Source organism: Solea solea, chromosome 2 (assembly GCF_958295425.1).
Source record: "Solea solea chromosome 2, fSolSol10.1, whole genome shotgun sequence".
NCBI classification, from domain to species: Eukaryota; Metazoa; Chordata; class Actinopteri; order Pleuronectiformes; family Soleidae; genus Solea; species Solea solea.
The window spans coordinates 3,064,541-3,206,300 of NC_081135.1; the positions used below are offsets into that span (position 1 = coordinate 3,064,541).

Genomic DNA, 141,760 nt, shown 5'->3' on the forward strand with positions numbered 1-141,760 from the left:
GCCGATAGAATTTTTCTTATTTGATAGAAACTCAGCACTGGACTGCAAGAAACTGAAATAAAGTTATAAAATGTGTGTTTATTTTGAATACAAAAAACACATTCAAATCACAAGCAGACATGCAAATCAAATAATTCACATTCATTTGTTTCTTATTTGAAAAGGAGTGCGGTGTAAAATTAGGAGTTTGCAAGTGTGTAAAACTAATGACTTAGCCTAATTTAAGTATTGATTATATGTATATATTATATTTAGCCACCATTACAGATGGCCTTTCTATCAGAACAAAAATAATAATAATGCTGCCCTTAAACGTGCTAAATTATTGATTTGTTAATGTTTATTACTAGTTTGAATTTCATAGATGTATTAGTGTTCTATTTAGACATTTCTACGGTGGCCGGAAGTGCAAATCACAAACAGGAAGACAACAAAAAAAAAATACAAACGCATATTAAAATAATAATAATTAATAAAAAACGCAAACTAAACACAATTGCAAATCACAAAACACAACGAGGAAAAAGTGGACTCCTCCTGACTTGATTTGATTTTCCATTCGCTGATATACTGTATGCTAATCATTAAAAATGTTGGAAAATACAAAATGTTGCGGTCACAGAACTCAGGGATTTTATATATTATTGTCCAAGAAAATAATGACAACATTAAGTACTTTTATGATGATTAAAAAAACAATTCCATTGAATATTAACCATGAATATGATATTGGTCTCATAGCTGTGCTTTGTATTTTGGTTTAAATGTCACATTTCTAACTGTTTTTGTAGGTGGTTTACAAATAAAGCTAAGTTATGGTAAATATAATAATCATAAAATAGGGTAAAGTCTAGTGTGCACACTTTTATTTATTATTGTTATGGCCATGAAGCTGCAGCGTTACTGCTCATACCTTCCTGCAGGCGGTGGGCGCCTTAAAATGCTCCGGTGGGCGCACTTCCTCTCTGGATGAATCAGCTCGGTGATCGGTGTCACTCCAGGAAACACGGCTGTTGTTGACATCCTCCATGCGGCTCGGCAGAGCTCGGAAACCCAGCGTTGGCTCCAGCGCTGCTCCGACTAATTAAGACTTCTAATAGAAGCGCAGTTTTTGACTTAATAAAGTGATTTTTAACTAAATAAAAACAACAAAACGAACTTAAGCCACTGAGGGGGCTGCTACACTGGTACTTGGTGGTAGTTGACGCGTCGTCTTTTCGGGTCCAATGAATGAATGAATGAAACACGTGAATGTTGTATGCAGTCACCAAACATTTATTCACGGTTTTGCGCTCTTAACAAATAAGCGACGGTCCCCCGTAAGCAGCACACCTGCCGTGTAATTACCTGCTATTCTATTCAGTCATTTCCTGCACCTCACAGTACCGAGCGCCCCCTACTGTGGCTTCCAGGTATTACATAAACAAACACATAAGCTCGAACAATACTCTTTGCATTGAATGTTGTACTTTTAAATTCACTTAGTCTAAGATTTGAACCCACAACCTGAGGAACTCAAGCCTTTCTTTTAACCACCTGAGCTATTTGTCCTTGTGTGCTTCACCTTAAATTTTTAAGTCGTTCAAGAATAGAACCCATGACCTCAGCGACCTCAGCCTGATAAAATATTTAAATATGTGTCCTACGTGATCAGATCACAAAGATACAGCACTAAGCAGACACTGTATTAAAGGATTGAGTTTAGGATGTGTGAATACATACAATAATGCACATCTATACACAGACCACGTCCTCTTAAGACATCCACTGAAGTCTCACTGTATTTTTACACTCATCAATGCCCCAAAGTTAATCGATTCCCAGTTATAATCTTATTCCATGCTAAAGCAGTGTGAGTAGAGCTTTAATTCCACAGATATTAAAACAAACCTGCCACAAATGGTAAATTTATATAGGAATTCAACCCATGACCTATGACATGAGTACTTCACAGCAGTGTTCTTACCCACTGAGCCACCTGATCCTATAGCTAGTCATGTTTTGACTGTTTACAATGAATATTGACCTCAAAAGACTTTGAGGTCAAAAACAGGATTTGAACTCACAACCTCAGACTTACACATCTTATTCTTACAGCATCAGCTATTAACTCATTCATTATAAGATTAGAACAATAATCTTCTGATGGGTTGAGCTTTAACAAAATGTTTTATTATTAAAAAAAACAGTTACCCTTTCTCATATTGTGTTTTATTCTCTCCCCCATCAACACTGAATTCTATTTATTAATTTTTTTGTTGAAAATACACACAATTGTTTACTAAGAAATGACTTACATTGGTCCCAGTGGCTCAGGATGAAAGGGCAACTCATTTTAAAACATTTAAACTCTCAAAGTTTTGACAAAAACACCATTTGTTGTGGCTGAGGCGTTAAGAAATCATGTTTGAGTCTTGCTCAGTAATCTTTAAAGTCAGGCAGACAAAGTGTTGAGTGAAACGCACTCAAAGAGAATCTCATATTGCAAGAGGTATCTCGGTGGCGTGATGGGTTGGTTTGCAGCTGTACTTGCGGCCGTGTCCAGTTTAGGGTGTCCAGTCGTTCTCGCCTGGTGTCTGAGCCCAGGAATAATTCACACATGGCCTGTGGGAGCAGCTGAGTCCTTCAAGTACTCAACTCATGCCAGCGCTTCAGGGATAGGTCAATGTTATAAGCACCAGATAAAAAGGGTAAAGTTTAATGTATTTCAAGAGGTCAGAATTGGTATTTTCACGAGAAACATGTACATGAACTGTATTTAGTGGCTGGCGAGAGCGGATCCCAGTGTTTCTACTAAGCGGTAAATGTCACTGAAGGTGTTGTAGAGAGGCACCGGAGCGATCCGCAGCACGCTGGGCTCCCTCATGTCACACTGAGGGACAGAAAGTGACAGGAAACTGGTTCACTTTTCCATATTCTGCTCTAAATGGAACATACGAGTCCTTATAACAAGATACTCACAGCTACTCCCCTCTTCTTCAGCTGCTCGTACACTTTCCTGATGGGGATGGAGAAGGAGAGCGAGAGTTGGCAGCCTCTCTGCTGAGGGTCAGAGGGCGTGATGATGTGGACGTGAGTTTTGAGCGGCCGGGTGGGGTCCTTGCTGTAGTAATGCTGGATCAGATACTCCAGGTAACCGGTCAGCAGGAGGGACTTCCTGCGTAGCGCCTGCATGCCGGTCATCTCAAATATCTGGCAGCATTGAAAGTTGTGTTTAACGTTCATATTTATTGTCGCATGTTAGTTCATCTCTAAAGATGGTTTAGTGCAGTACCTCTAAACTGGCCTGCAGGCAACAGACCAGCAGGACGGGCTGATTGCAGAGTCTGAAGCCCTTCACTCCAGGCTGCAGCTCCAGAACTGAAAAAACAACAATTTCATTCAGTTATTGTTTCAAATGCAGTATTCACTGCCAACCACAAGATGGCACTTTAAAATCCCTTGATTTTACAGTGCCACCCAAAAAAACCATTTTTTTTAACGAATTTCCAGAGATAAATATGTTATTTCATCATCAGACAGTGGATTTAAGATAGAAGTCTCATTCCCACAACAACAGAAGAAAAACTCTTTACTGTGTTTCTGTCACATTTTATGAGTAAAAAGACCGGAAAAACTAAAATAGATGAGAAAAAAATTGTCAAATTCGGTCAACAAACAAACGGCAGCATCATAATGATTTTAAATGTATTCTTCAAATGACCAAGAGGGGAAAAAATGGGTGAAAAGCCAAACACACACACACACACACACACACACCGTTATTCATTTTGAACCGAGTTTTCAGGTCATGTCCCCACCATCCCAAGAGCCTGGTAGAGAAAAGAGAATGAAATCAAACTTATATACATGATATATACACTTTAACATGTGTATGTTTGGCACATATTTTCACACATTTAAAGATAAAAAACACACAAAAAAAGGTTTTTTTCTGCGGTCATAGAGAATATTTAACCTCTATAGTATGACTTTGAGGATCTGTAAAGCAAGCATATGTAAAAGGCTTATTTAGAGGCTACAAAAACCAAACACTTGTTATTTTAAAGCGATTACACACTTCACATTTAATCGTCAAGTACCTTATTTTAAGTGTATGTTAACAGGACGTGAGGACTCACGCTGGTTTAATGGTGTTGTCGTGTTTCTCGTGGACGAACGCTCCGGCTATTCCACCAGCACCGGAATTTAAATACTAGAAAGATAAAAGACAGATTTACGAGTTTATGCATTGCTGGCCGAGAGAATCAAAGGTCACAGACGCTCTACAGAGGTTTGTCCTTTAAATTCCCTGCGAGGAAATGATCTTAAACTGCTGAACTTTGTCTATCCAACTCATATGTGACTATTATACCATTATCCATTAAACAACTTAAGTTAGACTGCTGGATTTTGGGATCTACAGCTGACCTTGTAGGAGCACCAGCAGGCAAAGTCGACTCCCCAGTCGTGCAGCTTTAATTCAACGTTCCCCACGGCATGAGCACAGTCGAATCCTACATAACAGCCCTGAACAGATGAAAAGGAGAAGTTTGTAGTTAGTTATTACTAGTAAAGGCTTGACTGCAAATCTGACAAATCACACTGAGTTTTACCTTTCTCTGACCAGCCTCAGTGATGGCTGCCAGGTCGAACAGCTGACCGGTGTAATACTGAACTCCACTGAACATCACCACGGCGATGGCGTCGCCCTCCTTCTCGATCAGCTCCAGGATGTCCTCTGTTCTCAGAGTCTCTTCTCCCTGAGCAGGAAGCAGAGTCTTTGCTTTCAACCCAAACAGATCAGTGTTGTGATCGTGAAACAAACTTTGAGAGAAACAGGGACAACATTGTAGCCACCATGCTGCCAGCAGGTGGCGCTATGCCCTTGAAGTTTTGAGCAGATTGGTACGACAAAGTTATAGGCCACTTCCTGTTTTGAGGTCAAAGCGGCGGCTAAATTCAAAATGGCTGACTTCCTGTCGTGTGAAGTCCTTGTTGATGTACGTGTTCAGGGTCAGTCTCTTACGTCACGTGTGAAGTTTCGAGCAGATCGGTCATTGTATGGCAAGGTCGCAGGCCACTTCCTGTTTCATGGCGAATGGTCGGAATTAGGTCACGCCCCTTTTGAATCAGCCAGACCTTTTGATAACCTTTCATCTTTGATGGGCTAAGTACCAATTGACGCGTTGGTACGATTAACGTGCTCAGGAGTCCAATTGTTTACAAAAATGTCCGAAGAATCGCCGAGACGGACGCCAAATTCAAAATGACCAACTTCCTGTTGAGTTGAGGTCATGGTCCCAATAGACTTTTTTGTTCGTCTTGGGCCTTGACATGTTTCCACCAACATGTCACGGCCCAAGTAGGACATTTCTGTCCTACTGTGTGCACTACTGAGTCATTTTGTAGTACTTTTACATATTGACCAAAATTCTACGCCAGTTCTGCCAATTTTAGCTCGTTCTCAGTCATGTTTAGTGCCTCAAAAAATCAAATTCAGCAGTTTATTGTGCTGTGAATCACAGAGAAGTCTAAAAATGACAGTTAGAGCAATTTTGTTTTGATGAAATACATGATAGAAGTTGAGTGTAAATGTAATAAGTGAGGTCCAGGCGTACCGGTCTGGGTGACAGCAGCAGCATGCTCTGTTGAGGGTCAAACCCTCGCAGTGTGATCTGAGATTCTACAGCATACTGGAAACAGGAGAAGAAAAAAAGATCACACCAATTCTCGAAATGGTGTCTTTGCAAAACAGGTGTGGATTTACTCACATGGTCTGAGGGAAAGGCTTTGTCCTCTAAGAGGATTTTGTGCCGCTTGGCCGTGGGTTTGTAGAAGGACAGCTGCGGAATATTAAAAACAGGATATATGTTTAGCCTTTAAATGAAGTTTAAAGTATTTGATGTATGTAGAGAATTTAAAATGAAGTGCAGCCTCTCACCATTAACAGGTGTAAATTCACCGTCAGGCCGTTCATCAGAGCCACCTCGTCAGTTTTAGCTCCTGTAAAAAACATCATAAATAAACACAAGTCTTTCTGTTTCTTCACTGAAACCAACCTGGAAGTAGCAATGCATTGAATAGCCACTAGGGGGCAACTCTGCCGTCTATGTCAATAGAGCTTGATGTCAAAAGTATGTGAATTTTGGTGATATTTAGAGGAAAAATAGACAATTAAGTGCAGTAAATATGATTAACAGTTGCAGGTGATGCTTCTGAACGTCCGCTTGTGAAACTTCGTCATCAAATCACAATTCTGGGGTCTTCAGAATGGACAAAGTTGCTCAAAATATAGCAGTCATGTAACTGCAGGTTTATGTAAAGAGCTTTGTGTGTACTTTGGACTCGACAAAACAGGCAGGGATACAACAAAATGCAGTGGCTTTTTTTTTTTTTTTACAAGCAACGTCAGAGAAAAAGATTGAGTTTGAGATTGTGTGTATTTAACAACATGACTTTTCTTAAATGAGATATATATCGATTTAAAAAAGGTGTCAAAATTGAACAGAGAATTATCGGCTTTCATTTCCTCGACAGAGAGCCAGGATGAGCCAGGATGAGCCAGGACATCTTCACACATTATTAAAGAAGTAAAAAAGTCTGTCCTACCAACAACATTGGCCATGCGCTCTTCAAGGTTGTCTTCAGCCCACGCCCAGGGTCGACTGCCCGTAATGTGACCATGAACGCCCCTGGAACAAGACTTTATTTGAATGGAAATGCAGGAAAAAGCACTCAGTTTTGGGAGTTAATAAGGGGATAAATTTGACTTACATTTTAGCCCACTTGTCCAACTCTTCTTCCAGGTATTTCCTGGTCGTTTTGGGCTGAAGCCCCAGTGAGTTTCCCACCAGGTAGATGCTCTCCTCGCTGCCATCGACCAGTGACAGATCAGCTGCAGAGACGAGATAAAAGACTTAAATAAGAACACGCGATCACAAGGGCTGATTTGGAACGTGATGTCACACTTACTGCAAGGCAAATCTGCAATTTTGGGGATGAGGAACTCGTCTCTCAGGTGCCTCAGGTCGTCGTGTTCGTCGAGGTACGAAGCCACCTGTGCTGAGGTTGGACTGCAGCCCAGCGAGGCTGAAACTTTCTCCAAGGTTTCTCTCACATTTGAGCTGATTAACTGATCCATCGCTGCAGCAGAGAAGACAAACACATCATACGACAGTGTCAGTGTCACTGTCCCTCTCTTTAGTGACATTACTGACCGTAGTCTGAGACTGACAAAATGATAATCCAACTTTGGTCTCGAAATTTAAATTATAATCCCGAAATGTCGATTAAAATCTAGATTAAATCTAGTTTAATCTTGAGAGTTTGACTCACTCCTCAACACGATAGTTCCATTTTAGTCTTGAAATTTTGAGTTTAATCTCGACAGTACGACTTCAACCTCATCATGATATTCCAACTTTAGTCTTGAAATTTCAAGTTTAATCTCAACATGTCAAGTTTAAAGTAGGCATGGACCAAATACTCCGACATAGTTTTCATGCACAAGTTTTTATGCCATTAAAATATACGTCTGCATCTTTTTCACTCATTATTTTAACATTCAAAAATCTCACTTAATGACCAAAGATGACGCTAAACATCAGCTGTGGTTTGCTAATAACAAATAAAGCAGTTATTTATGATGTTAATCAAAAACCTAGTAGTGCAACTGGTCCATTTGTTGTATCTCCTGTGGCTTCTACTTTTCCTCTCCTCATAAACAACAACACGACTGTTCATATAAATATACAACACCAATAACTGCCCTGCTTTATTGCTGCGCAGTAATAGTAATAAAAAAAAACATTATAAAAGGCATTTGTTTTTTGCTAAAGTGAAGCCTGGTGTGCAGTGAAAGCTGCGACTTACAGCTGCTTTGATTCAGGTTATGCTTCCTCTCTACGGACGGCGGTGAAAATGAGCGAATCCTCTGCTCTGGAAATGATCTTTAACCTCTGTGTGTGTGTGTGTGTGTGTGTGTGTGTGAGTTAATCATTCGTCCAGTCAGCCAAACTCGTGTCTGAGGTCCAAACCAGAGCTGAGCAAGTGACATTGTCACAGTCTAATTCCTGATATTGTCACTCCAACAGCATGAGAGTGAGTTCCCCATTTCTGTGGTTTCACTTTTTTGACTGACAATTACAAACCACCAGCAGTAAAATGACAAATAATAAAGCACAATAGATATTTTTGAGTAGATCAGTGGAATAATAGTTCAGCTCCACATGTCCCCTGTGTCCAATCTGGCTTTTAAATAAGCTTCATCTCACTGAATAAATGTGTAATAACTATCGTAGTTTCATTCTAAAACAACAAATATTTATTTATTCATATCTTTAGTTATTAGCTGTTCCATTTAATTCAAATTTTGTGATCATACTGTTGGTTCAGAAGAAGCAGCTCAAGTGTAGAATCAAATCTGATTCACAGAAATTAGAACTATTATTCCTGCAAGGTTATTTTCTGTCGCATGTCCACTAGATGGTGCTAAAGTATAGGCCAATGCAGCAGGTATACTGTATCATGTGAGCTGGAATAAAAAGGTATTTTGGCTGAGTGGATGAGAGTATCGCACTTAAATAAGTACAGTTTAAAAGATGATATTGTTTTTGTTTTTATATTTTATTACAAAGATCATTTTTCCCTCTTTATATTGAGTGTTTGAGTATTTAAGAAATGACACAAGATGACATCTGTGACTTTGTTGTGTTGTAATAATTGCATGTTGTTACTCACAGCTCGCTAAGCCATCTGCTCTCATTTCATCACATTAGCTCATGAGGCTACACTGAGCATAACTAAATGAGGAGAATTAATCCGTGCAGGTTTGTGAGGTGAAGTTTCTGTACCGGGGTAAAAACTGTCTCGTACTCACGGCACACTCACAGTGTGTCATCGACACCTCGTTGTTTGGATTATGTCTCCTAATCAAACTCGACAGAGGGAGAAAATCTGCACTCGAGGTCACATTATACTGTAATTTACTGTATTACCTGTATAATCTGAGCTGATTTTACACTTGGAGTGAGAATAAAGTCTCTGGAAAGTACAGTACTTTGTCAGATTTGCAAGCTTTGTATACGTTTATGTATTTATATATTGTAATGCTGTGACAAAGTATCATTTTATTTTGTATTTTCAATAATAATAAAATAATTATTGATTAAAAAGAATCAATAATGAAGGTATTTATTTGTAGGTCGAGCTATTTGTAGATTAATAAATTAATTTTTAAACACGTTTACTGATAAATAATTTGGGGGGTGGCCCGGTCCCTTTTACCCAAGGCCCAAAAATCCATAGCAACACCCCTGCTAACATCTCAAATATAGCAGATAGGTGTCAACACATTTTACCAGTAACATTAATTAAGGTTTAAGAGAGTCAGGGTCATGTTATTATTCAAGTGTAAGCGCAGGTCACTCTAAATACTCGACACAACAGTTTTTCTTGTAGCCAATAAAGTGAGATATTTTTCCTTTTCAAGGCAATTTGAAACTTTTTAAGGGGAACCGGGATAGTTCCTTGGGGAACTCCTCATTTGATTAAAAAATCTCACAATATTTTTTGTTGCATTTGCTCTCTGCATTGTATTTAAAATAATCAGACTTTGACTTTCCACATTTTGTTTGTAAAAGACAAATAAATCATGTGCGTTCAGCAGGAACGTTTGTCTGAAAAGCAGTCAGAACATATGACATATTATACAAATAACTGCAACTGTACGACTAAGAAGATATTTTACGATAAGTTTGGATAAAATGTTGAATTTGCACACTCACCTCTCAAATGCACTGGCCTTAGATGTCGATGTTAGTGGTTTTCCAGGTTTGAGCCAGTCTGTCTTGAGTGGAACAGATTCCTCTCTTATATGCACCACAATATTATCATTTCTATTCGCTATTACACAAATTATGCCTGAATTTTCATATTATAACAAGAATGTTCAGGTAACTATAGTGTATTAATCAAGTATTTTGATGCTGATTGGTTGGATGTATTATGGCCCAAAGGCCTTTCCATAGTGATTTACATAGCTGCTCCTGATCTATAAATGTTGCTTATATAATATAAAGAAAGACAGATCACCTCAGACATGAAATTAGGGAGTAATTACAAAGATGCAGCGCAGTCTAGGTCAAGCAGATTGACCTTTGACCCTCTCTGTTTAGGTCATTTTCAGTTCAGTGTTTTCATGTCAGTTTTATGTATTCTCTGGATGTGAGCCGATAAAGTGATTGAGATACCTTTTCTCTCAATCTTAAGGCAATTTGAGACATTTTAAGAGGAACCAGGATGGTACCTTGAGGAACTCCACATTTGGATAAGTCTCTGACTTTCATGCTGGATGCTTCACATGCTGTTTGATGACACCTTTTAAGTTACTTATTGCCATTGCGTACCTTAATTAGACAACAGACAGATAACAGAAGGAGGAGGTGGTAATTTAACAGTTTATGGTCAGCACATTTACCCATTAGCCACTGGGAACTCTGGTACCATGAAGACGTGTTCAAAATGTATTTTCAAGAGTGCAGAAACAAGATGGCTGCAAGATGTTTGGAGGGGTGGTGGTGGTGGGGCGCTGGACATGCTGTCTGCATGTTTTTCTCACAGTGAAAGAGTTTGTGTGACATCTGGAAAGAGTTCAGGAGGCGGGGCCCAAACTTCCCCCTCTTGTCGTTTGGCGGAGGTACAGACATCAAAGTGTGTGATAATAATAATGATGCTCTTTTTTTTGGGCCGTAAAGGTGAGCCACCAGCACAGCAGCCTCAATCCTGGGAGGTTTCGAGGAGTTTCTTGGGGGGGGGGGGGGACACGACAAATTGAAATCTCAGTGCAGAAGCTCCAGGAGATGAAATGGGGATTGTCATCCATCTGAAACACATCAAACCTTCTTTTCTGACTTAAATACCAGTCATTCAAAACTAAGTTAAGGTACCAGGAGTTCCCAGTGGCTAATGGGTTAACATGCAGACCATAAACTGTTAAATTACCGCCTCCTCCTACTGTTATCTGTCTAATGAAGGTACATTATGGCAAAGGGCAACTTAAAAAGTGTCAAGAGACTTTCTCACAGTACTGGAGATGAGTGGGGAATGAAAAGGCAAGCAGAGAACACCTGCTGCCGCTGCTCTCTGGTCATTTATTTTGTGGAAAGGTATGTCAGTTTGTCTCTGAAGCCTCCAGCACCTGATATTTACTCTGCACTCAGAAGCCCTGCCTTCTCTGTGTCAGCTCTGCAGGTTTCTCACTTCCCCCTACAGAGAAAATAACATCTCATTCATTCACTGTTTGTTTTTTTGTTGTTTTTTTCCCCAGAAAGATAACAGCACTGAAAAGATTACTGTAGGTCTGTACAGTTGGGTTTTTCCCAACACTTGGAAAAAGAAAACAAGCCATTTACTGTAATTATGTGGCGCAAATGTGTCCACTTTATTTACTTATACGTCCACAATTAAACCTCAAAATTACTTTGTATCGTAAAAGCATATTAAATGGCAGTATGAGGATAATAAAATAGAACATACGTGGCGTAAAATGAGAACAGCTGTGGATTTAAAAGCACAACAACATCTCATGTTTTTCTGAAAGTAAGCCTGACTGGACTCTCACTTCCTTCCCAGTTGACATGCTGTATATATCCAAGTGCACTGAGCACATGCAGCTGGAGCAGAGTCCATGTGTACATGTATATATATGCAGTGTAGTTACAAATATGTGCTGCACACATGCACTTCATATTTATGTCTCTATATGGAAATGATCTTTGCAGAAATAATGCATTTAAATCTTTCTGGCTGAAGAAAATCGGGAGTAACTGGTGCGTGAATCCTGCTGTAATTGATTTAAATTGTATTTTCATTGTTGCTCATATTCACGCAACAAATCTGTGCCTCAGTGAGTCCAAACCGTCATAAACCGCGCTGCTGCTCTCAGCTCTCACTCACGCAGACTTTGGGATGGATCATTTGGTTTGATTTGATTCTGGGATCACAGAAGAAGAAGAAGACCCACCTACAGGACCTGAGTCATAAGTGGTTTGTTACCCACTCCCCCCACTAACGCCTGACATTGTCATTTTGCGCACAAGAAAAGCCGCAGTTTACACTGAGCTGAGCGCGGATTTTACGCGTCTTTTGCGTAAAAGGGAGCACGACGATAAGGAGGAGTGCAGTTTAAGCCATTTTCACACTTGCTCTCAATGGGACTACACGACTGAGACGAGCCTTTGCATCACTTCACCGCGGAGCCGCAGCCATGCACTGTTGCGCACATGGTGCGGCGCGCCTCTTGTTCCCTGGACTTTTACGCATCGCGCTGCTGTGGGTCGTGGAATTCAACGTGTTCGCGCAACATGGTAGGTGCAGGAAAAACTCTCCCCATAGCGCAATTTAAGGCTCCTTTCAGCGCAAATGACAAACCTAAATCACTCTGCTGCGTTCGCTGTTTCCAAAATGGTCCCCAGCTGCTTTGATTTTTTTTTACCTCCAGGATAAAAGTAATCGTCATTCTACATCTTTCATCTTCACAATCAGGCGCGTTCGAGTAGAAGCAGATGTCTGGTCTAATGCAACCCAGAGCATCACATGCGCAACGCTTCTCATGTGCTCTCATTCTTTACATATAAACGCAGAAATAAGAACAACGTTGCCTCTTTAAGGAGCCGAGCTGCGTGAGTTGGCCTTTGCTGCTACATTCCCATCACTCAGCAAGTCCAGAGTTTAGAGATGGACCCTCACAAGAAGACACAAGAGGCAAAACACAGAGAATGTTCTGCAGACACTCAAATATGTGTCTAATTTAAACCTAGAGACATTTTATATGTTCTCTCTTCTCCAGAGATTAGTTATTATCTATGGCTTCATCAAACAAGCAGGAGCTCTAATCCCCTCTGCTCTCAATGACAAGAGATTAAGAAGTGCTGTAAGAACAAAAGAGGCAGTAATAAAATAAAAGGAGTAATTAGAATCAGAGAGCAGTCTTCATAAAACACAGCTAATTCAAAACAAGAATGGAAAAGAGTTTGTAACACACTCATCCCTCACACTGTTTTCTTTCTCGCTGTTTCGTCTTTCTTCAAACTCTTCTCTTCCTGTCTCTGCTGCTGCTGATGCTGCTGCTGCCATCAGACATGTTCTCATAAAGTTTAAAAATGGGATTGTTAAAACTTTAAAAGGTTTGAGCACCGAGGTTTTACATGAGTTCCAAACCGCAGCTGAGAGTCTGATGTCATTCCTCTGGTTCTAAATCTCAACATGATCAATATAAGGATTTCAAATCGTTTTTACTGAAGATGACATGGGATCTGATGTCCTGCTGTTACGTGACTAAAGAAAAATGTACTTGTTGTCCTTGTAAATCCAACATGCCACCCTGTCTTCCATCTCACACACGCCTCTTCCGTCTCCTGGGCAAACAACAACACATCAAAGCACACAATCGTAAACTTTAAGGCAGGACATCGTAAAAAAAAAAAAAAATGCTGTGGGTCATCACTGAAAGGACACATTTTAGTCCAGTTGACCCCGAAAAAAGCAAACAACAAGTGTGAGCTGCTAAAAGTGAGAGCAGAACGATCTTCAGAGCATCTTAGATTGGAAAACCCCACTCGGTTTGAAGTTATTTATCAGTAAATTAAAGGGAGAGCTTGTTTGTGTGTGTAAGGAAATGAGGAGTTCAGGAAAAACCCTGTTCCTGAATGCAGACACTCATGTATGTTTCTGACTGACCGAGCCTCTGGGGAACAGAGCCGTAACCTCAGTTATGTTAACACCACGCTCTCCTCATTTAATCTTCTTCTCCTGAGAAACCGGAGAATTCCCCGCAGAGTCTCCCCACTGCACATCTGGGCCACCGAGGGCCTCCCTCCTAGTGGGATCTCCCTCTCCGCCCAGGAGCTGCTTCATTAGCTCACCACCACCCCACCCCACCTGCCGCTCCCCTGTGGCTCTGTAAACTCATTAAGCCGCCAATTGGAACGGTTTATCCGGCAGCCAAAGTCCTCCTCCTCCTCCTCCCGAAAAGAAAAACGTGGTTGTTTGGACAACCTGTGACCTCAGGTCTTGTCCGTGGAGGTGCCAGACGGCGTGTGCACATGCAGACAGGCGGAGATATAAACAAGAGCAGTTGCTTTTCACGAGGCTGTCAACATGAGGCCTTGTTTAGACTCGAGATCACCGGCACTAACTCTGTCCATTCAAGGCTTTGACGGACAAAAGAGAGAAATCCTAAATACCCACTGAAGACTGTTTGTCTTCCCTGACTTTACTCAGCCACTGCGACAGAACGTAAACACAGGAAGCAGAAACACTGGAGGTGAAACAACATTTTGTTCCGGTGTGTGAAGAACAGGCCTCTGCTGACAACTTTGACTCATTCAGCTTCACAGATGTGGAGCTTTTTTTTTTGAGAGTGTTCCAGCGTGGAAACCTGCATGTTCTGTCGTTTTAGCCTCCAGCTGCAGGCGGCCTTCTGAGGCTTCTCATGAGCCTCCTTCCAAGCACTCGGAGAGAAGTGGGAGGCTCAGAGGAATGTCATGTTATTCTTAGCAATTTAGATAACCACTGGGGATGAAATGATCTTTTCCTGAAACTCACCTCCTGACACCTTAAAAAACCCCAAACACATTCACACCATACACACTTTCTTGAAACCATTTTTTCGATCTTTCGGCAACTGGCCACTCATGTTTTGTTTCTTGTTCCATCTCGATAAAACCCCAAAACCTAAAATCTAACCTTCGCTTATCTGTCTTTGTTCCTGGTTTGGCAAGTTATGGTCAATTTAAATGACACAAAGAGTCAATTAAACCTGCTTTTTCCTGAGGGTTCACCCAGAGACTATACTCTTCATTTGCGATGGAGTGGCTATATTAGACCTAAAAAGTGCTATTCGTTCCACAAAATGAGTATTACCATGCTGATCAAGGACACCAGACTGTTTTTCTGCTGTTTCCCATGATCGAATCGGCTGTTTTTGTTTAGTCTCTGTGAACTCTGTCAAAGATAAAGACGTGATCTGGTCCCGGCCTGGGATTGTTGACTTTTTATTTTCTTTATCTTGTGTTAAAGTGAGAGAAATTTTTTTTTTGCTTTTAATTATTTGTGAGTAAACATGGGAGGATTCAGGCGGTTGTTTTCCCCCCCTGAGTACACGACGTTTGGTTTTCACCGCTCCTCTGCACCGTTCAGTTTGCAGTCCACACCGTGTGACCCCTTGTCCCTTGTCATTTTTTGCTTCCTCACAGCACCAGAGTGTTACCCAGGCGGCCATCGGATTCTGCGCAATCCCTACCGTAGCATTGACTTTGACTCCACGGAGATCCAGAACACTGCCATCCAGGACCTGATCTGTGACCACTCGATGTCGCCGGGCTGGTACAGATTCAGGATCAACAATAAACCGGCAGAGATGCCGACCACTTGTGTCGAGGTAAAAAACAAACACACCCTCTGCTCATGCTTCAGGAAAGCTGAAGGTAGTGATTATTTCATTCATTCATTCATTCATTCATTCCTTCCCTGCAGATGAACCGCTGTGGCACACAGGCGCCGGTGTGGCTCTCCCTCAGAGACACCTCGCTGCCGCGGCCCGGCGAGATACGCCAGCTCTCTGCCTGCGCCACGTGGCAGTTCTTCCACGGCAGCACCAAAGACTGCTGCCTCTTCCGCATCCCCGTCACGGTGCGGAACTGCGGCGAGTTCATGCTCTACTACCTGCAGCCCACGCAGGGATGCATGGGATACTGCGCCAAAGGTGAACACACGTTTAGGGGATTAGGGAAGTCAATCATTCACATTTTACTCCAGAAGATGATGGTGAGATCATGGCGTTATCTTGTGTTTCAGTTTCTCCCACTTTGGGACAAAGACTCTGCCAACCAGGCGAGGTGGAAGTCAATGGCCAATGCAGAGGTAAGAGTTTCTTTCATATACCTCATCTCATCTCGTTTTCCTTACGCCGTGAATAGCAAAATCTCCATTTTTCAGCCGCCGTGCCGTCCCTGGCCTCCCGACCGACGATCACCCCGGAGCTGATTGGCCACAGCGTCCACCTGAGGTGCTCCTTCGTCCCGCCGCCGCCGTGGAGCCAGCCGCTGGGTTTCCAGGTGGTTTGGGCGAGACACATCGGCCACAGCATGAAGGCTGAGATCAGACAGGAGACCACACTGAAGCCGTTCTCACTTGTGGAGATGGACGGCGTTTACTTCAGGCTCGGGGAAACGGTAATTCCACATAGACTGTGCTGAAAGTTTCACAGGGAGGGGAAGGGGAGGAGTGGGTTGGGGATATACTGACCTTTTTTTTTTTGCTTGGGTTTAAACTCACAGAGGAAAGACACAGAAACAATGTTTGTCATATCCAGATAAGAAATGGCAAGGGGGAATACTGCGGGAAGTTTAATCAGTCGCAGGTTGGGAAATCCTCCATCCACCTGCTTTTCATTTAAAACTCCCTCCATTCCAATCTTCCCATTAAATTCTAGGGAAGTTGTTGTACACGGACAGATAACACACACACACACACATAACACAATGAAGTTGTTCAGAGTGATTTTTTTTCTCTTCTCTGTCCTCAATGACTCAACACTCATACAGCTGCACATTAGTCATGCATGTCCGCAGTCAGATGAGCATCAGCTGGTTTTTTGGGTTTTTTTACAGCAGAAGACACGAGCGGATTCAAATTATTTGATCCACTGGCTCTTGACGCACTTGATTTTTAGCACTGTAGTGATTTGTGGGGTTGCTGGTGTTATTATTCTGCCTCTGTTTGGTCTTTGTGAACAGAAACGATGTGTTTATATCTAAAAGCTACACTTTCTGTCGTATCAGAACTTTTTTTTTTTTATTTAACTGCAGCTTTGAGCAGCTGTGTGAGGCCTCTAATCCAGATTAAATCACTATTCGCATGCATTTTGGCCCCGAAAACAAGAATTCCTCAAGCGCACATGCTCACGCTGTCAACTTGTGCCGCTGAACAATATACAGGAGAGTCGCCCCGTGCTCATATAATCTAAATCTGTGCAGCAGAAATAACAAAAAAAATCTGACAGTTAATGAGAAATGACAGCAACAAGCTCAAGTCGAGCAGCAGCGATGCATTCACTGATCTTCTGCCAACTGAGGTCGACTAACGGCACACGTCTACCAGCAATTGTCATGAATACACTCCGTCTATCACTCACTTCCACAGAGCTGCAACACAGAGGCTGCTGACAGCTCCCATTTTCACCATAAAACTACTTAGGTATTAGATTTTTAACCTGATATTAGCCCCCCGTGCAGCTGCGGACCACTGCGCTGTCCATATTTGGACACCAGACTTGCATTAGTTGTGTCTGGAACGCGTTGCAGTAGGCCAGGCTCGCTCGCTCGCGGGCGGGGGCCCCCGTCTTTATTTAACACATGTTGATATTGCCGCTGAGCTGGGTTGAAAGGTCATCTTCAGTTGTTAGAAGCGCAGATCAGAGGGGGTTCTGCAGCACAGGCGAGCGACGCGGGCGAATGTTTTGATGAATCGCAAATACAGCGTCAGCCGTGCACTGTTAGTGTTTCCTCATCAGGAATTTATTCTGGAGAGTGCTTGTGTACTCAAGCTCTGCAATCTTGTTCTGTGATGAGTGGATTTTCCAGTTTTAAATGATGCCGAAGAATAAAACTACAAGCAGGGATGACTTATGTCCAACAGGTTTCTGTTTCTTAAGGAACAGATGGATACAAAATTCCTATGCGATGCTTTTATCTTTCTTTACAGTTCTCTTGCAGCGTGTCGGTGTTCAGAGCCAACTCAAGCAGCAGCTCCAGATCCACCCCAAGAGAGAGCGAGAGCTTCTATGCTGGACTGAAGGTAAACAGAAAAGAAGACAGAACCTCGCAGAGGTGAAATGTGTCCAGCCAGACTCACCAAATCCTCGCTTTGTCCTCTCCAGTTTTCTCCAGACTCGCTCCAGATAGCGGAGAACGGAAAGGAGCACAAGGTGACCGTCCACAGCACGGTGCCGGTCCCCTGCTACAACTCTGAGCAAGGCCACCAATGTGGGGTCCCACTGGCTCTGAGCGTCCATGACCCAGGTCAGAACTACAGCAAAGCAGATTTCTTATGTTTCTTATGTTAAAGTTATGTTTTAACTAACTTTAACTAACGACAGGAACATAATAACAAGTCGACCGTTTGAGTGGAACCATCGGAAGTTGTGGAGGAACAGAATAATATATGCCTGCAGCAACATCTGCGGCTGACCAAACGCAACAATCTTAATACTCTCACAGCTTGCCCCATACTCGAGGGTAATTGGCCAGATTTCCGTGCCAATCTGGCCCATCCGACAATCATGGGCGCCTTACGATTTTAGTTAACAGACGGATGCATCAGAGTCTTCGTACTTTTGTTTAGAACCGTAACTTGTACAAGCCAAGTTGATTCCTTCTTCTCAGCCATGACTTCGTCCACAGTTGTTTTTTTGCGTTTCTCAGCACCAAAACATCGCACACACACAACGGCTATTAATTGACAGCACCGCCTTCATGTATGTTTATATTCTGAAGTCACGCAAGTTTCTGTCAGATCCCAAAATCCCTGGAATCTAATCGTTTGATTAAACGCCAAGTGTGTGGTCGTGGATCGTCTAGTCTGCGCTCTCTCTCGGGATTAAAACGTTAAAAATCTGTTACAAAGTTCATTGTGTCTGTGGTCTCCCACGTTTTTAAAATCAAGTCAGATTTGAAAAATCCTCTAGTGTCGTGCAGGCTTAACTTGACAAATGGGTTCTACAAGAAAAGCCATATTTAAAGTGTCAGCGACTGCAATCAAAGCAAAACAGTGGCCTCTAATTGCTTTGTTTTTATTTTTCTCCGCTTCAGCACATAGCATTTGAACATAAACATAAATTTTGTCCACAGATTGAGGTCCTGATGCTCTACAAAAAGGGACTTAAAGATGATTAGAGGGTCACGTTGCCATCCTCACCCTCTTTTCCTCGCTGCTGTTGACATTAATCTGCTTTTTCCTGCTTGGGGTTTTTCTCCTGTTGTGCTCCAACTTGTCCTGCACATCATCACAGGGAGACGTTATTACAGTCTTCTAGGCAGCTGTGTGCCGTCCATTAACACTATAGCTTAACCACTGTGTTGACATTCACAGACAGTCTTGGACACGAGGCCTCAAACGTGGTGCTGTCCGCCTGCCAGGTGGAGCTCCAGGCCAGCGCCTGTGGCAACGGCAGCTGCGGTCACGCGGCATTCTTTGTCGCCGCTGTCACAGACTTCACGCGCGACGGGAACCGCCCGAGCACGATCGCCGCTCTGCCCGGACCTGGTGCTCCGCGGCTCTGGAGGAGCTACGTCCCAGTGTCCCTTAAAGTGAGTCGAAGTGGAAACACCACTCGTCTGCGCGGCCCTCAAATTTTAAAACAGTGTAGTCCAATAGAGATTCCAGAGGTTGTGAGATAAATGGTATTTGTGGCTCTTCAGAGGATTCAGCAGATCATCTAAGGATCTTTGCCTTCCAAGGGTTCATAAAAAAGGTTCAAGCCATTCTTGAAGGGTTATGTGAAGGACCTTTAAGAGCTCTCGGATCAGTATTAATGAGTAGTCCAGGAGACTGCCCCGTCATCCCTGAGAGACTTCTAGGGGTTCCTGGAAGGAATTTCAAGCATCAAAGCTCTGTGGGGTTTGAGGAGCTTTTGGGGATTTTTGGTCATGTTCAAGAAACTGTCACTGAAGATGCTGTTAAATGTAATTTGCAAACTGCATGGGGCACAGATGCGTCTTTGGCTTTCTTGTGGAAGTCTTTAAGGAGCTTGGACATCAGAACTAAATGAAGAATAACAGCAGAGCGACATAATTATCTACATATGACTTTAATTAGAGATTATTAAAAGGTCTGTTGTGATAACAGGTCTCTCTGCCACACTGTGTACATATACACACACACTTATACTGTGCTTTATTAAGTTGGAGGGGGGAGTGTGTAGAGTAAAGTGGTCATTAGCTATTACGTTATGTAAGACATGATGTCAGGCCTCCAGACAGCGCGTCTCTGACGGATCCACAGAACAGATGGGAATCTGTTTGTAGTGAAAACATCAAAGCCCAAGGTTAAGGGGGGGTCAGAGGGTGGGGGCCTCCCTAATCTTTGTTTCTCTGACCTCTGCCTGTCCACAGGTCACAGCGCAAGACATTCCCACTTCCATTTGCTACTCTCTGACTGACCCACATATCATTACACTTGACGGCAGGTAATTCCCCCGTCCTTACCGCTTGTTAAGTGATCATTTGTGTTCATAAGTTGATGATTTATGGTGAAACACCACATATATGTCCTTTGCTAATGCAGACGTTATGAGAACCACCAGACAGGCACCTTCGTCCTCTACCAGAGCCTGGTCAGGGAGTTCCAGGTCCACTCTCGCCAGTGGGACTGCGGCAGCCGGCACTACGCCGTCGCATGCAACTGTGGCGTCGCAGTGCGCGAGGGCAACGAGGTCGCCGTCTTTGACATGTGCAACGGCCAACCGCAGGAGACACGACCACAGCTTACACTGAGGAACCTCGGTGAAGAGGAGGGCAGCCGTGTCCGGGTTCTGGAGTCCCACCAGGGGAAGAAGGTCACCGTAGGTATCCGAACATTTTGACACTGGTTCAAAAACTTTTTCTGGATGCACTCTGCTTCCTAGGAAAGATTGTTGAATGCTGCACATCATGACAATGATTGACGTTGGAGAAGGTCGTGTTAATGAGGTGCTGGATGTGACTCTCCTCTTGTAGTTGATCTTTCCCTCCGGGGCCTTTGTTAGGGCCGATGTGGGCGACTGGGGGATGAGCCTGTCTGTGCGGGCACCCAGCATCGACTACGGTAACACAAAAGGCCTCTGTGGCACCTTTGACCGCAACGGCAACAATGACTTCCGCAGCTCCGATGGTCACGCTTATGGCCCTGATGACGTGCATCACTTCATACAGGAATGGAGGTCAGTCTAAAGACAAGTACTTTGCTTTGTTAGAACCTCATTTGTCTGAATTGCTGATGATTCTTTAAAGTCTAAGGTCTTCTTTCAGACCCGTTATTTGACAACCACAAAGTGAAGTGAGTCTAAAAGGACTTCCTCTGTGTTTTTTCCTTGTATTGCTCGTGTTAGGATCTCTCCAGGGGAGAGCTTATTCGACAAGACGTCTCGTGGAACACCGCAAGAGTTCAGGAGGCCGTTCTGTCAGTGCCAGAGAGGATACGGTCACTCTCATCACGCTGGCCGAGAGATACGGAACCTGTACAACCCTTCCGCTCACGCCAACTGCATAGCTTACGATAACGTGGATTACACGTCCGTCTTCCCCTCCATAGACACAACGGTGGAATACATCAAGAGTAGAGAAGGAGAGGAAGGCATCCTGGATATGTCTGCCTTCAACAGTCACCTTCTGGAGAGGAAGCACCTTCAGTTTCACCATGAGAACAAGCAAAACAGTGACAGCGACCTTGCTCTAGACAGTGAGCTCGGGGAGGATCATCTGCTTTCTGTTAGCAGGCAGAGGAGACAGGTGTCTTTTGATTTCCATCCTGTCTTTGCCGCTCAAAGCCTCAATCAGGCTGATTTGGAGAATTTGGCGTACTTTTTCCCAGAGGATCACCTGGCGGAGGCGCGGCCAGAGGTGCAGCCTCAGTGGCCCACGCCGAGTGGCCTGACCTCGGCCAAGGCTCTGGAAGTGTGCCAGATGGCTTTGGCAAACTCCACTGTCGGAACAGTGTGCCGGGGCCTGCTGGGACGCCGCCTGGACGAGGCAGTGGACCTGTGCATCCTGGACCTGCAGCTCAAAGACGATCTGGGCTGGGAGGAGGCTTTGCTGCCCTATCTGGAGAACGAGTGTGAGAGGAAGTTGCTGGAAAACCGGACCCAGAGAGCATCGGAGGTGGCAGCTGCGCCAGGAGCGGCTGGGGAAGTGGTGACGGCGCTGCGCTGTCCCAACTTTTGCAATGGAAATGGAGAATGCACAGAATGGGGCTGTCAGTGCTATCCGAGCTACAGCTTCTATGACTGCAGTCTCACCATCAGTGAGTGTATAAACCCCTTTTTCTGCCGATCTTCCCGTATGTTCTCTGATAATAAGAATAACTATGTGTTTATCCTTTTACAGGTCAGCCCGTGGAGCTAACAGATTTGGAAAACAGTGGATTATGTGACATCCGAGCTTTCGATTGTCGCAGCGTCCGAGTCTTTGGGCTCGGCTTCGTCGACTCCGCTGATCTCAGCTGTCATGCCACCAGACTGAAGGTGAGAATGATGCTAGTGATGGTGTTTGTTTGTGTTTTTATGGTGTTATAAATTGCACTGATCTGCCTCCACAGCACATGAACGGAGTTTGGGTCGCCGGGGAAAAACAGCGGACAAAGGCCACTTTCCTCAACTCCAAGGCGTTAGACTGTGCCGTGCCGTCTTTGAGCAACGCGGCGGTCAATTCAGAGGATTTCATGATGGATGACAAACCGTACGCACGCTGGGAGATTAAGGTGCTTTCTCTCATTCACCCGCATGCGACGGTCGGTGACTGTTTTTCTCCGAGTTCCCCCGTAACGTCCTTTTTCTAACAGGTGACCAACGACGGCTCCCAGTACAGCCAGGCCAAGGTGCTGACAATCTATGACGGCGTTTGCCAGGTCTGCGAGGCTTCACGCTCAGGACTCTGTAAGTTAAAGGTAACTTCATCTTCACCACAGTGTATTGGAATCAATGTCATGTGCTGAGTTAAATGATAAAAATAAGGATTGAAAGCCAGGGAAAAAATATCCTACATTCATGATACTGTAAGGGAAAAACTTGGATCTGTCAGTGTTTGTTTATTTGAATATGGGAAACAGATTTACAAGGCAGTGGGTGTTCTGTGGAACAGCGTGGTGAAGTGTTTTATACGCTCTGCGTGGGGCGCAGGGTCTGTCGCCGGGCAGAGCGACTAAACCAGACACAGAGTGCTTCTCCCGTCCTCTCAACATGGAGCGAGCTGATTAAAAACTTGCACAGACATTAATGGAAATAAAAAAAACGTCACCAACACACACATCCGCTCCCACAGCTGCAAACACAGAGACGGTTGCATGTGTTTGCCAAAGCAGGAACAAATTGAATTAGCGCGAGTAGAGATGTAGCAGATGATGTGTATATAGAGCTGATTTCCTGTTCCTTACCTGGCAAAGGCGACCGCAAATGGAAAGCACACAGTTTGGAAAGTTTTTTTTTTTTTTATAATGTTGTAATTTCATGTAATGTTAACATGTCAACATTTAAAAAACAACACTGTAAAATATGAGCACACAAACAAACCTCTCTGTCCGCTCTGCTGTGTTTCTGTTGGCCAGGAGCGGACGTGCAACGTCGACGGGATGTGTTTTGCAGAGGGAGACTCTAATCCCAGCAGCCCCTGTCTGCTCTGTGACCCGGCCAAGTCCAAATTCACCTGGTCTGTGAACCAAGGTACCAAACGACCGCTGTCGGTCTCTCATCGACTGAAAGGAAAACAACATTTTCATTGCCGTCGTCGATGTAACCACAAATAATCTTCCACCCAATCAACATTTTGGTCTTAAACTTTATACCCTAAGACTTTTTTTTATCTGGGTGTGTATATATATAGATATATATATATATATATATATATATATAGATATATATATATATATATATATACACATACATATATATATATATAAAAAAAGGAAAGGAAATTTGGCATAAAAGTTTAAAAGAAAATAAATGCGTGGAGGAAACAGTGGTGTTAAATTAACAATGAGCTGTTACACAACATAAAAACAGTGTATATATATACATATATTGATATATGTACATATATGTATATGTATATACATATACTGTACATATATATATATGTATATATACATAAATCCTCTTTTGCAGTCTGCTCATAGTATTTTTCCAACTCTTTGAAACACTTTTTTGGTATTTTAACAATACCCCAGCATCTTTATGCTGGGGTATATGCTGGACCCTTTCATTAAAGGGTCCAGTGTGTATAATTGTAAACGTAGCATTAGAATAAGCCTTTAGTCAAGGGTCTGGCTTTATGGACGTTACCATCTGGTGCCACAGTGTCTCTATGGTCAAATAAACCAAAACAGGCTTTCGAAGCAGAAGCTTATACGACACAAAAAAAGAAGAAGAAGAAGGACTCTGACATAAACCGCTATCTAGATCTGTGATAGCGGTCATAATATCGAGCTGTTTAATGTGTAATTTAACTCAAGTTTTTCAATAACCGTTGCAGGAGTATATAAATTGATTCCCCAGTTTGGCGTGAAGAGATCGTAGGTATCGTCTACTAATGTTGACCAACAACGGGGCATTTTTCTTACCGTGTGTGTGTGCAGCCTGTCACTGTGGTCACACCGTCCCTCCTCACTTCAGTTTGTCTCCATTAGCGGATCAAGGGAGCGGAGGTTTGAGTTTCCCCAGCGTGTCCTGGCCTGTCATTTATCCACTCTAAGAGAAAAGTGGTGGGGGGAGAGAAGAAACTGGTTGATTTCTCAGACATACACTGACAATCACTCTTCACCACAACTTAGCTGTGACAGTGAGGCTGTAACAGCAGTAAATAAGATATTTACTTTATTTAGATTTCATCTCGTGTTCAGCCTTACAACTTCGGTTTTAGACGTTTATAATTGCTTCCCCCTTGCGCATTATAATGAAAGTTGATATTTATGTAGGATCGCAGAATTCTCGCACAGCTTCATGTGACTTTTGGCTTTCTCCTCAGTGACTGTTGGAATTCACAAACCATAATGATTTCATTACTTTAGCGAGTGATCCTCTTTGTGTTGTTTTTGCCATTATGGTGTGAAAGGAAACCCCTCGGATTACACTCACTCTCAATTAAACATCTGTGGCAGAAGCGTGACTGGAGCAGTTTTAGATCTCGAGATGGAAACCGCTCTCTCCCGTGGACATGTGTGTTTATGATGACTCCTCCACGCACAGCCGAGGGAATGTTTCTGCCAAAGTGAGATTCTGAAAGGGTTTATGTCAGGACAGGAAGCAAATCCTGTCTTTCAAACACAAACACTTGTCGTTGGAGATGTGCCGGGTGATAAGAAAGAGAGAACGAATGTGGATGTCTTTGTGTTTAAGTTGTGTTAAACAAATCTCTCTTTCCCCCTCTGGCAGTCAACCAGCCACCAGACTTCCACCGTCCTCAGAGTGACCTGCAGACGTTCGCTGGAGAGAACTTTGTCTTCCAGTTTGCTGCATCAGATCCCGAGGGCTCGGCGCTTCTCTTCCAGCTGGAGGAGGGTCCGAGCGGGGCCGTTCTCTCCCCCGCCGGCCTCCTCATCTGGCGGGTCCCGGCGCTTCCAGAAGAGAGGAGCTACTCGATCCGCTTCACGCTGTCGGACGAGTGCAACGCCCAGAGCACCATCACTGTGGAGGTAGAGCTGGAGGAGGAGGAAGTCTTCAGCAGCTGCATAGAATTTATATAAAAGTTGCTTTAAAGATGATAAAATGGTGAAAAGGAAGGAAATCCACATAAATTAAAGCTTCCTTTTATGCACAAATATACACACAAATACAAAAAAGCTTTGTTTTTTTTTAAATAATATGCACCTAAACTGTCATTACTTAGATTGTGTGTATTTCAGATGACAAATCAGCACTTCTTTTCTGGTGATGTCACAGGTCAACGTGGTGCCATGTGGATGTCAAAATGGTGGCACGTGCGTGCCGGATGTCAACGTCCCCGCCGGCAGTGGTAGATACCTGTGCGTGTGTCCCGAGGCGAAGCAGGGGAAGCTCTGCGACGAGGACGTTGACGAGTGTTCCTCTGCTCCGTGCGCAGTCGGGAAGTGCGTCAACGCGGCCAGCGGGTACCGATGCGAGTGTGCGGCAGGGCTGAGGGGTGAGAGTCGGTGAAAGTCCTCTGGACGCCGGGTTATTTGATTTGCACGACTGATTCCCTGTGTGCGTTTTCTTTGGCAGGCAAAACGTGCTTGGAAGACGTCAACGAGTGTGAAACAAAGCCCTGTTTCCCTGGAGTCCTGTGCTTCAATAGCTTTGGCTCCTACAGATGTGGCCCCTGCCCCAGAGGCATGATGGGAAATGGGACAAAGTGCGCAGGTAATTTAAACTCACTCATCGTGTTAAGTTAAGTGTAATCAGTCATCTCTTTACATTTGCTATTGCATTACTGTTTGATTAGAACTATGTTTCTGGGTTGTTGTTCTTTCTTTTATCAAAATAACTATTTAAGACAAATATGATGAAATAACTTCTATTCCTACATCTGGATAGAATTCGAGTGTGCGCTGTCATGTACAAGCACCTCTTGGTTCCAAAATGATATGATTACTTGTATGAAACATGTTGTTTTTGGTAAATCATGGATATAAAAAGCACAACGAGCTAAATCCACAAAATGTGAACGCACATTTGAAGCAACCGCTGAAGCAGCCTTCGAGAAAACACTCTGCAGGGACTCGGTTCCTTCTTTCCGAATGGAAAGCAGATGTCCGATGGCACCTGATACGGCTGCCGACATCCAAAAGAGCTCACGTAGCACCGCAACGGATGCATTTAAACAACCGCTGCAACTGTTGTTTTCCTTAAACGGTCATAATTGTACACATTGATATACAGTCTGTGAATTGACTGGATTCACTTCCTCGTGTGCATCTACTTCAAGAGATTCTGATTGTATTTACACAGTATATTCACTCACTCTTATTTATAAACATGTATTTACCCTGGAATAATCTATATTTTAGCCGGAAATAAAACTTATTTTTTTCATCAGCAACCTGACGAACATGTAGGATATAGAAGTCATCTACTACTTCAGTAAGTTTCATGCATTTATCCAAAACAAGTCTCTTCTTTAGTTATTCGTGTCCGTTTTTAGCCCCGCCCACTTCCAATTTCCCACAATTTTTTTACCAAACGACTTTCACGCGTACATTTCCACCGGGATTGATGCGGTCGCAGAAATCCGTGATTTTTGGGGTATGTTCAGGCCCTCAAAAACAAAATTGTACTGTACCAGGGTGGGATTGACACCAGCGGCCCCCAGGACCCTCATGTGGAGGATAAAGTGGTCGACGATGAGGACATGAATGAATTGTACAGCCTGTGGTGATTGTCTTCAGATGTCAGTTGTGTTTGTGGCTCTCTCTTGTCATGGCGTCGTTTGTCCTTTTGTGAATAATCAAAGCGCCGCAAAATCTGGCATTGATACGCGTCGGGAGGAGGAGTGGGAACAAACCCAACCTCAGCGAGCATCGTTAGACATTATTGTCCTTAATGGAACGATTGGCAGCACAGCAGAACAGACAGCATATAAATCACTGTCAGTGACGTTTACTTTGTTATTTTTATGGAGCGTCATGAGGACACTGCTTTTCCCCTCAGTTTTACTGCTTTCTCCTCCTCAGCCTTCTGATCTGAGGGACTGCGGTTCAACTCAGTTCACGACGTCCTTATTCACGCACACAACTCTCCATGTCCACACAGGCACCTCACGTTATGAAGTCTTTAAATCTGGAAATGTCTCCGTTTAAGTCAACGCTGTCGTCAAAATGCACAAGTGGACTTCTAATCATTTTAAATCGGACAAATCTGAGAGCGAGTACGATGAACTGATTTATCACTATGTGAAGAAGGTCATCTTCTCACTTGCTTGTGTCCGTCAGCAGGATAAACAATTGTTTTAGTTTTCTATTGTAGGCGGTACGAGGTCTGACAACTTGAGGGAAATGTTTTTTTAAGCATTCAGGTCAAGCTTCAGTTCAACATTTGTTGTTGTTTTATGGATTTAAAACATGATTTATAAGGTGATGCAACGGTGGAAACTTGAAGATATTAAATATGTAAAACAAATAGAACACAGGGCAGCCTTTGCTATAATCATTTCAGAAGACTCTCAGGCGTTCATGATGGTGTTTCCCGCCTTGTACAGTGCTTGCGCCGCAGGTTCCCACGTTGGTTTGACCCGCTGCCGCGTCTGTGGACTGTCGTAAGTGTTGCTGCTCGGCCTGTGGCTTAAAAAAAAAATGCGTTTACAGTGATCACGCCTCATTGAGAACTTTACACAAGCTCATTCCAGAGTCTCAGCTCTCGCTCGACGTCTCAATAAAGCAACATTTTGACCCTTAAATGTTTTTTTTACTTCACACAGGCTGTAATGTCATCTCCAGTCCTTCGCCTCTTTGCTGCCTTTGGTTCACTGCGACGTGTGTGATCTCGGAAATGAACGAGGAGGCAATTCCAGATAAAAATAAGAGCATCTGATAAAGGCATTACATGGCAAATCCTAACGCTGCGTCTGTCTCTCTGCAGCAGTCGCCAGGCAGGCCGCCATCGCTCCAACATCTGCTCCTCGTACGACCGTCTACAAGGAACCACATGTTCCGCCGCAGCAACCTCCCAAAATAAAGACAGACACTCTCCGGAAGACCTCAAGCGCTAGCTCCACACAGACGAGGGCCGGGGTGGGGAGGACTATTCCAAGATTTGACCCAGGAAGATCACAAGCAATGACCACAACTTGGAGACAGACTCCAGGAAGTCGCCTGAATCCAATCCCTGGTCAGGCGGAATCAAACAAAAGCACTGCGACTATTACATCGAGTGGCTCTCAAACAAAGACAGATGTTTTGAAACCAAACCAAGAAAATGACCGCCACTCATTCAGGAACAACACATACACTGTTAAAACCTCTATAGTCAAGCCAGAGCAGCCACAAAACACTGACGTTAAGACGCCAACTGTCGCTCAACCTCCAGGGAACGGAAGATCGGCCTCAGGTAAGTCCAACGAACTCTTCACACATACAAGTTTATTTAAAATTAGACTGATGACAAGGATTCTTTATGCATCCCAGGATCGGCTCAGTCCTCGGCGGTCAGCATTTCGGCCACGTGTGCCAGCAGACCCTGCTTCCCCGGGGTGCAGTGCATCAACCGCAGGCCCCCGCATGTCGGCTACGTCTGTGGCCGCTGCCCGCCGGGTCTGTACGGCAACGGACGGGTGTGCACGAGGAACGCCAAGGCAGGTATGGGATTGAATTGTGCAGTTTTGTGCAGCAGTAAACATACGGACGATCTTAAGACTGGTTAATCCGCTGACAAGTGCAAATTTGTGCATAATATAACGTGTCAGATTTTTTTTTTTACTGATATTTCTGTTAAATCATAGGTTTTAAATTGACTTGCTGACCCACTGATTAGCTCTTGGGTCCTGACCTCGTCTCTGGGAACAACTGGAACAGTTAACCAAAATAAAAGCTTGTATTATGAATTTCATACCATGTTCTTGTTGACTTTCTGTGCTCCTGCTTAAACTGTCCTGGATAGAAAGAAATACTTTTTTTAATTGAAACTGATAAACCAGTGTAACCGGTTAGAGACTGCCTAGATGCAATAATCACTTCAGGTAACATTTAAATTAGCAATTAGCTGCAATCAAGGAAAATAGGAATAGCCCAGAGTCATGGAAAGAACACATATTTGATGCAACCTATTTTTTCGCAGCATCCAACCACCTCCCTCAGCAGCGCACAGCAGGCACGATCAGTCGATCCCCTCACGCCAGTGGCAGCAAAGTCTCCCAGCTCCACCTGCCCAACCTGCCCGGCAGACACGGCATCAAACACCTGTCCACGCTGGTGGCTCCCAGACCGAGCCAACACCACGCACCACCGCACCCGGGTCCTGCCTCGGGCCGCGGGGGTGGCACCGGCCGGAGAGAGGCGGTCACTGCTTACAGAGACGTTACAAGGACGCCAGGGAGCCCCGCACTCTCCAGGCCAAACACTCACATCACACGCCAAAGAGCAGAAGCCAGGACGTACGCGGCGACGACAAGCATCGCTGCCTCCAGAGAGGTCGTCCCTCGTGTGACAGTCTCCCAGGTGAGTGTAACATTTCTGCGTTGTATATGAAATGGACCGAGACATAACCCCGGTGAAGCCTCGAGATTCACAATACGATTAAGTGCCATGACAGCAGTAGTACACAGACGTCACCAGTAGGGGTAAGTCGTCCTTCCTCGTGCCATACGAGAATCGGTTTGTCATTCGATTGCGGGTAGTGGGTAATGGCAAACTGTCTTGATATACATCCGCTCACCATACTTTCTTCCTTCAATAATCTTTTCGCCTGCAATCTATCACAACACAGATCTACAGTGCCACGTCTGTGAAGGTGACTCCTCCTGCTCCTCGCCTCTCTCTCACTCGTGACACGACGCAGGCCAAACTAACAACCAAGCATGAACTGCACCACTGGGCCTCCACCAAGGCCAAACCCTGGACTCCCCCGAGACCGGTGCTGCCGCTCACAGCGGCCCTCACCGCTCTGTCCCACTCCCTGTCTGAGTTTGAGTTCTCCGCGGACGGCGACGAGTCCGAGGCTTTCTCCGAAGGCCCAGAGATGATGCGGATGATCCCGGCGTTGACCTTCACGACGCCGGGCAGGACCATCTACAGCTCTGTGATGCACAGAGCGACCTCTGTCCAGCCGGGAGTTAGGACGCTTGCTGCGACAACTGGGACACGTGCGACAACCTGCGCTGACCTGCCGTGCTTCCCTGGCGTCCAGTGTGAACCGGCCGCGGACGGCGGCTTCGGCTGTGGGAGGTGTCCCGTCGGATACACCGGGGATGGAGTAGCTTGTCGAGGTAGAACAACACAAAGAGCCTAGAGCATCTTTCTTGTTACCTTGTTACCTTTTGTAAGTGCTCTATTCGCCTCCATAACGTGTCATCAAGTTTCTACAGAAAGGAAAGCTTCCATGATTCTTTTTGGTACATGAAGGCCACCATAGTTCACTGATGCACAATCTGCAATTAAATGTCACAGATTCTTACACACTGGACCTTTAACTGCAACATTGCCATTAAAACTGGTGTGTGTGTGTGTGTGTGTGTTTGCAGCCGTTTGCAGGCATGTGTGCGGTAGGAACATGATGTGCGCCGCACCCAACACGTGCCGGTGCAAACCAGGCTACGCCGGATCTGACTGCCTCAAGGGTAAACACATTAATCCCTGTGTTTAATTAATCCCCACATTAATCCTTCCTAATAACTGAAGGATTTTTACATTTTTAAACATTTTTAAACTGCTTTTAAATCTGCTTTACCGTCTCAGCAATCTGTGAGCCGGAGTGCATAAATGGCGGTGTTTGCGTGGCTCCGGGTGTGTGTCAGTGTCTGACGGGTTTCCACGGAGACACGTGCCAGGAAGGTGAGTCTTGTTGTTTGTACAAACGTTACTGCTTATAGTCGAGTGAGTATAAACGACAGAAGTTACCCTAACATCCGTCTCTGCAGCTCTGTGCAGCTCGCCGTGTGAAAATGGAGGCACCTGCGTGGGACGGCACACCTGCTCGTGTCCTTACGGCTTCGTCGGACCTCGGTGTGAAACCAGTGAGTTTGCAGCCACTGTAATTCTCTGTCCATTTATATTCAATGACAAGTAGTTGCAGAGTACTTACAAATATAAATAAATATACAATATTTTTTTATTTATTATCTTTATCCCTTTAACACCTAAGCCTCAAAACTTCCGTCTGGATTTTTTTTTTGTTTTTGTTTATTTTAACCATAAAATTTCAACATCTGGAAGTTATTTAAAAATTTACTGCATGTTAAAATTGTGTATTTTTACTTAAAAGAACACTGTAGTGTCTCAATGTGCAAAAACAGGCCGAAAAATGGAAACTGTGTCCAGGTGAAATTACCGTAATAACCAACGTTGGCTTTGACGTGCAACTTCTCAGCTTTCAGAGACTGTTTTTTTAAGATTATGATAAAGAAAATCATTTTATTTTCACTTAATTCCTCATGTTTGTATCGTTCTTGCCGACGTTCGTGTGATAAATACTGTTTTTCCCCCATTTATTGTAGTGGTGTGTAACCGCCACTGTCACAATGGAGGCCAGTGTGTGTCTCCAGACGAGTGCATGTGTCCGCCAGGCTGGACCGGCCCCTCCTGTCAAAGTGGTGAGTGTGTGTGTGTGTGTGTGTGTGTGTGTGTGTGTGTGTGTGTGTGTGTACTGACCACTAAAGTGCTGATGCTCTCTCTCTCTCTCTCTCTCTCTCTCTCTCTCCTCCAGCTCTCTGCTCTCCCGTGTGTCTGAACGGTGGTGTGTGTGTCCGGCCCGACGCGTGCGAGTGTCCTCACGGTTTCTACGGAGCACAGTGTCAGAACGGTGAGGACAGTAACACCTGTGCTTCTCCCACTAAAACACTGACTTATGTATTATTCATTATTCATGTTCCTCTGTCCCCTGCAGCTGTGTGCAGTCCTCCCTGTAAGAACGGCGGCGTCTGCATGAGGAACAGCGTCTGCTCGTGTCCGCAGGGCTACACTGGGAGACGATGTGAGAAAAGTACGTGTTTGTGTACCTTCATTCTCATCGTTTCTCTCCTTTTTCCATCTCTCTGTTACTTCTTTCTTTTCCTCCCTTCATTCCCATCCCACACTTCACTCTCCTCCACATGTCTGTTACACATTTGCAGCATTAACTTTCCTGTAAAGGCTTTAAATAATCCCTCTCTCTCTCTCTCTCCAGGCGTGTGCGAGCCCATGTGCATCAACGGCGGCAGATGTGTCGGTCCAGACGTGTGCGATTGTCCGTCAGGTTGGCGAGGGAAGAGATGCGATAAACGTAAGTCCGACGCCAACGTGAACACCCAAGTGCTTCAGACTGACTTTCTGCCCAATTTATCAGTTAGAAATAACAGATTAGGAGCCTGACCGTGCCAGGAATTGAATAGCTAATCTCTCATTAAGCCTTGAGAGCCTATGGAGAGCCTATGGCTGTTTTTTGGCCATTTTTAATCATTTCAATTTCAATTTTGCCTTTATAGACCACATCAGTCGTATATGAACACGCTGGATCAAAAACAACCTGAGAAAAACAAAATCAGACTAAAAGGACAAGCTTAAACGTTCTCTACTTAGTTCTCGGAGCTCATTCCGCTGATTTCTTCATGTGTCGATGAACAGACATTTTATACAAATAAAAGCATTGATTTCTGAAGGGTTTTCTTTGAGAATAAGATCATAAATCCTATCATAATGTTTCTATGTCCATCACAAAACCAAAAGACACAGTGACATAAAAGACAAGAAACAAGCAGGACATCCTAACAACACAAAATGATCAACTGAATGTGTCAGCACTGAAACTCACCAAACTCCTGCAGGGTTGTGAGCACAAAGGTGCCAAACATATGGGAACCATACGTCCTAATGTCTGCGTTTGTTTTATGGGACTGACCTTGAGACTTGTCGGCGATAGTCCACTGAGGTTACAACCCCCTAAAAACAAAATAACAACAAAATCCAAGATCTAAATATCCACAGATAACCATGATCTGCAGCTTCAGTTCTCACCTCAACACCTGACGCTCATCACGTGATCCGAGTGTCCACACCTGCATCTCATCTCCCAATCATCTGCTGGTTCTGACGTGACCACGCCCACAGGCAGCACACGCATACAAGAGAGTGTCTTTTAGATTCAGACGCCACACTGAAGTCACGTGCCGTCCTGACGCTCGGCTGTTTGTGTTTCCCTTTCCTGCAGCCAGCTGTCTGCAGAAGTGCGTGAACGGCGGGGAGTGCGTGGGCCCCAACACCTGCCACTGCACCCCGGGGTGGCAGGGCATGTTGTGCCAGATCCGTGAGTATTGCAACGCAACATCCAGACACATCTGCACGTAAAGGAAAAAAAAAAAAAGCACAAAGATCAGCCGTGAACCAGTCAGTCGTTACTGTGACCAGCTTAATGTGGGAGCTGAGAATTGAGAAAGTGCTTGTATATCATTGTAATTTGCTCATTAGATGGAGAACTGAAATAAGCGTGATCTGGGTCTTGCTTGCTCTGAGAGTCTATTTACAGACTTGTGACTTTAACGCCTGTATTACGCCTCTACTATAATGACCGTGATTTCTCTGCGATTCCTCCAGCTCACTGTGAACAGAGGTGTCTGTACGGCAGCCGGTGTGTCCGACCAAACGTCTGCGCCTGCCGGAGCGGATACTCGGGTTCTCTTTGCTCCAGGAGGGTAAGGCGGGAATATAAAGGGATATAGTTTCGAACAGTCTGGGATTCACACGTGCGAGTCAGACGATCAGAAAACTGGAAACATGTGAAAATGCGTCCAGTTCCATGAACTGAGCACTTGCAGATGACGATGAACAAAGCTGCAAAAAATTCAACGTACACTTTCTTTTGTTCAGTGCAAACATTCCTCTTCCCTGTGCGTTCATATAAAATGTGTTTATTTATTCTTTTCTAAACTTACTCTTTCCCTGCAGGAGGTTGTCTTTGTCTATCAGGTTGAAGCCTCGTCTCATCATTTCTCATAATCCTCTATGCTGCTTTTCTTTCAGCTGCCTATAGCCCACGGTTGAGATCCACGGTGAGTCCGCGTGTCTGGAGTCTGATCGGCGTCTTTAAATCCTTCAGGTGACCTGACGTCGTCAATATAAAGAAACATCCAGCGTGTCTGGATTCTGTCTCCACTGGATTACAACCAAGAGAAGACGCCTAACGCAGAATATAGTGTCACTCCTAATGTGAGCTGCATATGGGGTCTAATCTGGGGTTTTTGCAAATTGATACCAACCAAAAAAAACCAAAAAACGATAAAACTAAAAGCAGAACTTGTCTTTGAATGTGTTTGTCCTGCATCTCCAGGATTTTACAGGTAAATAATCTGAGACAAGGCTTCGATTTCTAAGAGTTAAATCTTTAATGTTGGTCTTTGTGCTCTGCAAATACTAAAAGACCATTTTTTTCAGGTTCTAAACTCCAAACCCAAACCTCTGTACGAGTATTTATTTATTTACTTGGTTGTTTGTTTTGTTTGATAACTGTTGCATATTTCTTGTTGTGTATATATTTACTTTTAATCACTGTATAATCTGTTTATTTCTTATTCAAAGCGTTGTTTACTGGCTGTTTTGTAAGAAAAAAATAAAATAAAGAATCCTGAGAAGGTGGTGGAAGTCATTTTTAGCGCCCAGTGTTTTTCCTGCTGAGTTGAATGTTTATATCTTTGGTCTTTGGACACATTATATGTTGACTAAACACATTATAAAAGTTGGAAAACTAACAAAAAATCCTAGTACACACGTTTTTAGTTTAGAAAGTGTGAAGACTTTGACAAGTTTGTTTCCCAACCTGAGCCCAAATGTCATTTCACCTTTGTTTTGTGTTATATTTCACATTTGCAAAGTGCTATACATATAAAATGTAGTTTTTACAATACCCCCATTGACTCTAAACTTACCCAAGACCTGACCCCCAAATACAGAGTGCAACAGTAAGTGATGGGACACACGTGCGGCCATCAATCAAGACTTTTGTGCACTTGTGTGTGTCCTTTACAAACCTCACGTGGTTAAGGATTCAAACCCGAGAATGAATCACTTTAACTAAAAACACATGACAGTGAGCACATGTTTCGAGCTTACCTTTTCGCATGGTTTGACGTGTTACATCTGTCTCCTTGTACCCATAATTCCTTCTGTTCACAGAACTGAGGACTTCCAGAGTCTAGATTGGGAGTAGATGGAGAAATCACCCAAAAGTGAATCATTTATTATGTTATTTGTACTATTTTTTGTTTCGTCTTTGATGTGCAGCTCCAGGGGACAGACCAGTTCACAGCCAGTGAGTCAGGACAACAGGAGGAAATGAGGATTAAAGGATTAACGAGGTCACATTAGCTCCGCACCAATTAGGACCAGTGACTCCTGCCTCCAGCAGACCCAAAACAAAAGAGCCGTTTGACTTGTATCCACAGATTAGAACGAAGGTGCAGTTTGTTAGAGCGCAGCAGGAGCGACAGGTCTGTCCTCCTGTGTGATTATTTAGCACGTTTATCTGCTGTACATGTTTTTCCACACTTACTTAGGCCTCCTAAACCTCAATAATTACAACATAGCTTCGGTTCTGGAAAAAGGACTTGGTCTCAATATTTTTGCAGGAGAAATGGATGTACTGCCCTCTGCTGGCACTAGAGAAAACATCACATATATCATAAAAAAATAAATACATTTCAGCAACTGTACAAAAAGGGTGAGATTGGTGTTTAGAACCGAATTAAAAATGAAATTTAAAAATAAAGGTGAGCGGAAATGAAGCGGACTAGCCGTGTTGAAGGTTTTTGCAGCAGCACTCACAAGGAAGGCATCGTCCGTTCAGATATTTATATCCACTCCCAAAGATGGCACTGGGCAACGTGGAGAAGGAGGGGAGGTGGTGTGTTTATGCGTGTGTGTGTGTGTGTGTGTGTCCATCACACACAGAATAGGACGCGACGAGTTGGACACACCTGGACTGTTCTGTCAACACGAGCTCAGAGCTGTGCTCCTCCTCTGTCACGTTCATCATCAAAGTAGCAGATTTCAATTTCCTGAGTTTCCTGATACTTAATCAAAGAGTTTCATTGGGAAAGATGTCATTTTGGTGTTTTCACTCTGTGCAGTTCAAGGATTTTCTCTTATTGTCTTGTATCCAATGTAGAATTCAGTGTTGTCCTTCCTGAACAGAACTGAATACATTCATCCCTCTGGATTTTCATCAGGGCACATTTGCAGTGAAGTTATAGAAAAAGCCACATTTTTCAGAGTCTGTGATCATTATAAAATAAGTGATATTTATGTAAGAAACACTATGGATAAAGTGTTTTTAACTGCATTATTATTGAACTTTAATTAAGTTGCATAGTGTTGTATTACAGTAAATGCTCATTTATGGCTGTAGCCTACTTTAATTTAAAGTTTGGTTCTTATACTAAGGTGAAAAGTAAGAATAAATCTATTATCTATTTTTCTTTGTCTTTTCAACATCAAGACTGGATGATTGGAGCTTTGAACCGTGACATAAAACATGTAAGAGATGAAGAACTTTGGAACAGAATCAGAGAAGGAAAACTGTCAGTACTGCAGGATGTTAATATACAAAGAATATTATCATATCTGTTGATATATAACTCGATTTTGCCAAGTACTTACTTTCAAGACCTGTACTTTCATACTTATATAAAGTAAAGTATGGTTAAATTAGTTTAGTTAAATTAGTAATCCTACTTATTTAAGTATTTGCATGTATGTGAGTACTTAAGCCTCCTCTGGTAAAGTTATAGTTACATAAACTAACACAAACTATATTAATTGCCATCTATTTTCCTAAATCTTTCATGTCAACATCACACTTTTCTTCTGGTCTTCTGGTCGAAATATCACCCGGTTATCGGCCCAGAGGAAAAGCACCATATCGGTCGAGACTAATTATGTGTCCTCTCAGTGAGACCACAACAGGTGCCCTCTTAGGCTCCACCTGTCTGCTCTCTTCTGCAGCGCTCTGGCGACCTAGAAAGCAGCCGTCATGCATTACAAGTGGTATGCCGATCCACCGGGGGCCGGGCGGCTCAAGCCCCCTCGGTCACCGGATCGGCGGCACCTGCTCGGCCCCGGGTGCTATTTTCACCCTCAGGATAAAGTGATGGGCAGCCGCCGCCAGTGCGCACGGACCCAGCAGCTCCAGACAGACCAGAGCGAAGCCAGGATGAAGTCCACAGGCAGCGAGCGCAACCAAGACAGCTTCACCTCCGACCTGGACGACATGGACAGCAGCACCGACAGCTCCACCGGCGGCTACAGCCCGCGCAGGGAGCCGGGGGAGGCTGCGGGGAAGGACGGAGCGGTCGGTGGTTGTTCATGTCCCGGTGCCGGGAGACGGAGGAGAAGGCGGAGACGTAGCAGCAGTGGAGGGGGAAGAGGCGGCGGCTCCGGGGTGAACAAGCAGAGGCAGGCGGCGAACGCGCGGGAGCGGGACAGGACGCACAGCGTGAACACGGCCTTCACTGCGCTGCGCACGCTCATTCCCACAGAGCCCGCGGACAGGAAGCTCTCCAAGATAGAGACGCTGCGTCTGGCCTCCAGCTACATCTCCCACCTGGCTAACGTGCTGCTACTGGGGGACGACTGCCGTGACGGACAGCCTTGCCTCCGTTACGAGAGCATCCTTCACGGCCCCGCCGCGCTCAGCGCGCCTTCCCTGCGGCCTATCTGCACTTTCTGCCTCAGCAACCAGAGGAAACTGGTGAGTAAATGTTTGTAAATGTTGGAAAACAAACGCGCAGCCATGCAGGAGACTGCCCTGCACCACACAGGCCCGGGTGTTTGACTTTTACGCACTATTACGCACTTTTACGCACGACCATAAAGGTATTTATATCGGTTCCAAAGTCACTCCATCTGTTCTGTTGGCACTAATATAAGTCGAGGCGTTGATGTTATATCCTCGGATGAGTTGGATTCACTGAGTGGCACCTGTTTCTCCGGTGATTGACAACACACAATGAAAACATGCTGTGGCGCCTTCAAGTGAAAGAGGAACGTGCTTTAAACGCAGTTGCAGACTGGATTATATGTTAAATTTAGAGTAGTATCAGTTATTAATATGTTGTTTTAACACAGTGATGCATTACACTGAATATAACCAGTTACTTTGTTGAATCTGTTCAATTTGACAGATTTGTGTTGAGGATTGAGCTCGTGTGGCGTCCACAGAACAATAAAATACACTGTTTACAAAACAAAAACAACTTTATAAAAGGGATATGTTTGCTCTATGAAAGTCACATCGACCTACTAAAAGAATAGTGCAAATACTAATACACAACACTGGCAACTGTTCCCATGTCAATGCTTCATTTTAATCCTATATACACAAGCAGTGGGATTAGAAGTATTTACAGTATGTCCTGCTGGGTAGGACACTGCAGTAAAAATAGAACCTCTTTCATATTCTACTTTTTATGTCATTATGTCTTCAGAAATGAATTTCTAAAATGTTCTAATTTCTAAAAATTAGATAATGATAAAGTTTTTTGTTTTTTTTTACATCTTTCTTAGATAATCTGTAATTTGTGGGAAAAAAAAAGAAGGGTAAATGTGTGTAGCTGGTTAATATCTTAAATGAGTTAAATGAGAGTTAATGTTGCATTTTAATATGCAGGTCATGGTGCGTTCACATGTGTTAAAACAGTGTCTCTTTGACTCCACAGCTCAGAGATGGAGGGAAGCACTCGGCTGCTGTGTGAAGCAAACAGCCTCCGGGACAGAAGAGGCGTCCACCTCCACGTTGTTTACATGTAAACATGTGATGTTAAAAAAAAAACACAACCTGTAGGAATCTGTACATATTATATATATATTAATATATTTATTTTTGGATTAGACTACAAAACCAGATATAGAACTAACACTGAAAAGCACTTTCTGTTCACTCTGTGTTTTGGTTGAGCTGTAACCTGAGCCGGTGTGTAAAGCTGCACCTGACATGGGGGGGGATATTTTGGTCCCACAGATAGTACAAACCCCCCCCCCCCCCCTCACCACCACCACCACCACCCAAAAGCTGTGTCGCATTCAGTCACATGAGGGAAACTGAAGAGCAGCTCCCGCAGCGGTTGCTGTCAGTTGAGTCAACGTTGCCTCCGAGTGCTTTCTGAAACATTGCAAGTTTAAAAAGGAGGCATTTAGTGACCTGCAGCTTCACTGACACATCACTGGCTTTTCACGTCACATCTCAGGGATCAGTGTCAGATCAACTTGGGTTTTTTTCTTTTTGCACTTTTCTTTGGCAACTGCCACTACAACAAATTTGTCTTTGTCCACAGGGACATTTTGTAAAACGTCACTAAAAAGCAAAGGTACTTTAAACTTTAAATACAGACAAATATTTCAAATTTTATGTAAATTGAGAGTATGAGTGATACGAGCAATCATATACATATCATATATGGCAGAAGGAGCCACATGGTGGCCCACTGGCCATCATTGATGTCCTTGATTGTCATTTACTCAGACTTAAATGAATTAGTGATCGGAAGCCATTTTATCTGCCCTTTGCAAAAACCAGACTCCTGGATTTTTAATAATATACTTGGCAGAAATGATTAACTCTCATTGTTCAGTGTTTAGTGATCACAGTAACAGCAGCTGTCAGAACATTAATTAACATCATTAATGTGATTTACACTTGATTTTCTTTTCCTGTCAAAACGGTTCATGAGCAAATGGCACATTCAAAAAAATACATATCTTTTTTTTGTTGCAGTGTGGTGAAATGTTTACTTTTGCATTATTGCACAATCTCTATTTTACTTTTGAGACACAAAGTGAACGTCTTGTGAGTACATGAATGTAGCACAGTTGACAATGTGACATCAACACACTGCCGGCCACTGATTGGTCAGCGTGCAGTATAGGCTTCCTTCTGCACTTGAGTTTGCAAAATTGAAAGAAATATAAAATCACTTTAAGAATCACTAGATCCCGTGACATGAATTACACAGCAAATATGGCTGAGGAACTATCAAGTGAGAAAATGTTGCACACTACCTCAAAGCTGTCACAGATACGAAGGCCTACCTCTAAATCGAATGTGTAACATATACACGACTGTGTAAAATGTACTTGAATACCTGACAATTGTACTTTGCACATCACAGATACTGAGAAGCTGCTTGAAAAACAAATGTATTTTTGTACAATAAAAACGAAAACGAAGTGTCCCCTTTGTTTTACTGTGCACAAATCATAAATGACTACTTTTCCAATTGTATAGATGTCCAACGCAACAGTGAATGAGTCTTCTCTTCAGATGTAAATCAAAATAGAGTCATATCCTTACATTTCCCTGAGAAAAGGTTTACATATTACAATTATTAGACTCAAAATGTGGTGTACTGGATGTGTGGAGGATGGAAAGAACGAGGGTTGTTACTGTCATCATTATGTTAAGCCCGCCCACCGACTCTATACACGATGCGATTGGCCAAACCAAAGGCTACCAGAGATGCAATCTCAACACTAAAAATTACTAAAAATTCTCACACCACTGACACGTACAATGAAAACAAGACTAACAATCATTTCAATAATCTTTTTATTTCATAAAAAAGTCAAATTGGTTTATATCAGATTAAAGAAAGTAGAAACCAATAATCCGTTAGCTGGCGAGGCATCTCACAGGGGTGCACGCGTCTTGTCACGCGCAGTTAAGGTTTGCCCAAAAGTTAAGGAGAAAAAAAAAGTTGGAATTTAAGACCAAACGGGAGCCAAAATATGAAGTGGGCAAAAATGAAGAGTCAAAATAAAAGGGAAGAATTTAAGAAAAGAAAAACAAAAAGAAACAACTTTGGCTAGTTCACACCATTTTTCGGCCTCGTAGTCACATGGCAAAAATGATTTTTAGTTCAGATTCATACAAGCAGCCTTGTCACCAAGATCAGATGGAATGTTTTGTATCCAAATTACAGAAGGCGTTACAACAATAATACCAAGATTATAATAAAGAGAGGGGGAAAAATCCAGGTTTTTCCACCGTCAGGTAATTACAGATAGGACAGAGCCCTTTTTCTTTCACTTAGATAAGATAGTTAAAATGTTTAGAGGTTGTGAAGCGTGTGTGTTTGGGGATAAAGTAGTAACAAGAGGTAGAAGAGTAAGAAGGGGAAAGACATTCTACTGCTCCTGCTGCTACTAGGGGGCAAAAAAGGGTGAAAAAGAAAAGAGAAGCCCATCTCGTCAATGAGGTTTTTAGTCTGCCTCCTCCTCCTCTGATTCGGACTCTGAGAATAAAAAAAACAAAAGAAAACTCTGGTTAAACAAAGTGTAGAATCACACAAAAAGGTGTGTCAGGATTTCAAATAGAGTTTCCACATCGGACCAACAAGTTACTCAATCGACTATGAGATTGTACTTCCAACACAAGGTCAAGCCATTAGTACATAACTCTCACTGTGCTTTTCCTGCTCCAACATGTCAGAATGTGTGTCATAGATTACTGCCTATGCCTAGAGGGAAAGCTGTGTTTTTTTTTTTTAAACTTACCTTCCTCAGCATTCTTCAGCCACTCCACGAATTTTTTCATCTGCTCGAGGAAAACGCTTTTCCCCTTGGAGATGTGGGCATCGGTGTACCACTTCAGTATGGCCTCTTCACTCAATACGTCGGCTATGAGGGGGGAAAGTGAGCGATTTCAGGGTTACGCATTAACAAATGACTGTTTCTTAGTCCTAAATGTGCTTTAAAAAGGTCATTGGTGAAGCTTCTTAATATTATACATTATCAGGGGAAATATGTGCAGAAACTACCAGAATCCTAGTATTTTTGCTGAAAATACGAACACATGTGGTCAATGCATAAGTTTACTTTCAAGGTTACTCGGCATCGACGTGTTGCATTGTCACTAACCTTTGTAGAGGAGCACGACTATCTTCTGAAAGGCCTTCATGAAGTGGATGTTGTCGTAACAGTACTCCTGGATCTTCAGCAGCAGGCTGAGCTCGGACAGACCCTGGGAGGTGAAGGCTTTCAGCAGAGGACTGTATTGCTGGGGAGGGATAATAAATAAATAAATATATAAAAAAAACAGACAATTATGATCCCACTGAGCAGATGTGGAAATGCACTGAAATTTGCTTTCGTCAAGTGATTTAAAAACATCATAATGAATAGACAGTCACAGCAAATAAAGCCAGTTCTATATTTAACACTCTACATAAAAAAATGTCACAGCATTGATTCATTTAAAAGTTGCTGCAAAATGCAACTAAACCATGAATCATTACGTACCTTTAAGAGTTTGATGGCTTGTTCCGTCACCAGCTCTTCCTTTTTGTTCCACTCCACGGAGCTCATCACACTGGTCCAGATGATGCTGATCATGGTCTGCTCGGAGAGTCCGGCCTTCTTCATCTCTTCCCTGGTGAAGGCGATAATCTGACCCAGCAGAGACGCAAACACGGCGGGATTAGTGCAACGGAAAGGAGCTCAATGTAACTTACTCTCCTTGCAGTGCATCCGCTTAAGCGGCACGTCTCAAAGTGTGACAATGCTGCGGCGAGAAAGCCACTGAAGCTGGTCTTTAACTTCATCAAGAAAGCAGAAAAAAGCCCACATGTACTTTTCTAGGCTTGAAGGTAAACAGGAAGGACATGATATCATTTCATTTCATTCCATACCATTATTGAATTGTTCTCACAGGATGTAGTGGAGTTTTCCCTGCTCCTGCTCGGTTCAAGTCTTTTTATTCATTTTATGAAACAAGGCACATTATGTTCAGGCACCGACTGCCTGGCTGGTGCGAGTGTGTGCCTGTCAGAGAACTTGAAAACCCACACTTACAATTGTTACTGCTAGATCTTTTTTTAACACTGAAGCGGCCAATTCAACCGAGTGACTCATGGTGCAGGCGCCGCAGTCACAGCTCAGTTCACCAGCTAGTGTTTGAACAGTGTCGAACAAAATGTTTCCAATGTGGCAAAGTCACGAAATTTAAGAAAGAGGACATTTGTCCACTAGTAATGTTTTTTTTTTTTTACTGGAGGAACATCCTGATATTTCTAATGCACCAAAGAGCAACTTTGAGACAACAGATGACACTCTTTTGGGCTTAAAGGACTGTTGTGTAAACTTCAGATTAAATGATTTCCTGTTCGCAGAAATTTAAGTAAACATTGCAATTTTTTCCAGCTCTACGGACACCATTTTGGACCTCACCTCCTTCTGAGGTTCACTATTGCCCATCATCTCCTGGAGCTCCTTCTGTAGCTCCTTGCGGGCACCGATAGATTGCTGGTTTCGGGCAAAGTCGGAAAGCTCCTTCAGCCCCGCGTCGGTGAAGTACTTAGAAAAATGCTCGCAGCTTCGTTTGTTGGCAGGAAAGAGTTCCTGTGGGACAGAGACATCTTTGGGTTAAAGTGCTTACGGATGAAATCATCAACTACAAAATACAACAGAAGCACTTTCACCACATTAAAACCAAGGGGTTTTAGTCGTTGGGAGTGTTAAGTGGTCATTTTCATTCAGAAATAGTCGATTTACCATCAGCCTGTTGTCCATGCCGACTTTGCGGAGACTGCCAGCGACAGAGTTGATGTCCTTTTCATTAATCCATGACTTGAACAGCTTGACTGCGAAGGCTGCAGACACACCTGAACAGAAAGAGGACAACTCTGGTCAGTGTGAACTATGACCAGATTCAAGTATACACGACTGACTTGAGAACAGAAACCTTTGAAGTCTCCTCTACAAACTAAATGAGCATGTTGACACGAGTTAACAAGCTAGTGGCATCAAACAAACATTTTTGATCCTAAAAATCGGTCAATCGCTGCTTCCTGCATGTGCAAGTGAGGGATGCAAGAAAGAGCAGCTCATTGCTCCAAACACCCTCTCAGAAGACAATGAGGCCTTCGTATTATTTACATATACACAATTTAGTTCAAAGTATCCATGTTAATTTGACACTTTCATTTCATTAATTGAATGTATATACATTTTGTGCAATTTTCGTACATTTAAATGGAATGTTGAACCAAGACCTTAACTGTAAATTCATGGATTAAATTGAAAGTAAACAGTGATCAGGTCATGACAGCAGTGCTGCTTACAGATAATTCCCCTTGATTTCAGGCCACAAAGTGCTTACCCTCTTTGACGAGGTTCTCATTGTAGAGGCTGTTCAGGATGGAGGCCGATATGTTGCCGTTGGCCAACAGGATACCGGTCAACATGGCCAGTTTGTTGCGCTCTGACTCAGTGAACCCTTTTAGAAAGAGGAGCAACTACAGGGACAGAAAAAAAAGCATATTCAAATTTGGTGTTTTGGGGTAACTGAAGTTACTCCCAAGTTGAAAGTCTGTGGAGGATCTTGTGAGCCAACTTCCTGCTTAACCTAATAGCACATCTCATGTTCTATGCCAATAAAAACAAGCAGTGTAACTCTGACTCACCAACACATGCTAAATCAACTGTCAAGAGTGCCAACAAAGCAGGTTTTGGCTACATCACAAGTACGTGCTATAGGTACAAAACACGTGCAGTCTCATCCTGTTAGACATGTTCCACTGTAGCACATGTTATGAGCTTTGTTTTAAGAAACTGCAGCAGAGCACCACCAACATCTGTTCTGGTTAAACCACCATCACCTTCTTAATCTCCTCCTCGAAACCCTTCTCCAGGTACTTGTAACGCCGGATCAGCTTGTTAAAAACCTGTTTTAGGGAAAAACAAAAAAATGTAACCTTAAAAATATGCAGGAAATAAACTGTCAAGGGAGTAGATCATAAAAGGAGATATGTCACTCATACAAAATCAGTTGCTGCGGTGTACCTGAGCATAAGCTTGCATCGTCTCCAGGTCTTCTTGTGCCGTGAAAAGGCAGAACTCAGTGCGGGTCATGTCGTCAGATAGAGTCCCACCTGGGGCTGTGGGGGTGAAAATAAACACATTGATATATAAAGTGTTTTTTTTTAATTAATTTATATATGGATTAACAATCCTTTAAGATTATCACACATCAGTTCAAGTTTGCATGCATGTTTTTTTGCGACAACTCACCCAGCATCCCGCCAGCCACCAGGATATCAAAGAGCGTCTCGGCATATCGGCGGTAGTCAAGCTTGGCGCCAGAGGCATCAAGGAACTTCGCAACCGCTTCCAAATCAGTGCCAGTTTGGTTCAAGCCTTGTACGATACTTTCTTGAAACTGAGTAGGGTCAAACCTCTCCTTTTCATCTGCAGGGTGATCGCACGCATTACAGGGAAAAAAAACGAAAACATTAAAACATAAGGCAGATTTGTGCAGTCAAATCAGAGCGTTAAGGCACAATTACGAATACTGACCTCTTTTCCTCGTTTTGAAACGCTGGCCTGTTAGCGTCGGCTTCTGCTGCTTTTGATTATTCATAAAAGACACCCTGTAGTGGATAAAGCACAGACTGTTAATGTTTACGAAAGCTTTGCACATTACATGTACGGACACAATTGAACAGTAAGGTGTTGCCTTTAGTTGTTGGGTGCGACTTGGCTGTCAGTAATAAAATAAATGTTTCACACAAAATAAACTAAAACCACAAGATTGATGTGCTAACAATATATCTGGTAAACCTTTCAAGACGTTTTGTCCAGTTTCGTGTACATGTTTCAAAAGCTGTGGCTCATGTATATTATGTGGTACAGTGGCTGGAAAATAGTATTTAAACAATGCACACATTTCTTCTAACACTGTTTTAAGTGGGGAATCGAGTTTTAAACACTACTATAAAAGGACCATGGTCAAAAACGGTTTGTCCTCGAGTGACACGACGTACGCAGTAATTAGAACGCAACCAAATCTTAAATTCAGATAAAAAGAATAAGAGAATACGTTTTTTAAAATTCCACAACCGACAACGAAATATCATTAAAAAAAAACTAAACACACTCGTAATTTAATTGATAAACACTTTCGTCTGCGAACAGTGAGCTATTACAAACAGCTATTTTTTCCCCAAAATACTTTGGTGCCATGAGACCAAACAAAAGACAATCCCAGCAGCTACAGCGGTGCTTGTGGGTGTTGAAGCACTGATGAGTCAGGTGTTATGACACATGCTGAAAACGCCACCAACAAGTGTGAAACAAGTAGATAACTAGTAGATCAACTGTCCAATGAAAAGGTTGACGGTCGAAAGTCGCTTCGATGTGACTAGCTAATTACAGGTTAGCAGTGCTAAATCCGGGCCTCACCATGCGCTGAACTAACGCAAGTTAGCCGGGGCCCGCTAGCTGCATAGCTTATCTTGATTGGTTAATTAAGACACTTTCTACACGCCGACAACCACCAAGATTAACTAGTTTGACCTAAATCGCTATCTACTGGAACATTTCTTCCCTATATTTACATTGATACAGAACGTTGTATGGTGGTATGCGTGATATAGGCAAGCTAATGCTAAGTTAGCTACAAGAAGCGAAGAAAACCAAAATTCGCCCTCCAGCTGCGTCGAAATAAAAACCCCCAACTGATTTTAGAGCCGCAAACCCGGTGTGCTATCGTGTCCACGTGAAGGCTACGGTGGTTGAGAACGCAGAGAGCGTGTGAATACAGGTACTTACCGAAATTAATGCAGATAAAAAACGGTTAGTGACCTGGGGGAATGAAACCGAGTGTCGAGTCTCTCAATGGGCCAAACAAAAAGACCTTCCCGTCAGGACCTACGCAAGCTCCGCCCACCGCGCATGCGTGTTTCGAAGGGGATTTCCTGTTATATAGTAATAATAAATAAATAAAAGATAAATATCAATAAACGAGTAAATTAATATTCTCGCAGTCTACTACCTGATTAATCAACACATCTATACATCGCCATTAAACATAAACGACAAATACATGGTAATTAAATGAGCACTTACAAAGTTCGAATAATAATAAAAACTACTATACTACTACTATAAAAACTATTTGAATAATAACGAATAATCGTTATTTTTATAATTTATAATTATTCGTTAACGCCGTTAAATACATGCATTATATTATATCTGGGCGTCAATCTGGGCTTTTGCTTTGGAATTGATAATTTTTACTACTCTCCACCAGATGGCGTCGTTTTAACCAGATGGCACTGTCACGAGTGCTGCTCATCATTGACATAATCCGCCCAGACTGTTATGATTCAACACAAAATGTGGATGTAGCATATTGAAATATTAAACATATTTTCTGGGTTTCATCTGAAATAGTGGCATCATGACACAACCCTGGCATTTAAAGGGTTAAAATCTGTGAAATCTAAATTTAGATAATCCAAAAGACTATAATAATGTACTTTTTATAGCTTGCATTCAAAAAGCAAATACTTTGTGAAATGTATCACTATACCAATATTTGTCCCCTAACATGTGCCCATTATCTAAAATAAAACTAGTTTTACCTTAACCTTGTAGAATCTCTGTAGATGATTATATAATTTGATTCTGTAGAATCAAATTAACCTTTTTGTCCCTTTTGTACCATTCTATTAATTTGTTTATTCATGATTTCAGTAATGATATAAAACATGCCAGGCTTGACCGTGTTTTACAATTATGAACACAAATGAATGGTTTAATGAGTGTCTGAGATTTCTTGGTGGACAAATGGCTCACTCTACCAGGCTTATTGGACCCTATTGTAAAACTTTATTTGATGCTTTTCTCATTTAATAACAAGGAATAAAAACAATTCTGTTAAACCTGGAATAAAAACGATGGTTAAATGACATTTTATACCAATAACAATATACTTCTTGAACTCTGACATCAAATATTTGCTTTGTATAAAAATCACATTTCCTAATTTTTCTTTTGATCCAGCACTCCAGCGTCCATTCTTTGAACTCCTGACCCCGTTGGCGACCTGATAAACTTAACATTTACAGTATATCCTGTTGCTCTCGCAGACCTTGTGTCCAGTGGATGAGACTGTGACTCCATGGTTCATCCAGGTGTGACCATCCTCCGTCCACAAGGGTCTCTAATTATCGATCCTCTTGGTAAAACAGTGACGCATTAAGACGACTACATAAACAATGCCTTAATTTGACATGACGATTATGATATTCTATAAAACATGATTTCTTCAGATAACGTAATCACTGTAAGCTACATTTAATTCTCACTTAGTCCTTCCCAGTTTTAGATGTTTAATGCCCATGGTTTGAATGATCCTGGTTTGCTTGCTGGTATCTGAGAAGAAAAAAAAAAGTATAATAATAAATAATCAACTGAAATTAAGATTTCATTTTTACATTTTACAATGATATCAGCATTTAGGTAAATTACTACGACAAGATATACTATTACAAAAACAACTACAAAACAATCTTTTATTTTGCATTTCTCAATGAAATTATTTTCAAAGAAATAACATTTTAATACATCTAAAGGCTGAATGCAACTAAGGAAACACGAAACTCTTATAATTCATCATTTGGGTTTTAGTGAAGATGAAGCTTCAGGATAAGTGCTTACAAAAAAAAATAAAAATCAACAACAGACACACAATAAGAACACACAGTATAAAATACAAATACAATTTTTTTAAATTTTGAATAAATACCCAGACAAAAGTGTGAATTGTGCTGATAAAAGTTGAATCAGAACAAACACATTTCACTATAATTACCTTCTGTGTGAACACTGATGCACAGGCTAGACACGCCCTCTCTGGTGTCGAAGGGCTGTCCAGGGAAAATGGTCCGACGAGACCGGACTCTGAGCGAGCTGCGGCCACGGCGTCTTTGATGGCGAAAAACACCGAACTGCCCAGGAAAAGAACGGGTTCCCCCATGCCCTGCGTGGTCAAAGAATCATCAGAAATGCTACTTCAATCAGTGACAGCAGAAATGGAACAATGAACAAAGACAATCCTAAAACCTTTGAGGAGTAGATGGCGAGGGGGTTGTCCGAGTCGGGCAGCAGATAGACGTTGAATTGAAGCGGCAAATCGCAAACGGCGGGGATCTTATACTGAGAGGGGCCTCGAGTATACAGGAGCCCAGAGGGGGAAAACTTCAGCTCCTCCATGGTGTAGAGACCCAAACCCTGCATGAAGGATCCTTCAATCTGAGCGGTCAAAGAAGAGATGAAAAAAAAGATGTCACACTTGAAAATACAAAAGATACAGACACAAGTGACACTGTTCCTTTTGGATCACACAGCAGAGTGTCTGCTTGGTAGAGATGCAACTAACGATTATTTCCATAATCGATTCATCTGTCGATTATTAATCATTTGATCCATAAAATGTCAGAAAACCTTAAAAGATGTTGATCTGTGTTCGTCAAACGTGGAAATAACCATGTTCTTAAATGTCTTGTTTTGTCCACAAACCAAAATGAGTGACTTTTAATGATTTCTTTGTTATATTCACATTTAAGGAGCTTAAACAATCGGAAATCTTGTTTTAATCATGAAAAAAGCTTTGGACCGATTAATCGATAATCCAGTGACTCGTGTTACCTGTCCAATGTCCACAGAGGGGTTGACACTCCTGCCATTGTCGGCCACAATGTCTGTCCTCACAGTCTGCAGGATTAAAAAGAATCGTCTCTCAGACTTTGTCTTCACAAATTAAAAAAAACAAAAAACTTCAAAAACAGAAAATTTGGCATAAAGATTATAAATGTGTGAGTTTTGACCCTGTAGTCTCCTGTGAGGCAGTCCAGCTCCACCTCACAGCAACACGCTCCAAACATGAAGTATGCAAAAGGCTGGCCCTCCATCTTGTCCCAGTCCATGTAAGTGTCTGGACCTCTGAGGACAACACAGGACAGACAGTGTTAACACAGTGTTTATTGGTCAAAGACACAAGTCTGTATGCGTCTCACCTGGAGAATCCAGTCGCTGATAAACTGATTTTCGCGAAAAAGCCTTCTTGGATCTGACAAAAAAATAATAATAATCAGATTCAAGTCTGACTTTTCATCAGAATGCTGCATTTTCTTAGGTCATCCCACCCAGCTTTCCCATGGTCCTTTGGGGTTCTTCTCCCTGATTGGCTCCAGGCGCTGGTACAGAATCTGGCAGGCATTCTGAACGAGAGTGAAATGGGTCAAATTATTATGAATTATTCATTTAATTTGGTGAAGTTTGACAAAATACTTTTACGACAGGAAGTGGACTTCACCTTGACGGCCATGCCGTTGCTGTCAGTGCCAAAGGAAGCGGCAGAGGGGCAGCTGTTGGGAACAGTGTTGGTGCTGGTTTCACTGATGTGAATCTTAGAAGCTGGAATATGAAGCTCCCGACTTGCAACCTAGCAGCACACAGGAGACAAGATAAGCCAGGATGATTTCACCTTTGCTGCTTAAATCAACTTCTGCAGAGACCTGCAAAGTACCTGCTGCATTTTCGTGTGGATTCCCTGACCCATCTCTGTCCCACCGTGAGTCACCAGGACGGATCCGTCTTTATAGATGTGGACCAGAGCCGCAGCCTTTTACATGAAAGCATGTTGTAACACTTCATTTTCATGGACTGATATCAGAGATGACGCGACAAAAACTGAATCCCAGACCTGATTCAAGAAGCTCTCACAAAACCCAATGCCATATTTAATGGGGATGATGGAAATCCCCCTCTTCTTCCAGCGGCTCTGCTGGTTAAACTGCTCGATGGCTCCGCGGCGGGCGTCGTAGTCAGACTTGGCCTTACACTGCTCCCAGCAACGCAGCATGTTCTCTGCGCTGAACTCAAACTTGTAATGAGTGAGTGAAAGCCCCTTGTACATGTTGGTCTCCCGAATCTGAGGTTAAAAAAAGGAAGTAAAGTGTTATCTCTAAACAAATAGATGATTAAAACGTGCGTGTTTTGAGGAGCTGAAGATATGACCTGGTCTGCAGGGCGTCCCAACACCATGGCCACATCGTTAAACATGTTCTCCACGACAAAGATGCTCTGCGGCACACCAAAGCCCCTGAAAGCAGTGTTGGAGGGCAGGTTTGTCCTGCAGGCAGCACCACGACCTCGGAGGTTGGGGATATTGTAAGCGTTGTCCACGTGGAACAGTATCTTCTCAACCACCTGCAAAAAGGAAATGATTGCGCATGTGATGCTTTGTCACGGACTGACCGGTCACTTTTAAGAAACAAGCAGAAGCTGTTTCTCACCCACCAGAGTCGATTCATCCACCATGTTTCCAGCATTGGTGTAGTACTGGAGATCTGCAGCCACGATCCTTCCGTCATTCATGAAGCCAACCTAAAAGCAAGCAGCTGTCAAGTGCCAGAGAATCTTCACGTGTGCACTAAAGGTTCAGTTGTCACAGTATTTCCTTTGATTGAAAAGTTAATAAAAGTAGCTAGAATTTCAAAAAAGAAAAGGAAAAAACAAGATGAAACATATTCTTTTAAGGGCAGATTTTTGTTGCTTGATATAAATTTCTTGTATTTCTTTAATTAATTAGTACTGATTCAAATTAAGAAGGTTGCTGGTTCGCGTCCGAGTCCTGGTCTTTCTGTGTGGAGTTTGCATGTTCTCCCTGTGTGTGTACTGATTTTCGCAGAGTTCCAAAAACGTGCAAAGGTCAAGTGGACACTCTAAAGTGTCCAGGGTTCCCAACGTCAGCTGGGATTGGCACCAGCAGCCAACGTGGAGGATAAAATGGCAGACAACAGATGGATTGATGGATGATTGACATTGAAATAAAGGGTTGTACCTTGTACTTTCCCAGGACAGGGTGACGAGCTCCTGTAATCAGCATGTCCTCACCTCTGTCCAGAACACAGCGGACTGCTCGATTGGTCCTGAACACATAAAAAAGAGAAAAAAGATTCCAGGCTTTTTCTTTTTTATCATTTAATCTCATTTCTTAAAATTCACTCCGGTGTGACTCACTTCCACGCAGCCACAGAGGTGATACTAGCCAGAATGGCTGTTTTGGTGACCTTCCCTCCGAACGCTCCACCGATCCTCTTGGTGTGACAGGTGACTCTGTTGGACGGGATGTCTAGCGTCTCTGCTACTGCCGTCTGCAGTCAGGAACAAAAACAAACAAACAAAGGACTCACACTTAAAAAAGAGTTTTAGAAGCACATGTCATAATCCTGGCGTCTCCATGCACCTGAGTAAAAGTCGGCCACTGAGTGGAGACGTAAACATTAAACTCCGCCTCCTCTCCGACAGGAACAACCAGCATAGACTGAGTCTCCATGTAGAAATGCTCCTGTCCACCTATTCGAACCTCGCCTGAGGAAAATGAAATAAGATGAAGACATGAGATGAAGACGGAAAAAGCACCTGAGACAAATTGTATTTTAACAAATTTGTTGTTCTTGTCATTTTAAAATGTGTTAGTGTTAATGATCTTCCTCAATTTTTACCTTCAAACGTCTGATCAACACTTTTAAAAGCCTCCGTTACGTTTCCTCTCTCAATCGTCCTCCGAGGCTCAAAGAAAGACGACTTCTCAACAGCTTCCTGTCATGGAGGAGGAAGAACATCTGCGCTGACACTCAGTGACGTGTATTCTAAATGTGCTTTGGTGAGACAAGACTCGACAGAACGACAAAAAGTTCACTTTTCTCTCATTTCTCACAGACCTCTATGGTGAAAACAGGCTCTGGTAAATCTTCATAGCTGATTTTCACAGCTGCTGCGGCTCGTTTGGCGTGTGCTCTGGTATCAGCGAGCACTGCACATATCATCTGACCGACGCAGGACACCTGAGGATACACAGCAATGAAGATCATTGCCCTTTGTAGTGTGGGGAGTGTCAAAGGAATACTGTCGGTGGGAATGCATACAGCAGAGTTTCTGGCCAGGCGTTTACCTCTTTCTCAGCAAGCAGCTCCTCATCATAACCGTCATGGGTTCGAACTTTCTTTCCAGGAATATCTCCAGCTGTGACCACGTCGACGACACCAGGAACCTGCAGAGCTTCACTCACGTCCAGACCCCTGTTGGACACAAGTCTCAATACCAAAAAAAAGGAAGTGATCTTACACATGAGACAGTTTGAATGATCACTTACGTGATCTTAGCGTGTGCTCGAGAGCTGGTGACCAGAGCCAGGAAGAGCTCCCCCTCTGTTCTGGGGATGTCGTCACAGTAGACGGCTTCACCTGTGGCCTGGCTGATGGCAGAGCGATGCATGATGGGACGCCCCACTGAGTCCTGGTTGCTCTGGTCCTTTGACACATTCTGCAAAAGGAGAAGAGAAGCATTAACTTAAGATAAGGGGGGCTACACATAATTTAAAATGTCTTCTTTGTTTTTGGACCTGAAATTCCTGCAGGCCGGGTTGGATCTCTCTGGGTAAAGGTTGGATCGGCATCTTCTCAGAACCCTCGTCTGTGATCACATTCATTTCTCTGAGCTTCTGCAAGATCTCCAGGTAAAACTTGAAGAGGAAGCTGAGAGTCAACGACTGCCGGAACTCTACTTTTCCTCCTGGAGCTGAAGGAGGCAGTGTCAACTCTTCCAGGAGGATGCCATAGACCGGGCTGAGAGTGTCATCGTTCCATGGCCTGATGGCAAAAATGGGAATGGTTTTAACTTCTATGCAAAGAAAATATATCATGATTAAAGGGCAGCAGACGGTGAAAGAAAGGAGAAAAATGAGAATGAAATTATAACAGAGAAGACTTTTAATCCACTTCTTATAAAACGTCAATTTGGCTAAATGATTCCATGACAAGTAAGATTTATCACCCTCACTTTGCAATGAGGGCTGCGCAGGTTTTGGCAGGACACACAGTGGTCGGTCCCATTCCTCCGTAGTAAATACTGACGTCCTCCACGACTCTGGATCCCTCAGAGAAGAGCACGCGCATCCCGGTCGTCACGGTGGCAAAGGCGCTCTCCTTCCTCGGAGCCTGACGGAAAGCTCGGACAAACTCCCCCTGCAGGACAAACATGGCAGGACATTATTTATTTACATGATAATGGCTGTGGAATACATTTAATAATGGATAAAGAGGGGGAAAAGGTGTTCTTTAACGATTCTTAATTCAAGCATTTATTTAAAAATTCTCAAAGTGACCAAAACCACAGAAATTCACTTAAACTTTCCACTTTTTAACTCTTAATTTAAAATGTATTGTTATTTTAAATGATTTAAATGTGTTTTTATTGTTAGTGTAATCAGTGTTGTTTTGTCATCTGTAATTGGTGATCCAAAGATAAAGACTTTACTGCATTAAAGGAAGAACATTTGAACATGTGTGATTTCTTTTTCTTGTTTTTCAAAGGGCACACGGATCGGTTAGTGTTTGAGTTAGGTTTAAGAACGTGTGTACCTTTCTGGAGAAGGGAATGAAAACAGAGACAACGATCTCTTCCGGTTTCAGGACGGTTTTCCCAAAGCTCACAAAGAAGTCCTGATTCAGGACCACCTCTCGTTTTCCTCCTGGTGGATTCGAACACAACCTCTTGTTAAGTAAATAAATAGGAGTCAAGAAATATAAACACGTCTATATTAAAAATCTGTAAAACTGATGTGTGGCGACTCACCGCTGGAAAATACGCTAAGTTTGCATTTCCCAGCGGCCAAAATGGGGTTCAGGTCTGAATTAGGGTACGCACTCATGATGTTTCCTCCAAGAGACTAAATATGTAAAAACAGGAGGGAGGAAGAGGAAGAGGAGGAGGGAATAAGACAGATAAGGGAGCAAAGAAAGGCCGTGCTTGTACAGTCAAGACATACTGAGTCTCTGGGTGAATATACTATATCTGGAAAAATTAAATCCACGGACAGCAACGTTACGGATCTGCTGGCTTGCCAGGTTCCTCAGCTGCTGGATCAGGGCCTTGAAGAGTTCGGTCTTTGTCTCTGGAAACTGAGGAACCAGATCCTCCAGAAGAGACTGAAGCTCAGAGAGACTCCAGCCGGCTCCGAACCAAACACCTACCGAATAAAACAAGCATGAGTGGCTTTCTTGATAGCAATAAAACTTTAAATCTTTTAATCAGGTTCACCCACCCTGTGGTGTCTGAGTGACCTCAAACAGCTCCATAACTCTGCCTGGAGATATTATCAGTGGATGCAGGACACCTTTGAACTTTATATCTGGACCTTCAACACAAAGCAGAGAGTGAGGTGTAACCTTGTCCTGTGTCTCTGTAATTAATGTTAAATAAGATGTTCACCTATGTTAGTGTTGCCCATGACAAGTGGAGCATTAGGGTTACTGGTCTTCAGCTGGACCAGCTCCTCCAATGAGGTGGGGAGAACCCAGGTCATCCTCTCCCCGTGGAAGGTGAGTGTCTCTGGGTTTGCCGTCTCTGCCATCAGCTTTGGACAAATTAGCATTTTTTATAATGAGACAATTTGACAATTTAAAAGAGTACTCTATAGTTCACGCATCAAAATGTGTTGCACTAAAACAAATGTGATGACGTACAATCAGTTCAGGAGGGAAGATCAGCTCCTGCGTGGGATCCAGAGGCAGAAACTCTTCTTTGTTAAACAACTGTGGCTTTTCCTGGAGGAAACATCATGGGATGAGTTGAGGAAGGATATGTGAAGAGAAACAAATATATCACATGACATGACTCTGAATCTAAAGAAGCACAAAGAAAGGTTTAAACGCTGAAACGCTGATCTCACCTGCTCAGGTTCATTGATATTTTTCTCTCCGTTGAGGCAACAGTCTCCGACTCCATTGGTTTGGCAACAGTTGGCTTCCTGTTCATTTCACATTTATGTCACATGATGCGCTGTCGTTACACTTATCCCAGTTTCACATCATCACACATTTTTATCGGCATCAAGCATTTATGTTCACAGCACTGGGACAATAACTCTATAACACAGAAAGTCATATACGCCAGTGATAAACCTGAGCTCAATAAAGGCCTGCGTTAAACTTCTGTACCTGACAGAAAGTCTTGCAGCCGTCGATAATTGGTCGATACCCAGTGCAACGACACAGATTACCTGGAAAACAAGCAAATAAAGACATAGCAGGGTGCATGTGAGGTTTCTGTGCTTGTTTCTGTACATATCATATGACATCATTTAAAAAAATAGTAATAAATTGTATATAAAAGGACAATTGTTGTTATTTATATTGAATTGGATGGAATTGTGAGGAACCTTGGAGTTACTTTTGACCTGGATGTTGTCATTTGATTCACACATAAAACCAATTTCCAGAACAGCGGAACATTATGAAAATTAGAAACATTCTGTCCTTACAGGACGCTGAAAAACTAGTTCATGCTTTTGTTACATCTAGATTAGATTACTGTAACTCCTTATTATCAGGATGTTCCAACAAGTCTGTTAGAACCCTTCAGTTCATTCAAAATGCTGCAGCACGAGTTCTGACAGGAACTAGAAAGAGAGACCACATAACTCCAGTGTTCTCTCTCTACACTGGCTCCCCGTACAGTTTAGAATTCAATTTAAAATCCTCCTCCTCACTTACAAAGCACTTAATGGTCAGGCCCCTTCATACCTGAAAGACCTAGTCTTACCTTATCACCCTAACAGACCACTTAGGTCACAAAATACAGGTTTACTTGTGGTTCCCAGAGTCTGTAAGAGTAGAATGGGAGGCAGAGCCTTTAGTTACCAGGCTCCTCCTCTCCTGTGGAACCAGCTCCCAATGATAGTTCGGGAGGCGGAGCCTCTCTCTGAATTTAAAATTAGACTTAAAACTTTCCTTTTTGATAAAGCTTATAGTTAGAGCATGCACATTCACTCTCTCACCCTCAGGGTATGAATGTGACTGTCATTAACCTTGTCTCTTTCTCTCCCTAGTTTGTGTCTTTCCTTCCTTCCCTCTCTCTCTCTCTGTATTCTCATCTTGCAGGTTGCAGGATCAAGATCCAGTTTTCGAGGCTACCCATATCATATATATCACCACCATTATTATTGTGCTATAATTAAAAGTCGATATCATTGACTGTATAAACTTGTGACTTGATACAGTTGTTTTGTATCTGCTCCTGGTCTCTCTCTCTCTCTCTTCTGTCTCTACCTCATCTCCATCTTGTCCTTTCTCTCCCCCCTTTCTGTCCCCCACCTCTCCCCACCTGGTTCTGTCAGAGATTTCTTCCTGTTAAGAGGGAGTTTTTTCTCTCTACTGATGCCTAGTGCTTGCTCATTGTGTGAACTGTTGGGGTTCTCTGCTCTCCTTGATGTTGTCTATGTACAATGCCTTGAGATAATGTATGTTATGATTTGGCGCTATACAAATAAAATTTAATTGAATTGAATTAAATAACACTTATGTTCATATTAGTATTTAGTAGGTGGAAAAAAAGGAGTAGGATCTAACAATTGAAATCCTTCTTGCTCTTTTATTGAACAGATAATCCTCCAGATTATCCTCCAGATAAACAGGACAAAACAAATGTAAACAAACCAGCCAGAGCCTGCGTGATGTCCTCCATGGTGGGCTGAGGTCGGTTCCTCAGCAGAGTGTACATGGACATCACCATTCCTGGAGTGCAGAAGCCACACTGGGAGCCGTGAGCCTTCGCTATCCGCTCCTGTGCAGCCATCACAACACAACATGCACAGCTCATATACTGTAGTTCATTTTTACACATAGAACAAGATGGAACATGCATGTTGCAAAGCACTAGAGAATTTTAATTCCCCCCAGAACATCTAAGCTGCACATTCAGACCACATTTTAGGCAAGGTCTGTTTCTTTATATATCTGTTATATGGTTACGGCAGGTTCAATTTATGACTGTTTAAGACTTTTGGAATGCTACTTGGAAAGAAATTTGAGACTCACTTTTGGCCAAATTGTAACATAAAACATGCCTTTTTGGTTCATTTAGAAAATCTATGTGAAATGTTTTATTTGTTCTGTTATCATGGTCTGGTATTTGGTACATGATATAAAGAGTAATGTAGAATTATTTTATTTTTCAATTACATCAAAATCCTATCTAAAAAATCCTGTGTAAAAAATTGACTAGACTTTTAAAAAACTGGTTTATTTCCAGTTCCAGTTTATTTATATTAAATAAGCTCGACTGACACTGTTGTCCATACGTCCAAGGAAACTTCTTGCTTCCTTGTCTTTTTCCTTGATGGACTTGCAGTGACCGTGTAACTGACCTGCACAGGGTGGATCCTGGTCTTGGTGCTGCCGATGCCCTCCACCGTGATGACTGCAGCTCCATGGAGCTGACAGAGCGGCAGGAGGCAGGCGTTGGCAGAGAAATGTCTGATGGGACAGTGAAGGCATGACTGTGCACATCATTTTTGTGACTGCCTGTCTTTGTTTAAGAATGAAAATAGATTCATCTCGGTGGCTTCATGGGTGTAACCGAGGACAGATGTGATTTCCCATCAATAAATTGGGCTCACAGAGGCAAGTACTAGTACATCATAACATCAACAAAAAGACAATGTTTTAATACCCTTTCATGAATTAAAGAACATTTCAAAGCAAAAGCACGGAAGTCTAGCTACTTGTACATGCCCCTCTTGTGGAGTTCACCTCAGAGCCCACCTGGAAAGAAGTCAGGAGGCCAAGTCTGGCTCTGGCCAAGTCTGGCACAAGGTGTACAAGTGCTGCCCAGGGCTCCATCGAATCCTTTGGAAGATGCTGCGAGCAATTTGGGACCGTTGTGGAACAGTGGAGGCAAGCGGCAGGCATATGGTGGAGAATCGAACCGAGCTAGAGCAATTTCGGACATCTCACTTCTGAATGTGGAGGGAAAGGATGACAGACTTCCTCCTGAAGAACAAGTACAATGACGCATCGGTACAGAAGGAGCGGCATTCCCAGAGTGTCAGGGTGCGTGGAACGCACTGGAGTGGTCACACTGATTGAGACCACTCTGGAACTATGAGGAGAAGATCAAAAACCCCACCCTAAATTACTATGGTAATAACAGGAAGTGTAACATCTGACTGGCTTGAAAAACTGGCTGCACAATCTTCACAATCCCTTTCCCCCTTGTTCTGGAAAAGGGACACTACTAAGAGTAGTGGACAAGTTTCGCTTCACCATGCCAGCTGGAGGTTGCAGTTCAGGGTGTCTCGCACAAGAGAAGCCCTTGTCTATGGTGACTACAGAGAGTCCACAGTGGCATCAGCGGGCACATCATATGATTTTCATGTGCCTGATGATGGAAAGATTATGTGATGAATTATCTGTTCATCTGTCTCAAGACCATGAAGGAGTCACACACTTTATTCTAACCGTGCAAAGTACTCTGAAAGGCCTGAAAAAAAGTATGTGTTTCTAACGAGTTCCTTCATCGTCATTAGTAATGAATTCTGGGTTCTCTATTTGGGATCTCTATTTTTGTCACCAAGAGTGCATATGGTGTTAGTAAGCATCGTTTTTAACACTTCTGACATGAACTAGTCCCAGCCAATCAGAGGCAAGCATCATCACCAGGTGCTTTTAGAGTTAAAGGATACCTGATGATTTTGGTGGCAGGTTGATAGCGGGACACCATAATCGTGCACGCCCCGCAGCCACCACCTCCACAGCCATACTTGGTGCCGGTTAACCTCACTGGAGTCACAGTTAAGAAACAACATTTGTGGGAAACAAAAAAAAAAAATCACACTCTTCATTCAGGAATCTTTGTATTTGAGGATCGGAAAGGATACATTTCTCCCTGAGAAAGGGTAACAGCGTCATTTCAGGGTCTGCATGGTTCTCTGTTACCTGTTTAGATGCAAAGCAAAAATCACAATCACAACAATGTAATCGATTATGATCATCTGGTTTTACCAGCTCTCACTGATGCAAAGACAAAAGCCAGTGCAGCTGCCATTTCATTTCCACTTGTGGATCAAGTGGATGCTTTTCACAAACTTATTGGGACATTTTTATCATAACACGTTTGTCTCAACTAAATGTAGTAAAAACAATGCAAGGACTACTTTTTCATTGTCTTAGGAGAGTGTCACTGGTGGGCACGTAACAAAAAAAGAATGAAGATATTTCTCGACTCAGGGGAAACTGAATCGGAAATATTGTTTTAATCATGAAAAAAGCTCTGAACCGATTATCAAAATAGTTGTCGATTAATTTAGTAATCGATTACTAATCGATTGATTGTTTCAGCTCTAAATGGCAGTTTCCCTACTGAGTAATTGCCCTCTTATCACAGTGAATGTAGGCTCTTCACTGTGTTTTCCTCTTCCTATCTGGCGTGTAAACACACCCTTTACCCTTTTAGACCCACCAACGTTGGCCCTCACTTACTGACTTTTGATTTTCTTGTCCTTTGCCCTCTGTGCTGCTGGTGCTGCCACCTTTCAACACTATAGTACTAGTACATCAATGTGTCCTCTTTTAGAAATGGGACACAACTTTGTGACTTCTGTGATCTGCTCACACACACTGTAAAATGTACAGTTACAATATCAGCTGATCTTTTATTTATTCAACTTTTAACAATGTAAAACACATACACCACCACAAGCTGCAAAGTCGAACACACGCATTTATGCTTCACGTACCTTTTTCCCATTGATATAGAAGCACAAAGTGTCTCCTTGTTTCCTTGTGGCCATGTTTCCTCCAACTTTTGCAGTCGCAACAACTCAGTTGGTGGGAAAAAAAAATGATAGTGACAACAACACTTCCGGCTGAACACTGTCAGAATAAGACTCTATTCACAAAGTGTCTGAGTGTGTGTGTGTGTGTGTGTGTCTGTTCACTCCCTGTTCAGATTAAGATGTGTCCTCTGTCGCCATCATGTGGGAATCATGTGGCATTGCAAGCGTCAACGATGCCTGCTGCTATAAATGCACATTTTTAATATACATTTCTGCAAAATAAATAAATAAAGCTACAGAGAAAAATTCAGATCAGAAGCAGTCGAGTGAGGGAAAAGCCTTAAAGATCAGCCTCGTCCGCGTTTACTCACTCAGCCTGGTTTGCAGGATAAACATACATGGCATCATACATACATGGATGTATGATCATTAGTATTGAAATAAAGGGTGGTGTCACACCGTGTACTTACCCAGGACAGGATGACGAGCTCCTGTAATCAGCATGTCCTCAACTCAGTCCAGAACACAGCGGACGGAAATGAAAACACCAACTATTCCAGCCTGTTTGTTTCTTTTTAGAATGATTTAATCAGATCAAATTACATTGGTTTATAAAACATGTCTTACCCTGCACACATTGTTACCGTTATTCCTACATGTAAAGTTAACATGATGGTTTAAGAATGAAAATAGATTAATCTGAGGACAGATGTTATTTTCCCTTTAATAAATTGGGATTATCAGATTATATAACAGATTATGCACATACTAGTACATAATACCATCTACAAAAGTCACTGTTTTTGTACCCATTTACTAATTCAAGTAGATTTCACTGAAGTCTAGCTACTAACCTTAGACAAACATCCTAATTTAGCTGATGTGTTATCCTCAGGTGTTTGTTCAGGTAATCACTGCATCTGTTACAGCATTATTTGTTCGTTACACAAGCTTTTTTTTTTCTCTTTGCAAACACACACCAATTTGCATGTTCTACTCATACTGTTTACATCGGCAACACTTGATCTTTCAATTCAGCCACTTTTCCACTCATGGTCCCAGCTCAACTCGCTTCGCCTCGCCTCTGCACGGTTTAGGTTCTGTTTCTGTTACAATATAGTACCTCCTCAACGTGGGCGGAGTCGTCACTGTACAGCTGCATGAAACTGCCGTACAGTGATGACATAAAAAAAAGTCACTAGTGACTTGTAAAGCAGTTGTTTTCAGTGTAATGAATCATTAGGAAATAGTACCAGGTACCATGGCTAATGGAAATGCAAAATAACCGTACCGTGCCGGGGCGGGGCGAGTAACGCTAGTGGAAACACGCCATTTATCAACTGTTACAAACATGATTTGACAGTGTAGTCAATACAGACTCTCTGGGTGTGGGCGAAGCATTTCTCCCCATGCCTGTGGCAATACGTCTCTCTGTATTGGCAGAGGCCATGGTTCTCGATAGAGTAGCTGCACAGAGGACACTGAATGTTCTTCTGTAACGTCAGAGGTGGTTACCCTCATTCTAACAAGCCGTCAACACAGTTTGTCCTGAGCACATTTTTCAAATTCAGTCTATTTACATTATCTTGACATCATCTGTCAAGCAGCTATAATGTTTTTCATATCATGATACATTATGTTGTTGTTTTAGGATATTTTGTATAAAATTTCTATTTTTGGGGGGGGATTAGGTCATCAGTGCTAGTTACATTTAATTCTCAGTTAGTCAGTTCCGTTCAGTTTGCTGACTGGAATCTGGAAAGAAAGAAAGAAATGGAAAAAATCAAAATCAATCAAACACAACAGAAATCATTTTGTTTCTAAACAAGAAACAAAACAACAAGTTCACTCTATCCTTCCAGTTTTAGTGAAGATGCAGCTTTAGCAGAGTTTCAACCCAGACAAAATAATATTTTCAAAGAAAAACTGAACTCAGAATTGCTAAAAGGTGAATCAGAGCAAAAATATTTGACTATAATTACCTTCTGTGTGAACACTGATGCACAGGCCAGACACGCCCTCTCTGGTGTCGAAGGGCTATCCAGGGAAAATGGGCCGACTAGACCGGACTGTGAGCGAGCTGCGGCCGCGGCGTCTTTGATGGCGAAAAACACTGAACTGCCCAGGAAAAGAACGGGTTCACCGATTCCCTGCATTGACGAAGAGTCATCACAAATGCTTCTTACTAGAGATTCAATCAGTGACAGCAGAAATGTACAAAGACAATCCTAAAACCTTTGAGGAGTAGATGGCGTGCGGGTTGTCTGAGTCGGGCAGCAGATAGATGTTGAATTGAAGCGGCAAATCGCAAACGGCGGGGATCTTATACTGAGAGGGGCCTCGAGTATACAGGAGCCCAGAGGGGGAAAACTTCAGCTCCTCCATGGTGTAGAGACCCAAACCCTGCATGAAGGCTCCTTCAATCTGAGAGGTCAAAGAAGGGGAGGAGAGAAGGGACAAAAAAGGTGAGGGAACACAGAAATCAAATGTCACACATGAAAAAGATAAACAAAAGATGACATCCTTTTAGTGTGGCGTTACCTGTCCAATGTCCACAGAGGGGTTCAAACTCCTGCCGACGTCGACCACAATGTCTGTCCTCACAGTCTACAAGATTTAAAAAGATTTGCCTTGACATTTTTAAAAACTAAAAAAGAAAATGACTAAAGATTAAACATGTGAGTTTTGACCGTGTAGTCTCCGGTGAGGCAGTCCAGCTCCACCTCACAGCAACACGCCGCAAACGCAAAGTAAGCGTAAGGCCGACCCACCATCTTCTTCCAGTCCATGTAAATGTCTGGACCTCTGGGGACAACACAGGAAAGACGCCACTGACCGTGTTCACACATGGTATTAACACATAATGTGTTTCTGCCAAGTGTTTATTGGTCAAAGAGTTAATTATCTCACCCGTAAAATCCAGTCGCTGATAAACTGATTTTCTCCGAAAAGGCTTCTTTGATCTGACAAAAAAACAATAATAATTAGATTTGTAGATTCATTTTTCATGGGAATGCTTCATTTTCTTGGATAATCGTACCCAGGTTTCCCATGATCCTTTGGGATTCTTTTCCCTGATTGGCTCCAGTCGCTGGTGCAGAGTCTGGCAGGCATTCTGAACGAGAGAAACCGATAAAAAATATTCTTAATTTAATTGTCGATGTTTTATAGAATACTTTACTGCAGGACCTGGACTTCACCTTGACGGCCATGCCGTTGCTGTCAGCAGTAAAGGAGGCGGCAGAGGCGGAGCTGTTGGGAACAGTGTTGGTGCTGGTTTCACTGATGTGAATCTTAGAGGCTGGAATATGAAGCTCCCGACTTGCAACCTAGCAGCACACAGGAGACACACCCTGAGCTTTGAAAAGTAATATTTGCAATAAATTGTAGCAAATCCCAATTTAGAAGCCAGGAGAGAATTTTGCTTTTGTTTGTTATACTTGTTTGAATACACTTGCAATTGACAAGCTCATTGTTGAAGCACAAGCCCCTTTTTCAATATAATATGATAATAAAGCACAATTATTGTCACTAAAGTGTGATGTTCAACAGACAAGAAGATATTTAGACTTAAGATATACTTTGAATGAGTGGTGGAAATAGCATTTTGAGGAACTCCTAAACCCCACTCATACACCCTCTGTAGTAGTGACAGAGCTGGAGGATGACGCCGATCATCATCGGTCTCCCTGGGTGAGGTCACTGAGCTAGTCAAGAAGATATTACGTCAGAAGAATACTATGTCAGAAGATACTATGTCAGAAGATATTATGTCAGAAGATATTATGTCAGAAGATACTATGTCAGAAGATATTATGTCAGAAAATACCATGACAGAAGATACTATGTCAGAAGATACTATGTCAGAAGATATTATGTCAGAAGATATTATGTCAGAAGATACTATGTCAGAAGATACTATGTCAGAAGATATTATGTCAGAAGATATTATGTCAGAAGATACTGTCAGAAGATACTATGTCAGAAGATATTATGTCAGAAGATACTATGTCAGAAGATACTGTCAGAAGATACTATGTCAGAAGATATTATGTCAGAAGTTATTATGTCAGAAGATACTGTCAGAAGATATTATGTCAAAAGATACTGACTGTCAGGAAATACTATGTCAGAAGATACTGAATGTCAGAAGATACTGACTGTCAGGAATCAGAATCAGAATCAGAATAGCCTTTATTGTCGTTATTTTGTGGACAACGAAATTTGGGTGCCACTCCCTTGGTGCAAAATACAAATATATAAATAACAATTTTAAAAGAGAAAATAGAAATATTAACAATAAAATAAGAATAAGAAATGTTGTTTATATTTTTTTTCCAGAAACTATGACTATGAATAAATTAACATAAGATAACAAAATGTAGCAGCAAGACAGGTGTAAAAACAGAAAAAAGAAGGCACTTTAAAAGAGAGAAGTGATTGTCCTGGAGATACTATGTCAGAAGATACTATGTCAGAAGATACTGACTGTCAGGAGTTATACTGTCAGAAGATACTATGTCAGAAGATACTGACTGTCAGGAGATACTGACTGTAAAGATATCATGTTGATAGTGACCACAGTGAGAGTCAAAGTACCTGCTGTAATTTCGTGTGGATTCCCTGACCCATCTCTATCCCGCCATGAGTGACCACAACAGATCCGTCTTGATAGATGTGGACCAGAGCACCAGCCTTTTACATGAACAAAGAAAATATCACATTGTAACATTATATTCTGTCATCATACAATGTTAATTCTCTTCATTTTCACGTTGTGATGTAACGGATGGCACCGAAGTAAACGTGATGTGCAGTGATGGTTGAAATAGAAAGGTGCACACCTCCTAGTGTGCGGAATTGTTTGGTGGGATTTATTATCCCAATGTGAATCGCGGTGTAGTAGTCAGGACAGGCTGAAAGCATGTAGTGGGAACTGGCTGTGAAAATGTACACGCGTTTGCAATACCTGTTGATTTACTGTATGCATAGGTGTGTCAATTTCAATTCAGAATATCAAAACTGAATCCCAGACACCTGATTAGAGGACCTCTCAGTTATCGCGTTGCCATGTTTAATGGGGATGATGGAAATCCCCCTCTTCTTCCAGCGGCTCTGCTGGTTAAACTGCTCGATGGCTCTGCGGCGGGCATCGTAGTCAGACTTGGCCTTACACTGCTCCCAGCAACGCAGCATGTTCTCTGCGCGGAACTCAAACTTGTAATGAGTGAGTGAAAGCCCCTTGTACATGTTGGTCTCCCGAATCTGAGGTTAAAGAAAGGAAATAAAGTGTTATCTCTGAACAAATAGATGATTAAAACGTGCGTGTTTTGAGGAGCTGAGGATATGACCTGGTCTGCAGGGCGTCCCAACACCATGGCCACATCGTTGATCATGTTCTCCACAACAAATGCGCTCTGCGGCACACCAAAGCCCCTGAAAGCAGTGTTGGAGGGCAGGTTTGTCCTGCAGGCAGCACCACGACCTCGGAGGTTGGGGATATTGTAAACATTGTCCATGTGGAGCAGGATCTTCTCAACCACCTGCAAAAGGGAAATGATTGCGCATGTGATGCTTTGTCACGGCCTGACCGGTCACTTTTAAGAAACAAGCAAAAGCTGTTTCACCTACCGAAACAGATTCATCCACTGTGTTTCCAGCATTGGTGAAGTACTGGAGATCTGCAGCCACAATCCTTCCGTCATTCATGAAGCCAACCTAAAAGCAAGCAGCTGTCAACTGTCAAAGTTTTTTCATGCGTCTGCTAAAAGTTGAATTTTGAAAAGCCAGAAAAATAAAGTAAAGATATTATTTTATTATTTTTTTTCTATTTTACTTTTATGTTTTCATTGTTTTTATGTTTTATACCTTGTTGCTGTGCCTTTAACTGCGTAAACTTTGATCAACTGGTCAACACTTGGTCAAATGTGCACTAGAGATAAAGTTGATTCATTATTATTATTTTTTTTTATTATTATTATTTTTCAAATAAAGGGTGTTGTTGTACCTTGTACTTTCCCAGGACAGGGTGACGAGCTCCTGTAATCAGCATGTCCTCACCTCGTTCCAGAACACAGCGGACTGCTCGATTGGTCCTGAAAAGAAAAGAAAGATTCCAGGCTTTTTTTTTTTTTTTTTTTTTATCATTTAATATAATTTCTTGATACACTGGCTTCCAGAATCAATCGAAATCTCCATTTAATTTGTTGTTTTCCAACCAAAAAGGAGTAGGAAAATTCACTCCACTGTGACTTACTTCCATGCAGCCACAGAGGTAATAGAAGCCAGAATGGCTGTTTTACAGATTTTCCCTCCGAAACCTCCGCCGATCCTTTTGACATGACAGGTGACTCTGTTGGACGGGATGCCCAGTGTCTCTGCTATTGCCAACTGCAAGTTTCAGATCAGATGTGTTTCGCCTCAATTTTAATAAACCAAAAACATGTTTTATCAGGTATAACAGGTTTGGGGGTTTTTTTTGGTCAGAATCCATGTACAATTTGACATTGACTTCTCTGTGAAGACACATATGCCACCTGGCGTCTCCATGCACCTGAGTTAAAGTGGGCCACTGAGAGGAGACGTAAGCTTTAAACTCCGCCTCCTCTCCGACAGGAACCACCAGCATAGACTGAGTCTCCATGTAGAAATGCTCCTGTCCACCTATTCGAACCTCGCCTGAGGAAAGTGAAATTACAATTAATTAAGTGCCAGTTTAAAATCGGTTTTGACAACTTCTATAGACTGATGTGTGTGTCATTGTACTAGTAGAAGTAGATTTTTACCTTCAAAAGTCTGATCAACACTTTTAAAAGCCTCGGTTACATTTCCTCTCTCAATCGTCCTCTGAGGCTCAAAGAAAGATGACTTTTCAACCGCCTCCTGTCACAGGGAACAATATTTTGACCCTGAGATTAGGTTAAAGATTGAGAGAACTATTTTGTTTCTGTGTGTAAAAAAATCCAAGATTTGACAGAATGACAAAAAGCCCCGATTTCTCTAATTTCTCACAGACCTCTATGGTGAAAACAGGCTCTGGTAAATCTTCATAGCTGATTTTCACCTCTGCCGCAGCTCGTTTGGCGTGCGCTCTGGTATCAGCGAGCACCGCACATATCATCTGACCGATGCAGGACACCTGAGGATACACAGCAACGAAGATCATAACATAGCTGATAAGGTAAGGAGAAAACATGAATGTTCCCAAAGAGCAATTTCCTTTACAGCAGTAGTCAATAAAACAAACGTAACATACAGAAGCACAGATGGTTTTATCTGTGGAGGCAATGGAATCTGACTCTCTGTAAACATTTTGATTTCATGTACAGTTTCGTAATCTTCTTTTATAAAGGGACACATATACATAATGTACATGTACATAATGTACCTGCCATCGGCAACTCAGCCGTCGCTGCAATCAGTGACACTGCTCACATACACATATGCTCTACCTCTTTCTCAGCAAGCAGCTCCTCATCATAACCTTCCAGGGTTCGAACTTTCTTTCCAGGAATATCTCCAGCTGTGACCACGTCGACGACACCAGGAACCTGCAGAGCTTCGCTCACGTCCAGACGCCTGTTGGACACAAGTCTCAATACCAAAAAAAAGAAGTGATTTTACACATGAGACAGTTTGAATGATCACTTACGTGATCTTAGCGTGTGCTCGAGAGCTGGTGACCAGAGCCAGGAAGAGCTCCCCCTCTGTTCTGGGGATGTCGTCACAGTAGACGGCTTCACCTGTGGCCTGGCTGATGGCAGAGCGATGCATGATGGGACGCCCCACTGAGTCCTGGTTGCTCTGGTCCTTTGACACATTCTGCAAAAGGAGAAGAGAAGCATTAACTTAAGATAAGGGGGGCTACACATAATTTAAAATGTCTTCTTTGTTTTGGGACCTGAAATTCGTGCAGGCCAGGTTGGATCTCTCTGGGTAAAGGTTGGATCGGCATCGTCTCAAAACCCTCGTCTGTGATCACATTCATTTCTCTGAGCTTCTGCAAGATCTCCAGGTAAAACTTGAAGAGGAAGCTGAGAGTCAACGACTGCCGGAACTCTACTTTTCCTCCTGGAGCTGAAGGAGGCAGTGTCAACTCTTCCTGGAGGATGCCATAGACCGGGCTGAGAGTGTCATCATTCCATGGCCTGAAGGCAAAAATGGGGATGGTTTTAACTTCTGTGGATTTATTTGTATTTAGTGTCTTCTGGTTGAAACATCCCAAACATTGAGCAGTGATTCACGCATTTATTGCTTCCAAAATCAACTACTGCAACAACATCCTTGATGGTTCACTGGCAAAGCTCCTTGATAAATGTCAACATGCCCAGAACACACTCCCACTCCAGAGACCACATCACCCTTGTCCACCATAACCTGCACTGGCTTCCCAACCCACAGTTCAAAGTCCACCTCACCTTCAAAGCCCTCTATAATCAGGCCGCCTCTTATCTCACAGAACTGCTCCACACCTACACACCATCCTGGGGCCTACAGTCCTCAGACTCCAAGGATCAAGCACAAAACCTGGGGAGAGAGAGACTTCTCCATTGCAGCCCCCTCCCTCTGGAACTCACTACCCCCATCCCATCTGTGACTGCTTTTTTCTCCAGTAAATTATTATTATAATATTATGATTAAAGGCAGCAGAGATGATGAATCCAAGGAGAAAAATGAGGAGAAAATTATGACAGAATTAGAAATAGAATGATCAACTTTTAATCCGCTTCTGATAAAATTAAATCCTTAAATGTTGATTAATTAATCCATAATGAGTGAAAACATATCACACTCACTTTGCAATGAGGGCTGCGCAGGTTTTGGCAGCACACACAGTGGTCGTTCCCATTCCTCCGTAGTAAATACTGACGTCCTCCACGACTCTGGAACCCTCGGAGAAAAACACGCGCATCCCGGTCGTCACGGTGGCAAAGGCGCTCTCCTTCCTCGGAGCCTGGCGGAAAGCTCGGACAAACTCCCCCTGCAGGACAGACATGGCACATGCATTACATTACATTTAATTATCAATAAACCGGGGTAATGATTTGCTCTGTACTGTAATAACATAGTTTGCACACACAATCCCTTTCTCATTTTTACATTTTTAAATTCCTTCGGAGGCTTGTAATTGAAAAACACGTGATTTATTTTTCTTGTTTTTCAAAGTGCTCGTGGATAGGTTAGTGTTTGAGTTCGGTTTAGGAATGTGTGTACCTTTCTGGAGAAGGGAATGAAAACAGAGACAACAATCTCTTCCGGTTTCAGGACGGTTTTTCCCAAACTCACAAAGAAGTCCTGATTGAGCGCGACCTCTCGTTTTCCTCCTGGTGGATTCAAACATAAACTCTTGATGATTAGGAGTCAAGAAACACTTTCTGTTCAATCTAACAAAATCTGCGAAACGACTCACCGCTGGAAAATACGCTAAGTTTGCAATTCCCAGCAGCCAAAATGGGGTTCAGGTCTGAGTTAGGGTACGCGCTCATGATGTTACCTCCAAGAGACTGACAATAAAAAACCATGATTGCTTGTGGTGAATATGTTTCCTTTTGAAAAACCAACCAATGGACAAAGGAGGAGGAAATAAGACAGATAAGGGAGCAAAAACAGGCAGCTAAGAAGCAATGACAGAGAAACTGATTAAAGGAACATGCAAGGTAAAGAATATTCTGAATCTCTGGGTGGATATACATTTATAAAAATATAATCTGCGTACGGCAACGTTACGGATCTGCTGGCTTGCCAGGTTCCTCAGCTGGTGGATCAGGGCCTTGAAGAGTTCGGTCTTCGTCGCTGGAAACTGAGGAACCAGATCCTCCAGAAGAGACTGGACCTCAGAGAGACTCCAGCCGGCTCCGAACCAAACACCTACAGAATAAAACAAGTTGGTTTGTTCATAAATTCTTCAGATTTTTGTACATTTTTTTAACACAGCGTCTGTGTGACAGGTCCACCCACCCTGTGGTGTCTGAGTGACCTCAAACAGCTCTATTACTCTGGTTGGAGATATTATCAGTGGATGCAGGACACCTTTGAACTTCATGTCTGGACCTTCAACACAAAGATGAGACCACAACTTATTTCATTTGTATTGTGAGGTGTAACCTTGTCCTGTGTCTCTGTAATTACTGTAATTAATGTTAAATAAGATGTTCACCTATGTTAGTGTTGCCCATGACAAGTGGAGCATTAGGGTTACTGGTCTTCAGCTGGACCAGCTCCTCCAGTGAGGTGGGGAGAACCCAGGTTATCCTCTCCCCATGGAAGGTGAGTGTCTCTGGGTTTGCCGTCTCTGTCATCAGCTTTGGACATATGACCATTTTTATACTGAGACTTTCATGTGGCGACAAAAATTTGACAATTTAGAAGCATACAATTCACTGTCAACAATAAGTAATTGATAATATTAATATAAAAGCTGTCGGGGGTCAGCTCACATACAAGAACTTATATACTTAGTGGCTACTTCACTGAATATGTGATGACTTACAATCAGTTCGGGAGGGAAGATCAGCTCCTGCGTGGGGTCCAGAGGCAAAAAGTCTTCCTTGTTAAACAACTGTTGCTTTTCCTGGTTGAATGAAAAAATTAATAAAGGCTTGAGGAAATAAAAACAATAAATAAACAAGAAGAAAAAAACTCATCTCACCTGATCTGGTTCACTGATATTTTTCTCTCCGTTGAGGCAACAGTCTCCGACTCCATTGATTTGGCAACAGTTGGCTTCCTGTTCATTTCACATTGATGTCACATGATGCACGGTCGTTACACTTATCCCACATCAAACAACTACCTTACTAAACATTTTTTCCTATATGTCGAATGATTAAAAAAGAGACTTACTAAATAACAGGGAGTCAAATTCCCTGTATGTGCACACATACTTGGCCAGTGAAGCTGATTCTGATAAACCTGTGATACAACTGTGAACTCAATACTAGTCTGTGCTGACACTTCCTGAATAATGTGACATAAGCTCAACTCTGTACCTGACAGAAAGTCCTGCAGCCGTCAATAATCGGTCGATACCCAGTGCAACGACACAGATTACCTGAAAAACAGGCAAACGGAGATCATTTGTGTGACTTGTGGTGATAGGAACAGTAGGAGCTCAGAACACTCAGGCTCCCAGGCCTCTGGTAGAGGACCTGAGCTTGGAGGAGACACAAGACCATTCTTTTTATTTTAACATGTACAAAATAGTACCTGCAGGTACTAGAACTGCAAGAAGACCTTGTGCAGATTTGGGTATTAGGCAAATTGGTCACTCTAAATTGACCAAAGGTGTGATTGTGAGAGTAGATGATTGTTTGTCTCTATATGTGGCCCTGTGACAGACTGGCCATCGGTCCAGGGTGTACCCCACCTATCGTCCTATGTCAGCTGAGATTGGCACAGCTCCCCCAGCGCGATCCTCATGTGCAGGATAAAGCGGTAGAAGATGGAGGGATGAAAATAGTACCGCGACCTCTCCTCCAGATAAACGGGACAAAACAAAAGTAAACAAACCAGCCAGAGCCTGCGTGATGTCCTCCATGGTGGGCTGAGGTCGGTTCCTCAGCAGAGTGTACATGGACATCACCATTCCTGGAGTGCAGAAGCCACACTGGGAGCCGTGAGCCTTCGCTATCCGCTCCTGTGCAGCCAGCACAACACAACATGCACAGCTCATTTACTGTAGTTCATTTTTACACATAGAACAAGAACATAGAACATGTTTGGTTATATGGTTACAGCAGGTTAAAACAGGTTCAATTTAAGACGGTTTAAGACTTTTGGAATGAAATTTGAGAGTTACTTTTGGCCGAATTGTATCATAAAACATGACTTTTTGGCCCATTTAAAATATCTATGTGAAATGTTGTTTTATTTGTTCTGTTATCATGGTCTGGTATTTGGTAAATGATATTTTTCAATTACATCAAAATCCTATATAAAAAAATCCTGTGTTAAAATTTGACTAGACCTTTGAAAAACTGGTTTATTTCCAAATTAGCTCGGCTGACACTGTTTTCCATACGTCCAAGGAAACTTCTTGCTTCCTTTTTTTCCTTGATGGACTTGCAGTGACCGTGTAACTGACCTGCACAGGGTGGATCCTGGTCTTGGTGCTGCCGATGCCCTCCACCGTGATGACTGCAGCTCCATGGAGCTGACAGAGCGGCAGGAGGCAGGCGTTGGCAGAGAAATGTCTGATGGGACAGTGAAGGCGTGACTGTGCTGTGGGATCTGACACATGCAGAATTGTTCTGGCTTGTTGATACTAATCCTACTGTTACAATTATTACTTTCAGGGATACCGTTTTTTTTCTTCAACATTATGACAGAAGTGATACAAAAATGGTGAAAAAACACTATCATACATGTCATTTTTGACAGATCCATGCTGCGTGAGCACTAAGGGTTAAGAATGAAAATGGTTTCATGGTTTTTGAGGTGAATCCCACTTTGGCTGTGACCTTAACAACTCACATGAAGCCTCTAACACTGAAAAAGCACACGATCCACTTGATCCACATGAAATCGTCTCAGTCAAGCACCAGGACCGTGTGCTTTGGAGTTAAAGGATACCTGATGGTTTTGGTGGCAGGTTGATAGCGGGACACCATAATCGTGCACGCCCCGCAGCCTCCACCTCCACAGCCATACTTGGTTCCGGTTAACCTCACTGGAGTCACAGTTAAGAAACAACATTTGTGGGAAACAAAAATCACACTCTTCATTTATGAATCTTTATATCTGGGCAAGATTTTTGACAGCACAGCATCCATCCAGTAAACCTGCTCTGAGTTGGACGGCCTACTGGCCTAGTCCGGCCTACCTGGCCTACCTGGAAAATTCAAAACCTGGATCCACCAACCAACTCAGGATCCTGTAGCCCCTCCTCATCTATGCTGTCCCAATTACGGACGCAACAACAACCTGCAAATGCATTTCAAATCCTTGGAGGAGGAATTCAAGGTATCAAGATCAAGAGAAGTGTTGCAGCACAGGGACTCAAATGACCCAAAGGCAGTCAACGCTGGAATCCAGGTGAGGATGATGTCCAGACACATCAGTAGATGCATGTACACACGGGATTGGAAAGATACATTTCTCCCTGAGAAAGGGTAACAGCGTCATCTCAGGGTCTGCATGGTTCTCCGTGACCTGTTTAGATGCAAAGCAAAAATCACATTCATGATGATGATAATCTTGCCCAGTGACCCAGTGCAGTTGCAGTCATTTAGATAAAGTGGAGATGCTTTTCACAAACGTATCGGGACATTCAACACATTTGTCCAAACTGCAGTGAAATCAATGCATGGACTACCTTTTCATTGTCTTAGGAGACAGCATGTTTTGAATTTGTGGAGGTTAATAGTATATTTAGAGGTATTAGGTGTCAGGGTTTTCTGTCATCTCCTTGCGGGAGTGTGGCTCATTTAATACCTGGGTTTTTAAGTGAGAAACAACTTAATAAACGTATTTATGATGCATTTCTGCCTCATCTTTTATTGGATTCATGTTAGACACGCCCCTTCACTGTCCACTTTTAAAACGCATCTTAAAACCCATTTTTGGGTTTGACCCATGAGATGTTGGTTTTTATCTTTTTTAATAGTTTTACTGTATGACTTGTTTATTTGTGTTGTTTTTATATTTTCTACAGTATTTTGTTGTTTTATTGTTTGTTCTTTGGTCTATTAGGTCACACGTTTTTATATTTTATTTATCTCTGATGTACAGCACTTTGTTTCAGGTGTTGTTGTTTTGTTAGTAAAATAAATAATATTGCAATGTCAAATGTAACAGTAACAGTGAGTGAAAAGAAAAAACTGACTTTTTATGCAGCGTAGGGACTGAGGTTGGGCCTGATTGTCTTAACCAAACAATCTACTGAGATTTCTAAATCTGGTTAAACTTTTCATTAACGAAAAAAGACGATCGACTCTTATAAATGATACCCTAACCAAAATAAACAACACCAAAGAATAAAACTTCTAACTTACCAATAGATAAAAACACTTACTAATTGTTTCCTGGCTCCTACATGCAAATATCCAACATAATGTCCAACAATGTTAATATAGTTTATGTTACTGAGTGACATTGAGTCAGTATGCACACTGAAACAGATGAAGCAAAATGGAGCTCAGTCAACATTAATTTGATTATATACACCTGTGCTTCACCAACATGTGACCTATAACACACACAAGGTACCCAAAATGTTTTCCATAACATAAAGACTAATATAAATAAAACATACAATTAAATAGCAGGAATAAAATATGCAATTAAATCATGAAAAAGTTCCATATGGCTGTCAATGAACACGTTTGACCCTTTTTTTGACATGTGTTTGCACTGTAAATGTACATTTTTATGCAGAACATTTTGTTGTATTCAAGGATGAACTTAGAAGCTCTTCTACACTCATCTGTCTATTGACATCAATGGGACGCACCTACGTGACATTTTCTCTGTTCACAAAAGCTGGTCACAAACTGCACCTTACGTGACACTTACATTTATGCTTCACGTACCTTTTTCCCATTGATGTAGAAGCACAAAGTGTCTCCTTGTTTCCTTGTGGCCATGTTTCCTCCAACTTTGTACAAGTTGCAAAAAAAACCTTTCAGCTAAACACCCTGTCAGAATAAAAGAAGATGCAGACACTGACTGACACAGCTGCTTGCTTTCTTTTCACAAAGCTTTTACCTCAGTGAGTAGAACCCCCTCCCTTGTTTATTATGTCTTATGTTGACACGTTCTCAAGGTGTCTTCTGTCGCCATCGTGTGGAAATCCTGTGATATTGCAGCAACTCCAGCTCCTAAAAAAAGAAAATCACACATTTTTAATTTTCAGGTCAACTCAACTCAAATTTATTTATAAAGCGATTTAAAACAGCCACAACTGAAACAAAGTGCTTTAGATAAATAAGAATAGAATGTATTAACATCAAAACAATATAAAAACAATAAAACAATTACAATGTTAAAACAATTACAATGTTAAAACAATAAAAAAATAACAATGATAAAACAATAGAAACAATTAAACACTAAATCAATTACAACGTTAAAACAATAAAAAACAATAAAACAGTAAAACAAGAGCAGAGGCTCATGCTGGGTTGAAAGCCAAGGAATAAAAGTGGGTTTTAAGACCATATCATATCGTTTGAGTGTTAAATGGCATTAACTCTGCATTTTATGACCCCTTATTTATACCCTGTATAAATGGAGTTTAAAAGTGTGTTTCACACGGTGGCAGATTAATTCATACATACACAACTCCTTACATCCTGGGGGTTGTACATATTCGGGCATTAAAAACTGTGGGTTTTTCCTTCTTCTTGTGTGTTGTTGAGTCAAAGTTTATAAGTTTATTTTTGTTGATTAAAACGAGCCAAGTGAACCAAATTTCACAAATTCAATATGATTTTAATTATCTATCGATTAGCTAACAAGCTATCATTTTAGCGAGCAATCGTTTTAGCTAGCAATTGTTTTATCTATCTGTCTGTCTGTCTATCTATCTATCTATCTATCTATCTATCTATCTATCTATCTATCTGTCTATCTATCTATCTGTCTGTCTATCTATCTATCTATCTGTCAATTAGCTAGCAAGCTATCATTTTAGCGAACAATCGTTTTAGCTAGCAATTGCCTATCTATCTATCTATCTATCTATCTATCTATCTATCTGTCTGTCTGTCTGTCTGTCTGTCTGTCTATCTGTCTGTCTGTCTGTCTATCTATCTATGTATCTGTCTATCTATCTATCTATCTATCTGTCTGTCTATCTATCTATCTATCTATCTATCTATCTATCGATTAGCTAGCAAGCTATTATTTTAGCGAGCAATCGTTTTAGCTAGCAATTGTTTTATCTATCTATCTATCTATCTATCTATTAGCTAGCAAGCTATCATTTTAGCTAGCAATTGTTTTATCTATCTATCTATCTATCTATCTATCGTTCCATATTACCATGACCATCCAGATGCTTCATCCTCCACACACTGATCAAGAATCAAAGTGATCACATGCAGCACCAGATCAGAAGCAGGTTAAAAAAACAGATAAGGCAGTGTGTCATCTCACTCAGATCTTTGAGTGTGGGAAAGGTCTGGGGAAAAGAAACCAAAAAAACACACACACCCTCTCCTGTCCCTGTTTAATCTCCTCAGAGTTTATTGACTCGGCTTCTGTTGCAGATTAAACACAAATGGCTCCATCTTTTTCTCAGAGGATTGAGTTTCGCTCACGTGTAAGAGCAGTTTGATACCTGAGGATACAGAAACCGCCTCACGACAAAAAAAGCCCGTCTTACTTTACAGCCCAGCCTGTTTGACGACACAGTTTGTTTCACCTGCCCTGTTCAGCAACTTGGGAGGAGAGAGTGAAAGAAGTCATGTGATCCTGCTACAGAGACTCACTGGGACAGGACGATGGGAGTTGCTCCAGATTTATTTGCAGCTTCTAATCCCTCAGTTTCAGCAGTTATGGATGGAAATTAACACATTTTTCATACAAATGCAAATGTTTCTATATTTGAAAGGCACAAACTTTGCCATTGTGCCTTTGCAGGTGTGTATAGCAGCAATTTTCATAAGAAAAACACATATTTGCATGTGAAATATGACAGAATAGCCAAACATGACACTGCAAACACCAATTATTGATGACCTTTCTTTGCATTTTTAGATAAACGCAAAGGAAAGGAATTCAACACCCTCCCGTTTCATCACAAAAGAGACAAACTCGACATCTGTGCTCTGCGACGACGCTACAAGTCCAGACCTGCTGCTGCTGCAGAACATGCTGCCGTTTGTTTTTGCCTCTTCCCTGACATGAACTCATTCTGGGTTGTGAGTGTCAGTCATCGTGCGTGGAGATGCACGTCGTCCCTGCTGCAGCTGTTATTCCTCCTCTCTGCTTTCATGTTTTATCTCTCGCTGAGGAAATGCCTGGCATGGCCTTTAAAATTTCTGGATTTTTGCCCTGGCTGTGATTTAAAGGTGGAGGTGTTTTCTGCTGAAGCCGGAAAAAAACAATTAAATTCTGAGCCGTAAACTTGAAGTTTTCGGCGTCACCAGAGACACTCCTCAATGGGAAACTTTTATTGAGCTGTATAAACCAGCAAAGCGTTGGGCACAGTTGAGCCCTGACTATTTTTTTGTAGCCACACTGGATGAGCAGAGGGAGATAATTTAGCTCCCTTAAGTACAGCTTACATGAGCCAAGTGAGGAAACTACCACTTTCATTTAAGGATTTGGCAATTAACCACTGGGTGCAAAGGGAAGCGTGAGGGGGGGGAAAGTCCAGAGTAATTTGGAAAACATTGTGGATTTGACCAGATTGATGATTTATATGTGCAACAGTGAATCCATTAAAGTCTTGTAAAGTCATTTTCTTTGCAGACGGCGTGAACAAGAAACCGTGATAGAGCAGAAAAAACAGACTGCGTTATTACAAAAACATCAGCAACCAGAGAGACAGAGAGAGAGAGAGAGAGGGGTAGTTTTTAAAGGATGTCCATTTTGTCATTATTTACGACCCAAAGCACACACACACACACACACAAGCATGACCCATTTAATGTGGAGGAGAGAGAGTTGGGGCCGAGGCGAGGAGGACAGTGTAAACACGAGTGCGACTGTGTTTGCTTTATGTGGAAGTTACATAAACACATTAGAAGGATTTAGACTCTTGTTTAGGTTCAGTCTGGTGCCAAAGTATCGAGGGAACTGGGGGGTTGATATGGGACCATGTCGCTCCAAAACAGCTGGCTTTAACATTTCTGTTTTCCGCTTCATGACATCGAAATCCACCAGGAAATGAAACATTAGATTTGAACTAACTTTAAGGATGTGCTCATTGTTTAGATATTGGAAATGAAGATGCTCGCATTTAACCAGAGGCCAAAATGTCACATAATGTTAAAACCAGTGAGCAGGAATAACAGTAACAACAATGCTCATGTGAAGAGTGATGTCCTATAACTGGGGGCCAAGTCCAGAGAGGAACCAAAAAAGCACAGTGAGGGTCAGAAAAATCCGAAAATGACTGGAACACATCGGCACAGAGTGAAAGCAGACGTACGGAGAATGAATACAGGATTACAGAAAGTGGTAACAGTCAGATGAGAGTCTCTGAGGTGGTATTTCTCACTTTACGATCTCCCAGCATCCTCTGCTGCGTCTGCGTCTGCTGCTGCAGACCTGCCCTCCAGATTACAGAGGTGAGCTGTGTAATTTCACATGTTAATGACATGCTACAGCCAACAGCCTTCATTAAAGCCATAAATCTATTTAAACATGTCCTCCGCTGGATCCCTGCTCATTTTAACGTACAAAAGGTAGAATATTTCGATATTCTATTTCCTCCAGTTTTCCTCCTCAGTATAAATCAATGAATTCTTTTTAAATCCAGCCTGAAAACCTACCTGCGTTTAAATAAAAATAAAAGTATTATCACTGCTGCATCTCAGCTGTAACTGCAACTTTCAATTTCTCTTCATCTCTATGTTTTTATAGTGTTTTATCATGCTTTTTATGTCTTTTATGCTGCTGCTGTATTTATCTTTCTCTTTGAAATGCCTTGTTGTTGTTGAAGTAATCTGCCTTGCCTGTGTGTGTGTGTGTGTGTGTGTGTGTGTTACATGTGAAATAATTGGCTCTGACAGCATTGAAGAAGAGAATCAGAGCTTCTCTGCCCCCGACACAGAAAACACATCTGAGCAGGTTCCTCTCATTGAAGGAGGAAGAAAGACGGAACATCAGATCACAGCTGGACTTAGAAGAAATAATCTGTTAGTATCAAGTGGAATCAGTTTGACAGATTACAATTGTGCTTAATGGTTGCCACACTGTGATATTTGTTTGCTCGATAGATGTTCCGGGCATGTGAGGACTCAAAGATGGATCATGTTATTACTGTTGCAGCAAACACGAGAAGCTCTGAGTCGCACAGACGTGAGATGTTTATTTTGTCTCGCAGGTCAAGTCACATCAGCTGTGACCTGCTTAAATCCGCTAACAACAAACATCGGCCCTTGTGGTGACAATATCTCGTCAACAGTTGTGGTTTTGAGTCTGCAATGTTGTCTTATGCGTGTTAAAGTACATTTTAGAGTCAATATTTCAAGACCTCAGTGCAATCTGCTGGTGAATTTCCCTTATAAAGACTTGAACTTGCCCCTAAAGGACTTTGCTGCATGGCCAGTGTGAAAGACACCGGCTCTGAGAACACGCTACAGCTTTAAACCCTTAATTTGACACGTAATAATGTGTTGATGACTCTCCCCGGCTCGTTCCCATACTCCCAGCCTCTAATTAAAATGATAATGAGCCAGATGAGGGTTTCAGACGAGAGCCTCGGTCGAGACGTCGGCTCTGACTCTGGTTTCACCCTGACACACGTCTGGCGGGAAGGAAAAACAGCCAGATTAGCCTGTGGATGACGGGTTAGTGCAGGCTGCAAACCCGGAACACGCTCCACAACCCAGTGTGAATGAGAGATGATTAAAAAGCAACTGGAAAAGCGGCTATTTATAGCTGAAATTTGCATTTATATGGGAAGAGTTTATTTCCAAAGAGCCATTTTGAAATGGGAGAATAGAAATTATGATGCATTCAGGGTGGATTTAAAACGCCAGCACATGCTGAATAAAGGATTTTCTCTCTTATGTCGTATTTTAATCTCCAAACCCAAGATGCAAATGCTGACAAAAATCTCCCATCATCAATCAAATCACCAGCAATATCCACAGTTTTAGTCGAGTGATAAACAGAGAAAATAGAGCATGGAGAGATTTTTTTCCGAGCATGTTGACAGTGGCGTTCACAGCTTTCATGTGCTCAGCAGAAATGTGGCACACATTCCTTTTTGAGCGCAATGTGAGTGAGGGATTATCATCCAGCAGTAACACTCAGCGATAAGATATGAAATCGCAGGCGCAGTGGCAGCCGCCCACAGAAAAACACACGAGAGGAAGGTAAAAAGACAAGCAAAAAGGAAGGAAGAGCTGAGACGCTCCTGTCAGATAATTAGAGAGGGAGATGCTGCAGTGTGGGGAGTGTATCAAAGAGAGTAGAGGTTCAAAAAAATGTGCAAATTGTGCAGGAGAGTTTGCAGCGTCTTGCAGATTGTAGTCAGTGTTTATTTACATGTACTAGTAATGTCATTTTCATGCTTCTTCCGGGCCATTAATGCTCCTGGAGGAAAGATAGCACCTGTTTAGTCGTCTAAGTAGAAGACATAAATTCATCCTCATCGGTGACTGCACTTTTTACATGACAGTGGCTTTTACCAACCGTAATAACTGCACAACACAAGGTACGAACGGCACGGAGTAAACAACAGTGACACAAAACATGCACTTTGGTGTCCAGAAATAGCGTTCTGGCCTCCGTGCATTTATAAAAGCATGCCTGTCGTCTAATTTCATCCTTGCATGGCACGTGACAGGTTTAAATCTGAACACCGGTGCAAAAACAGATGGAACATCGTATCGTAATCATAATCAGCCTTAATGGTTCCATTTTGACCCATTTTGCCTCTGCATGAATTTGAGATTAATAAATAAAAAAGTTAAATGACATAGGTGTTTGTTAAAGACAAAGATGCAGCGGCTTTATGTCATTTTTAATCGTAACCTACGCGAGTGGAAACGCTGTGGAAGTGACACTTAGCTGAGAGCTGCTGGGAATTCCCCTTCCGCCGGTTGTAATTAAACCTTTGAGAATCAAACACAAAGCAGACAACACCCAAGTTCAATTGCAAAGAGTTTAATCCCAAAAAATACTTTCTTTGTCTTTTTTTTTTTTCTTCTCCTCTCTCCGTTTTGGCACATTATACATTGTTTGGTCTTGCTGTATCTTGGCTGTAACACTATACTGTATAATTTACATTGTTCGAATGAAAGGCCCGTCATGCAATGTTGAACGCAATGAGGTCGACTGACACCAGTCGGACATTGTGCGCGTTCGGAAAAAAGTGGTGACATTCACGTCTGCCCCCGGCGGTGGATACAAGTATGACATTCAAAGATTGCACCAAACCGCGTGCTGCAGTCCAGTTTCATGACTCTGTGGATGTGGAGCTGCAGCAGGAACAATCCATGTCGCTTCAGACCAAAACAAAGACAAACTGCTTTTCTTCGTAGGCTATAGTTTCTCGCAGGCTGTCACTGACGCTAACACTGTTTGGGGCTATATTTTTTAAATTAAAAAATACTGGAGTTAAATTTCATTCCGTAAGAGGAAAAGTCTTTTTTTTCTTTTTCTTTTTTTTGTGTGTGGAGCAGCTGAACAGGTTCCAGCCTGTTGGTTTGTTGCGCCGCATCGTTCTCACAGGAAGACACTTTTTTTGTTTGTTCCGACATCTCTGTCCTGTCACTGCCAGCAGGTCGACACAGCACGGGATGCACTCTTCACAGCTCTGAGAATCAGCTGATACGTGATGAAAACACAGTTTGAAACACAATGAATCTGCCATTTTATGCCGCTATTACTATCATTGTTTGTATGCAGAGATTATACAATACAGTTTTTGGCACATGATTTGTTTTCTGGCTTGAATAAAACATGGGAAAAGTATATGCGTAAGAAAAATTAAGGATTCTTTTTGGTTATTTCCCAAACATTTGAACTGTTTTGTGTTGTTATAAGTCATTAGAATGACTGTGGACAAAGTCCATTACCAAAAATAGTGTAATTATATCAAATTGGTTGATTTGTTTGCCGGCTTAAATAATGAACAATCAGTTGCATTGATAAGTTTCATTATTTTCCCATGTATTTTAATGACTAGTTTGTGTTTTAAGATAATAATCCAGCATAACACGTGTGTGGTTTTAGGTTCATTCCGAAATTCTGGTCATATTTACAACAGCCGTAACGGGTTCAAAAAGAATGAGATAAAGCGGTGATAAAATGGTCGGTTTCTCGTCTAAAGGCAGACATCTGTGTCGTGTTGAGTCAGTATTAGTCGCTCACACAGCTGGGGAGGGGAGGGGAGGGGAGGGCTGATCAAAGGGGTTTCTCTGGGAAAAACACACCTCTCTCGACAAAAAAAAAACAGGGGTCAGTGGTGTCATTTCTTTCTAAAAACAGCTCCTGTAAAGCAACAATTGATACCACGTTCAACATCTACATTAGCCCACATTGGTTTTAAATCTTAAGGCTTATTTCCCCCCTCATATTGGTACAGAGGGTTGCAAAATGACAAAAACACTGTGGGATGAAAGAGGGGTTTTTTTACGTGTCCTCCCAGGAGAGCCATCTTTGGTGTAACACCATCTCCCAGCTCTAAACACCAGTCTGTGCATGAGTGCATCCCTAATCCCATTTACAACAGTCTCACATCTGTGCACAGCACAATGCCGCAGCAGGTCCATATACTGCATATATATATATATATATATATATATATATATATATATATATATATATATATATACACATATATACATATATATACTGCTATAATGTAGACATCCGTATAATGAAGCAGTCATTTTTATGTCCCTTTACATCAGCGTCTTACGAACACAAGGTGCCGCAGTTTATAGAGACTCTTTAAAACAGTCATTAAATTAAGGCAAATCAAAGTTTTCCAGTGAATCTCAAACAGATTTGATCATTTATGAGAGGGTAAGTTCAATTGTAGGTTTTTCATGTTCGATAATGATACTGATATTGACCATATTATTATTTTATTTATTTTTTACAAAATTATACTTTACTATGCTTTTCTTCTTTTATCTTAAAATACGTCTGATCCTCCCTGGTGAACATTTCACTTTATGGCCTGAGTTTAGTATCTGATTCTGTATCGGACCAATATCAATACTCAATATCATATCGGCTCATCCATTGCTTGTTATCTTATCTGTGACGATGTCCATGTGGTTGTTTTTTTGGAAAATAAAACGGTTGGTGAATGAATTTCAGGTTAACTCTGTCCCTCTATAATATATATGTTCTTAAACTCATGTGGCATCACTATACATATTTTCCCATGGAGACTAATGAGGATATTTAAGCTTCATAAAGGATTTTTTTTTTAATCTGCTACGCAGGCTACCACTTTATAATCCACCCTATAATATTTCAGTCATAGAGATTTATCAATTCCAAGTCATCGAGCCCCAAAATCCCTGTCATCACTGCCTCTTCTTCTTCTGCTTCAGTGACTTCCTCCTCTTCACGATCATCTCATACAGTTTATCCATGCCCTCATCCAGCCCCTCTCCTATGATGGCGCAGGCCGGCTGGACGTGATACGGAGTGGAGGGACTCAGCTCGGCCAGAGCCAGCTGCCTCTCGATCTCCCCAACATCCAGCGCCCGGGGCAGGTCCTGCTTGTTGGCGATGACCAGCAGCGGGGTCCCCTGGTTCTCAGAGAAGCGCGTGATCTTGTGCAGCTCGGTCCGGGCCTCCTCGAGCCTCTCTGCGTCCACGGAGTCCACCACGTACACGATCCCGTCCGTGCAGCGGCTGTAGGGCTTCCACAGGGGCCGCAGCTTCTCCTGGCCCCCGACGTCCCAGAAGTGGCAGCTGATGCCCCTGGAGGCCCCCGCGCCGCCGAGCCGGATCTTCTCCGTGTTGAATCCGATCGTGGGCACCGTGTTGACGAACTCGTTGAATTTAAGCCGGTACAGCACGGTGGTTTTGCCTGCAGAGTCCAGCCCGAGCATGACTATGTGCAAGGACTGGAAAGCGGCCAAATTAGAGAAACTATTCCCCATCTTGAGGCTGGAGGAGAAACAACATGCGCTCCCACCGTCTCAGCAAAGAGCGATATCACCGCAGGAGATGCTTAAATGTCTCCCGAGTGATCCATAGCGGGCGATTCCCTCCAGATTAGGGTCAATGCATTTTCGAAAAACGCACACCAAAGGACGCCTGTGCCGCGGCTCAGCAGAAGTGGAGGGCGCAGCCCCACGTTGCGCGGCGGCACTCGGGCAGCCAGACACGCCGCAGCATCCCTGGATTCACTCCAACAACATCAGCATCAGGCGATTCCACACGCGGCGCAATCGACACCGTTACAGCCGTGCGTTCGCAGCGCGCACCGCTCTCCAAATGCGTAAATTACGCGCGGTCGAGTGTCACATCATGTCTCTGATCTGTTTGTGTGTCCAATTGCGTTGCAGCTCATGTAGTAACACACACACACACATACACACACACGCGCGCGCGCACACACACACAGTCGTGGTGCGTGACGTGAGGACCAGCCTCTCTGAGCGTCGACCTGTAAAAAAATGCGTCAAGTTACCCCAGGAAACACCAAATACGTGTTCTGGTGACGTCACGGTCCCTCAAAACGTAAACGCTTTGTTTGAATCTGAACCAGAAACGCGAGTAAAAAACACGCGAGAGGGACGACTGAGGAGTTTTATTTTGAAAGGTATCCGTCGACGATGTGTGCTCTTGTGCTTCCTCTGCGCATGGAGACAAGTAGGTCCACCGAAACAGCGTCAATGCTGACACCTAGTGGTGAAATAACATTTACCATCACTCCAACAGCAACTACACCATCAACCACCCAGTTTTTCAAAGTAAAGCAGATGTTGGAGTCATAATAGACTAAAACAAACAAACAAACAAAAAATAAATAAATAAGGATTTGCACAAGAACCCGTTTTTATGTTCCTGTAAATATGTATATTCATGCAAATGCTGTTACCAGGAGAACAATAATCATTTTAATAATCATTTTCATAATGTATGACTGACTATAACAGACCATTAAATGTACATTAAATAGATTAATGCATACATTTTTAACGTGTTTTTGAAGTTAATATAGGCACTACACTACACACACACACAAACATGAGCAGGGATATGGAGGGTGAGTCATCGAGAGGTAAAGAATGACTCTCAAGGTGGCCTGTTCTCTCACTGTGACTAATCATATGCTTTAATGAAGTAAATGAAATTAAAAAAAGGGCCGTGTGTGCGTTCATGTGTGGTGTCAGGCATGAATAATGTCAGGCATGTGATCTCTCTCTGCTGCAATAAAGCTTTACTGTCTTGTAAGAGGATTTATAACCTTTACACGCCATTAGACACGTGACTGCGTTTGACGTGAACCTTGCAGAAAGAAGAAGAAGAGCATCCTGGGACGGATTCCTCCATCCGGACAGGACATGGAGCAGGTGCATGGAGCACAGAGTAACAGAGAGCACAGAACCTCTGCTGCATGCTCTGTGGGAAATATTCTGAACCTGCAGACACTGCAAATTAAACATAATGCTGCCATCTAGTGGTGCAAATAGCACATGTACAGTATGCCACTGTTACTGTTTATGCCCCCATGAATGATTTATCAGTGCCAAGCACATTTTTATAGCTTCTTCCTCTTCAACTAACATCCAAACTAAACCAATGAATGCTAATGAATTATATTTGCCAATATACAGGACTATAGAACCCGAATGACAACTCACGGGTCAGAGCAGGTAAGAAAAATATGTTAAACGTAGAAAACAACAGCAGAACACAGCAAAGGAAAGTGAAGAGCACAAGGCGAACGGGACACGAGGAACAATCAGAATCCTAACAGCAAAACAGGTGAATGGACACAGAGAATCTGAGAGAGAACAGAAGGAAAAAAAACAGTGAGTTTAAATACATACCAGGACGGGGGGAGACAACGAGACACAGGTGGAACTAATCAGGGGCGGGGCAGGTCATGGAAAAAGGCGGGAAAGCAGACGAAGTTTCACAAGAGGTGAAAATAAAACAGGACGACCCTAGTCAATACAAGACAAACTAAAACCTGGAATCTGGTGATGGAATAAAATCAGAATCATCAACCAACGACTTGAGATAATAAATCATTTTTTTATTACAACAACAGCTTTGAAAATGTCCACAACAAACATTCCTGACGTGGTCAAGAATATGACAGAGAACAGGAGGTGACGTGAGGTTTGGCAGACGTCTTCTTCAAACTCACCCTCCTCGGCTGCGACATCCTGGCACTGATCCTGGTGTTCAGACACCAGATTGTTCTCGTTGCTCTTGGTGTCTGTGGCGGCTCCTGGATAATCCTAATTCTGACTCGATTAACTAATAATAGGGTGGATTTATTCCTTGATTGAGCTTTTACCACTGAGAGGAGAGTGGTGTTTGTTCTAAAACCAACGTATTAAACTCTGTCCGTGATTTAGCTGACAACTGCAAACACGGAGCACGCTCTGAATCATTGGGTGCATGTAAAAATAATTGGTTAATGTCAAAACGACGACACAATTTAACCGCACACTCGCAGTATCCTTTCCAGGATACTGGTTCCCTGGTTGTCATGGTAATGTGCATTTTCTGCTTTCTATCTTCACCGCATTAGCTTTAAAATATTTCTATGTGGATCTAGTTTAAAAAAAAGAAGAAGTGGGGCAAAAAACAACTGAATATAACAATATGTTGTGTGTTATTGTTGTGCAGGTATAAAAAATAGAAATATATACTGCATCAGGAGCTGTGCGGTAGCTTTACTGCAAAGTTTGTAAAGCAGCTTTTTTTTTTTTTGGCAAATCTTTGTCAAAAGTTGTCAACATTTATGATTCGAAGTAAGAAAGAGCGGAGAAAGATAAAACATACAAACCTTTAATTGGAAAGAGACATTCTGAACACGGTCCGAGACTGAAAGGAGAAACTTTAGCCGTGTACGACGGGAGATGAAGACAAAACAAGAACAACGTTTCTTCTCGGGAAGTGAAGTCAGACAGAAAAAGGAGGTGAAGGGGAAATAAAGTAGAGCAAATGTAAGAGGTATAAAATACACTCACGTTTCCCGAATTCCACAAATTCGTCCAAAACAGTCTAATTATGATCTTAAACACTGTCCACATGTCCAGGACAGATACTTACTGATCTCAGAAAATAGATCCAGGTAAAATCCTCATGCACTAATAACATTCAGACAGCAAAGTCTCCGTATCCGGTGGGACAGAAGGCGGCGCCACGCAGGGTGTCCAGGCAGTTGACGAGGATGAGCGTGCCAGTGAGGTGCTTCCACCTCTTGGTGATGGGGTTCCTCATCTTATCCAGGCCGAGGTGAAGCTCCTGGATGATGTCACGGTAGCTGTCCCCAATGTGCGCCGCCCACGTCAGGAGGAAGTCGTAGGCCGGCTTCCACATGGACTGAAGGATCAGGGGGAGGAGGAGAGGGGAGGGTTTTTAGTCAAAGCAACAGATGAACCAATAGAGAGGACACGTCTCCCGTCTCACCTCGTTGTCCAGCAGTCCGTTCTTGTCCAGGTGTGGAGCCTCGTAAGCCTCCATCTGCTGCCTCGACACTCGCGCCAGTTTCTCGGCCAGCTCCCTCCACCGGGACGCCACCTCCACCGCTGTGGTCAACAAGACAAAATCCAGGACCAACCTGGCAACCAGGCCCTGGCAGTCCATCTTCAGCAACGCCTGGCAGGGGAAGGAGACAATGAGGTTGTAATGAAAGAAGGCAGATGTGCAAAAGATGCATGAGATGCAAAATCCCAGTAAAATGAGACTGACAACGTGGGACACGACTACAAAGACATATGAGAGCGGGGAATGTAAATGGTTTCAATATCCACTTCCGTCCCGCGGGTTTTCAGTGTTTAGTGATTTTACATCAGTGGTTTTTCAAACACAAAGCACGATGAACACGAACCACAGAAATGCATGTGTTCCTTTTCCGTTTTCAACGTCCCGACGAACAATCGAGAAAGTCACGAGAAATAAAAGACGCACGAGGAATCTGATTTTATTGCAGGGTTTTGACAGTTGAGTCAAAAAAAGCGGGCAAAAGACTCGTCCAGATGAAAAGTCCTGAAATGTTCAACCAAATCAAGAGCTTCAAACAAAAGGAAGGGAACATTAATTGTTTCAATTATTTAACGCATAAATAAAGCACAGCAGACTCTCTCCTCCTCTTATTCTCACTCCCATTTGACGGGGGGGGAAAAAAGCTCTCATGTTGTGTTCAGTGACGCGTGAAAACGACGCGGCAAAGAACGTATCACGACGTCAATAAATATAACGCCAGACGTATCCCATAATACAAGGGATTCACCATTGGCATTTCATTACGAAGACATTTCCCTGAATGAAGTGGATTATCTTCTACACTCTGCCTCTCAAACACAAACACAAACACAGAGGACTCACTCTCTCTTTTTTTAATATCTCTGTGTCACAATAAACAAGGTGAGTAATGTTCTCGTCATATTTTGTCGGTCTGGAGAAGAAGAACAAGGTGTCGGCGGTGGGGAAAACAACAATAAAACAAAAACTAGCTACAGATAATAACGATAATAATAATAATAATAATAATAATAACAATAATAATAAAAAAGCAGCCAGAGGAAAATTAAAAAAGTGAAGTGGAGGGCAAACCATAAATCACAAATGACAACTTTAAAATGACTGTGCAAGTATAAGCAAATAATGGAGGCCTTAATTAAAATAGAGCTGGATGTGTTGTTTTCCGGATGTGCATCAGTGCGTGTACTGGCAGCAGCACATTGATGAATCATTCTTTTTATTATATAATTATATTATTATTATTATTCTGAAGCAATAGCCACCTTTATCTGTATTCACCCCCCCCTCTCTCTCTCCCTGTTTGCCTCTATCTCTCTCTACCACCTGGCTGACAAGCACTTTGGCCTTCCACTGTGATGTCCTCCATCTGCTGATTCAGGCTTCAAACAAAACACAGGTTTCAGTCTAAATATAGACGCTGCTTAGGTCTCACACACACACACACACACTTGAGCCGCCTGCTGCCTGTATAGATGAGCAAGAGGAGTTCAAATGCAAATCAGGCGATGTGCCATTTAAGCCGGAAAGGATTAAAAAGCAGGAGACACAATAAGGAAACAGGAAGGAAGTTTACTTAATAAAGGTCAAAGGTTCAGCGGAGGAGGACGCGGCGCGGGAATAATCACGACAACTCTGGAAACGGGAAACAAATACTTCAAAGTGCGACAGATGGAGATGAAAGGTCTCGCACAAGGACAAGTCGTTGTGGTCGTGGCATAAAAACACGCCCGATGACTCAAACCACATTTCTTTTACATGTGTGAGGGAAATGTATCTTCACAAACATCCACTCGGCTCTGTTTTTGTGCTTCTCTTTGAGCCCACACATTGATTTATATCTGCCACAATAATATTAAAGCGGTCGCCACGTGGTTTCGTGTCTCAAACGGTTAAAATCCAAAAGTGTGACCAGAGCAGAGGCATCGTCACAGTATACAGTGTCACCTGAAGACTGATGATCACGTCTAACAACGAGGAGAGGAAAGTGAAATGATTTCACTGCACGGTAGAATCTACATAAGAAAAGGACTTTTTTTTTGCTTATTACACATCTGATTCTGGTGGTTTCCACATCATTATTATTATTATTATGATTATTATCTACTAATAGAAAACGAGAGGTGAAAGCATTTAGAAAAATGCAAGACGGCGGCGACCTGCGGGGCAGCAGACGGACAGAGGGAGCTGACAGCTGACTGGGCGGCTAACGGCTAAATGAGCGTCACTTCCAAAAAGCCTCAACAGGGAGAGAGAGAGAGGGATTAGGGTGGATAATAGTGATGGATAGAAGAGAGAGAGAGAGGGGGAGAGAGAGAGAGAGGGGACATCACAGAGACAAAAAACACCAGCCATAAAGGACAGTTGCAGAACTTTACTCTGTTATAATCTCATCTTTAAACCAGATTCTGTTAGTGTGCTGTGGTGAGAAATGAATGAATTTGTGATTTTTCGCCAGATTTCAGTCCCAATCTGGTGTGTCTTCTGATTTGAACAGATTATCTGGCCAAATGATCCTGTAGTGTAGTGTGAGGGATTAACAGACAACGTCTTGACTGGGTCGTCCAGTCCAGGGGGTCACATACTGGACAGACCAGTAAAATAATAGCATAATAACCTATAAACAACACAATCTCCACATTTTTCCCTTTACATTAAATGAAGTATCTTTTTTACAAAACCTGAAACTTCTTGAGAAAATACATAATAAATAATAATTTCAACAATATTGTGCAAACGTTTACCATTCACACACATGCATGACGACGCACGGATCACAGTGGATACTGAAACTGACCAATATAGCATTTAACATAAGATAAGATAGTCCTTTATCCAACAGCAAAGACAGTCAAGATAATAAATAATAAACATGCATGTTCATGAAAGTCAGTCAGTCATCATCTACCGCTTTATCCTCTGCTAGAGGGTCGCGGGGGGTGCTGTGCCAATCTCAGCTACATCGGGCGATAGGCGGGGTACACCCTGGACAGTTCGCCAGTCCATCGCAGGGCCACACACAGATAGAGACAAACAACCATTCACTCTCACACTCACTCCTATGGTCAATTTGGAGTGTCCAATTTACCTATCCCCACATTGCATGTTTTTTGGACTGTGGGAGGAAGCCGGAGTACCCGAAGAGAACCCACGCACACACGGGGAGAACGTGCAAACTCCATGCAGAAAGGCCCTTGTTCCAACCGGGGCTCGAACCCGGGTCTTCTCGCTGCAAGGCGAGAGTGCTAACCACTACACCGTGTGGCCCATGTTCATGAAAGTACAATATATAAAAAAGTAAAAATAGAACATACATAATGGACAGTTTCCAGAATATATACAGTGTGGACTTGATATTTACAGTATAAACATGGCCCGCAGGCTGTATGTTTGACACCCCTCAACTCTGTGCTTTCTTTGTACTCTGGAAAATCGGTTACAAAGTTCTTTGTGCCTCCCACGCTTTTAAAATCAAGTCTGATTAGAAAATAGCTGTAATTAATGATTATTGTCATAATCTATGAATCTGTCGATTGTTCTCACGATTAATCGAGTAATCACTTGGTCCATAAACTGTCAGAAAACGTTGTCACTTTTAATCTCTTAAAATAAAGAAAATATTTACATTAAAGAAGCTGAAACAATCAGAAATCTTGTTTTAATCATGAAAAAAGCTTCAAACCGATTCATCTATTATCAAAATAGTTGACGATTAATTCAGTAATCGATTAGTAAACGATTAATCGAGCAATTGCAGGTGCTCTAGGTGCAGGTGCATCTTTTTGCACATCCTGAACTGCTGTTACATGAGGTTACATTTCTCTATGAAACTGGCAGGACTTGCACTTGCACTGATGTGTGAGCACATCTTTGATCTCATTTCTACTCCTTGGAAATGCACAAACCGCCTTAAAGGAAAAGGAATTTCTAAAAGACCAAATCTCATCTAAAATTGACTTTGAAACAGCAGCTTAAAGTAAGTAAAAAACAACAACCATAGTGTCACTGTGTCTGTGTTTGCTTTGAAGCCACTTTAGGATTTAAGATGTGAATTAAATGTGACATTTTGTCATATTTCCAATAACCAGTAACAAGAAAAAACCAAACTCCAGCCTTTGTTTCTTCTCTTTTTTATATCATTTCTCTTTTTAAACAAGCACTGCGGCCACACAGCTGTTCACTTTCCTGCAGAGATGACAGCTCAGTCTGTCACCACACAAATTTGACAAATCCTCAAAAAAATGCAAGTACGACGTTTCTAAATAACAGTTTTTGGATTGTTCTTCTTTGCTGTTGTGGAGAAAACAGCTCTTCCCTCGATGGAGCAGATGTCGCTGTTGCATTTGGACTCTGTTGTTTTGTTTACACCTGATTATTTTGTCCAATCAGTGGCATATGTTTTAATTTTTCCTCGTTAGCGGTCTCTGACAATCCTGCCGCAGCCAGCTCTTGTATAATCAGGTTGGCTGTTAAATATTTATCACTTAATTAAAGTGCTATTCTTTATTATCCATCACAAGGGTTTGAGGCTGCCGTGCATTTATAAAGAAGTCTAATTTTCCAAACTGTAGACTTGCTCACCGCGGTGCTAAAAGCCTTGGGTTTTTTTAGATGGGGGGGGGGGGGCGGTTGGGGGGGGTCCACAAGCAGGGGATTGATTACGTTCCCCGCAGGAGCGATTCACCTCGCCGCTCTCTCTGTGCAGATCTATTATTAAAGAACACTCTCCCGGCTTTTCAGCCGCTGACAAGCACAAGAGGACGTCTTTCTCATTCCGTCCTGTGCCTTTGTAACGCGAGCCTTGGCGTCAAAAGATCTGCTGGGGCGGTGTCGGATGCCCCCGAGGCCTCGAGCTGGGTCCTGATCAATAGCTGACTCGCATTTCACACGGGAGCACCTGTCTGAGATAGTGTGGAAGAGGAGGAGGAGGAGGAGGAGGAGGAGGCGACGTGAACACACTGAAGACCGAGCAAAAAAAACAGACTGATTCTTAATGTTTCAGAAAATTAGAGATGCTGTAATTTAAAAGAGAGGATGCAGTTTGCTGGCATTTTGAGATCAAATCAGCATTAAATGATTATAAAATCTGTGATACGAGGTGAGGGAGTTCACCTAACTAAAGCTGCATTATACGTGCTTAGGTGTGTCTGGACTCTTTCTTCTCCGCTTGTATCAGTTTCCACATTCCAACCTCAAAACACCTTTATCTCCGCTTCTCTGTTTCCCCGCTATATCGTGTAAAGAAGCGGCACATGGTGCAGTGACGGTATAACAACGCGAGTGTCACTTCTTCTTCATCAAGAACTCATCCAGGTCACCATTGATCACCATTGTCACTCAGTGAATAAAAAGCGTTCTTTTTTTTAACATTTTGTGGAGTATTCTGACTTTGGATGCCGCAAAAAACAGAAGCTCCATTATTAAGAGAACACAAAAGGCACCTGGTTTGCTAATGGTGGATTTTAAAGCAGCAGTGTCCTCTCTGAATGACATAAAAATGGCTTGTGTTTGAAGATTGGCTCGTTCAAACAAGCGCAATTTACTTCACCTCAAGTGGAATGGCACAGGGAAAAAAGACAAAAACAGAGCAGTAACTAATCTATTACCTTCTTAAAGGCTGAAGGTTATGTTATTAGCATTATTATTATCAATAAACACGACTAAGTTCAGTCGGGAAACATCGAGCCACTTATTTCTAATCAATTTACTTTTACGAGCTATAAGAACAAACACACAGTAACGAGTGATCAGTTTCATCCGTTGCACACAGCCACAGTAAAACCATTCAATTATTTTTTAACCGATTTTAATTGTTTAATTGTCACATATATTGTGCCACATTGTAACCATAAGGTGAATAGGACTAATTGCTGGCTTCAAAAGCCTTAAAAATCAATTCAAAACAGACAAATTATAGCGTAAGTATCCTGCCTTTATTCTGCCTTGCCATTCTTTGAATTGGAAGACAACATTTTTTGTGGTGCACGTCCGCTCCAGAACATTTGGGCATCGTTATGTTTGATTCAGTGAAAACAAGCAAGGGAAGGGTGGCGAGGGAAGACTTGCGCCATAATGGCGGTGCGACAAGATCTCTGTGTATAAACGAGGCTTAAGTGTGTCTTTATTACACTTTCCTAGAGAAGACGGAGCTCAGTGGAATCGATGAGGGAGGATCTCTGTTTAGAGACAGTACAGCCGAAGTGAGCACACTGCAGGTACTAAGAGGTAAGAGCGCGTCAGCTAGAGTTGTACGCATCTGCCAGATCACAGACCTGCACGCGTTATTAGTTTTAGACTCGGGGAGATTATGGGGAGGGTCACGTGACGCACAGTTGAACATAGCGAGGTAGAAACATGTAAAATGACGAACCGCTATCATTTCACTGAACTGCTCCACTTTACCCCCGGCTGTTTCATTGGCCGCCACACCGAAACACGACACTGTGACAAAAGGAAACGCACGCTTCATCAACTCTGCCTGGATAAACAACATTTGCTGAAGTACTTTTTTGAATAATGGGCGTCTAAGGAGGGGAACGTCTCCGGGACGATTTCTCCTCCAGTTGTTGTTAGACAATAAAACACCTTCAGATCTCTGTGTGTGTCCACTTGATTGAGTTGTTTTTGCTTGAACCCCAGATGTTAATTTTAGTCCTGTGATTCCTCCTCCTCAAGCCGCCCCGCCCCTTATTTTGCTTGTGACAGCCCCCGCTGCTGTGATCCACTTCAGGCAATAACACGAGTTGGTTTATTATGGATGTAAGTGAACATAAAGACTGCAGTCCTGCGGTTGACACACACAGATTGTGTCACACTGGAGGCTTGACATTCTTGGAGAATCCTGTGGGTCACGGGATTCCCGTGGGGAAAGGAATCAGCTGTTCCCTATTCAACCCATGACTGGGAAGAGATAGGAAAGCAGGTCAACAGAGATGGGTGGGACACGGCTCATGATAAGAGCAGCTCGTTTGTATTTATATGCAGGGGGACATCAGGGACAGGAGTTGTTCTGGGATTAGAATGAGATTGTAAATCTTTGTGCAAGGAGGACTTGTGTGGAATGAAAATGCACTGCTGTGTGACCTTCTGTGTCATAGTGCCCTGACTGCAACACAAGCAGAAGAAAAAAAAATCTAGCTGCAGTCGGTGAGCATTAATTAATCAGGCATTGAGTGACTAACTGTTTAGGAAATTGGATTTCTGTTCTTTTCAGCTGCAACAAAGCTCGACTAATGATGCAGCATCCAGCTGAGAGATGAGTGAGAGCGAGACAGACAGTGTCTTCTCTGCTTTGCTTCATGATTTACATAATCTCAACTGTTGCTGCGGCATAGTGTTGAAAATCTCGAGACTCTATTCTTTCCAAGATTATGCAGTTCCAGCAATGCACGCATTCTTATACCTGTGTAATGTGGCAGTTTTGGCTGTCATTTTTCACCTCAAACTGAATTTGAAGTGTCACATTTGTGGTTTTGTCTCTTAGATGGATAGAGACACAGTTAAAAATGGTTGGTTAAACAGAATATTTGTGAAAATTAGGTTGCTCCTAAAGCATTTCACCCATTCACCTACACCATCACCAGGTGAGTGGAAAATTAAGAATGCCAAACAATAAGACGTTTACTTCTACTCACCATCATGAGTTCCCTCTGGAAGGACTTCCTCTCCTTGTTCTCCATATTGGTACATTCCTCTTTGAGTTTCTCCAGAACTGACGCCACCTTCTCCGGCTCATTGTCCAGCTCTGTCCGGCAAAAGTAATTCAATGTGAAATTCCCGTAGCCCAGGGCGTCGGCGAACGCCCGCCAGTTCCCTACGTTCTCCATTAAAACAGTCCTCACAGTTGCGTAGATGTATGTAAGAAATTTGCAAGGCTTCAGGATTTGTTCCAGCAGAACCGTAGTCGTTAGGTCAGGACCACACCAATAAATGGGCTTGACTTTACCCAGAACCAAAACATTCTTGGCATGGACGAGCCCCATCTTCCCCTGATAGTATCCAATGTACCATTCTTTGGTCCGCAGCTGCCCTCGCAATTTGATTTTCTCCTCACTGAGCAAAGCGATAACATCCCCTTTCTTGTACTCCAACAAATAGGTGCTCTTGTGCTGCCTGATTACTGTTTTGATCAACTTGCCAAATTTCAGGTGAGTAATACACCGGTCCTGAAACTTTGGGTACTTCGAGGTGATCGCCAGTGGTGAGAGGACAATCTTGTCCACCTCTTTTTTCTTCAAGAACCGTCTCTGACCTGTTATTCTCGCCCCTGACTTTGGGGGAGGCTGTGGAGTTTGGACACAGAACTGGGTGATGATACAACCAAGGGCGTCCTTGACTTGAACCCTGAGAGTAAAGTCTGAGATACTGTTGGGGTTTTGCGATGTTATCATGTACAGCAGCCTGCTGACCTTCCCCAGTTTGACCTGAAATCCGCGAATCACCCCACGGCCCTCGCTTGCTTTCACCTGGTAGTTTGACATGTTCGAGTACAATCCCACTTGGAGGTCCTGAGGGTATCCTAGCATGAACTGGTGCTTACCCCACAGCTGGAGGGCAACTGGTGGAGTTGAGGTAGCCTGCCGACCCACCTCACTTACCAGCAAGGTTTTGGGGGCACAGTCGTGCCCAAACATGGCCACAACTGTCTTGAAGGAAGGGTGTATGTGCTTGGGTCCATAGACACCCAGAGTTACTTTCCTCTGCACATAGTCCCAAACAGTTGTATTGTGGTTGAGGAACTGAGACTGAACCACAACAGCCATATACATGCAGGGCTCTAGACTTTCCAACTGCACCTGAACGGTGTCCTTGTAAATGTAGGCATTGGCGATTGGAGCGTAAGGCCCTTCTTTGCAATCACTGCGAACACAAAGCACTTCAGCAGTTTGACAACTATCCTTCTTCACAGTAACTGAAACCTTCATCTCCAGCGTGATGAAGGACTTGGTCTCCATGTTGCTGAGCTTTATCTCCACCACAGGACTCACAGAGGAGCAGTGGTCAGTGTTAAGCTCCAATGGAGGGTCAAGTAAGGCTTTCAATGAGATCTGCTGGTGGTCTCCATGGCTGACATGACCCTCAGGAATGTGCACGCTGATATGGGTGTCTGGAATTTGGACAACCCCTCCATTACTGTCCAACATACACACAATGTTGGTTTCCACCGGCTGTGTCTGGCCCCACCCGGGACTCTGGCCCAAGGATTGGAGGTCATGGCAAGACCGGGCTAGTTTTCTGTGGTTCAACCAAGCAGTTCTAAAATCCTCCCTGCTCTGAAACTGCTCTGGGGAAGGAGCCTTAAGGCCAGTAAAGAATCCAGAAGATGGTAAAGTTGGATTAGATTGTGCCTGCAGAACAGACAGTTCTGACAGACTATGAGAACGTTTACTCCTGAAAAAGGGATTATCCCTTTGAAGGTTAGGTACAATCTCTTGGTTTGGGCTGGTGGGGATAGCACTGTTAACATGGTAGTTGCTGAAACCACTGATGTTAGAACAAGATGAAGGTGATGCGAGAGCGTCAAAAAGAATAAGGTCTGCCGAGTTCCTTGTTCCGACAGCTTTGTGGTTCTGATCTAACGTACAGCTAAAGGGGTTCACAGAGAAGGGGTTGTTGTTGTAAATTAGGGAAGACGTCAGGCTCATTCCTGTCCACTCCCCCAAACCCGCAAACTCCTTGGACCCGTCCTCGTACCCTTCCCCAAGACTGTCGATCATCCCGCTGTCGCTAAGTGAAGAGTTCCTGAAGTTGACTGGTTGAACGTAGGCAGCTGGGATGTACCCCATCTCTGTGTTGTTGTGAGCGTACCACCACTCTCCACCCGATGTGTCCAACACATAGAGGCGATCGCCTTTGGAGAACTTTAGCGTTGTGAAACTGCTGGGGCAATAATCTTTTATGGCAACCACTTCCTGTGCAGCCCCATAGGAGGAGGAAGTGTCCAGCCTTAAGGCACTGGGAGAAGGCACTGAAAAGGAAAGAGGATCAGATCAATAACTTCATATTTTCTTGGGACTGCAATGTGTTTTGCGTCTTTGGTTCTCAGAATACTGCATTTATAGACCCTCGTGGGCTTTACACGTGACTAGATGTAATGTATGAGCACGACTGCATAAGTTACTATTTTTAGTCCATCTCATTAGTGCATATGGAGCATGTAAACAAAGCATTAATTCAACCAGTGAAGTGAAATAGACAGGGAATGATTAATGCCGCTCGTAATTAGTGCATGAATAATTTATTTGTCAAAGATGTAAAAACAAAAACACCTGATTGAACACTGACCTTTGACATCACTGAGACTGGCCCCGGTGACCCCCTCACTCGGGTCGACGAGTGTCCCCTCAGACTTGCAGCGAGGGAGGATGTGGTTGTTGTTTGTTACTCGGATGATTCGATGGGCAGCCATGGCCGGTACTTAGCGTTCACTCATCGGCAGCTTTTCATCTGGTTGAGAAATAAACACATGTTTTATTTCTTGAATATTTTGAACACATCTGCATTCATGCATTTAGCCACCGCTGCTCCAATGTGGCACACAGTCCCAAACAAATGGCATGTAACTTAATTTTCGAGATCAGTTACTCAGTCAACAGCATCAAAGGTCAGACTGCAACAGCAGAAATAAAGTTGACAAATGTCACTGATTTTTTTTTTTTGAAGGATGTGCTGAGGAATTAAATGAGCTCTGAGCTGGCAGGAAGTTATTTTTCCATCGTAAGTGAGATACGCTTCCAGGTGAGAGAAATCCAAACCTTAATAAAGACAGAGACCCAAAAAGCAGATTAAATGACATCAAATTCTTGCCAAAAGAAAATCTGAGACCTATTTTTACAAACATTTTGCTCTAGAGCTGAAACAATCACTTGATTAATCGATTACTAAATGAATCGTCAACTATTTTATTAATCTAAGTCTTGAAGCTTTTTTTCATGATTAAAACAAGATTTATGATTGTTTCGGCTTCTGAAATGTGAATATCTTCTGGTTTCTTTGCTCCATATAACAAAGAAATCATTAAAACTCTGGGTTTGATAAACACTGTTCAACATTTTTTAACATTTTCTGATATTTTATGGACTAAATGTTTACTCGATTATGAAAATAATCGTTATTAGCAGCTCTAATTTGCTCTTTGAAAGACATTATTATCTAAAATGTAATAAATGTATGTGATTACTTTACTATAATAAGTTTGCCCATAATAGCATCTTCCTTTCTGTTAGAAATGAAAAGTTCATCCCCAGTTTTAAAGATTAAGGTTTGTTTTTTCACCCTCTCTGGCTGTGGTGCTCTGATGGCTGTGAGTTGTTGGGTACCACTCCCTCGTCAGTTGTAAAGTATTCCAGTTAATGTGTGAAAACACAAAGTCAGCAGAAGTCTGTAATTAGGATTTGCAAGAAAACAAACTCTTTCCCTCTCTCTCTCTCTGCAAATCGCTGTCCCCTTCAGTCACAAGAGACTCCCTTGTATTCCTACGAGAAACAGCAGAAACGTTTACATTTGCAGACTAATGATACCATTTTAACCTGATTCAGAAAAACACAGCCTGTAGAAGCTGCCGTGTAAATCCCTTCCCGGGATTTTCTTCATTAAAGCCACATTTTCCATTAATATGCTCCAATTAACCACTTCATCCCCAAAACCCTGAAGCATTTAAGTTGTTTTGTCTCGTTGAAGATATAATATGCCTCTAAACATCTGGTTAGAACATTTCCAACATGTTTTTTCTAGTCATTAAAAGGGTGCAAGCTGTTTCCCTGAGCTGACTTCACTTGGAGGTGTCACTAATGGCATTAGTATCACCTGTGAGTGTTCTGCTGACACATGTCAGAATGTCTGCTGAGAGAAGAAAGGCTTATTCACGTTCAAAAGGGTCAGAGTATTCACACTGGTTGTGTTGCTCTACAGTCTTTCCACTGCGCAGTAGACTGAATATCTTAGATTACTATGCATATTTGGTAAAACTGAACCTTTATCACGTTATTCAACAGGAAAAAATCTAATCCCCATCCCGGTGATCAACGTTTTTTCAATAAAGCAGCTTTAAAATATTCATGTTGCTGCACAAAGTCGAGAAGATCTCATTACTGAAGTGCATTATAACATTATTACACGTATTCTGGACTTATTTTCATCGCCATAGAAACTCTTTCTCTCCGTCTTTTCACACTTTATCTCCCCTTTGCACCGAGCAGACACTGACTACCTTTTTTTGACATTGAAAATATTCAAATTGGGATTTTGTGTCTGTGTCAGTTCCTCACGGGAATCAGTGAAACTCATCTGTTCGCCAAGCACAAGCTCGGAAGCGAGTAAAACTCCTCTCCGCGGTGACATTTCATTTTAATCGAGCTCCCTCTCCTTTTGTCAGGGACTGTCACCTGTCAATAAAATCCCCGCCTCTTTCTGTCGCTGGCTTCCAATGCGCAGCACAGCCTGTGATCAATAACAAGCCCGGCACACAAAGACACTGACTCCCACTTTGATATTACACAGAGTTGATCTCCATTAAATGCAGCAGGGGGGTGAGGACGGCGCTGAAAGATGTGAGAGACTGGAAGCTGCGTTTCCCTGCATCAGGAAACACAGCAGGAGGCAGAGGCAACAATGGATTCTTCTCAGTGACCTCTGCAGAGTCAACACTCAATGATGCAATGGCTGAACAAGTCAAAACAATGCAACCAGCAAATCGCAAAGGCAGCATTTTGATTCTTCTATGCAAATACTCCAGTTCATATTTTTAAGTTTTCACCCTTGCAATAGAACGTAGTTAATGTTTTGATGGAAGTCAAGGAAGAGCTAATATTCGACGCAGCATCACCGAGGTTAGGTTAGTTGTATTTACATATAGCAGAGACCACGGTCGCAACTCTGTCCGCCATTATGTTAAGCCCCGCCCACCGACTCTATACACCAGGGGTGTCAAACGTAAGGCCCAGGGGCCCCCAGAATGGGTCCAATCCGGCCCACAGGATGAATTTGTTATGATTACAATCTAATCGTTATGTCAAATACAATATTTTTCACTTCCAGATACCAGTGACTACATGTTTTAGCCTTTACAGATCCAGTGTGACGTGTAAATGGTAAATTTAGGCATCATTTTGTTGAAATTGTGCTGATATTTCTCAAGAAATGTCATGTTTTGTAAAAACATACTTCATTAAATGTAAAACAAAGAGTTCTTGTTGTTTGTAGGTTATTATGCTACTATTTTACTGCTATACACGATGTGATTGGCCAAACCAGAGTTTGCATTTTGCAGTTCGCGAGCTAACGAGGAGTTTCTGGGCAGAACCCTGGCTCCTAATTTCAATTTTTGTCGTGCCTAGAATTCTAGGCTAGGTTTTGCCACTTATCCGCTCAATTTGTCAACTCAAATTTCATTATTGGAATAGGTAAAAAGAACCATTATTGGCCAACAATTGTTATTAGATTCCCTAGATCAGTCAAGCCTTGATAGCACCCTTATTTATAAGAAGAAAACGATGAAGATTAGACTTTTACAAGGAGGATTCATTACGTCAAAAACGGTGGAAGACTTGTGGGTTTGCCGTCCTGAGAAATGGACACAGGACTGTTTCTTTCCCCCCAATGGTGCAGTCATATTTGAGTCGATGAGATTATTAACTCATTTCAGTCAGCCTGACGGGGTGGAGAGGCGGGGGCCTGCACCACGTAGTCAAAAGTTTAATTAGCCGAGAGTCGGCTGTTCCTAATCTCTGGACGAATGGCACTGTAATAATCGTTTTCAGGAGTCATACACACATGGAGAGTGCATCGCTTCTTCATCGCTGCCGTTTGAAATGAGCACAGATTACAGGGTGGAGCGTGAAATATGCAACACTGCTCTGGTAATGACGTGTGCCGGGGAAGACAAAATCTGTCATGTGAACTATTATAACGTATTAATAGCGTGTAATGTTCAAATTGAATGCACCACTGTTTGTCCAGTGTAAGAGTTCAAACAGGCAACTATCAAACTGAGTCCTGGCCCGAGCGTCCCTAAAGAAAAATATAATCAAAGAGAAAAACTGCCAAAAAGACGGCAAAGGAGTAGCCTCTATATCTGGAATTTAAAGTCATAAATAAGTGGCATATTGAAGGCTCCCTGTGGAGTTTTTGACCTTTAGTGGCATTTTTTATGAGTCTGTCCGCCTTTATAGTGTTTATGGGAACACTAGTGCCAACAATGTGCCAGTGTACCGTCCATTAATGAGCTGTATGCTGGTATACTGTCATCTGTTACGGGGAAGGTTCTGCTGTGGCTGCAAGTTTTATCTGCACTTCTATCTTTGCACTGATATATATAAAAAAAAATATATACTGTATATCCTGACCATATAACTTCACTAAATGTATCTGCGTTTTAAAATCTATGGGAATATGAATTCCGCTCTGTTCTTTGACAGAGTGTGACGGTGCAGCTGTGGGGAAACGCTTTTATCACTGATGGGCCTTTAAGGAGAAGGCAGGAGAAGTCTAATAACTCAAAGATAAAGCCTGTAACTCAAAGATAAAGCCTGTACTAATTTGCAGGGAATTATCAAAAGGAATGAAGTTTTCCTGTTTGAAACCGACTGAAAGGACGACACCAGTGGTTGTCAAACTTTTTATACCAAGTACAACCAGAGGAAATAAGCCGTGTTTCCATCGTGGTGCTGTTAATTTTTGGTTTGGTACAGTCTGGTACATGGACAACTTGCGGCATGATGCTGCCGCGCGCTGCAGCTGTCCGCTCTTCCGCGGAGAAGCAAGTATTCTTTAAAATAATATCGATAGATAATTAGCTACAGTTTTTTGTGCAGTTCATAATCTGACTCGAGTCGACTAGTCACGTTTGAGCACCACAAAACTTTATGGTGGTCTTTGGTGTAAGTGGGAACACATTGAGCACTCTCACATGCTCCTGTTGGGCCATTTCTACGCCAGCTTTTTTAGATTTCCAGGGTTTTTCCTTAAAGATCTACTGATATCTGACCTGCAGGAAAAAAATACATTAAAATCAACACTTTCTACTTGGGGGCCACACGGTGATGTAGTGGTTAGCACTCTCGCCTTGCAGCGAGAAGACCCGGGTTCGAGCCCGGTTGGAACAAGGGCCTTTCTGCATGGAGTTTGCATGTTCTCCCCGTGTGTGCGTGGGTTCTCTCCGGGTACTCCGGCTTCCTCCCACAGTCCAAAAACATGCAATGTGGGGATAGGTAAATTGGACACTCCAAATTGACCATAGGAGTGAGTGTGAGAGTGAATGGTTGTTTGTCTCTATCTGTGTGTGGCCCTGCGATGGACTGGCAAACTGTCCAGGGTGTACCCCGCCTATCGCCCAATGTAGCTGAGATTGGCACAGCACCCCCCGCGACCCTCTGGCAGAGGATAAAGCGGTAGATGATGACTGACTGACTGACTTTCTACTTGGCAGTCGGTTAAGTGCATTAGCCATCCTACTAAATTCATCTAGAAAAATATTACAATCCCTATTCTCTCCCCTCAGGGTGAATTTACAGGTAAATGAGCTCCGAGAAGTGCTCACTTTTAGAGCCGCTTCCACCCCCGCGCTGAAGGAAATTCTTCACCTGCCGACAGTTTAACGTGCGAGGTTAGCACTCAGGGAGAGGAAGTGCACGACAACAGGTCAGCTTCGGGGCAGCAGGTAGTTTGGTTTTCAACGCTAAGTGCTGTAATTTACCTCGGGTGTCTCCTTTTCTTTTTCTTTTTCTTTTTTTGCAGAAGTGCCGAGTAGAAATGTAGTGAACAAGGCTTTTTACAAATACATCATGTGACATAAATATGTCGTTCTGTAAATGGACTGCAAATGTGTTTCCGTCTGTAACGGCAGTAAATGAATCTGGGGGAAAGAGTAAACGCAGCTAAGTGTCACATTATGATTCCTTGAAAACACTTGAGCGTGTTTTCCCATGAAGTTAGAGTTGTTAAATCATCACACTTGTGAGATAATGTGCTGCAGCGTACAAATCATTTCTTAAATGATCTCAGCGTTTAAGAAGCAGTTTACCAACACATGAACCGTAACAGGGTTGTTGTTACTCTTACATTATTGCTGCATTTTTATGGGACAAAAACCATGTTGAAGTTCTCTACCTTGGAGGCAGCCACTGGTGCATCATGTGCTGATGCAGCTGGCAACATGAATTCAGTCATTCATCCATTGTAAAAGTGAAAATTACAGACAGAGGATGAATTTTTCCTAGAATCTGACATTATATGTAGGACTGCAGCGATTATTCGCAACTATTGAGTGTTTATTCAACAATTGAAATGAGCTTTTTGACTTTTTCAGCTTCTTAAATGTGAATATTTTCTGTTTTTTTTTGCTCCATTTAAAAAAAAGAAATCATAAAAAACTGAATCATTTTGGTTTGTGGACAAAAGAAGACACTTGAGCACATTTATCAACAATTTCCATTCCGTATTTAGGTTTTTAGGAGGAAGGAATTCTCAATTAAAGCTTGAAATGTGTCGACGGTTGATTAAATCGATCAATTTCAAAGTCCAGTGTGCAAGAACTAGTGACATCTAATGGTGAGACTGCAGATTGCAACAAACGGAGGGCATTTTCTGCTCATCCCTCCTTTTCCCTGGTGTGTAAGGGAACTATGGTGGCCTTCACAGACCAGAGAGGATGTTGTTGTTCTTCCATTACGATGCAAAACACACACTCTTCTTTTATGTCAAAGATGGCAGCCTCCAAAAAGCAAGACATTTGCCTTAAACGCTTATTCCACGGCTCTGAGAACCTTTTTAATTTTTAATCTAAAGTGACCGTGCACTTAAATACACAAATTTAAGTGTAGTATATTCATTTGTGTTAATAAACTGACAAAATGGAACTTTCAGATATATAAAAAAAATGGTTTTCTACATATATTATTTTATGGACTGAAATAAAGTGTTATTTGTAATTACTGACACTTATCGTAAAAAAATCTGCTCAAGCCATAACTGGGAATTTTGTGTATTTATCTGCCGGTTGGTAGTTACTGTGATTACTGAGAGACATATTGTTTGAACAGCTGAGTGTTGTTGTTAGATTTCTAGCTCTGACCACAGCTCACCAGATGCTGTTCAGGCTTCACAATCGCACTAATAACTATAAGTGTTATTGTTAATGGGCTTTCGCCTGTTTTATCATCTATTACATCTGCATTCACGCAGAATTTAAGTATCAGCACTGTGTTAAAGATACAAGATACCTGGGAATATAGTTAGTGCAAGCATGCAAATCCATACATTGTGTGTGTGTGTGTGTGTGTGTGTGTGTGTGTTGTGCTGAGTGGAGAGCACCTTCACGAGGAGCTGGAAAACGATGACATACTAGTTTTCAGGCTTAACCTCAGGGGTGGTAACTACAGAGTGTGTGGGTTGTGTGTGTCTGTGTGTGTGTGTGTGTGTTTGTGTGTGTGTCACTTTCACATCAGTTGGTCCAAATGCATGTGTTTGAAACAGATGAGGAGATTTGGGAAAAGATCAGGGGGAGGAGGTGAAGGCAGATGTGATGAAATTGAGAGGATGGGGACGAGGAGACGAGGAGTGAAATAGTTGCTGGAAATGTTTGAAAGGGTGAAGAACAACGAAAGAGGGAGGTAATGTATGTGTGGGGAACAGAGGGGTGAGGAGGGGGAGGAGAGGGAGAGAGGGAACAATGGAGAGAGACAATGAAATAGGGAAAGGGAGGAAAAGGTACACAAAAAAAGTCGTTCAATGGATGATACACCCGAATTTTGTCAGGACCAGTAGTCGCCATGGAGACCAAAACCTGGTTCTAATCACACACAACCTCATTGCTGAGGATTTCTAAAGAAGTTTACGGCTAAGATTTGAATTGTGGTTAGGTTGAGGTATGAACTAGTTATGGTTAAGGATGACACTTTGGTCAATGTAGTGTCCTAAGAAGAAGCTCTGCGTGTGTGTGTGTGTGTGTGCGCTAAGCCTTGAGTCTACCTTAAGATAAAGACAGGAGAGAGAGAGAGAGAGGATTATCAGATAATCAGATGACCTTATTGGCAGGCGTGCCCACTCCAATTTTCGCGTGCGCACTTGTGAGATTGGACGCTAATTGTCAACTTATCATTTTTACCTTTATCTGCTGCAGAGCGTGTTTCCCCTGCGACCAAACTGCGTTTCTGAGCTAATTATTAAATTAAATATGCATGCATACATTCAAAAACTATACAGACAACACACAGAGAGAGAGAGAAACTATAGCTCACCTGCTGAAGGCATGCAATAATAATACCATGGCAACATAAGCGGAATAAAGCATAATAAAATAATAATATGAGGTACAATACAGGCTTAAGACACATTAAGAAGTCATTATAGAGTAATAAAGGGCTAAAATGTGACAAAAACACAGTATTACAGTGACAGCACAGTGATGTGAGTAGAGCCGAATTTCTCTCCACATATTTTTTCTCCTAAATCAAACAAAAAGGTGTGGTAATCACTCGTTTTAAAAACCATTAGGCTTTATAGAGTATACATTTAATGTAACTGTAGACTGACCTCTCGTTTGCGCTCAGAGAATTGAGAGAAAAAAAAGGGGGGGGCGGTGTGATGGAGAGACCGCTGTCACTTCTTCTATACCTCCTCCTCCTCGCGTGTCTTCTCGCTTCATTTGTTTTCAGTATTTAAAAAATAAACAATCAACAATCACAACAGCGATGACAGTTGGACACTGAAGGAAGGAAAAAAACAAGAGCTTGTTTCCAGTATCAGAAGTTTTCAGTGCAGGAGACGAGATGGAGACACACGCCACTCGACACTGACTCCCCGTGCGTCTCTGCGCCGCTTTGAGCTGAGGACAGGAGGAGAGCTGCTGGTGGACGAGAGTGGGTGACGTCACGGAGAGGGCGGTGTCTTACTCTCTCTCTCTCTCTCTCTCTCCCTCTAATCCACACACACTAATCAAATAATACATTACTTTGAATGAATAGTGCAGATTTCTTCTAAGTGTGGATTTATTAAGTAGTCTGATATGTTTGATACATTGTCTCACTGTTAGGCAGAGTACTGAAATACAGTATATTACTCAAGTAAAAGTACCACTATTTTGACAACATTTTACTTAAGTACAAGTACAAGTACCGGTCTAAAAATAAACTAAATTTAAGTGAAAAACAGTAAACGTTACTTAGTTAATTTAATGACAAGGTTGAGGTTCTTTCTTGTGTCTTGCAAAAAGGACAAGGGAACACAAGTCTCACATGAATTGTTTTTAATTAAAGGCAAAACCTTTACAAGTTAAAGTGCTGACAAAATAAAATGTGTAAACACATAATGTATCAGTCAAAATAGGTCAAAGGTCACAAATGTCACTCACTCAGGGAGCTCAATTCACCTGTCCTCATCGTTCACCTGTCCTCATCTTTCATTCACCTGTCTTCATCATTCACCTGTCCTCATCATCATTCACCTGTCCTCATCATTTCCCTGGCCTCATCATTCACCTGTCCTCATTGTTCACCTGTCCTCATCATTCCCCTGTCCTTATCGTTCACCTGTCCTCATCATCATTCATCTGTCCTCATCATCATTCATCTGTCCTCATCATTCACCTGTCCTCTTCATTCCCGTCCTCATTGTTCACCCGTCCTCATTGTTCACCCGTCCTCTTTGTTCACCTGTGTCCTCATCATTCACCTGTCCTCCTCATCATTCACCTGTCCTCATTGTTCACCTGTCCTCATCGTTGACCTGTCCTCATCATTTGCCTCTCCTCAAGTTTCCTGTGCATGAATTTTTTTTTTTATGATTATTTTTTACTCAGTAACAGATACAATAACTTAAGTATAAGTAAAATTACAAATAATAAAAAAATGTACACAATTACAGTAAAGCAAGTACATTTAATTCATGACTTTCCACCTCTGACAGCCTTTTAGAGCTGGAAACTGATGTTTGTAAATCCCTCACTCTCCCACACCAAAGTCTGTTGAGAAAATCTTTGTTTTTGGCTTAGCAGTAACACAGGGAATACTGGTTTACTGCTGTATCATTAGTGAACGTTTGTGTCATTTAGGGACTTTTTAAATGATGAATTCCAAACACCAAAGTCACGAGTTAATGTATTTGAAGTTGTTGACAGAGGACGGAGTACACTTACAACTCCTGTGTGCCGGCACGATGTCAAATTGTGGATTTCCTCGATGGAATTTGGTGCAGGAAACCTCGCTTTTTGCTCTGCGTTCAAATCCCATGTGAGGAAACAGTGCACACAGGGTGAGGTCTTTGTTGTTAATGTATCAATATTTGATAACAGGATATAAATGTTAGATATTCTAACCTCTCTATCGCACCGTTAGGGGAAAACACGTGAGCTGAGTATTGTGGTTTATTGATAGTTTACTGAGGAAGTCAACAATACCAAAGATGAAAAGTATGGGTCATTATTTGATCTTTTCTTCTCACTTTGATGTATTTCCGCAGAGAACACACAGGTGTTACTGATAAACATTAACAATGTTCTCTGTGAGACACAAACTGAGGACTGTAAGTTAAACTCGTGCTATTTCTACTGTGACCTGTCAACAAGAAAAAAGCCTGCGACTCCAAGCGTTTAGCCTTTAATAATTTAAAAGGCTGCTCCAGAGTGAACATAACCGGTGTCTCCCTCGCTGAAACGGAGAGAGAGAAAAAACAGCTTGTGCTAAGTCGACTTTCCCCCTTCTGTCTCATTAATAAAACCAACAATGCCCCCGAAATAAGGAGCTGATTAAAAATGTGTCCTTGTGAGGACAATTACCTGAATTTGGGGGATTAGTGAAGACTGCTGAGACAATTTCACTGAAGGTCAGACATGTTTAATGTCCCTCTTTCTGTCCGTCTGTGCTCTCTGCGTCTGTTCTCACAAAGCTCGTCCCCATTGGTCCCCAAATGTTTGGAGTCAAATTCTCATTTTGGAGTGAATTCTTCCAAGAAAATGTCCACACAATCTTCACGTGTTGTATTTGAGACACGTGAAGCTTTTCTACTAATACAGACACACACAAGCCTGTTCAGCATTATTAATTATGAGGCGTGTCAAATCACAATAAGTCCGTTAACCCTTTAACAGCGAGCGCATCGCAGATGACACGTTTGCACAAGCGCACTTTGCGCTACCGTAATTACGTGATCGGAAACATGCCAGCGGTTTGTGAAAGCTGAGAAGTTGCACGTCAAAGTTGACGTCTGGTTATTACGGTAATTTCCGCTCACGCTGCCGCAGGAAGCCGGCGAATCAGCGTCTTTGTTGCCAGAGAGGAGAGAGTTGGACAAACAGTAGTTTCCATTTTTTTTGGCCTGTTTTTGGACATTGAGACAAGGACTCAAACAGATGTTACTTTAAATGTGTGTGTTCTGCTGTTTAAATTTCAAATTTAACACACAAAAAAATCTGCATTACTACTTCTTCATTTTAACATGCAGTAAAATTGTAAATAACTGCCAGATATTGGAAGTTATTCTGGAAAAATGGGCAAAAAGCACTCACTCACAGGACATTTTCTGGCCCTTTTATGGTTAAAATAAGCAAACTTAATATTATTATTATAATAATAATAATAATAATCATTCAATTTATTTGTAAGAACACAAATCACTCCAGGTCACTTTACATAATCTATAAGAAAATAAATCACACAGACAAAAGTTAAGATAAAAACAGAAAAATTCAACGGGGTATCAAACATACGGCCCATGGACCAGAACCAGCCCGGAGGATGAATTTGTGAAATGTAATGTCAAATGGTAAATGTAATGGTCAAACTTAGGCATAATATTGTTGAAATTGCCAACACGGGTTGTTCATAATATAATATAATAATATGCTTTGTAAAATAGATACTTCATTAAATGTACAACAAAGGGAAGTTGTTGTTTTCTATTGGTTATTATGCGGTCGTTATTATTATTTTCTGGTCCGGCCAAAAAAATCAATACCAGAGTAACAGAAAAAAAGAAGGCTGAGGTCATGTGGGGTATAGCTATAGCCTGAACAAGTGAGATTTGAAAGTAGACGTTTGCAGGGGTGTGTTATTGTTTGAATGTGCTGTGGGAGTGCATTCCAGAGTTGGTGGGGGGGGGGGGGGGGACAGAACGGCTGAATGACCCACAGTGGACAGATGGACAGGTGGTGTGGAGAGGAGGAAATGAGGAGAATGTGGGAAGGTGTGCAAGTGTGGAGGAGGTTCAGTGAGACGTGAGGAGCTATAAGGTTACAGAGGGCTTTGAATGCGGAAACGGATGAGACGCCAGTGGACTGGGTTGAGTACCGGCACTTTTATTTGCATACGGGCATTTCTCAAGTGTGAAGATAACAATATGGTTTGCAGAAATCAAACTTGTGCAACGTGAGACGGTTGGAGACTGCGGCAGATAAAAACAGAAGCAGCGAGGGGGCCTCACAGCTGTCCCGCTGTGAGGTCAGAGAACTTGGCGACCTCTGTTGCTTTTCTTTGCATCGAGTGTCCGACAGAGCGAGAGCGGGTCAAGTGTTGCGTAGTATGTGCTCTGCTCTGTCTTTAAACTCTGCACGGTCAGCCGATGGAACAACAAGCTTCCCTGCTTCATATAAAACAGGTGGAAAAAATACACCGTTATGGTGAATTTTGCAGCAATGCTTGCGTCTAAAGATGTAACCTGCTGCTGCTTCTTCAGCACGTTACATAAGATATTAAGGACAAAATGCTTCAAACAAACTATGTATAATGGTATAATTGTTTAGAATAGAACATTAGCTGTCTTATAGCACTTAAATAATAAATAGATAGTAATAAACGCTAGATTAAAAAAACATGAGCATGGCAAAAAACATATTAAAGATAAAATACTAACATAGGGACTGTGTTATATTGTGAAATGACTCTTTATTTATTCAGTTAAATACTGAAATTATACAGGAAAATGCTGCTAAATCACATTAATACAGTGTATGGCAACAATTTCCTAATGAAACAAAAACCTGATGTGAAAATACAAAATCTAGAGCAGTAAATGAATATAACAAAACAAATACAAACACACACACAAAGAAAAAACCCCAAAATATGAATGGAACCAGAGCAGAAAACAAATAATATTCTTACACGATCTGCCCCAATGACACAAATACAATAAAGTTAAAATAAAAATAAGGATGACACAGCATCTCAAAATCCAATTGTTTCATGAATACACTCATAATATTCTACAATTCTACAACAAAAACAATTACTGTGTTATAGAGCACAAAAAAGTGTTGTTTCTTTGGCTTTTGTGTCAAAATTATTCCACAAACTGATTTCTTTTACATCGTTTTTTTAAAGTTTTTTTTAGACATATTTCACTATGATCACATAATAATCCAGCTCTTATTTATGTGGTTCATTCAAGACAACAACAACATTCAAAATAAAGCAGTTTGATGCAGTTTGATTAACATATTCTCTGTTTCACCTAAAAAATAAAGTTTGACTTCAATCTCCAACTCTGACCTGTAATAAACCCTCCATCACACACACACACACTCACACACAGCTCTTAAAGATGACTGAAAGTACATAATCACCTCAGTAATATAAGAAAACTCTGCTGAGGTAAACTGTAGAAGAGGAAAACAGAAAAGATAGCACCCGTCCGTGTCAGTCATGCCTGAGGGAGCTTTTCAAACGCTGCGCCCAAACTTTCCAACGAGGAAGTTAATTAGACCAACAGGCAACAGCCGGAGAGGAGAGAGAGGAGCCCAAATAAAAAATGCACCATCCTAATTACTTTGGTCTTTTCTGTCAGTGAAACCTGCCCTCACACCGGAGGATTTACTAATCTGAGTCAAGCTTAAACACGTAGGAGACCACAGATGAAAGAAGGAACTCTCAATGACGAGACGATCCAGTCAAGACGCAGGACCACACACTTTCAAAGGATTTCAGGGAGGATGGAGGAGCCGTGTCTCGTTTTTATAACTAGCAGGGTTGTATTTTATTTCTTATATTCTGACTGAGGCTAACAATCCATCCATCCACCCATCTTCTACCGCTTCAGCCTCCACAGTAGAGTGCACCAATCTCAGCTGACCCTGGACAGGTCGCCAGTCCATCACAGGGACACACATTAGAGACAAACAGCCATTCACTCTTACACCTAAGGTCAATTCAGAGTGTCCAATTTGACCTAATCCCCATATGTCATGTTTTTGGACTGCGGGAGGAACCCGGAGAACACACGGGGGAGAACGTGTAAACTCCACGCAGCTGCAAAGGCAAGAGTGCTAACCACTACACCAACTACTGGGCTCGTGTTTAAGTTTGGGTTTGATTTGTTTCATGGAAATAGAAAGATGGTTCAATGGAAATGTTGTAAATAACATGTTTAAAATGGCGTCTGTTAATCCCTCACGCCACAGGGTCATTTGGCCAGAGATAATCTGTTCAAATCAGCCGAAAATCTGAAGGCACTGACAATGTCGGTAGTAATTTTCCTCTTGTGTGGGGCGGGATGAGCAAATCTTGCACTTATTCAGTCCATGCATTTGTGCAGAAGCCCAAACATGCTCAACCACATCCCTCCAAAAAGCTGCAGGATTTGAGGAAATGTCAAATGATGAAAGCTACAGCAGCTTCAGCAGCTCCAGAGCGGAGAAAAGCTGCATGCTTTGCCAATCCTGCGCTGCCAGGGTGTGAGGGAGACATGACGGATATCTGCACGGCCATTTATCAGCGAAAGGCTCTGGATTGAACGGCGTCAGAGTCACCTTGGACCTGCACCTTTTCAGAAAAGGATTTGTCTCCTTTTCTTCGGACTGAAGGGACCAACCGCTAAATCAGGGACGGCTGATGTTTTCATTTATTCCACATGATGAAAAGCCTGCCGCACGACAGCACGCTGAATCTAAACCAAATACCTGACACCACATTGAAGATTGAACACTAACCTTGTCGCTGAAAGTTTGTGTTTGTGTTTTGTTGCTTTTATTGTGCGACTGCGTCAGCTGGTGCCAACGCTGGAATAAGTGACCTTTTCCACCGAAGGGACAAAGTGAATTCCCAGCTGCTTTGTAGCCATTTCACCAAAGCTGGAAAGGAACCAGGAGGTTTTCTCCCAGACTACTTGATCATGCTGAAAGATTATTATGAATTTATTGATCAATAACACCAACAATATGTTGCCCATCCCAGCCTTTAGTCATAATTTGAGCACATACAATGTGTTTAACATCCAATAAAGACCTACTTACAAGGTTTTTTGTGATATAAAGCAGAGAAAGACAATAAGAACATGCTTGTATCTTCTATCATCCTCTTTAATATTCTTTTCCAGCTGTGGGACACAATCTCTTACTTTCTCTTCTCTGGAAAACTCCCAGTATGCCAGTATGGTGTACCCCAAGGTTCAATTCTAGGACCCATTTTATTTTCGATCGATATCAACAATCTGTGTGACAACTTTTCATGCAGATGATACCATTATTTATGACTGTCTGTCATTAGTCAGGCCTTTGAGTTAAACTAAAACGGGTTTTAAATGCAGATAAAAAAACAAACTGATGGTGTTCTCTGTTCTCTAACTTGAGTGAATTACCAGAGAACATCCCATCAATTTCTTCCCTAGAAGGTAAACCTACTGTTTTGAGCCAGTTTCAAACGAGAAGTATTTGGGTTTTCTGACTGAGTGTAAGCTCTCCTTCAAAGCACACATTGCCAAATTGGTAACTAAGCTCAGGGTAAAGCTTCGTTTCCATTACAGAAATAAATCCTGCTTCTCGCTCAAAGCGAGAAAACTTTTAGTAACTTTTAGCAACCTTTTCTGCCGTTACTAGATTATGATTTCAACTCCATGTTTATAGTCTTTGAACACTGTTTATCACCGAGCCCAGGAGATTTGTCACTGGTTAGGGTCGACTTCCTCATCACTGTGGGCTTTATGTTGAATCTGAATGTCCTTTTTTGAGTGTACGCAGACTTACACAGTGGCTGTTATTACTCTACTGTATAAGGCTATCCTTGGCTTAGTTCCTTTAGAACTAAAAGCCACTATTCTCTTTGTTCATGTGAACTTTTCCATCGTTCTTTTTCCACATGCTGGAACAGCATTAGGGAAAGGAGCATTCAACATTGTACATGGTTACATTAGTGTTTTTGTCAAAGGTATTGTTTGTAACCTTGTCTCAATCCGTGTATCATTTGTTCATTTAACGAAATCAAAGGAAAAACTGTTCATTTGATTTTAATAATGACTCATTTTTGCCAATTTTCAAAAAAAAAAAAAAAAAAAAAAAAACGGATAACAAGCGTTTCCCGTTTCGTCCAGCCTAACCCGGAAGTGACCTGTGACAGGGGAGGAGCTACACACGGTCTTAAAACGATATTGATATGATATGATTTTTTTATGCTTTTCTACAGAAAGTTTGACGACACTACACTGTGTTACGGTAAGATATTTTTAAATATCTTTTTTCTGGGCGTTGCACTTTGTAGACGGTCCCTGTGATGACTGCACGTAGAGATGAAGAAAGTCGTTTCCAGTTTCTCTTTTTGATGAAAACGACGTCGTAGCTCGTTGTCCACGATTCTATGATTCTATGATGTTTGAACAATGTTTCCTTTAAATGTTATCGATCGCGGAAGTTCAAATCTGTGAATAGCTTTATCGCAACTTTTCAGATTACATAACTTGTGTTAGATGGAAAAATCTAAATGATTAAGAATTAGTTTTTTCTTTTGAAAAAAAAATTAACGAATGAAACACAGATTTGGATAAAGGTTAAATAAGAAAATAAAACAGCGAGGTTTTGAAAGGAATTTGCTTTGTTTTAGAAAGTTTGGAACATTAAGGTTTTAAAAATAGGTTGATTCCAGTTTTGTCCATCACAGAGACGACCAGCCTAAACTTTACCTTTCTTTCCCCAAGAGAACTTGATATTTAATTCATTATTCCACTTCACATTGTGATATTTTTGAAGTTTTTCACAGACTCCAGACTGAGACGTTAGGCACAAGAAAGGCTGAATAGAGGGGGGTGAATGTTTTGCGTCCGAGCGGCCGTTGCTGGCCCCGTAGTTCAGCTCTTATTAGGGAGCTTCACACTGGATTTGAAGCAACTATTCACGCAGGCTGAATGCGAAACCGTGGGATTTGAAAAGAAGCGCTCTCCATTCACCGCCCCAATCGAGGAGCCTCTCGATCGGACGCGGCTCACTTTGCATGAGAATGACGCCGAGCGAGCGTCTGCTCGTCAAAACCAGGTTGGTTATGGGAAGAAATGCCAGGAATCCGGTTTTTATTTCAGATGCTGCTTGAATGCAAATGTGTGGATACCTGAGGAAAAAAATACCAGAGAGGGACGGGGAAAAAAGTACTTGAAATATTGAAATAATGATATAGGTGCTGTGCTGATTCGCCCAGAAATACTTTGTTACAGTACTTGTTTTGCTCTCTTTCTACTTCCAAAACAAAACAAATAAACTGGAGACAGATTCTACTCTTCTCCTCATATTTCTGCCTCCCCGCGGTCGTTAACCGTGGCTCCACACTCGAGGATGCACAACCTGTTCGGGGGAAAAAAATGACTTATTCATCATTTCCTTGGCCACAGCAGCTGGAAAAGGCCACGGATTAGAGAGTTAGATGTTCAGGCTCTCACACACACACACACACACACACACACACACACAGTCTGGTTTCCACGACTTCAGAGGACATTCCATTGATTTCTAATACTGGCCTAACCCTAAACCTAACCTCAACCTGAATTCTGCATCCTCTTATTGTCAATTCCCCCAAAGGAAATTCAAAAATCTGCTTAAATCATTCCACTAATCCACTGGAGGTCTGGTCGACGCATCGTTACAGTGAAAAGATGCACTTGCACGGCCATTACCCACAAACCCTTGTGTTTATAGACTGCTTACATGCAGATTATTGGCATATATTTCTCAATCTGTGACCCGACACCACGATAACGGAAAACAAAACATGCTTCTTCTTCTCCTAAAAAGGTGGCCTTTAAATCCGTAAATCCCCAAATCCCATGTCACTAAATGATTACCATCTCACTGCCCCGGGGGGAGGGAGGGAGGGAGGGGGGAGGCTGGGGGAGTTGCAGACTTGCGGCGAAAGAGAGTGAGCAGCAGGAAAAAGGATTTACAGTTTCACTCAAGGACACTCAGACGAGATGGAGGGCGATTAACAAAAGGTTAATGATGTTCACAAATGGCTGGATCTGCTTCAAATGACATAAAATAGTCGTAAATTGCAAACTGTGCTTTTCATGTGCTTTTAAAAGTGGTGAAAGGAGCTTCTTAAAACCATAAGTAAACATTTGGGACGGACTGTTTTTGAAGTCCATTTATGTCATAATCTGTGCATATTGAAGCCAGAGGCTAAATGGATTTACGTCCGCGCAGGTGAGCGCGCAGAGAACTGTTTTTGCGTGGATTAAATTTAACTTTGCCCGTGTGTTTATACCTCTCTGGTGTGAGGTGATTACTTCAGTGCAAGGACAGGAACTAAATCTCTGCTGGAGCCTCACAAACAACACGCAGCCGTAGATCAATGGAGAGGCCGATATGGAGGGGAGATAGGGAACGTCTGCAAAGGTAATGTGATTCTGCGCGATAGAGTTGAATCCTCTCTGAGGGACGTGACGTCCTCTGTAAAATCATTATCCCACGGAAACCAGTGACATAAACCACTTCAATCCAACACAAACTATACCCACGTGCACCTTCTCCTGGGGTTTCCCACGGCAACCAGATGTGTCCGACTACGTCGCCTGACTGTAGAGTGAAGCGGTGAATGAGTTTCTGCAGCAACGCTCATCATCTCACTTCAGACCGTCACCACATTCTTATTTAAACAGACGGAGACTAAGTATTTGAATCAAAGGAGTCAGAAACAGCACATTTCACCTATTAATAATCACATTAGATATTTTGACAGGATAATCCACGTCGTAGCAACAGTTTCTTACACATATCACACAAAACCGGGTTCTAGCCAGGATTTTATGATTAAATTTAAGGGCCATTCTAAGGGTACCCAAAGGGAAACATTGTTCTTTTATACCTTTGTATCTTGGCTGTGTGTAACCTTCACAAAAGACCTTAACAAGTGATCATTTAAACTCAGAGACAACCCACTATCCAAGCGAGCTGAGGCGATACTATGCGTGATGTCACCAGACTGCTTGATTCTCAATAATCCAGGTCCTCATGACTCTCTGAATCCTGTGTGTTGGAGCAGGGAAACAACTAAAACATGCAGGGCAGTGAGTCCAGAGGACCGGGATTATTGAGAAACACTGATTAAAATAATACCTTATCTTTAATGAATCAGCATAACAATAAATCAATCAATCAATAAATAAATAAATAAAACAGCTGTGGAACTTTTGTAAACGCAATTCAAGCGATTGTGGAGGCCAATGTTCATAAATATTGGCCAGAGATTAAGTATTTAATCAGCCGTAATGTCAGGACTGTAGGTTTAAATTAGAAAAAGTAAAACAGTTTGTGAGTATTCTGCTGTGACTATTCATCCTCTGGACTTCCATGAACGTCTGCACTGAATTTCAACAGATCTCATGATGGAAACGGTGTTTATTCACCCGTTTGACATGTTTTTCATTAGATTATAATCTCAAATTTTATGTAATAAAACACTATATGGACAAAAGTATGTGTTAGTTGTCAATGTGGGGCTGGTTTTCAGGCTTTGGGTCAGTACTTTTGTCCATATAGTGGACAAAAGTAAAAGTCATTTTTAGTTTTTAAGTCAAATTACTTTAAAAAAACAAGTATTAAGCAAAATATAATCTGTACACGCGCTGACTATTTTACAAAAAAAAGAGTTTCACTGCCAGAGGAAAATGAATTCTTTACATGTGTGAAATAGAACACACTATCTTGATGTGAAATGGTTATTATATTACTGTGTGAATCATTTTCAGACTTCAGGCAGATTTAATGAATTCAAGCAGAGATTATAAAAAAGAAGAAGAAATGATGAGCCAGTAGCTGCATTCAAGGACAACATGAAATGTGATGAATTGCAAATGTGACCCCTGCGTGACAGGAAGTGTCCTGCGTCCTCGTCTGATGTGAGCGTTCAAAACGCTGCTTGAAACAGAGACAAGCGAGCTCATTATTAATCTGCCGGAGAGCTTTTTTTTCACCGAGATTAAAGAAGAACGTGATGAACCTGTCCGTCAGTCCCACAGCTCAGCCGCGAGGGAGACACTTTGAAATGACTCTGTGTATTTCCAGTAAATATCTGTGTAATATTCCACTCTTTCACACAGGATTATTGTATTGCTTTATAGTAATTCACTGTAAATGTAAACTTTTTAATCTCAGTTACTCCATATATTATTGTTATTTGTCAGTATTTAAATGTAACATCACAGTCATGCAGTTATATTCTAATTTGGCTGTATTTTTGTGTATAAATACTAGTTTTTTTGACTGTAACTTCACAGTTTTGCCATATATTATTCTAATCTGGCAACATTTCCCGTTATAAATACTGTTCCTCCACTGTAACTTCACAGTTATGTCACATATTACTCTAATACGAATCATAAATACAGTTTTTTGACTGTAACTCCACAGTTATGTCACATATTAGTCTAATCTGGCAGCATATCCATTTATAAATATTGTTTTTTGACTGTAACTTCACAGTTATGTCACATATTTCTCTAATCTGGCAGCATTTTCCATCATAAATACCATTTTCCACTGCAACTTCACAGATATGCCATATATTGGTGTAATTTGGCAGTATTTTCTCATTAAAATACAGTTTTTATCAATGCAACTTCACATTGATATCATATATTAGTCTAATCTGGCAGCATTTTTCTTTCCAAATACAGTTTTTTCACTGTAACGTCACAGTTATGCCATATTACTGTGATGAAGTTGTGCAGCTTTTCAGATAAAGTGACGGTGAGTTTTTCCATTACAGATGATAATTGACACTTGAAGTGTAGTTTCTGTTGTTGTTCCGAGAGTCTCCAAACGCTATAAAAACATGAATATTGTGCATGAGTTTCCTCCTCACTCTGCTGTCATTTTAAATCCCTCCTCTCTCGGTGTAATCAGCTCATTAGCTTCTCCTGGTGTTCCTCTGCTCTTCTGCTCACCTGCAGCTCATCTGCTCATTAGTTCCACAGCACAATACTATTGTATATCTCACGTCTGCCAGAGTTTCCTGTGTGGTTTCCAGGCATCTTTAATTCTGTTCAGCTGCCTGCAATTATTTGGTTTTATTTACCTGTTGGACTGATCACTAACTTTTATTACCCCACGTTAATCTCTGAGGTCTGAGGAAAGTCAACATTTGTGTTGTTGGTTGGTTGTAAAGACAGTTTATGTATTGATCACAGCTTTTGAAGGATGAGAGGATGAGTTTTTAAAGTCCTAATCTTCCAAATCAGCCGTGTAATGACACGACACTCTCTCAAAAAATCAGTCAGGATTCCTCCTCCTCTTCTTCTTCTTCTTCGTCTTCTTCCTCCTCCTCCACCCTGAAGGCTGCAGTGATGTCGTACTGCAGCAGCGATGACTGAGGGGAGTTTGAAGCTTTGCTATTACTGTCTGACCTGACAGCAGCTTAGTGTTCGCCATATGGCGTTGTGGTTGTGAGGAGCCGTTTGTGTGTTTGTGTGTGTTTGTGTGTGTGTGTGTGTGTGTGTAAGATTAGCAGTGTGGGGTTTCTCTCTCACTACAACTGTGCCAAAACGGAGGAGATGATGTTTTAGCTGCTGCAAGAATCACTCCCTGTATCGTTTTACTGAGACAAAATAAAGTAATAATTCAATTAAAAGCAGTATTTTAAGGAAATTTGAATAACACAGTAAAGTGCTTGAGTTTACTTATTTTATTTTGTGTATATTATTGTCATTTTGTTTTAAAAAGCATGTAAATTGATTAGTTGAGGTAAAGGGGCAGAGTCAATAAGAATATTCTTCTTTATTCTGCTCCTTTTCATTCAAGACTTATGTTAAATTGTTTTATTTGTGAATGAAATGAAATAAATACACAAACTAAGCTAAAGGGTCACACTAAATCCTTGTAGGTATGGACTTGTATTGTTTTGTCTAAAGTGAGAATAATGGAAGTCATGTTTGAAGGAGAATATAATAAAATTCTACTGCTCTTCTCTGACCTGATGTTTGTCTGCTCCTCTGATCTCGGCTCAGACAAACCGCGCACAGGTCTGAAACCCTGCATTTGAGACAAGGTCAGATAAATCAGGATCGAAACAAGAAGCGGTTTCCAGTAAGGAGGAGGCGGAGCTATGGTCCTTCCCTGTGCAGCTATAGGTTAAGTTATCTGTCCGTGATCTGGTTCACTTCATTAACTGAGTAAAGAGCTATAAATGGCTGCTGGTGAGCCTGTGAGACGGTGCCAGGACGTCAGGCTGGCTTTCCCAACAATAACAGACAACAGTCAACCTCAACTCAGCTTTGACATTAAATGTCTGCTTCATTCATCTCATACAGTAATTCTCATCACTGGGATAATGTCATTTAACAGTTATGCCACATATTGGTGTCATTTGGCAGCATTTCCCTTTATAAAGACTGCTTTTTGACTGTAACTTCACAGTTATGCCACATATTACTCTCATCTGGCAGCATTTCACTTTGTAAATACTGTTTTTTGACTGTAACTGGCAGCATTTTCCATCATAAATACTCTTTTATGACTGTAAATTCACAGTTATGCCACATATTACCCTTATCTGGCGGCAATTTCCTTCATAAAGACTGTTTTTCGGCTGTAACTTCACAGTTATGCCACATATTACTCTAATCTCACAGCATTTTCTATCATAAATACTGTTTTTTGACTGTAACTTCACAGTTATGTCATATATGACTCTAATCTGGCAGCATGTTCTATCATAAAGACTGTTTTTTGGCTGTAACTTCACAGTTATGCCACATATTACTCTAATCTGGTAACATTTCCTTTATAAATACTGTTTTGTGACTGTAACTTCACAATTATGCCACATATTACTCTAATCTCACAGCATTTTCTATCATATATACTGTTTTGTGACTGTAACTTCACAATTATGCCACATATTACTCTAATCTCACAGCATTTTCTATCATATATACTGTTTTTTGACTGTAACCTCACAGTTATGTCATATATGACTCTAATCTGGCAGCATATTCTATGATAAAGACTGTTTTTTGACTGTAACTTCACAGTTATGTCATATATGACTCTAATCTGGCAGCATGTTCTATGATAAAGACTGTTTTTTGACTGTAACTTCACAGTTATGTCATATATTGCTCTAATCTGGCAGCAATTTCGTTTATAAATACTGTTTTTGGACTGTAACTTCACAAATATGCCACATATTACTCTAATCTGGCAGCATTTTCTATCATGCATACCGTTTTGTGACAGTAACTTCACAGTTATGTGACATGTTACTCTAATCTGGCAACATTTTCCTTTATTCAGTGCATATTTATGTTCATTAAAACCACCAGTGTACCAAATTGGCAAAATACAAAGCAGAGGACAGAGCACTATAATCTGATCCAGGATCCTATAATCTGATCAGGAGGGAAGAGGGGTGAGAGTGGAGGCAGGAGAGGATTATGGGATTAGGAGAGGAGCGATGCAACATGAGATGGCCACTCAGCAGCTGGCCAGATTATGATCGCCCTTAATTAAATATGCCGCACACACACACGCCACAACAACGATCAGTCAGCTGCAGTGTTTTTTTATTATATCAAGGGGATTAAATGATAGTTAGAATATAATCTGACATAATCTGTACACAGGAATGCAATACATATTCTATTAGTGGGGGTTTTCTTGTTGTTGAAGAGCATGGAGAGAATTAAAGAGATGAGCCGTAATTATCTTAGATATATGTAAAATAAAATAAGATTATATAATCAGTAATATAATCCTGACATTTTCAGTGTTATAGCAGCACAGATTGTAAAACATAAAGGTTATAAATAGACACCGTGCATTACAAACACCAGAAAATAAGCAAATATAATATTAAATGTTAACCCTTTAACATCTAACCCTCAAAATGTCTGTCTGGACTTTTATTTTTGCTTATTTTAACCATAAAAGGACCTTTTTTGACCATTTTCCCAGAATAACTTCCAATATCTGGCAGTTCTTTACAATTTACTTATGTTAAAATACCATTTTAACAATTTATGGGCACAAACAACAGATTTTGAGTGGTAAATTTGAAATTTGAACGGTATAAAATGTGCAAAAAACGGCCAATAAATGGAAACTATGTACAGGTGTTCTTCCTGTCTGCTGTTTCTTCAGCTTTTTAAGGGTCAAGATGAACATTATACAGAATATACAACGTAAACAGGATTGCACGGCTGCAGTAAATGTGTTAACACGAGAAAAATTGGATTCCAAATGCTTGTTTTAGCAACTGTGGTTCAAATGTTACCACAGCGTTATAATATTAACCATTTCCTGTGCTTCACTAACATGTTGTTGTATCAATAAGTACATTTCTCAGACTTCTTCTCCATGAGTACTTTGACACGGAGGACAAACAGTACATCAATAATGCATTTGTTTGGCGAGAAATAATCCTCCTGTTGATTTAATCCCTGCCAACGCGAGGAGGAGGAGGAGGAGGCGGCCCAGGCCGTGCACGTCGTTAGGATTTATCACATTTGCAACGCTTTGCTCTCTCGGTTCAATAAAAGTCCGATTCTGAGACTCAATTACTTGTTAAGATGGATGTTATGTTGTTGTAGGGGCCACGTCGCAGAGAGTCCAGAGTCATGAGACAGAAAGTCACACGGTGTGACACGGTGTGAGCCGCGGGGGCAGCGACGGACGACCCTCACATTTCACCTGTGAGCGGCTCGATTGAAGCCATAACTCAGGGAGACACGGGACATAATAACGCTCACATCAGCCGCCTCCACCCTCCACAAAACACTCTGCGCCTCGGTCTAAACGCGGCTTTATGGCGGCATTTGTTTTTCTGGGATTGGGTTTGAGTGAGAGAGTGAGATTATGCTGTGATCAGCAGCCAAGGGCCGCGTCCGTGTTCTGCCAGGGAGAGAGAAACAGCAGCCAGGACGGGCGCCGTGTGGCCACCGGGCACAATATCAACAATGCGGTAGTGAACGCGGCTGCAGCCAAGAAATAAAGGAAGAGATGCAGAGATGCAGAGATGCAGAGATGCAGAGGCTCGTCGTGATGCAACAAACTCACACACCAGCAGCACTTTCACACTGTTTACACATAAACTATAATAGGCTGTAAATTCTGATGAGTGGGATGTTTGTGTCTGCTGCTGCCCTCTATAGGTCACATCGCAGACAACAACAACAACTACAGGACACAGAAAGAAGAGTACGTTCCTCTGCTTATGAACAAATAACACGTTTTCTCACCTGATTACAACCAAATCCACTCTTTAAATCAAATTAGAGCAGGGATTAAGGTAACGTAGAAAGCCAGAACGGACAAACTTGATGTTGAAAATGATTGTACAGTCGGTGTAAAGGCGATAAAAACAACAACAGCAGCACCAGCTGCATTTTTACAGCGCCATAATAACTCCTGCTCTTTACTATGTTTATCTCTTTGCCCCCCAGGAGGGTGTGGTTTATAGGGGAAAAAAATGATGTTATTTTGTATCCAAGACAATTAAAATAAGTGTTTATTCAGTATCTAAGGTCATTTTTCAACTATTCCCCCCCCACAGGAACCACCACATACAGACACGCAGGAAGTTGCTTCTTTAATCGTGGAAAAATGACATCTTTGTGTGTCTAATAGCGCATTTAAAGGCTCGTTATTAGCCATAAATGAATCAACTCTTAACCCTTTAACACCTAACCCGGAAAATGTCCGCCTGGACATTTATTTTTGCTTATTTTAACCATAAAAAGGACAAGAAAATGTCCTGTAACTAAGTGTTTTTTGCCCATTCTTCCAGAATAACGTGTTAAATGTTAAAATAGTGTCTTATCAATTTAAAATGAAGAAAAAGACCACAGGAACCACCACAGACACACAGGAAATGACATCTTTTTGTCCAATAGTTCATATAAAGGGCGGTTTATTAGCCATAAATGAATCAAAGCAGATGTATTATCATTTTACACACACATCAGGGGCAAGAAGGTAGCTTGTTCCTAATATATTATAATATATAATAAATAATAATATAATATAATAATTTATTTGTTATATGGAGCAAAAAAAACCTGAAAATATTCACATTTCAAAGCTGAAAAATCAGCAAACGTGCCTAAAATATAATATATAGAATGGCAGTCGCATGTGCCAAGTGCATACGGTCTGTGACGTGAAAGTACAAAGTATTTAAAATGTAGATGTAATTTTATAAAAGCAAGGTAGTAAAAAATAAAAGGTAAAGGTGCAATAAAATAAAAGTGCAGCACGTACACGACTCAGCAAAATGGAACTGAGCCATCACTCATGAGATCATTTACAAATGTGTATTGTTGTGCTTTTGACACTGATATATGAGTTTCTGTGCACGGCACACTGCTGCCCTCTAGTGGTCAACTCTTACTATGACAAGAAGTGGCGAAAATAGAACGAGCTAATGTTGCTTTCATGCTAATTTTGGGTGTTTTCCCCACTTGTATTTTCTTTTGCAAGCTCTTGAAGTGAAAAATAAAGCTTAAAAATATCTAATTTGATGAAGAAGAGAAAGGTCGGAGGTCACAGAACTTTAGAAACATGAAAAATAAACTCACAGAAGGAAAGAGACTGAGCAAACTGTGTGTGTGTGTGTGTGTGTGTGTGTGTGTACCTGCCAGTCTCAGGTTGTGCCAGGTGGTGACTCAGTGGCCTGGCACAACCTTCTCCAGGCCAGCAGCGGGAGATATAACAACGGAGGTTGCCGCGGCGACAGCTGAGCTGTGGGAACACGGGCTGGCTCCCGAGACACCCGGAGTGTTTGAGGACGCCGTCTCCCTGGAGAAAATATGCTGAAAGAGACACAAGAGAGAGAGGGAGAGAATAAAGAGAGAGGTTTTACAGTGGAAGGCAGAGGCAGAGGCGTAAACGCTAACACCGAGGGAAAATATCATTTGTAGTTTATTTAACTTCGTAGGAAGACATTTAAGCAATGTTGTCTTTAAAGAAAAAGGCAGAAAAATCACTTTTTTACTCAAAACGATGCACAAACACCAACAATTTTTCATTGGAGTCAACATTATGACTTGTTGGATGATAATTATGACACATTTTTATGTCCCTTTAGTGCTGCTGTCAATGTAGGCCTCACTCCTGACACACACAGAGAGAGAGAGAGAGAGATGATAAGCGATGCTCTCTCGCCCCGGCTGTGTGACTCCGGTTCCCAGCATCTTTGGCCGCGCTCCAGCGTGTTTCTGCGCACAGAGATTCAGTGTTTGACGCCGACAACGGAGCGGCCTGTTGCCGTCCGCGTGAGCGAGGAAGACTGTGTTCATGACGGGACAAAGACGCAGTTTATCATGTCAAAAACGCCGCTGTGTCTGTGTGTGTGTGTGTGTGTCCAGAGAGAGAGGACGCTGGAGGAAGACGTTCTGGGAAATGCAGGACACTGAAGACACTTCATTTAACCTTGAACAACCTTTACCTGCTTTGTCATAATGTAAAGGACACAGACACAGAACAGTGTGTGTGAATAGGCCGCGCGACGTCAGCTACGGAGGCAGATTTATTCCCAATAAGATAATCTGCTCTCTCATCATCCTCCTCTTCTTCACATACACTTCACACACTGGTATAGTGACATTAGATGAACCCTTGGCGCTCACGTGGCACGGATCTGTGCCACAACTGCACCCTTGGTAAATTGTAGTGGGAATAACACACTGATATTAAACTCCTTATATGGACATCCTGGCTGTGTGTGTGTTTATCGTTTTTTCCGTCTTCTTATGTGTTGTTGAGTCAAAGTTATGATTCATTTTATATCGCAAATAAAGTGGGAGTATTTTGTCAAAATAGACCATATTTCTTCTATTTTTGTGCCAAGCGAATTTTGAAAATGTGACATATTGTATAACATACAGTATGTTATTTGTTTGATTTTCTACACACTCTGGTTTATACACTACAACAGTATTTGTGATTTTCCTCCGTGTACAATCAGAGGAAGCCTGTGTACCACTGGTGGTACATGTGACCACAGTTTGAGAACCTGTGCCTGTACTATAGTTGCTAAAAGGTTGGGACCCACTTTGTAACTGTCAATTGATAAGAAAACAAATAGATAAATAAATAATAATTGTTGTAGTAATAATAACAATAAAGAATCTGTCTTTTTTAAAAAAAAAACATAAAAAAATACGGTAGATATAGATTGATATTGTCAGATATCTCGTGTCCAATCAAGTTTATACTGTAAATATACTGTGTATATTCTGGTAATTTAATATCTATTATGATTATTCTATATATTTTCACCTTTTTATCGTCTTATTGTCACTTTTTCTCACATTCACAGATGTAAATATGAGCATTTATTATTTATTACGTTTAACTTTACTGTCTTTGCTGCTGTGAAACTGTACATTTGCCTATTGTAGGACGAATAAAGGACTATCTTATGTTTTCTTATATTATTTTATCTTTTCTAATCTCATCTTATCTCATCTTATCTTTTCTTATCTTTTCTTATCTAACCATTTAACAATCATGTGTTTTGTTTTTAATCACAAAGAATGGACTCCACCTGTTTTTCTGTTCAGGTTAGTTTGTTTACAGTGTGTGTGTTTACAATGTTGACACCTGCTTTGTTATAATGTTACATTATATAATGTTAGTCATCACATTACCATATACATGCAGATTTCACCAATCAGACGTAAGAAAAGTGTTTCAGGGTTTGTTTAGAGTCTTTTTTGGGGTTCAAAACTAAGAACTTGAGCCTGTTTTTGCCTGGAGCATATGTAGTGTTTCTCTCTGTCTGTCTGTCTGTTTCTCTGTCTGTCTGTCTGTCTGTCTGTCTGTCTGTCTCTCCGGGCTGTGGAGGGCACACGTCTGGCCAACATCGGCCGTGAAAAGAGAGTGTTCATTCACATGCGCGGCCATCCGCTTCCTCTGAAACGGCCCTTTGTGTTTGAGCAGATGCTGGAACACGAGACAGAGAGCCACGTCTGGATCAAAGGGGGGACACAGATAGATGGACAGATATATATGGACAGACACAGATACACGGGGAGGTGTTTGGCACTTAAAACGCTTGTTTGTTCATCCCATTGAATCTTAATTCGTTTCAAAAGTGATTGGCAAGGTTTGGTAAAAACATCGCTTGTCTCGGCTGGAAAAAGACGCCGCTGCTCTTAAAATAAATAAACAGGAAATCAAGATTGAATTTCATTCTTCTTTGAAGATTTGAATTAATATCTGTTGGGTTTAAGCCATAATGAGTTCACACAACGGGGATTAAGTCAATCAGCTCCACATGACTCTCTCTGTTTCCCCGTATAGCCGTTTTGTGCGTGTGGAAACTTTGCACACTCACAAAACGGTGAATTTTGGTTTTTAGCCTCAAACCTTGGTGCTGTATTTCAGTCACTGAACAAATAGTTTTAATTAACAAATTCTAATGATTCAGTTACACAAAAACAAAGTCACGGCAGTTTCATGCAGCCGTGCAGTGACGACTCTGTGCCGTGCCGTGCCGTGCCGTGCCGTGCCTAAAAAGGGCGGAGGAGGAAAACTGTGATAGAGGTTCCACACTGGAACTTTTAACTAAAAGCTCACACCTGCTTCAGGTGTTTTCATGACTACGTTCTCCACTTTTCCTCGTCATTACACGGCCTTTTCTGGCTGAGGTTTGTAACCCACTCTCTACTGCACCAAACTCCATTGGGAAAATCGTCAATTTTCCCGTCACAGCACACAGGAGTCGCTGATCCCCTGCTGCCTTCGTCACTAAGTTCAAATAGTGCTATTTTATGACCTTGATTTGTTCTGATTCACCTCAGTGACACAAACGTACACAACGAGGCAGCGGTGGACCAGCAGCTCATGTGTCCCCACAGGCTAAAAACACACATTTTCTCTATGGAATTTGGTGTGGGAGAGCGAGCACCTGAGCCCTTTCCTATTTTTACGGCACTGTGCCTTCGAAGAAGACGGATTGTTCTAAATAAACACGCTCATTGTCGACCGTGACAACACTGAAATGAATCTTTAAAAAGTAAAATGAGAGAGTGAAAAAAAAAAAAAAGGAACAGTTGCCACTTTGTTGCACATTCAGGTCTGAGAGAGTCTGACGGGCCGCGTCAGTGCTGACCAGTGCAGGGAGAGAGAGTGGAGTGAGGGGGAGGACGACGGCCGCGATTGGTCAGAAGTTTCAGCTCCAATCTGGCAGACGTCCACGCCGCCGCCCCCCCCGCGCTGCCACGATATAAAGGCTTCAGTCAAACGTCAGCCTCCACTCTCTGCAACCACGACACACAGCCTCAGCTCGGACTGACCGCGAGGTAAGAGTGACAAAGAAGGACATTTGGCGTCTTCTTTTTTTCATATCAGGTATAGACTCCTCACGTCTCTCCTGTGCCTTTAAAAGCAGAAAAGGTGAAGGTGAAGATGACTAACCTGGAGACATCGATGGCGACCATCATCGAGGTGTTTCAGAAGTACTCGGAGAGGGAGGGAGACCGGCACAAGCTGAAGAAGAGCGAGCTGAAGGAGCTGCTCAACGACGAGCTGCCCGAGCTGATGACGGTGAGAATAGTTACTGTTAGTAAGTGCTAAAAAAATTTATATTTTATAATAAGAATGTAATATTATTGCAATAACATCGTATAACCATAGTCCTTCTAAGTAACATTGTAGTAGAAACAATAGAAAATGTGTGTTTAAACTTCATAATGTGCTTAATATCAATTTTGATTCCATGTGAACAATCAAATAAAGCATTCATTTTATAGCTTTAAATGCTGTTAAAGTGAAATATTGAGGCACTTTTTAACCTAAATATACAGAGTTTATTTGACCACCTGTTGCACAAATGAGAAAATTTAATATTTTAGAAAAAAAAGCTGCTGTTATTTATTTGGCAACAATAACTGAGAAGACACAAATGAATCAAGTAAAATATTTAACCACTAAAACTAATTTTTCTGTTCAGGAATGCAAGAAAACAATATTATTAATAATAATAATAATAATAATAATAATAATAATAAATTATATTCTAGAATTGAACACAATAAACTTTGTTGTACAGCACTTTTCATACAAGGATTGCAGCTCAAAGTGTTTCACAATACAAGGGAAATAGAATTCAACTTTAAAATAAGACAAACGATGCAAATAAAACAGTAAAATACAACACGGGGTGGAATAAAATAGTAAAAATCTTGCGTCAGGAGGTTAAAATTCCTGTTTTAACTTTGAAATAAGACAAACGATGCAAATAAAACAGTAAAGTACAACACGGGGTGGAATAAAAATCGGAAAAGGCTCGAGTCAAGAGGTTAAAAAAAGGTTTTAACTTTAAAATAAACTAAAAAATGCAAGTAAAACACAACACGGGGTGAAAGAGCTTCTATATACTGGTGTGTTAACCTTTACAGAAAGATAAAAAAGCATATTGATAAATGCCAGTGCTGTTAATTTAGGTCTAATGTATATTATTTATATGATCTCTGGCCTTCATCTCTTTTTCTTTTGTCTTTGTCCTCGTCTGAACTCCCCCCCCCCCCCCCCACCTCGGCCCCCCCGCCCTGCAGCATGTGAAAGACCAGGCGTCGCTGGACAGCCTGATGGAAAGCCTGGACACCGACGGCGACGCCGAGTGCGACTTCCAGGAGTTCATGACATTCATCGCCATGGTTACCGTCTGTTGCCACGAATTCTTCGTGCACGAGGACGAGTAACGGAGGTCGACAGCGAATTGTAAAGAAGCAGCAGCAGCAACGCGAAACCTGTGGATAATACAGATGTGTTTGTTTGTTTCTTTGTTTTTTTAGCTCTAGTTCGCTATCATTTTAGGAATTATACAGAAAATGGCTGCCATTCTTATCACCCCCAACAATCATTTATTTGAGACTTTGAGACTTTGAGATGGAGTTGCAGAGGAATAAAGCAACGTTGTGTTGAGATGACTGTATTGGAAGAGTTGTCTAGTTGTCTTTCTTGAGTTTAGCTGCTAAATTAACACTTAAAAACTGACGTGTACGACATTGTTTGATTGTGTTTTTACTCACTTCAACATGTGCCTGGTTTATCCAGTGAAAACAAATCATTTATTTCATGCTCTGAAGAAGAAGAATAAGAAGAAAAACCTGTATAATCATTTGCATGGACACTTTTGTGTTTTATGTCTTTCTGCTTTTGGAAAACCTTTGACCTCATGTTTAGGTAAGTGGTAAAAAAATCTGAAAGAGTCATAAAAAAAAAGTTAGATTTACTCTCAATTCAACTCCAGTGCAGTCAAACAATCTAAAAATCAAGTTGTGTTGAGTCAAAGAAGTCAGGGCTAGACCACAAACTCTCTACGAGGCCGCTTCTAGAACTGCAACTAACCATTATATTCATAATCGAGTAATCGAGTAACCGAGTAATCGTTTGGTCCATAAAATGTCAGAAAACGTTAAAATATGTCGATCAGTGTTTCTCAAATCTGGAAATGATGATGATGATTCACTTTTAATGATCTCTTCGTTATCTGGAGCAAAGAAAGGAAGAAAATATTCACATTTAAGAAGCTAAAAACAATCAGAAATCTTGTTTTAATCATGAAAAAAAGCTTCAAACCGATTCATCCTCATCAAAATAGTTAAATAAAAGTTAATTAATCGAGTAATTGTTTCAGCTCTAGCCACTTCCCCTTTTAATTTCTGACAGGAAGTGCAAAGAAGAAATGGGAGCATACACGTGTGGAGCTCCTAAACTGGTAAAAAATATATTATTTATAATATATTAAAAAAATATACAAATAAACAACCCAATAAGGGATAAAAAAAAGTTTTTTTTATAGAGAAGCATTAAACTGAATTTATCTTACAAAATAAAAGCATCACTGTACTTTTGGCACATTGTGTAAGAAAACTATAGCTGAAGTCACAAATTAATCCTACTAATAATAATAATAATAAAGATAATAATAAAACATATTAATGGTTCCTGAACTGTGAACATTTGTTGATTTTGTGTGTGTGTGTGTGTGTGTGTGTGTGTGATGATGTAAGAGGCGTTGCCAGCTGCACAGTTTCAGACATCTGCAGGCTGTTTAGCATCAGAGAGGCGGAGTCAGCTCTGCTATTGGCCAACGAGAGAACAGACCCGGACTCTGGGGACTGACACCACACCCATCTGTGTGTGTGTGTGTGTGTGTGTGTGCGTGTGTGTGTGCGTGTGTGTGTGTGTGTGTGTGTGTACACTCTTCTTCTTCTTGTTAATGTTCTTGGTGAATAAGGAGTTTCCTGCAGATTCTCCGAAGTGGTGAGTTGCTTTCATTTTTTTTTTACCTTTTGATAAAGTGATATTTGACTTTTACGGATGTGTTGTGCAGAACACACACACACACACACAGACACACACTTTCAGCTGTTGTTGACACTGCTATCACTCATCATAAGCTAATAACAACGCTGATAAAGTCACTAGCTGCGTTGCGAGTTCTCAGTTTGTCGTCTCTAACTAAATCTGACTAAAAAGATGGAGATTTGAATGTGGTGATGAATAAATTCAGCTAAAGATCACTTTTAATGCTCTTCAGATTTATGTGTGTGTGTTATTTTTTTTATTTTTTTTGTTGCATCCTAATGTTTTGCAGCTGTGAGCAGCAGCAGAGACAAAACAACGGACACTTTTGCTCCCTTTCTGGTCTCATCCCCTGAGATCTACATTCACTGTGTGGAAATAATAATAATAATAATAATAATTATAACTTCTCCAGCTTTACTTTGACTTTTTCTGATAAAAAATACTTGTTTTTTGACAGATCCCTGTATGTGGAGCTGTTAAATGATGCGTTTAAGGACCGGTTGTTTTGTTTGTTGACATTTCAGGTTAACAATCGAGCATAAAAAATGACTGTTATTATGATATTTATGGTGATTTAGTTTATTTTCTTTGCTGTTTAGGTTGACGTAGTTATGAACCCTTCGCCTGGAGCTTGGTCTCTATCTGGACCTCACCTGACGTCCTCCCCGGCAGGAGAAACACAAACTCCTCACCCCCCGACTGTGACAAATGGTACGTTCCTGTACGTGATAATGAAACTCTACGTTTGAACCTCCATGATTAAAAAGGTTCAATAGATTTATGGTTGTTTTAGCTTAGCTTAAAATTTTAGCTAAACTAACTTAAAATTTAAGCGAAAACAATCCGAAATCTTGTGTAATGTGAATATTTTCTTCATTTCTTTGCTCCATATTACAAAGAAATCATTAAAATCTGAATCATTTTGGTTTGTGGACAAAACAAGACGTTTGAAAACATTGTCATTTAAAGGTTTGACAAACACTTTATGGATGTTTTCTGACATTTTATGGAAAATAATCGACTACGGAAATAACCGTTAGTTGCAGCTCTAGAGCTGTGGCGAGTTATTAAATTGGGAACAAATGTGTGAGACTTTAAGAGATTTTTCATGCCTAAAACAGGAGTTATGACCTTGGTTCAAGTCCCCCCCCCCCCTCAGAAAAAGCTTTCTCTCCCTGCTTAAATCACACAAAATATAACCCTAACCCGGAAAGATTAGATTTATTAATACGTGATCAAAGCCTCGACGTGATGTCGACACACACACACACGGAGAAGTTTTGTGTTCAGCAGGGAGTGTCTTATCAGAGAGGACAACACGGGAGCGAGTGTGACGCCTCCAGGGCCTGTCGCTGTGGAGATAAAGGCTGACGCGCTGATGATGATGATGATGATGATGATGATGATGACACCCGCTGGCCCTTGTTTCCACAGCAGGGCCGAAGTGGGCCAAAGACGGCCAGAGAGGGGCTAACGCTGTTACTGTAGTTCGATTTCTGACAGTTTAACATTTGTGGCCCTGGTACAAGTCAGTCAACACCATTGAAAAGATTGAAAATGTGTATATTTATACACTAAAACACGGAAAATCTACATTTATAATACAACACCTTAGATTACTCTATGTTTTTACTCTTGATTGAAAGAAATGAACGTACTCATGTGAATATCGAGTAAAGGAAGCAACAGTTTTAAGAGGTTTAATGTTTTAAACACAAAGTCATAATTTACAATGACTAAGAATTAACTCGTTTTAGCATTTTTTAGAAGATTCTCCCGATAAATGAGTTGAAATTCTACAATCACACTAAGTTTATCGCAACGTTTCCTGATCGCAAGTCAACAAAAAGGTTCAAAAATATGTGGGTGTGTGGATGCAGCCTCCCTCACTCCCTCACTCCCTCACTCTCTCTCTCTGCAGGTCGAAAATAGACTAAGGCTGTTTGAATTCCACACGTGGTTGAATTCTGAGAGGTGGAAAATAAAGTTCAGCTGCTGTTTTTTCAAACCCCCCCAAATAACTTTAGAACATTAGCAACAATCTGTGGAGGTTCAACGCTGAAAATCTGCAGCAAAATTCAAAAATGTGACTATTTTATAAATTACTCTAAAGAGATGCGTTTTGTCTAATATGAGACAATAACGTCCATCGTGGTAGAGAGTATCTGGTTTCATTTAAAACATTAGACATAAGAATGTTTCTTTTCTAAGAAATTATAATATTTACTTCAATGTTTTTACAGACTTTGCAAACATCAGCTCAGGTGATGGAGATTTGGCAGCCTTGATTGGAGGTAAGAATTTAAACCACAGTTATTATCAAATTATTATTATTTATTCTGACTTTAATCTCAGAAATCAGACATTTTTCTCAGAATAAATTCTGACTTTAATCTCAGACTTTTATGAATTCTGACTTTTTTCCTCAGAATTCTGACTAATCTTTTTTTAATTTCCTTTTTTTTTCCACATGTGGCCCTAATACTCTTAATTAACTGTTTAGTGAATCTAAATTGAGAGATTATAATCCATCAAGACGTCGCAGTTAAACACATTTAGTTTAGCTAACGCACAGCATTTCAAAGTAAAATTATTTGTTTTTATATATAGTTCACAGTAAAATAAAAAAAAAAGAATCTGTGAATAACAAAAGCAGTCAGAATTAAAATAATACATTAATTTACACTATATTAACACTATAATACAAGTGTGAATTTGTCAGTTTGGGCTGGTGTTTATTATAATTTTAAAATAAGTGTAGGTACACAGGACATCCACTAGGGGTCGCATGTGACCTGCAAATCTGAAATATAATCTCTGGAATAATTAAGGATTAAATAAAATATCCTTCTTCCAGATGGAGGATGTGGAGACTTTGCAGGATGTAAATGTTAAAATGATCTTTAATTTTTTGTTAGTTTTTTCCTCATGAAAAGCCCTTAACTTTTCCACTTCCCTTATAGATCTCATACATTTCATGTTGCATTATATAGATATTTTAAAGAAGATAGAAATGTGTGCAAATGAGAATAAGTTGATTAAAACACATGAATTATAAAGGCAATGGCATATTGTTGCAGGCAAACTTGGTGTATGATTAAATTCAAAACTTAGACGATGCGTGATTAAGTTATTTTAATGTTTTAATGTGCAGTGAATTGTAAATAAATAACTGCCAGATAGAAGAAAGATATTTTGAGGCTTATATATATTTTAATGTAATTTTTGGTGTGTGATTTAAGGGATTTCTACATCGCTCTCTCTCTCTCTCTCTCTCTATAGGGATCGTTGGTTGTCTGCTGCTGGTGCTGACCTGTGTCATCGTGGTGCTTCTGTGGTGTCTGTCCAGACATAAAGGCTCGTACATCACCAACGAGATGGACGAAGACAACGAGATGGTCCGGGACGGAGAAGACGACGATGAAGATGACGAGTCCCTGCAGCTGAAGCAGCCTCTGAAGAGCAAAGAGGATGAACGATGAGGAGGAGGATGAGGATGAAAGAGGTTACATTTGCAACCAGGGACACAGAAACAACAACAACAAAAAAGATTTTTAATCAAACTTGTTTTAGGGATTGTTATTTTCCAAAAGTGACCCATTTTCTACAAGCTGCACTGCACACATTTGCACTTTGGCACCACTAGATGGCAGCATCATGAAACTGCTCAGCCAATCTCCACTGTCAAACACTGCCAGATGAAACTAACTGGATAAGAGTGTTTGATTTGTGTATAACGCTTTTAAACATCGTAAATTATCCATTATTTAATTATTATTACGGAGGAGTATTAGGGCCAAATGTAAAAAAAAGTCATAATTCTGAGATTAAAGAAAAAGTTATAATTCTGACTTTAAAGAAATTCATAATTCTGAGATTAAAGAAAGTCATAATTCTGAGATTAAAGAAAAAGTCATAATTCTGAGATTAAAGAAAAAGTCATAATTCTGAGATTAAAGACAGTCATTGTTCTGAGATTAAAGAAAAAGTCATAATTCTGAGATGAAAGAAAAAGTCATATTTCTGAGATTAATGAATGTCATAATTCTGAGATTTAAAAAAAATCAGAATTATGAGATTAAAGAAAATCAGAATTATGAGATTAAAGAAAATCAGAATTATGAGATTAAAGAAAAAGTCACAAATCTGAGATTGAAGAAAAGGTCAGAATTCTGAGATTAAAGTTTTTTCTCAGACTTGTATCTCATAATTTGTGGCCCTAATACTTTTTTTGTAAATTCTAAATCCATTTTATTTGATATGATTAAATACACCTTTTAATCTTTACAGCATTTTGTTTTTGTGTGAGCAAACACAGGCAGCATTCTGTAGGTTTTCATTTTCTTTCACAAACAGTAGAACTAAATTTAGTATCGCACACAACATGTTGTCATGTTCTGAAAGCACAGGTTGATTTTCCTTTCAAAAAAAAAGAAAAAAGTCTACTTTTGCAGAATAACAACCTTAAAATGTAACTTGTCACTCCTGAAAACAGATGCTGCTTGTTTTCTAAAAACGTTTTTGCAGCCTCTGCCACTCCTTCACCAGACAAATTGGATTTTTACAGGAATGTAACCTCCCAAAATAAGCCTCCAACCAGACGCTGATAAACATTTACTGGTATCTTAATGTTCCTCTTCTTCTTTTATTCCCAGGCTTGTTTTCAAGCTCTTAACAATGAGCAGCTGACGGCCGACCCTGGACTCTGACTAACACTGTTGTGACTCAGCAACCAAAAATCATCTGTGTGTAAATATTTTTGAGGAAATTTCCAACCTGAATTCACCTCTTTCTGCATTTTTTAATAACAAATGAGTACGATTTTGTTTTGTTTTGTTTGATTACATCTCTTCTTGACCACCTACACCTTTATAAGTAATAGTAAAGTAATAATAATAAACATTTTTGATACTTTATTGGTGTTTGTTTGCATTTTGGTAAGTGTGTAGTGCTCTACCTGGTGGCTAACGTCCAGTACTGCACCCTTAGTTTTTCCCTGCAAATCATGTCACCGTCTGACATTTACGAGCCTTTTAAGAGCCGGCAGCTCTTTCATAAATTAACACCAACACGACAAGCCAAACATTATTATTCCTGCAACAACCCCACGCCGCAAACAACAGCAACACTGTTCCAAAAAAAAAAAGCGAAATAATTGCCACATTACATGGATTTATGACCAGACTGTTCTGCACTCGTGTGACTGGAATTAGGACACGTTGAGAAATTCCTGCAGAGGCTCAAACACACCTGTGACAAAGTGTCATGTCGGGGAGGAAAGACGAGGATAAAGCGAGATTTATTATAGGTTTTATAGAGACATTTGTTCACACCACTTTATTAGGTACACCTGCTCTACTGCTCACCACAAATATCTTTAGTTTGATGGACGTCAAAGACACGGCGGGTCAGTGAGGCACGCGAGGATGAATATTCTAGAAATCATGGCAAGCAATGGCCCAATTGTTTTGTTATTTGGGACCATATATGTAACCAATTTTCTTTTTTACCTTCAGTAACTTCAGTAATCAGGTATTGAACCAACCACCAATCAACATTTATGTCTACATAGTATTTTCAATAAAACATAATGTATAAGCTAATGTCATCAAAAAATCAATAACTTTGAAGTATTTATACATTTTCTGTGAACAAAAATAATGCGTAATTAATGGCCAATTAATATTAATAATATTAAAAAAAGCTCACAATTGAGATTAAAGACGGAATTCCGAGAAAATAATCAGCATTCTGAGACACAAATCCGAATTCTGAGGGAAAAAAAGTCAATATTTTAGATTTTAAATCAGAATTCTGAGGAAAAAAATAAAAATTCTGAGAAAAAAAATCTGAATTCTAGGAAAAAATAATCTAAATGAAGATGAAAGTAAGAATTTTCTTTTTGCACATGTGGCCCTAAACCCATATCTTCAATTTCTGCCAAATTTAAAACAATTAGACCTGAACTTTTCCACAATGGTCCTATGAGTGCAGGATTCTTTCTACATTGCCGGGGTTGTTGCAAAACTTCTGGATGTGGTAAAAACTCCTGTTATTGCGTCCGAGCGACTGGTGACATGTTTGTGTTCACCATGGAGTCGTGGGTGTTCAGAGTCACAGTGAGTAACAGTTTCTGGTAAACCATTACCCAACAAACACCAACGCCATCCAGGTCAGGTCACACTCTGGGACGGACAACGCTTCCTTTAAGGATGGATGATCAGTGTGTGTGTGTGTGTGTGTGGTCCTGCCGGGTTTCACTTTCAGCTACAAAGCTGCCGCTCAGCCTCTGACGTCAGCTGCACATCAAACTCCTTCTCACTTGATTGTCTGAGCTGTTGGTCAGAGCCAGGGAGAGAAAGAGAGAGCGAGGGTGTGAGCGTCTTTGCCAAGATGTCTGGGATTCATTTTTAGGTCTGAGTCACTGTGGACGTCTGGTAATTGTGAGGAGGTGAAGTGAGCCACAGCGGAGGAAGTGAAGCAGAGCAACGACACACGAGAAAAACAATGAGGAAAAAAACTCTTCCATGTTAAACGGTCAGATTTGACTTCAACTCCACAACCTGACACAACGCAGAGCAGAGAGACGCTTTTGATTTGACCTTATTTTAATGGTTCTTGCATCTATACCTGCTTTTTGTGTTAAAGTTAACCTCAATCAAGTTTTAAAGTTAACCTCAATCATTTGGAGAAGGTTGCAGGCACGGCTGGATTATTAGATTACCAAGCAAGTGCAGATGATGGATTAATTCAATGTTTACTGCCCCTCTGTGATATCACATGACTGTGTATCTGTGATGTCACTAATCACATGACTGTGCGTCTGACATCACTAATCACATGACTGTATGTCTGTGACATCACCAATCACATGACTGCATCTGACATCACTGATCACATGACTGTGCGTCTGCGACATCATTAATCACATGACTGCATGTCTGTGACATCACCAATCACATGACTGCATCTGACATCACTGATCACATGACTGTGCATCTGTGACATCACTAATCACATGACTCTGTATCTGTGACATCACTGATCACATGACTGCATGTCTGTGACATCACCAATCACATGACTATGCATCTGTGACATCACTAATCACATGACTCTGTATCTGTGACATCACTGATCACATGACTGCATGTCTGTGACATCACCAATCACATGACTATGCATCTGTGACATCACTAATCACATGACTGTTTATCTGTGACATCACCAATCACATGACTATGCATCTGTGACATCACTAATCACATGACTGTGTGTCTGTGACATCACTAATCACATGACTGTCCCTCTGTGACATCACTAATCACATTACTGTCCCTCTGTGACATCACTAATCACATTACTGTGCGTCTGTGACATCACTAACCACATGACTGCGTGTCTGTGACGTCACTGATGACCTGACTGTCCCTCTATGTTTATTTTCATATCTATTTTCGCCTGAAACCATAATAATATAGTGTCTGCATTAATATTAACTTTCTTTTTCCACTGGAGAATGATTTAATTGTGTGACATTTAAAACAATAAACTTTCAGAATGTACTTACTTACAGTTTCAGATTCACTAACGCTCCTCCACAGCTGCTGCTGCTGCTGCTGCTGCTCTGCCACCACGTGTGATGCAGGTTTGTATGTGAAGGTTGCCAGATTAGCAGCAGAGCATCCCCCAGATACCTGTCACATCTGTGTGTAATATTACCACTGCCCTGCAGGTGGGGCTAAAGGGTGGACCCAAAAACTCACAGCAAACAGCATAGATCTGTTCGAAGATTTCAATCTTCTTATCTTATATACACTGTGCAGGTCAATTAATAATCAATATGAGACAAACAACACCAAAGGAGAGGAAGAGAAGAAGATGGACGCAAGCCTGCCTCATTAGGACCAGGTTTTGGTCTCCAGGTGGACTACTGGTCCTGACAAGATCAGTGTTTATGCCAGAAAAGGTATCAAACACACAGAGACAGAGAGACTGAGTAGCAGAGTAAATATAACGTGTCTGTGTGTGTTTATCGGCTCATAAAACACTCATTAAAAATACTGTGTGATGCTTGTTAATGAACTGCCTTCAACAAAACACACACACACACACACACACAAACACACACACACACACACACCCACAGCTTTAAGGAAGGCAGAGAATTTCACTGCAGGTCATTTGGGGACACAGCATTACAAATTGATAAGTACAGGTCGATGTAATTAATATTTGTTTGCATTTAATTCTAAAGCATGAGCCCAACACAATACGCTGGATATTTGAAATGGTGATTTAATGATTGTACATATGTTTGCCTTTGTTCTAGCCCACAGGTTGCACGTCCAGACACCTCACCGTCTCCTAAATCATCCGTGTAATTGCACACGTTGGCAGTTTGCCTCGCACTCGTTCAGCCAAACCAAAGTGCATGTTACCTTAGCGTCTGTCAGGCGTCAGTCTGACTGGGCAGACATGTAAATGTGCCGGCTGAGCGCTGTAGCTAAGCTGAATGTATTCCAGCTCTTTGTTTTCAGCCGAGGCCTGGAATCCTGCATGACAGTGACATTCTCAGGTGCAACATCTAGGTTTTTGCACCTGGAAAGTGAGAAACTTTGACCTTGTTTAACCCTGAAGCGACGCTGACATGAATTATAACACAATTAGAGAGAAGAGAAACTATTTTTTAATCAATCTGTTAATGCACAGCGGAAGAACTCTATAACTATAAAGGTCCTGTTTCCATATACAGTATACACACTTCCTGTACGTGTATTTCTAACAATTTCACTTTGACCCCAGAGGGGGGAAAAAGTGACCTTTGACCCAGGACAGCAGGGAATGCAAGAGTGTCACTCAAACCTTTATCTTCTCTGTTTGAGCAAGACACCGCGGTGTCAAAGGTTGACAAATTGCGGCGATTCCCGTTAACGAGGTGAGAGCGAGGCCACAGATACATCATCTCTGAGTACGTATGTGTTGTGCAGTTATGACAGCTAGAGTTTTACAGTGACAGGAACAGAACTATAGACTAGACCTAAAGTCTAGTGAAATTAAAGTGAATTAAAAACGTTAAAATAAGTCAAGTTAATGGTGTTTTTATGCAAATACAACATTCATGGTCACAATGTTTGACAAAAAACTGACAATAAAGAGCGTACGTTATGAATAAACTTGAACAAATCTGCCTAGAATTCACAAGAAAAAGAAACTCCTCGACAATAACCAGGTTTTTATATTTGCAGTTAACCCTTAGGACAGAGGTGCATTTCGGCTGCTTTGTTTAAACGTACACAGAGGCCGTAAGAATGTGCAATATACAGCGTCTTATATCTTTTTTCAGCACAACTTAGACCATCTGTTAGAATTTGTGAAATTTGGAAATACGTCGCAGTTCAACGTTCGCTTGGCTCATTTTTCAACAAAAATGAAAAAAAAGGTAAATTTTTTGGTGACTTCTGCACAAATATATCACTGCTAAAAATCTGACATAAAATAAATCATAACTTTGACTCAACAACACTTAAGAAGGCGGAAAAACAACGATATTTTGTAAAGACTGAATATGTGACCTATAAGCACACCCCCCCCAGGATGTCCATATAAGGAGTTGTGTATTATTCCCACGGTAATTTACCGTGGGTGCACTTGCGGCACAGATCTGTGTTTGATTTGTCTGTTAATCCCTCAGACGTCAGCATAATCTGCCCTAAAAATCGCAAGACACCCACGATTTTCGGAAGGTCCAGATTGGGACGGAGACCTGGTCAGTTGTGGGTTTGGGTTAGAATACACAAGTGAAAAGGTGCTTTCATTTCAAAACCTGAAGTTCAACATTAAAGAAAAAAGATATTTTTCCATCTGTGTGTCACAAATTCTCCAGTTTCACTCGTTCTTGGGATTTTCCAGCTTTACAGACTTCACTGAGCGGCTGCAGCAGTGCGGATGTTTGTTTTACCTAAAGCACAGATGTGAGAGAGTGCACCTTTGAACCAATGTGATGGTTGATTAACTTTTACTTTCATGAGTGTGTGACAGCGTGTTCATTACTGGGAGTCTGCTGGGAACTGAGCAGGTGAGGATATTAAAAAAAAAACACTGATCATCAGTGGGAAAGTTTGGACCTTGTTGGG

General features: G+C 41.7%; 9 protein-coding genes and 1 long non-coding RNA gene across 19 annotated transcripts; 4 read left to right on the top strand and 6 right to left on the bottom strand.

The window, feature by feature from the left end:
- Nucleotides 1–2,189: 2,189 nt before the first annotated feature.
- Nucleotides 2,190–23,386, bottom strand: kynu (kynureninase). Of its 3 annotated transcripts, none has more exons than XM_058620751.1 (14): nucleotides 23,303–23,386; nucleotides 6,955–7,125; nucleotides 6,757–6,877; nucleotides 6,592–6,674; nucleotides 5,924–5,985; nucleotides 5,754–5,825; nucleotides 5,601–5,675; nucleotides 4,596–4,742; nucleotides 4,411–4,509; nucleotides 4,122–4,195; nucleotides 3,760–3,812; nucleotides 3,275–3,360; nucleotides 2,962–3,192; nucleotides 2,190–2,872 (listed from the first exon to the last, which is right to left on the bottom strand). In XM_058620751.1, the coding sequence occupies exons 2-14, from the start codon at nucleotides 7,121–7,123 to the stop codon at nucleotides 2,759–2,761; spliced, it is 1,386 nt and encodes a 461-aa protein (XP_058476734.1). In that variant the 5' UTR covers nucleotides 7,124–7,125; nucleotides 23,303–23,386; the 3' UTR covers nucleotides 2,190–2,758. The 3 variants fall into 3 exon arrangements, with proteins under 3 accessions (XP_058476734.1, XP_058476742.1, XP_058476725.1); XM_058620759.1 differs by lacking the exon at nucleotides 23,303–23,386 and adding an exon at nucleotides 9,768–9,826; XM_058620742.1 differs by lacking the exon at nucleotides 23,303–23,386 and adding an exon at nucleotides 7,855–8,259.
- On the top strand, nucleotides 11,994–35,005 carry si:ch211-246m6.5 (von Willebrand factor D and EGF domain-containing protein). Its single transcript, XM_058620729.1, has 33 exons — nucleotides 11,994–12,347; nucleotides 15,237–15,421; nucleotides 15,517–15,745; nucleotides 15,838–15,903; nucleotides 15,979–16,214; nucleotides 17,746–17,838; nucleotides 17,921–18,062; nucleotides 19,132–19,349; nucleotides 20,154–20,227; nucleotides 20,326–20,602; nucleotides 20,757–20,959; nucleotides 21,128–22,038; nucleotides 22,122–22,258; nucleotides 22,333–22,494; nucleotides 22,576–22,680; nucleotides 23,338–23,452; nucleotides 25,160–25,419; nucleotides 25,667–25,886; nucleotides 25,967–26,104; nucleotides 28,319–28,786; nucleotides 28,864–29,034; nucleotides 29,513–29,892; nucleotides 30,161–30,659; nucleotides 30,915–31,010; nucleotides 31,129–31,224; nucleotides 31,311–31,406; nucleotides 31,887–31,982; nucleotides 32,096–32,191; nucleotides 32,276–32,371; nucleotides 32,555–32,650; nucleotides 33,575–33,670; nucleotides 33,958–34,055; nucleotides 34,384–35,005. Exons 1-33 carry the CDS (start codon nucleotides 12,248–12,250, stop codon nucleotides 34,402–34,404), a joined length of 6,276 nt encoding a protein of 2,091 aa, XP_058476712.1. The 5' UTR covers nucleotides 11,994–12,247; the 3' UTR covers nucleotides 34,405–35,005.
- On the bottom strand, nucleotides 23,403–33,628 carry LOC131448373 (uncharacterized). Of its 2 annotated transcripts, none has more exons than XR_009234190.1 (3): nucleotides 33,382–33,628; nucleotides 24,349–24,475; nucleotides 23,403–23,484 (listed from the first exon to the last, which is right to left on the bottom strand). It is a non-coding gene; the product is annotated as an uncharacterized LOC131448373 (long non-coding RNA). The 2 variants fall into 2 exon arrangements; XR_009234192.1 differs by lacking the exon at nucleotides 33,382–33,628 and adding an exon at nucleotides 32,041–32,118.
- A 1,922-nt stretch (nucleotides 35,006–36,927) lies between the features above and the next one.
- Nucleotides 36,928–40,578, top strand: si:ch211-246m6.4 (transcription factor 15). Its single transcript, XM_058622513.1, has 2 exons — nucleotides 36,928–38,104; nucleotides 39,072–40,578. Exons 1-2 carry the CDS (start codon nucleotides 37,388–37,390, stop codon nucleotides 39,105–39,107), a joined length of 753 nt encoding a protein of 250 aa, XP_058478496.1. The 5' UTR covers nucleotides 36,928–37,387; the 3' UTR covers nucleotides 39,108–40,578.
- A 362-nt stretch (nucleotides 40,579–40,940) lies between these two features.
- Nucleotides 40,941–47,084, bottom strand: bzw1a (basic leucine zipper and W2 domains 1a). The gene is made up of 12 exons (XM_058622512.1): nucleotides 46,957–47,084; nucleotides 45,703–45,776; nucleotides 45,418–45,594; nucleotides 45,190–45,284; nucleotides 45,006–45,071; nucleotides 44,507–44,642; nucleotides 43,900–44,009; nucleotides 43,576–43,746; nucleotides 42,649–42,795; nucleotides 42,268–42,406; nucleotides 41,905–42,027; nucleotides 40,941–41,642 (listed from the first exon to the last, which is right to left on the bottom strand). Exons 2-12 carry the CDS (start codon nucleotides 45,764–45,766, stop codon nucleotides 41,611–41,613), a joined length of 1,260 nt encoding a protein of 419 aa, XP_058478495.1. The 5' UTR covers nucleotides 45,767–45,776; nucleotides 46,957–47,084; the 3' UTR covers nucleotides 40,941–41,610.
- A 920-nt stretch (nucleotides 47,085–48,004) lies between these two features.
- aox6 (aldehyde oxidase 6) lies at nucleotides 48,005–77,101 on the bottom strand. Of its 6 annotated transcripts, none has more exons than XM_058618077.1 (36): nucleotides 76,967–77,101; nucleotides 75,518–75,630; nucleotides 75,343–75,407; nucleotides 73,906–73,963; nucleotides 73,385–73,481; nucleotides 72,897–73,005; nucleotides 72,323–72,449; nucleotides 71,803–71,864; nucleotides 71,463–71,540; nucleotides 71,304–71,384; nucleotides 70,971–71,115; nucleotides 70,772–70,864; nucleotides 70,530–70,681; nucleotides 70,224–70,317; nucleotides 70,028–70,137; nucleotides 69,610–69,794; nucleotides 53,603–53,849; nucleotides 53,354–53,523; nucleotides 53,153–53,279; nucleotides 52,923–53,045; nucleotides 52,704–52,800; nucleotides 52,445–52,569; nucleotides 52,219–52,352; nucleotides 52,040–52,127; nucleotides 51,496–51,582; nucleotides 51,214–51,405; nucleotides 50,900–51,127; nucleotides 50,723–50,818; nucleotides 50,510–50,638; nucleotides 50,340–50,414; nucleotides 50,211–50,263; nucleotides 50,022–50,136; nucleotides 49,843–49,908; nucleotides 49,258–49,446; nucleotides 49,007–49,174; nucleotides 48,005–48,567 (listed from the first exon to the last, which is right to left on the bottom strand). In XM_058618077.1, the coding sequence occupies exons 3-36, from the start codon at nucleotides 75,394–75,396 to the stop codon at nucleotides 48,517–48,519; spliced, it is 4,005 nt and encodes a 1,334-aa protein (XP_058474060.1). In that variant the 5' UTR covers nucleotides 75,397–75,407; nucleotides 75,518–75,630; nucleotides 76,967–77,101; the 3' UTR covers nucleotides 48,005–48,516. The 6 variants fall into 6 exon arrangements, with proteins under 6 accessions (XP_058474060.1, XP_058474054.1, XP_058474050.1 ...); XM_058618071.1 differs by lacking the exon at nucleotides 76,967–77,101 and adding an exon at nucleotides 76,796–76,928; XM_058618067.1 differs by lacking the exons at nucleotides 49,007–49,174; nucleotides 49,258–49,446; nucleotides 49,843–49,908; ... (16 more) ...; nucleotides 75,518–75,630; nucleotides 76,967–77,101 and adding exons at nucleotides 62,797–62,964; nucleotides 63,050–63,238; nucleotides 63,356–63,421; ... (14 more) ...; nucleotides 68,466–68,635; nucleotides 68,715–68,961 and having other exon boundaries at nucleotides 75,343–75,504.
- A 4,767-nt stretch (nucleotides 77,102–81,868) lies between these two features.
- Nucleotides 81,869–85,080, bottom strand: LOC131455635 (ADP-ribosylation factor-like protein 4C). The gene has a single exon (XM_058623420.1). The coding sequence runs from the start codon at nucleotides 84,559–84,561 to the stop codon at nucleotides 83,977–83,979; it is 585 nt and encodes a 194-aa protein (XP_058479403.1). The 5' UTR covers nucleotides 84,562–85,080; the 3' UTR covers nucleotides 81,869–83,976.
- A 2,339-nt stretch (nucleotides 85,081–87,419) lies between these two features.
- On the bottom strand, nucleotides 87,420–106,929 carry LOC131476027 (SH3 domain-binding protein 4-A-like). The gene is made up of 5 exons (XM_058654474.1): nucleotides 106,658–106,929; nucleotides 98,414–98,575; nucleotides 95,764–98,096; nucleotides 88,058–88,246; nucleotides 87,420–87,970 (listed from the first exon to the last, which is right to left on the bottom strand). The coding sequence occupies exons 2-5, from the start codon at nucleotides 98,535–98,537 to the stop codon at nucleotides 87,746–87,748; spliced, it is 2,871 nt and encodes a 956-aa protein (XP_058510457.1). The 5' UTR covers nucleotides 98,538–98,575; nucleotides 106,658–106,929; the 3' UTR covers nucleotides 87,420–87,745.
- A 21,606-nt stretch (nucleotides 106,930–128,535) lies between these two features.
- Nucleotides 128,536–130,245, top strand: s100b (S100 calcium binding protein, beta (neural)). 2 transcript variants are annotated; one of them, XM_058623313.1, is made up of 3 exons: nucleotides 128,536–128,611; nucleotides 128,701–128,855; nucleotides 129,866–130,245. In XM_058623313.1, the coding sequence occupies exons 2-3, from the start codon at nucleotides 128,718–128,720 to the stop codon at nucleotides 130,010–130,012; spliced, it is 285 nt and encodes a 94-aa protein (XP_058479296.1). In that variant the 5' UTR covers nucleotides 128,536–128,611; nucleotides 128,701–128,717; the 3' UTR covers nucleotides 130,013–130,245. The 2 variants fall into 2 exon arrangements, with proteins under 2 accessions (XP_058479296.1, XP_058479297.1); XM_058623314.1 differs by having other exon boundaries at nucleotides 128,564–128,611; nucleotides 128,698–128,855.
- A 1,098-nt stretch (nucleotides 130,246–131,343) lies between these two features.
- Nucleotides 131,344–136,540, top strand: LOC131455587 (small cell adhesion glycoprotein homolog). The gene is made up of 4 exons (XM_058623312.1): nucleotides 131,344–131,579; nucleotides 132,224–132,335; nucleotides 133,868–133,918; nucleotides 134,907–136,540. The coding sequence occupies exons 2-4, from the start codon at nucleotides 132,236–132,238 to the stop codon at nucleotides 135,104–135,106; spliced, it is 351 nt and encodes a 116-aa protein (XP_058479295.1). The 5' UTR covers nucleotides 131,344–131,579; nucleotides 132,224–132,235; the 3' UTR covers nucleotides 135,107–136,540.
- The last annotated feature ends 5,220 nt before the right edge of the window (nucleotides 136,541–141,760 follow it).

Bases quoted from the DNA above. Each gene is read 5' to 3' on its own strand.
- kynu (XM_058620751.1), bottom strand. From the start codon at position 7,123: ATGGATCAGTTAATCAGCTCAAATGTGAGAGAAACCTTGGAGAAAGTT. The intron at 5,986-6,591 runs GTAGGACAGACT...TGTTTTTTACAG, and splicing joins GCGCATGGCCAATGTTGTTG to GAGCTAAAACTGACGAGGTG. The intron at 3,813-4,121 runs GTGAGTCCTCAC...TTTCTCTACCAG, and splicing joins GACAACACCATTAAACCAGC to GCTCTTGGGATGGTGGGGAC.
- si:ch211-246m6.5 (XM_058620729.1), top strand. From the start codon at position 12,248: ATGCACTGTTGCGCACATGGTGCGGCGCGCCTCTTGTTCCCTGGACTT. The intron at 15,422-15,516 runs GTAAAAAACAAA...CCTTCCCTGCAG, and splicing joins TGCCGACCACTTGTGTCGAG to ATGAACCGCTGTGGCACACA. The intron at 20,603-20,756 runs GTAGGTATCCGA...CTCCTCTTGTAG, and splicing joins ACCAGGGGAAGAAGGTCACC to TTGATCTTTCCCTCCGGGGC.
- si:ch211-246m6.4 (XM_058622513.1), top strand. From the start codon at position 37,388: ATGCATTACAAGTGGTATGCCGATCCACCGGGGGCCGGGCGGCTCAAG. The intron at 38,105-39,071 runs GTGAGTAAATGT...TTGACTCCACAG, and splicing joins TCAGCAACCAGAGGAAACTG to CTCAGAGATGGAGGGAAGCA.
- bzw1a (XM_058622512.1), bottom strand. From the start codon at position 45,766: ATGAATAATCAAAAGCAGCAGAAGCCGACGCTAACAGGCCAGCGTTTC. The intron at 45,595-45,702 runs GTCAGTATTCGT...ATCACCCTGCAG, and splicing joins TTTCAAAACGAGGAAAAGAG to ATGAAAAGGAGAGGTTTGAC. The intron at 43,747-43,899 runs GTAAATCGACTA...TCTGTCCCACAG, and splicing joins GCATGGACAACAGGCTGATG to GAACTCTTTCCTGCCAACAA.
- aox6 (XM_058618077.1), bottom strand. From the start codon at position 75,396: ATGGCCACAAGGAAACAAGGAGACACTTTGTGCTTCTACATCAATGGG. The intron at 73,482-73,905 runs GTATCTTTCCAA...CTGTGACTCCAG, and splicing joins ACCCTTTCTCAGGGAGAAAT to TGAGGTTAACCGGAACCAAG. The intron at 48,568-49,006 runs GTAATTATAGTG...TTTTCTTCTCAG, and splicing joins CATCAGTGTTCACACAGAAG to ATACCAGCAAGCAAACCAGG.
- LOC131455635 (XM_058623420.1), bottom strand. From the start codon at position 84,561: ATGGGGAATAGTTTCTCTAATTTGGCCGCTTTCCAGTCCTTGCACATA.
- LOC131476027 (XM_058654474.1), bottom strand. From the start codon at position 98,537: ATGGCTGCCCATCGAATCATCCGAGTAACAAACAACAACCACATCCTC. The intron at 88,247-95,763 runs GTGAGTAGAAGT...TTCCCCTGCCAG, and splicing joins TCCAGAGGGAACTCATGATG to GCGTTGCTGAAGATGGACTG. The intron at 87,971-88,057 runs GTGAGACGGGAG...CTGATCCTTCAG, and splicing joins ACGGACTGCTGGACAACGAG to TCCATGTGGAAGCCGGCCTA.
- s100b (XM_058623313.1), top strand. From the start codon at position 128,718: ATGACTAACCTGGAGACATCGATGGCGACCATCATCGAGGTGTTTCAG. The intron at 128,856-129,865 runs GTGAGAATAGTT...CCCGCCCTGCAG, and splicing joins AGCTGCCCGAGCTGATGACG to CATGTGAAAGACCAGGCGTC.
- LOC131455587 (XM_058623312.1), top strand. From the start codon at position 132,236: ATGAACCCTTCGCCTGGAGCTTGGTCTCTATCTGGACCTCACCTGACG. The intron at 132,336-133,867 runs GTACGTTCCTGT...ATGTTTTTACAG, and splicing joins CCCCCCGACTGTGACAAATG to ACTTTGCAAACATCAGCTCA. The intron at 133,919-134,906 runs GTAAGAATTTAA...CTCTCTCTATAG, and splicing joins TTTGGCAGCCTTGATTGGAG to GGATCGTTGGTTGTCTGCTG.